This window comes from Diospyros lotus, chromosome 15 (genome assembly GCF_014633365.1).
Source record: "Diospyros lotus cultivar Yz01 chromosome 15, ASM1463336v1, whole genome shotgun sequence".
Classification (NCBI taxonomy): domain Eukaryota; kingdom Viridiplantae; phylum Streptophyta; class Magnoliopsida; order Ericales; family Ebenaceae; genus Diospyros; species Diospyros lotus.
The window spans coordinates 8760390-8904568 of record NC_068352.1 but is presented as its reverse complement, the minus strand read 5'-3'; the positions used below and the strand labels follow the sequence as shown (position 1 = coordinate 8904568).

At 36.2% G+C, this 144179-nt stretch overlaps 2 protein-coding genes, 1 long non-coding RNA gene and 5 other non-coding genes across 24 annotated transcripts; 1 reads left to right on the top strand and 7 right to left on the bottom strand.

Annotated features, from left to right (window-relative positions):
• Nucleotides 1-38986: 38986 nt before the first annotated feature.
• Nucleotides 38987-39075, bottom strand: LOC127792730 (small nucleolar RNA Z196/R39/R59 family). The gene has a single exon (XR_008021199.1). It is a non-coding gene; the product is annotated as a small nucleolar RNA Z196/R39/R59 family (small nucleolar RNA).
• Nucleotides 39076-39152: 77 nt separating this feature from the next.
• Nucleotides 39153-39240, bottom strand: LOC127792729 (small nucleolar RNA Z195/SNORD33/SNORD32 family). Its single transcript, XR_008021198.1, has one exon. It is a non-coding gene; the product is annotated as a small nucleolar RNA Z195/SNORD33/SNORD32 family (small nucleolar RNA).
• A 397-nt stretch (nt 39241-39637) lies between these two features.
• On the bottom strand, nt 39638-39728 carry LOC127792741 (small nucleolar RNA U31b). Its single transcript, XR_008021209.1, has one exon. It is a non-coding gene; the product is annotated as a small nucleolar RNA U31b (small nucleolar RNA).
• Nucleotides 39729-39880: 152 nt separating this feature from the next.
• Nucleotides 39881-39968, bottom strand: LOC127792740 (small nucleolar RNA U31b). Its single transcript, XR_008021208.1, has one exon. It is a non-coding gene; the product is annotated as a small nucleolar RNA U31b (small nucleolar RNA).
• A 217-nt stretch (nt 39969-40185) lies between these two features.
• On the bottom strand, nt 40186-40257 carry TRNAH-GUG (transfer RNA histidin (anticodon GUG)). Its single transcript has one exon. It is a non-coding gene; the product is annotated as a tRNA-His (tRNA).
• A 20755-nt stretch (nt 40258-61012) lies between these two features.
• LOC127792612 (uncharacterized) lies at nt 61013-88244 on the bottom strand. Of its 16 annotated transcripts, none has more exons than XM_052323181.1 (14): nt 87842-88244; nt 87551-87754; nt 86933-87015; nt 86343-86395; nt 86107-86148; nt 74101-74326; nt 72722-72820; nt 70831-70871; nt 70345-70385; nt 68283-68325; nt 67009-67050; nt 61698-61770; nt 61460-61600; nt 61013-61346 (listed from the first exon to the last, which is right to left on the bottom strand). In XM_052323181.1, exons 6-13 carry the CDS (start codon nt 74320-74322, stop codon nt 61583-61585), a joined length of 579 nt encoding a protein of 192 aa, XP_052179141.1. In that variant the 5' UTR covers nt 74323-74326; nt 86107-86148; nt 86343-86395; nt 86933-87015; nt 87551-87754; nt 87842-88244; the 3' UTR covers nt 61013-61346; nt 61460-61582. The 16 variants fall into 16 exon arrangements, with proteins under 16 accessions (XP_052179141.1, XP_052179142.1, XP_052179140.1 ...); XM_052323182.1 differs by having other exon boundaries at nt 87705-87754; XM_052323180.1 differs by having other exon boundaries at nt 87729-87754.
• Nucleotides 88245-94907: 6663 nt separating this feature from the next.
• LOC127792444 (uncharacterized) lies at nt 94908-96402 on the top strand. The gene is made up of 2 exons (XR_008021132.1): nt 94908-95176; nt 95783-96402. It is a non-coding gene; the product is annotated as an uncharacterized LOC127792444 (long non-coding RNA).
• A 2029-nt stretch (nt 96403-98431) lies between these two features.
• Nucleotides 98432-134784, bottom strand: LOC127792219 (uncharacterized). Of its 2 annotated transcripts, none has more exons than XM_052322656.1 (16): nt 134564-134784; nt 134261-134446; nt 123220-123402; nt 122006-122414; nt 121654-121772; nt 121489-121566; nt 120842-120982; nt 110857-110901; nt 106315-106481; nt 106003-106081; nt 105848-105933; nt 105266-105395; nt 103040-103172; nt 101457-101611; nt 99900-100098; nt 98432-99285 (listed from the first exon to the last, which is right to left on the bottom strand). In XM_052322656.1, exons 1-16 carry the CDS (start codon nt 134681-134683, stop codon nt 99080-99082), a joined length of 2436 nt encoding a protein of 811 aa, XP_052178616.1. In that variant the 5' UTR covers nt 134684-134784; the 3' UTR covers nt 98432-99079. The 2 variants fall into 2 exon arrangements, with proteins under 2 accessions (XP_052178616.1, XP_052178617.1); XM_052322657.1 differs by having other exon boundaries at nt 123220-123399.
• Nucleotides 134785-144179: the final 9395 nt, after the last annotated feature.

Below are 144179 nucleotides of genomic sequence, written 5' to 3'. Positions count from 1 at the left end.
TAAAGGGTGAAACAGTTGTGTATATATGTATATATATATATATTTATGAAAATGATAAAGAGATAATGAAGTACTACTTTCGGAAGTAACGATATACCTGTCAGGGCAATTGGGAATATCCGGCCCGAAGACCTATATAGAATTTGAGATAAATACTCGTAGGTCCAGAGTAAGGCGTGAGACATCTCGCATTTGACATCATCAATGAGTACCATTGCCGCCACTTACAACTAGGGGTGAGACACATACCCGAGTCCACCGATCGCCTTTTACCCTCCAGTCTCGTTCATAGTCAGGATGTCGCCACTGTACCCTAGGGTCATTCGAGAGGGAGGACACTGACCCATAAAGTCCCTTTGTGGAAAGGTATGGTCGTGAAGAGTAGTACAAGGTCCTAGGCAGCTAACTGCGCTTAACCTTGTGCAATTAATTCAAATAAACACATACAAACAAACAAAGAAGAAAACAAACATGCAAGCACAAGACGTTTATACTCGTTAGTGTACAAGTGTGTGTTGCAGCACAAATTTATTAATTGGATGGGAGTCCAAGTCGATTCACTGGGAGATCTTCATTAAAACAAGAATAAAAGCAGCAAAAAAATTTATGTGTTGAATGGATTTGTCAAACCAATTCAGCTAATTTTAAGAAAAAAGAAATTGAATGTGCGACTGAAAATCAAATGTCTCGGATCAAGATAATTTCAGTGCCAATCCAAATATTTCCCAAGACTCACAAAAAAGAGAATTATCGTGTTAAATTAATTTTAAGATCTTTGTTATTGATTACGTTTCGGGATGATGATAGTTCTACTTCTAGTAATTGACATACATAGCATGCTGACTCTGACTTAAATAACCATCATAAACCGAAATGTATATAAAGTACACTTAAATTTGGGGATGATGATATTTCTAGATTGGGAAACCCACATACATGGCATGAGGGTTCCGAATTAGATATATATTTCAATCTCAACTCAAGTGTTTTGACAAAAATTTAAAAATTAATTTTAACACCTCAACTCACAATGAAGTTCAGCTAACTCGAGAAATTTTGGCATCAGACACTGTCTTTACCTTGGCTCGAAAATTATTAGTCACACATCTTTGTTTTTAAATATAGAAAATTAAAGTGCGAGTAAAATAAAATACAGAAAAGTAAATACGCGATATTGAAATGACAAAATTTAAATGACAAGAAATTAAAGTTGATAAAATTGAAATGCTAAAATTAAATTACAGAAATTAAAAGACAGTATTTAAACGACATAAATTAATTACGATAAATTGAAACGGTAAAGCATCAGCAATACTTAATAACAAAATGTAATGGATAACAGAAATTAGAAGCATCAGAAATAAAAAGACAAAATGTAGAGTATCAATGTAAATGCAGAATTAAAATTAACTAAAGTTTAAAATTTAAAAGCGCTAGAGCAGAAGCAGGTAATGATGGTACCAAAGGTAACTCCCTCGAAAGGGTTCCTTCTATCGAAGGAACACCAAAGGCAACCAGTGCAACCAGGATTCGAACTGCCACAGCTTTCGGTATACTCATGAAGGGAGGACCCCGAGAAGCACTTACAACGTTTTGTCGTAGTGACCGTGTTACATGGATGGAATAAGGTCACTAGGTGCAGGGCTTTCCCACTCTCCCTAGCAAGACAAACTCAGTAGTGGTTCACTGAATAAACGGAATGATGTATACGATCATTCAAACAGTTGAAGAAAGAGTTTCTAAATGTATTCTCCGTCTATCTCCCAAAGAAGAAAAGTGCAATATATCTAATGAGCTTACAGCAAAAGCCGAATGAATCCCTAAAGCAATACATCGAACGGTTTAGAGCCGCGACGCAGGAAATAAGGGATCTCCCAGTCGAATTGGCAGCGTCAGCCTTGCTAAACGGAACTACATACGCCCCGCTTAAAAGATCATTAGCTTTCTCCGAACCAAATTCTGTGACTGAGTTGTTCGACCGAGCAGAATAGTTTATCGTCCAAATGAAAATTTTGGACGCAGGGGAAGGTAATAGAAGAGGAAAGGAAACCCATCCCAAAGTGAGGACCATACAAAATTCAGAAGATGTTAGGCCCTAACATATGCACACTACTGACACTACAAGGCGAGGCGATAGGAAAAGCTTGGAATACCATGCACCTCGAGAGGTACTTCCCAGCTTTAACCCCAGAGGAAGAAACGAAGCGCGAGACGTAGAGTCAAGCCTATCATCAGAAGCATTACTCGACCCTGCTGGAGACCGAAATTGTCTTTAATTTTCCATTATAATAACATTTCCCGATAAATAAAAGAATATACCTCATGTATTCTAGTGGAGTAGGCAAAACTATAAGCTGAACCATGTAAAATCTCCATGGGCCCAGATTATTTGTATGTGTCATGCAGGTACGACGGCTCAAGCACAGCTCACTTCCGAAGGTCAAGTCACTTAGTGGCAATCTGGTGTCGATGACCATGGGTTAGCCCGAGATTACCAGAACATCCGATGTCTATGCCCGCAGAATCATCCAGATCCCTCATTTGAGTTCGATGCTATGCCTTTTTGGCTAGACCCAACTCCTTGGTTGATCTGATGCCTAGGTCTCCCGGCAAACTCGGATGCCTGGTGGGAATCCCACGCCGGACCACTAGCCAAACCCAGATCCCCTAAGGCAGATTGGCCCAAGGAAGGCACGAAGAGATAACAACCCTATGATAGTTCTGCCATGATCTCGCTTATCAGAGTTGAGTCACCTGGTCGCAATCTAGTGTCGATGACCATGGGTTAGCCCAAGATTACTAGAACATCCGATGCGTATGCCCACAGACTCACCCAGATCCCTTGTTCGAGTTGGGTGCCATGCCTTTTTGGCTAGACCCAACTCCTTGGTTGATCTGGTGGCTAGATCTCCCGGCAAACTTGGATGTCTGGTAAGAATCCCGCGTCAAACCATTGGCCAAACCTAGATTCCCTGAAGTAGGCTAACCCCGAAAGACGGACATGGAGAACACGATAGCCAGTGCGCTATGATCCATCCTAGGATTACCGGATGCACCGAAACCTATGCCCGTAAGCTCATCGAGATCCCTTAACTGAGTCCGGTGCTATGTTCCCTAGCTAGACCTGACTCCTTGGTTAATCTGGCGCCTAGGCCTCCTGGCAAACAGGCAAGCTTGGATTCCCGGCAAGAACCCCACAGCGAAACCTATTTCTCAAGGGCCTGGTTGCCTAGAGATAATCTGGTACCTAAGCCCCTAGCTGAAGTAAGATCTTCAGGTATCCTGGAACCTTTGATTGAATTCAGGTGCTAGACTTGGCTCTTTAGCTAATATTCTACTCTTCAATTTTGTCTAAAGGAAAAATAGAAGAGTGGGGTGCAATTGTTGTGTCATGGAAAAATCAAAGGAAAAAAAGGTTAGAAATTATTGAAAACTGAAAGGAAAAATGAAGAGGTTGGCGGCAAAAGAATTGCCGCTAACTGCTACACACCTCGCGGTTGCAAGCCGCGAGCTACTTCTCGGCCACATAACTGTGAGCAACCTCGCAGCTGCTTACCGAGAGAGACTGTCTTGCTGTTGCATGTGACAAGCTGCCTCGCGACTATTTGCCGCGAGCCGCGAGCTGTGCCACGAGAAAACTCATAACCGCACGATGATTGGCCGCAAAGAGCCTCGTGGCTACTTGTAGGCTAGCCGAGATGGCCAGCCCCGCGGCTGCTCGCTGCGAGCTAACTCGCGACCGCATGTTGTGAGCAATTTCACAACTAGGCATCAAAAAGCCTATTCCCAATGAAGCCTAAACTCTACTCATCAATCGCCATGTGTTAACACTAGCAACCCTTGAGACTCGTGCTCTATAAATACCTAACTATAGGACATTGATCGGGACTTCTAATTTCGGTAAAATTTAGACATTTTGAATGCATCTTTACTGTTTTCGTGAATAGACATTGGGATTCGAGACTAACTTTGGCATCGAAGGGTCTTTGCGGGAAAAGATTCCCACGAGGCTTCTAAATCATTTTATGTACATCAACAGGGTCAAATCCTTGCAGCGAAGGCAAAACCTTGCTGCGAGATCTTGTGCCGAAGACAAAAGCTCGAGGCGAACCTAGTGGCGAAGGCAAAACCTTATGGCGAGACCTTGTGGCGAAGGCAAAAGGTTACAGCGAGACCTAATGGTGAAGGCAAAACCTTGTGATAAAAGCTAGTGGCGAAACCTTGTGACGAAAGAGCTAGTGGCAAAATCTTGTGGCAGAACCTTGTGGCAAGAGTTAGTGGCGAAGCCTTGTAGTGAGAGTTAGTGGTGAAATCTTGTGGCGAAACCTTGTGGCAGAACCTTGTGGCGAAAGAGCTAGTGGCAAAATTATTGCCGCGAGCATCCTAGCAACGAGCACCCTTGAGGCGACCTCTCTTACGGCAACCTAACTTCACCCGACACCGAACTCGAGTGAACCCCACGTCACAAATTTTAATTATTGTATTTTGGTAATAACAATTTAGCGCCGTATATAAGAAAGGTAACTCTACAAATAGTAATCCAATACAAAAATTAATAACAGAAAATGAAAAAACAGCAAGCTATTCATCAGCCGAAAATGAAAACAAAATCAACAAAGCTGCAGACTGAAATTAGATGAACCGAACAGCCATTAGATGAACAGAAAAGAACTACAGAAAACTAAAGATGAACAATGCAGAAAATCAAATGTAAGAATTAAACCATGTTGTTCCGTTCTGTGCGTCTCCTCACTGTGTTGTGCTGTTGTGCGCTGTGTTGTTGTTTCTTCTCCAGCGCTCCATTCTTCTTCCGTGTTGCACTCCAGCGCACTGCGTACTCGTCCATGAGCTGCTGTCCGAGAAAATCCCCCTCTCCAGCGCACTGCGAGAAATCCCTCCTCTGTTTCTTCCGTGCGAGATTCCTCCAGCGCTGCTGTCCGAGAATAATCCCAGCGCCCCCAGCGCTGTGCGCTGTGTGCTCCCCCCTCTACTTATGTGCTCTCTTCCGTGTGTGTGTGTGCATATATATAAGTTCACACCAAACTGCCCTTGCAGTTGAATGGAATTGCAACCTAGGGACCACATATACAGCCGCTATGCGTGAGTCATCTTTCTGTGAGCTGGGCTTCTTTCCAATTTTAATTGCTCCATGGGCTGCCTCAATTTGGGCTTCACAATTGCACTTGGAGCTGGTCTTTGATTGATCAGTTGGCTGGGCTTTAAACATGCGGCGGGGTCCAATTTAATTGTTGGGTTTCCTTGATTTGAGCCTCCAATCCCTCTACTTCACGCATGAATATATGTATATGTATTATATTTATGTATTATAATATATATTATATTATATGTATATTGTAAATTCTTTTCAATTTAATTTCTTTTATCAAAAATTAAAGAGGAATATTCTTTTTTTTTTCCTAAAATTTCTATTTCACCCCTAATTTCTCTTTAAATATCATTTTCATCTAAACCTGCATATAACCACAAATTATGCATAATTATTCAACTAAAATCAATTTTAAAATCAAAATAGAGGTATAATTATAACAAAATTTTACAAAATTGACTACTAATCAATGCCCTAGTGCAGTGGAAGGAGTAAGTGCCAGTGAACCTGCACAGAGAAAAAAAATAATCTCTTACAACTCCATTCCTTCCACCAATTGGCGTGTCGATGCATAGGGCTAATGGAGCAGTCATTTAAGGGAGTAACCTTAGTCTTTACGTCCAAAGACAATGGGACTGTCCAAGATGCGAGAGCATTGGGACTAGAAGAAAGTTTTGGGTAGAAAGGATAAGTGCCCTAATGGCACGGAGCGTGCCAAAATGAGCTTTATTATGGTGTCGTAGTTCAGTGAAAATTTTCCTAGGCCACTTACGTCTACAATTTACAAGAAGTTAGTTAGTAATGTCTTCTTTCGTCTTCTTTAAAGAGGAACGCCAACATTTAGTGTATCATACAAGGGTTTTACCAGTTTTCAAAATATTTTCAAAAACTCATATAAAACGCAACGAAAATAAACATAAAATCACCTTGCAAGATTCGATATCGAAAACCATATGCATAATGAAATTGAAACCATACATAGGGCGTTTCAGAAACATTAACCTCACTGGTTTCGAATTCCGATGAAGAGATTGAAAAATACACCACCAGACAGCAACTATTACGCTCCTTCGATCTCCCAAATGACTCCCGAATTGTTTTGGATGACCAGTCCAACCACCAAAATTATGAAAGTCGTAGTTAGTCCATGCTCCAGATAGTGGATGATCCCACAAGAAAGCCTATGTGCTTGATAAGCTGCTTGTAGGATGATGAATGCTAGAACGGGTTCAAACAATAAGATTCCAGAACTAAAATAGTCTCATTATTTGGCTTGGATTGCTATTATAGCAATGAGAGAACATGGAGCAAATGTTGGGAGCAATAGATGAGGGTTTCTTGGCTCTAGAGGGAGAAGAAAACGAGCTTATCAAGAGAGACAATTGTTAAATCATCAAAATTGTAATGCCCCTAGAGAAATGTTTTGTAAACCCTATGCATATGAAGGAATGAAACGATTTTTTAAGGAGATATGAAGTTTGACTTGGAAAGCAATCTTCAAAGGTAGGAGGTGAAAGCGTAATATCCCAGGATTATTAGGGTGTAAGTGTAATTATGGGAAACTTGGGGAATAATGGTAGGAACCCTTTTCCTTGGGGGAGATAAGAGGAATTAAATGAAGGTTAGGAGGTTTTAAGAAAGGATCAAAAAGTAATTAGAATGAAATTTCAGGCCAAATGCGTAATTATTAAAACCTTGCAACTAGACCGTTGGAATAATTAAACTAGACCAATGGCTCATTAGAAGTAATCATGAGGCACACTTCCCGAGGCATACAAGTGGCGAGAGGTGACAAGAAGTCATCATGAGGGCCCAAATCCCAAGAAAAATGTGGCAAACATACGACCCAAAAAGTCTATAAATAGGATGAGAGATTCATCCAAATTTCACAATCAAATTGGAGAGTGTGAGGTAGGATATCACTCTTTAGAAAGTGGGGAAGATTCTGGTGGAAGAAAGAAAGAAAAATAGTGAGAAACGAAGGAGATCCAAGGCTCGCAGAAAAATTCAAGAAGTCACCGAAAAACTAGTACAAGCTGCCAAAAAACGTTAAGGTATGTTCAATATTTTTGGATAATCACGTAGAGGAATGAAATGGGAGTCCATGGGTTCAAACGGGACCCAAAACGAAGCTAAAATTATCAAGATATGGAGTTTTTAAACCTTGGAAGCAAAAATCTGCCAAACCGGACACAGGAAAGAAGGTGGCACGTGTACCCCACGCGCCAGCATGTTGCTGCGCATGGCCGCGCGTGACAAGGCCTTTCCCTCTGAAATTTCCAGACTCCACTATTTAATTATTATCTATCATCCTATGTAAAAATATTTTGGATTTTGTAATACGAACTTTGTTAAACTGCAGCAAAACTGAATCAAAAACCCTGTGAATAGTACTTCGGCGAAGCTAATGACCAAGGTGAATGATTTATTGCATATTCTTTGCTACATATTGATCATTAATTGAGTCATTTATGCTTGGATGTAAACCTACTCACTTGATTTCCTTGTATAACATGTTTTCTTTACTTTTCTTCACTACATGGCATAAGGCATTATGGCAAGCTAGTGGCCATCATGGGTGGCTCTGTGGGGTCACATACATGTGTTTGATGTAAGCATGACGTGCGCGGGGGTGATTGCAACAGCTTGTCATGGCTTCCACAAAAGGGGATTTCACTTTGCATATGTGCATAACATACATGTTCTACTTCATTTATGAAACCATTTCACCTGGATATTTATTATCTAACTTGGGTTGATGCCCCTAGAACGTTCCACGTTCCAGATATGTTTAACATGTCAAAAATTGAAGAGGCAAGTGGCAAGGAAGTTATGGATGCTTAATGTTATTTATAGATCTTGTACCTCAACATGTAGTCTTGTTCGAGATGTATTCAAAGCAATGTATAAGTTTAATAGATGTACTACTTAATGTTAAACTTAGGTACTACCTAGAAAGGAAAGACTTGCATGTGCTTATATTAACTTAGGAAACCCTTTCAATTCTTTTGGTAGGTTCGATCCATGGCTTTCGTTGGTCGGGATTTCCTAACACCCCTTAGGCAATTTATGTATATAAGCCTTCATGTAATATTTGAGTTGAGGGGGTGTTACAAAAATGTAGATTAAAAGCCCTTACTCATTCCTCTTCTCCTTCCATTTTATATCCAACCCTAGAAAACCCTAATCATCCCTTAGATGAGACAAACAACGAGGAGAAAGAGAAGGGACAAAGGAGAGGCATGCTGGACGCACGACGTCTTCCCGTCATCCTCCTTTGCCACGTAGCCCATGAAGCCGTTGCAAAAATGACAAAAGATCATGTCGAATCACAACCCTCTGCAACAAAAATAGTCGACCATTTGGCATGAGCTCGCTGATTGTTCTAAGGAACTATTGACCAATTTGGCCCTTTGATCCCGTTGACAACCTCAAAGGCATGTCGACCAGTTCTGGCCCTTTTGTCCAAGTTTCTAGAAATTAAATTTAAGCTTGCCATTAACTCTTAATAACCCTTTCATCATCTCATGATGAAACCGAGGCCCCCATTAACTCTTAACAGCTTACTTATCAACTCTTGACAATTGCTCCAATTAATTTGAACCTTTGAACCCATTCAGTTAACTTTTAATAGTGACATCATCAATTCTTAATGATGATTACAGCTTTCATCGCTTAGTCAACCACTACACCTGGATGTGCATGTGAATTTATAGGTTCATCATTAAGTAGCAATCGAGACACACCAAACACTTTAACATTGACCAAACACTTTGGTCTACAAAGAAGATCTCTTCATATCCTCAATATACCCCCAAAAGATCTTAAATGATAGCTAGCATTATGTCAGGACGATCCTACCAGTAATGATGTCAAACTTCTTTAAGAACCTATTTGGGCTTACGATTCCCGTGTACTATAATCCTTTCATCAAATAACATCCCGATCGAGTGAAAGTTATGAAGTGATCAAGCTCACTAACTCGACAGTTATGCCAATATCAGTGTGGTGTGATTGAGATGACATATTGAAACTCCTTCCAACATTGAAAACACTTTCCAATTAAGTGTACCCTAGCCAGGGTTCTTCAATCAAAACTACCACTGATCGCATAAGATGTTTATCGTACGCCGGAGGTTAATGAATCCCATTAATAATCACCTACCTCTATACGTCACTTCATAGAGATCACGCAGTGCATCTCCCACCCGATAATTAGATGGTTCTTAGCAATGGAAAATCCCTAACATTGACATACAAGACAACTGTGTTACCTTCTGTCTAAGGACCAATAACACAATTGAAGCCAGCGATAGATCATAGATCCTCTTAGCTATATGATCTATCACGTGCATCACATTTTGTAGATATTCAACTAACATCTACCCATATGTCTGTTATATACATCTCATGGATTATGGCATGTGACTCACCATTCTTTATCGTTGGTATCTCATACTAATCAAAGGTAGTAACCCATGTGCCAATTCGTAATCGATTAATCATAACCCACTTCTGAGAAATTTAAGGATTGAAAATCATATTAAGAAATTCTTAATCCGAAAGCCTTTATCACATATTCTTAATACTTAAGAATAAGACTTTCACTAAGAAATCTAAGGGCTCATTTATATGAATGAATGATTGGAGAGGTATGAATAAAGATATGACCTTAAAATACGAAAATATATTTTAATATATTTGCAAGAATTACATCATTAGTCCCATAATTACAATTGCTAGATGCCATCTAAATTTAGCATTAGGGTACTAACACTAACATGCTTCTACTTATGACTTGACAGCTTCCACCTCCAATCTTAGAGTTATTTGGCCTACATCTTCAAGTATGGCATTTTTATGATGTCACGCGGTCTTGTGCCTTTCAAGGTGCTTATGGCCTTCTTAGTCTATCGACCGCCTAGCTTTCCAAACACCTTCCGACAAAAAGATGGGAGACTGATCCAAGAGTGGTTGCAAAAAAATGTTGCTGCAAAGTTGTCTTCTTGGATCAACAGTTCAGCTCTAGGACTATTGCAGAAGATGCTGATAATTAATCTCCTCTCATTGGCACTTCGTGCAGCTTTACCAACTGTAACACCCCGTCTCGCCAAGCGTGTCACTATAAGGGTATTCTCGGGATTTCTTTTTTTTTTTTTCCTCTTTAAGTTCAACACGCGCGGTATTTCAAGAACAATCTTCACATGCAGAAACAAAACCCCGCGAACCCCAGTCTTGCCCGTTTAACTATCAAGATCAACAATCTTAAACTAAACGAGTCTTAATACAACGCAGCGGATACACTAATACCAAAACACCATAATTCTTACATTGTGTTTCCATAGCAAAATATGTAATACATATCAAATGATAAAATTGCTATTATACAACTGTTCATTTACAACCTGAAATGCATGTTAAATCCTCCAAACGTTACAACGACTTAACAAACTAAGCACCATTGGCCCTCAACCGGCCACATCCTTGCCTCCGCAGCAGTTCCTGGCTGGAACATTAAACGTTCCAGGGGCATAGCCCAAGTTAGATGATAAACATCTAAGTGACGGCATAAAACAGTTCATACAATGCATGAGAGACACACGAGCCTGGCATACTCAGATAAACGTAAATATGCACAGATAAACGTAAATATGCAAGACATGTCTAACTCGAGATATCACCTTGACATACTTAATCCCTCGAATGCCCCACTGTGGCACACGTTCACCTGGTCCAACGTTAATCCCTCGGGTGCACCGTCGTGACACCCGTTCACCTGGTTTAACATTATTCCCTCGAGTGCCCCCAGTGTGACACCCGTTCACCTGGATTAACATTGTCCCAATCTCAAGCAGACCCCATCCCGCCCCATACGGACCCAACGATGCAATTAAACTTGACCCCAAATGATATGAAGATTTACACGCCATGCACCAACATTTTAAAATAAACAGTTAATGCAATGTAGCAAATATCGACACAATGATCATAAGCAAAGCCTTGTAAAACAATTTATGTCCAGGAGGGTATAACCGCTCACTAGAACTCACCACAAGCACCTAAGAACACTTCCAAAACAAGGAAAAGTTGGAATCAAACCACTCACCTCGAATGTATTCAGATCGCCTCGATCCTCGTGCAACGCCTCGGTTTGCGTGCTAAATCCCAAATGCTTGAACTTATACTCAACCTCGAGCCACAGTACTTCCTAAACACCATATTTAATTAAGGAAGCATTAAAATCCATTTTCCTCAATTTTCCATAATTTTCTCTATTTTCTCCCAATTTTCTCCTCGTTAATTCCAAAATAATTATTTCTTCAACTATTTTCCGAAATATTTCAACACAATAATTCCTAGAATAATTAAATAAAAATATTGGAATTAAAATTACCAAAATAGCCCTTCGCACGCGCTCTCACGCGCCCTGCGCGTGGCTGCGCGTGGAGGCTGGCGCGTGCAGCCACGCGCGTCGTCTTCTTCCTCAAGACCCGCCGGCGACGACCCCTCCGATGACCGATCTGAGCACACCCCCTTCAAGCCCTCGACGAGTCGATCCCATTGGCACCATGTTTAGGCCGAAAGCTCGCCGGAAAAGGGCCCAAACGGCCAGTTGCAGGTGGCGGAAGGCGGTCCGCCACCTTCGATCGGCCAAACCCCAAACGGCCTTAAACGAACACCAAAATGCCTCAAACTACTCACAGAATCTTCTCCGTTTCATAAGGATCGAAAGCCCTTTATCCATTCTCATCGATTCATCCTCTAACACGACCGATTTGAGCTCCAAAAAGTCGAAACCCTCGGCCTCTCTTTTATACCCGAAAACCGACCAAAATCTAGCCAATCACCGACCACCCTTGCTCCCCAAGAATCCCACGGCCGTATACAACCTTCCCCAAGCAAGCCTCGGCCGTCCCATCGCCGGAAACGGCCTCCACGTGCGGTGGCAGTGCGGCGGCCGTTTTCTCCCTTGCGTTCACATTGCAATTTTGCTAAATTGCATTTTCACCCCCTGATTTCTTCATTTGACATTTTAGCCCCTACCAATACACCCCTGATCTTCCAAATTTGCCTCTAAGGACCACAAGTCTTGTACTATTTATTTCATTCTTGAAACTTTCAAAAAAATTATCGTTTTGACCTCCCTCGGGTAAATTTAGAAAAACTGCACTTAGGCCCGACTGATTGATTTGACCTTAAATCCATTCAATTTATCCCGAAATCTCTTAAGGGTTGTTCTATATGTAAAATATCAGTCCCTGACATACTCCGTTGACTTTTCGGACGTCTCCTACATCGATTCGGTTTTCTCTGTCCGGTCGACAGCTGTACCGAAAACTGTTCCTGACCCAATTTATTTCATCACTAAAAATCATAGTTTAAATTGCTCGTCGATACTATACCATTTTCCTTGGCTATCTAGGGTCCGGGGTACTCCCTCCGACTAATTCGGTCGTCCAAAGCTGCATTAGTGTACCCCATAGTCTTATTTTTCTGCAAATTCCTCTTATACCCTTTATCTAATATCATTTATACTCTTAATAATTTCCCGGGTATTACATTCTCCCCCCCTAAATAAATTTCGTCCTCGAAATTTGGTCCGTGATCATCGTATTACTGCCATCGTTAATAACTCCCAATTGAAATAGCATAGATACCACGCCTAGTCCTTAGTAACTTATATCTTAACACTGTCTATGCTTACCAAACATCTTACCTATTTTTCAGAATATCCCGTTGTAGCTCTATATCAGCGGCTACACGAATCCAAAAATTATTTATAAAACCCAATATCTTCTCTAATTGAATCCTCATAACCTATTTGACTAATAGTTCTCCCAACCCATTCTTATACCAGGCATATGCCATGTTCACACAGAAATTGATAACATTGAATTAACTCAGTTGTCATGATTGCACAGAAATTGATAACATTGAATTAACTCGACGTACATTTTTCTCAATTACCAATACCTTGATTGCATATTAGATTAAGAGATAACTTCTTAGCCTCTTGCAGCTGGTTATGCAAATCATCAATTTAAGTCTCTTCAGAACACAATTTTTCTTACGACAACCTAACATTCTGGCATATTACTATCTCTCTTCCAAACACTACCTATCATTCAGACCAGTTGTCTCAACGTAGCACTCTCGTTGTTATTTCAATTCATTGTTCACAAAACAACATTCCATCGTTATACTGAGCACTTAGACCCATACGTTATTCGTGGCACCTCACCCTAGAACTGCCAAGTGCTCTATCTCACCCAATCGATGTTTTCCATATACTTCTCACGTGAGGAACAATCTCTTTATTGAGTCAAACAAGATCCCTATTATCCACGATTCTAGGAATAGATTTAATCTCGTCCCTCTTAGGCGGTCTAGTTTTCATACAACTTCCTTAAATGAAAACCTTAGTGGACAACTTTTGGTTCTCACCGGGTCTTTAGCAATACCTAGCATAACTTTAATAGCTTAGCCTATTGTCTTACAACCCAAATAAAATTTCTGTGATGGGACTAGAAACTCACATCCTTTTCTATAACAACTCATTATATGTTTTCTCAAATCATAACACGTCTCTCGGAAGGAAAGACATTTTTGTGTACTTTATCAACTCATAACTTATCTTTATGTTAATTTCGTCCCATTCCAAAGATCAACTCGTGCTCTCTGAGAGTACCCAAAATATATCTACTATTGCTCCAACCTTGTTATATCACTAAGGTAAGACTCAAACAACTAAATCGGAGCCAATTTCTCACAACTCTTGGGGTGCGTAATATTAAATACACTAAACTAAAAACCGAGTCAATAATCGTAATTAAATTCTTCCAAGTGGCCATATCTGAAAAAAAACAATCGTCTCATCACTTGCTTAATTTGGCAACACATTTTCTAAGCACATCCACTACACATGTCTATACCAGAGATTATTCCACTCCTGGTTACGACCTACTTCAACCTATAAACACAATTTCTTTTTCACCCCCAGCTCCTGAATTCCTAGGCCTACTCATAACTTCACGAGTTTCTATCATGGATGTAATTATCATAGAAGAATCCTTTACAAATTTCTGTTAACAGCTTGCCCAACATTGTTTCGTCACTCGAGATTACTTTTCCTTCTTTCGATTCTCTTTTGATTATCGACTACCATATTCCATATAGTAATTAGCCTACTTAGGTTATCTTCCAATCCTTCAACCTTTCCATAATGATTTAGGGATTCTATCACGATGCTCTGGTCCCTTGGAACTTGGACTCTAAACCATACATAACATCCTCAGTGTCGCCCAAACTTTGGCACCTGACTGTCTCCACAGTTCACTGTGTTGCTCCGATTCGTAGGTATCTCACCCCAAACCGTGAGCCAACCACCAGTCCCCTGCCTTGGTCCCTAGGCTCAGATCCATCGTTACAGACCAACACTAATGGTGTTATCGTTATGCTAGAATTCCTCATTCCATCTCTGAGAGCTACAGTGGTTCTTATTGGTACTAATCCAACTCCCTGATTTTTTTTTGGATTCCTAATGTTCTTTTCCAGAGTAACACTCAATCGTATCGAGCACCCTTATCCTAACCATTCCTAAGACTTCGAATTTCTTTCTCATAATTTAATCTCTTTTACTTTCCAAATTTGTTACGCATGTGACGGAACCTCGCGCTTCTGTTACTGCTCTTGCAGACGTTCATAATCCAACATCAATTGTATCTTCAGTTTATTATTTTCTAAACTTATACTAGATCGTTCAACCATATTCTCGTCACGGCCGTATGCTTAATCTATTACAAGATTTTATTCCTCAACTGACTTTTAACCAACACTCACTATACAGGTCATTAGGTCAATCATTCCTATTGCTTTGAATCTATTAGGACCAACTTCAATTTTGCTAAGACCTAATCAAATCCCAAGATATCTTTACGAGCTTAATCAAGCTTTAGCAAGCCTATCTCATTGCTTGGTGCCTTAAAATTCAAACCGAGACTTTTATGACTACCTTTCAGTCCTTGATAATCATCGTTATCCTAACTATTTTCTTTGAGTTTGTATCTTCTTAAATCGACTAGGGTCATTTCAAGCTTAAAATATAATCGTCTCCACAGGTTGAAATACCATTTTATCTCCAAGTACGCATAAATTTTCTTTTAGCAACATCAAAGTCATACTCACAATTCACTTATCAAGAATTTTTTTTTTTTTTTTTTTTTTTGTTTTTCTAATTTCCAAGGTTCGTCTTAAATCACAAATTTCTAATCTATCATTGTTCCTTATATTACTTACAATCTCAAAATCATCAAGTAAGGTTCCATTTTGCAAATTCTTTATAAGCCAAAAGATTCTTTCAAATTTCCAAGGGAAAATTCTAATACTCAAAACATGCGAACTTCATGTTTCGTAACCTAGTAGTTTTCGGTCGCATCTCGACCTTAACTACAGCTGATTTATGGTCGTTTCCTCTTTGACTAGTAGTGTCCATATGTAAGGGAAATAAGTTTAGATCATACTCCAAAATTTTACTCGAAAGAGAAATTCTCATTGCCACCCAAAATCTGTTACCTAAATCTCCAGTTGTCACCAAGAAAACTTCCAAAACTTCGAAACAGGAATTTGATCCTCAGTCAATTCTGATTCGTTTTCCTTGTCAGATCCTAAACTAATATCCTTGATATAGCTCTTTCTTCTATAAAAACTTTCACAAGACTCAAATTTACACCTTAACTTTCTTTGCCCTTGAATAACATATGAAACCATACACATACGACTTGTTCTTATGAGTCGTTTTCTTAAGGTAATATTTCCTTATTGTCATCAATTCCGGTTTCTCTATCTCTATATCCCCATCAATAATTTCGGATTCCTAAAACCCTCAAATTTTATTTTCCAAAGCTTTTATCGAATCACATCGGGTCGTTCCTTAGGATTCTCGATCTATACCAAGTCATTCTTTCCCTTGAATCCTTATACCATTCGATCAAAACCTGACTTACAAATAGGTTATGTTATATCAAACTAATCGTTCACAACTTGTTTCTTCTTAATAACCACCAGTTATCTCAACATTTAGTGAGATTGATTTTAACTAATGATCTCCAATCTACGATTTCTGATTCTTACGAATCCTCAATTATGGTTTATCGAACCAATCTTACATTCGACCCAAATTGTTGGATGCTAACTCCCAATCCAATGTTCCAGCACTTAGATAAATCCAGTATTTTTTTCTAATTAACAAGCTCAAAGACTTCTACCGTTAAACCCCCAAATCTCCAAGCAGGGATTTTGTCTTTATGACCTATCGGCTCCCCTCCTCTAAGTCTCCGTTCGAGATTTTCACTAGTTAGCCCTAACTGAATCCGTACTTCTTAAGTCCTCAATTTGGATATCTAACTTAACCTTAAGATCTTCAAGTCGTTTTTCTTTCCCACGCCCTTGACAGGTTCTCCTAATAATCTCCATCGTTTCACTTATCTTTGTCAAGGCATGACACCACCATTATTTAACATGTCCCAAACGGGAGGGTACTAAGACGATTCACTAAGATTCTTCCGAAAGAGATTTTATACTATACTTCAAGTTGTACCGGAATTACCAAAGTATTTATTCCTCAAAGGTTTTGGATCATATATCTCTTTTATTTCGACGACCCTCTTCACTAGCTTCCTAATTTCAAAAGATGTGAATAGAACTTGTTCGTCTTCCTTTGACGCTGAAAGTATATTCAAATTGAAAACCTCAAATTTCACCTCTCTAGAGTCTCCATACCATTTCGACTATGTGCCGAATGTCTCCTAGAATCCATAATCCCGTTCTAAGTTCTCATTCAATAGTTCTAATCATGCTAAATTCAACAACCTAACCAAATCGTCCTAGGGTTTTAACCTAGGGCTCTGATACCAATTGTAACACCCCGTCTCGCCAAGCGTGTCACTATAAGGGTATTCTCGGGATTTCTTTTTTTTTTTTTCCTCTTTAAGTTCAACACGCGCGGTATTTCAAGAACAATCTTCACATGCAGAAACAAAACCCCGCGAACCCCAGTCTTGCCCGTTTAACTATCAAGATCAACAATCTTAAACTAAACGAGTCTTAATACAACGCAGCGGATACACTAATACCAAAACACCATAATTCTTACATTGTGTTTCCATAGCAAAATATGTAATACATATCAAATGATAAAATTGCTATTATACAACTGTTCATTTACAACCTGAAATGCATGTTAAATCCTCCAAACGTTACAACGACTTAACAAACTAAGCACCATTGGCCCTCAACCGGCCACATCCTTGCCTCCGCAGCAGTTCCTGGCTGGAACATTAAACGTTCCAGGGGCATAGCCCAAGTTAGATGATAAACATCTAAGTGACGGCATAAAACAGTTCATACAATGCATGAGAGACACACGAGCCTGGCATACTCAGATAAACGTAAATATGCACAGATAAACGTAAATATGCAAGACATGTCTAACTCGAGATATCACCTTGACATACTTAATCCCTCGAATGCCCCACTGTGGCACACGTTCACCTGGTCCAACGTTAATCCCTCGGGTGCACCGTCGTGACACCCGTTCACCTGGTTTAACATTATTCCCTCGAGTGCCCCCAGTGTGACACCCGTTCACCTGGATTAACATTGTCCCAATCTCAAGCAGACCCCATCCCGCCCCATACGGACCCAACGATGCAATTAAACTTGACCCCAAATGATATGAAGATTTACACGCCATGCACCAACATTTTAAAATAAACAGTTAATGCAATGTAGCAAATATCGACACAATGATCATAAGCAAAGCCTTGTAAAACAATTTATGTCCAGGAGGGTATAACCGCTCACTAGAACTCACCACAAGCACCTAAGAACACTTCCAAAACAAGGAAAAGTTGGAATCAAACCACTCACCTCGAATGTATTCAGATCGCCTCGATCCTCGTGCAACGCCTCGGTTTGCGTGCTAAATCCCAAATGCTTGAACTTATACTCAACCTCGAGCCACAGTACCTCCTAAACACCATATTTAATTAAGGAAGCATTAAAATCCATTTTCCTCAATTTTCCATAATTTTCTCTATTTTCTCCCAATTTTCTCCTCGTTAATTCCAAAATAATTATTTCTTCAACTATTTTCCGAAATATTTCAACACAATAATTCCTAGAATAATTAAATAAAAATATTGGAATTAAAATTACCAAAATAGCCCTTCGCACGCGCTCTCACGCGCCCTGCGCGTGGCTGCGCGTGGAGGCTGGCGCGTGCAGCCACGCGCGTCGTCTTCTTCCTCAAGACCCGCCGGCGACGACCCCTCCGATGACCGATCTGAGCACACCCCCTTCAAGCCCTCGACGAGTCGATCCCATTGGCACCATGTTTAGGCCGAAAGCTCGCCGGAAAAGGGCCCAAACGGCCAGTTGCAGGTGGCGGAAGGCGGTCCGCCACCTTCGATCGGCCAAACCCCAAACGGCCTTAAACGAACACCAAAATGCCTCAAACTACTCACAGAATCTTCTCCGTTTCATAAGGATCGAAAGCCCTTTATCCATTCTCATCGATTCATCCTCTAACACGACCGATTTGAGCTCCAAAAAGTCGAAACCCTCGGCCTCTCTTTTATACCCGAAAACCGACCAAAATCTAGCCAATCACCGACCACCCTTGCTCCCCAAGAATCCCACGGCCGTATACAACCTTCCCCAAGCAAGCCTCGGCCGTCCCATCGCCGGAAACGGCCTCCACGTGCGGTGGCAGTGCGGCGGCCGTTTTCTCCCTTGCGTTCACATTGCAATTTTGCTAAATTGCATTTTCACCCCCTGATTTCTTCATTTGACATTTTAGCCCCTACCAATACACCCCTGATCTTCCAAATTTGCCTCTAAGGACCACAAGTCTTGTACTATTTATTTCATTCTTGAAACTTTCAAAAAAATTATCGTTTTGACCTCCCTCGGGTAAATTTAGAAAAACTGCACTTAGGCCCGACTGATTGATTTGACCTTAAATCCATTCAATTTATCCCGAAATCTCTTAAGGGTTGTTCTATATGTAAAATATCAGTCCCTGACATACTCCGTTGACTTTTCGGACGTCTCCTACATCGATTCGGTTTTCTCTGTCCGGTCGACAGCTGTACCGAAAACTGTTCCTGACCCAATTTATTTCATCACTAAAAATCATAGTTTAAATTGCTCGTCGATACTATACCATTTTCCTTGGCTATCTAGGGTCCGGGGTACTCCCTCCGACTAATTCGGTCGTCCAAAGCTGCATTAGTGTACCCCATAGTCTTATTTTTCTGCAAATTCCTCTTATACCCTTTATCTAATATCATTTATACTCTTAATAATTTCCCGGGTATTACACCAACTCCTTCCTACTCCATTGCACTAGAATCTCCTTGAACTTGGAAAAAAATGTTCGAAGAAGTTGGGAAGTTCAAGGAAGGCACCTCATGGGCTCATAGAATGCTCTCGCATACACATCCCAAGAGGCCTTTTCTCGTGGAAAAGGCATTCACAATCTTTATTCTTCACAATAACACTCATCTGTGGGCACTGACATTGTTCGGAAGAACAATCTCTGTCTATCTAATAGAAGTTCGGGAATTGATATACTCCCAAATTTGGCCTTTATCAACAAGGGGATCGTCCACCTCACTTCCCACTTGCCTAACTTGGATCCCTACTTTGATGAACAACATGAACGCCTAGTAGAGATACAAGATGGGGAGATGCGTTCTTTTCCCTAGGGCCAACGTAATAGTAAGAGAAAAACCTTTAACTGTTCATAATAATAGGAGAAAAGTCTCGCAAAAAGATCCCCATTGCCTTTCTAGAGGATTCAGAGCATGTTCATAGGGAGGCGTTATAGAATTAAGCTGGAGTATAGCATCTTCACACAACTGACTCTTATGGTGGTAGCTAAGGGATGGACTTTTGCTCGATTCCCATTAACAACGCTAAATTGTTGTTGCCTAACTACAACAATTAAATTTATTTGTCTTGGAGCATAGTCCTTCACAACGACGGGGGGTTTGAGATGCCACAAGCGAGGCCAAATGGATTTGGAATGGGTCAGAGCCGGAACTAGAAGAGGTAGGAACCTAGATGGGTCCTCAAGGGCTTTCGGATGAGTTGCCCAGATGGGCCTTCGGGGAATCAAGAGAAAGAGGACCTGATAGGTCTTCGAGAGGCAAGGCTCTGGTCCTTCGGGTGAGCTAGGTTAGAACTTAGCCTGCAATCACAAATAGAAGTCAAAAAAACACGTGAGAGACTTCCCCATGTAGGCCCTCTGATGCTAAATTTAGACAATAGTCCAAGGTATGTCCAAAATATGATATATGATGCAAGTGTCTATCTCTATTCCATGTCCCGAAGGGCTTTGGGTGTAACGACTAGCCTTTTCCAACATGCCGTTATTCTCAGGATTTCTTTTTCATCATAAATTCCGCGATATAAAATCCCCATACATACATTCAACAATCCAAATGAAAGCTTAAGGAAAGGTAACATAAACACTTGCAGAAGCAGAATTGAAACCTAATGGAATATTATCATTTCAAAAGGAGTAAATCCATACACAGCGTTCAATAACCATAATATTACAATTTTCGTTAAATAAACTTAACATAAAAATAACCAATACAACTAGTCCTAGCACTAGTGTATGACTTATTACATGACCTCCAAAGTAATCATATCTCAACAATCTCTTTTCCTTTTCTCATATTCATCTTACCTGGGATGTTGAATGTCACAGGGACAAAGTCCAAGTTAGAAGATGAATCTTCTAACTGAGGGTTAGAATAAATTTTATGAATGCATGATGCAAAGACATGAACATGTTGTTTTACTTTTGTATACTTAGTTTTGATGATGAAAAACATATTTTATTAAATCCCTAAGTCATGAATTAAGGTGGTGGTTTTCAACAAAAATCAATTTCAAGTGCTTTGTTAAAATGAAAACCAAAAAGATTTATGATTTTCTATATTAGTTAGAGATTTGCAAAGTCAAATACTTAGTCTTAAAAGAATCTCCTAAAATGATTTTCAAATTAGCTTTAAAGTAAATTGTTCTAAGGCAAAAGACCATCTTGAACATAAATGTGTTTGATGAAAATCCAATCTTAAGTATGAAAAATCATTTATGTTAATCTCATACTTCAGAATAAGCTTTCATATTTTGAAGCGTGCATGAAAGGTTTTGGCTCGAAACTTAAACGTATGAAAAATCTTTTAGTTCATGCATCATGTCTTGAAACTCGTTTTGATAACGTTTCAATATTTTTCTAAGTCTAGAAGACTAACTCCTTATAAGGAGACATATATGAAAATGTTTCCTTTTTAGAAAACTAACTCCCGGTAATTCAATAGCTAACATTCATTAGTGATAAAATGATTTTTAACGAATTTTTCAAGAAATAGAAAGTGTATATCTTGGAGGTGGTACAATCACAAAATCCTAACTTTCTACTAAAATCCAAATTCTATTTTTTTATTCTTATGGATTTTGATTTTTTTGATATTTTTATTGAATTCAAATGGGGGGTACTTTCTTATTTACATTTATGTATTAAAGTAAATGGAAGGTAAAATATAAATTAAACAAAATGAGGACATTTACTTGTGGTGATGTTTTGTATTAATGTGGTGATGTTTTGTATTAATCAAGTGTGCCTCTACATGTTATCTATTAAGTTTCTAGATTTTCCAAGAAGATAGTCGACTATGTTGTTTAGTGCTATCGACTACGCATAAGAATAGTCGACTATGCTTGTTTAATCTATCAACTATATGATATTTTCACTCTTGTAATGAAATGGTTTTGATAAATGACTATATGAAAATCAATTTATACTATGAGGATTATATGAATGAGAAAATGAATTTTTATGTATATATGTTTGGAAGCAAGATATGAAAATCTATATGAATGATAAATGGCTATAAGTTTAAGTTTTGAGAGTGATTTGTCTTCAAAATAAACTTTTGATAATCTCAACTTGCCTTCAAATAGATCAAAATAAGGATATGTTAAAGTTTTCTATATTTTCAAAAGGATAGTCGACTATGTGTTTTATTCTGTTGACTATACCTTAGAATAGTCGACTATGCTGTTAAGGATAGTCGACTATGTATAAGGATAGTCGACTATGCTGGTTGGATCTGTCGACTATGTGAGGGATCTGTCGACTATTTCTTAATCTGTCGACTATCAAGTAAGGATAGTCGACTATGGCTTTTCATCTGTCGACTATTTTTGTTCTTAGAATTCAAAAATTTCTTCACATTTTTACAATAGTCGACTATGTAACAGGATCTGTCGACTATGGGATTTTTGTGTTATAAGATAGTCGACTATGCCTTTCTGTCTATCGACTATGTTCAGTTTTATTTGATAAAATAGTCGACTAACCTATTTTCTCTGTCGACTATGTGTTTCACAGAAACTTATAACGGCTAGTTTTTGGCGCATTAAATGCTCGCCCAACCACCCACAACGGTCCAAAAATTCAACTTACTCACCATCAACTATAAATAGGTGGTTGAAGACGCATTGAAGGCTGCTGAAACATATTGAATATCTTGAACGATCGTGCCTTCACTGTTACATCGAGCTTTAACTTTTCTCTCTGTATTTTCATTTAAGAGGCTTTGATATTTTACTCTTATATTACTTTTAAGCCTCAATCTTACATTTAAAGAGAGAGCTTGTAACTAAGAGTTGTACTCTTAGAATCTCTATTTCATTCTCTGTATTTTTTCTAGTAGTAGCTAGAGGGCCCATTAAGTTGGGAGGTTGTAAATTCCCTAGTCAAGGACTAGAGGACCTGCTCGTATTGAGTAGGGGGTTTGAGAGTAAAGATTGGTTTTAAAATCCTTAGTTGATAGCTAAGGTAGTGGACTAAGCTTGGAAAGCTGAACCACTATAAATACGTGTCTTCACTGCTTTCCATTTTTTTTGCTTCCTTTGCGTTTCTGTTTCTTCTGACTTAGAATGTTCATTGATAAAATTCCATATTTGCTTTTCACCATTTGAAAGTATCTTTGCTTCTCAAAAGAATTTTTTTAATTATACCAATTCACCCCCCCTCTTGGTGTGTGTCATATAAGTTCAATTCTATCAATTGGTATCAGAGCCAAGTTCCCTTGTTTTTTTTTATCGGTTTAACAACCTAGGGAAAAAGATCTTATCTTATGGCTCATTTTGCATCATCATCCCAATCCGAGGGTCTAAGCACCACCCGTCCCCCATTCTTTGATGGAACTAACTATAATTATTGGAAGACAAGAATGCAGATTTATTTGATGCAGGACTCAAGCTTAATGCAAGCGGTTTATAAGAACATCAAGTTAGCTGATATGGAGAATATTGAGACCTAGACACCAGAAGAAAGAAGAGATATGGAGATAAATGCTAAAGCCATGAATACTCTTATCTGTGCACTGAGCTCAGAGGAATTCAACAGAGTATCAACATGCAAAACAGCTAAGGAAATTTGGGACAAATTAAAGGTAACACATGAAGGAACAAATCAGGTAAAAGAAACGAAAATCAATCTTCTTGTTCATGATTATGAATTATTTTCTATGAAAGATGACGAATCCATAAAAGATATGTACACTAGATTCAATGACATTGTTACTACTTTAGAGGCCTTAGGTAAGACATTTACAAATGGAGAAAGAGTTAGAAAAATTTTAAGAAGTTTACCTAGATCATGGGAATCTAAAGTCACTGTCATAACAGAAGCAAAAGACTTAGATACACTTCCATTTGATAACTTGCTAGGTTCTTTAATGACACATGAAATAATGATGAAAAGAAATAAAGTTGATGATTCCAAGAAAAGCAAAAATGTAGCATTTAAAATTGAGGATGAAGATAAAAACTCTCAAAGTGAAGATGATGATTTTGTACTATTAGCTAGGAAATTTAGGAAATTTATGAAGAAAGGTAGGTTTAATCAAAGGAGAACATTTCGGAAAGAAAAAGATCAAAAAGAGTCTAATCCAACTAATGAGCTTCGATGCTTTGAATGTAAGAAGCTAGGTCACATTAGAAGTGACTGCCCTCATCTGAAAAAGATGGATCGCAAGGAAAGAAAAATGAAGAAGAAGGCTCTAGCTGCATGGGGTGAAGAAGAGCTCTCATCAAGTGATGAATCACAAGATGAAGAAATTGCCAACATTTGTTTTATGGCCAATACTGAAGACGAGGTAAACTCTCAGCACCTTAATTCAATTCCTGAATTTACTTTTGAAGAACTTCATGATGCATTCAATGATTTGCTAGGTGAATGTGAGCATATGAATGAGAAAAACAGTGTTTTAAAAAGAGAATTAAATTCCTTAGAATATAAGGTAAATGATCTGAAAATCAAAATAGGAATGTTGGAAAATGAAAGAGACAGTCTATGTACTGAAAAGGAAAATCTCTTGAAAGAAAACAAAGACATGAAGGAATCTTTAGAAAAATTAGTTGAAGGTAAAAATAAACTAGAGATGATACTTGGAGCTCAAAGAAATTTTGGAAATAAACAAGGAATTGGATTTGATCCATTTCAAGCAAGCTCCAGTAAAACAGTGTTTGTTAAAGCATCAAACCAAAAATTTATTCCAAGAAAACCATTTTTCAAACCAACGTTTTCAAAAAGAGGTATTAAATGTCACAATTGTGGAAAAGATGGTCACTCAGTCAACAAATGCTTTATACGAAATTTTCCTCAAAAATTCAAACAAGTTTGGGTTCCTAAGGATGTAGTATCTTCTAACATGTATGGACCCAAGATGATGTGGGTACCAAAGGGAACAACGTGAATAATTTCTTGTGTAGGCTGCATTGGTTTCAAATGATTCAAGGAGCAAGTGGTTCCTTGACAGTGGGTGCTCAAGGCACATGACAGGAGACCAAGATCTTCTCAGCAACATTGTTTTCAAGGAAGGAGGTAAGGTCTTCTATGGTGACAACTCTCAAGGTAAAATCATAGGTATGGGCTCTATTTCTTTTGAAAACATTACATTAGAAAATGTATTTCTTGTTGATAGACTTAAACATAATCTGATCAGTATTAGTCAATTGTGTGAATTAAGATATGAAGTTTGTTTTGATGCTAATTCTTGTAAAGTTGTATGCTCTAAGACAAAAGAAATAAAATTAACAGGAAATAGAATAGGAAACATCTATCTCACATTTCTAGAATCACCAAGAATGGAAAACTGTTTAGTTGCAAATTCATCTCAAAACTCCTGGTTGTGGCATAGTAGGTTAGGGCATGCTAGTATGAACCTAATAAACAAGTTAGTAAAACATGATCTTGTTATTGGATTGCCTAAGCTTAAATTTGAAAAAGATCACATTTGTGGCACTTGCATGAAAGGCAAGCAAATCAGTATTTCATTCAAACCAATAAATGAAGTATCAACATCTAGACCTCTAACACTACTTCACTTAGACTTATTTGGTCCAATGAGAACTCTAAGCTTAGGAGGTAAGCAATATGTTTTAGTAATAGTAGATGATTATTCTAGATTCACATGGGTAATCTTTCTTGCATCTAAAAATGAAACCTTTAAGTCATTTGAAATATTTAGTAAAAAAATTCAAAGAGAAAAAGGCTTTTGTATTTCAAAAATAAGAAGTGATCATGGAGGAGAATTTGAAAATGAATCTTTCAAACTGTTTTGTGAAGAAAATGGAATAGATCATAACTTCTCTTGTGCTAGGACTCCCCAACAAAATGGTGTAGTAGAAAGAAAGAATAGATCCTTACAAGAAATGGCTAGAACAATGCTTTGTGATAAAAATCTTCCTAAATACTTTTGGGCAGAAGCTGTGCATACTGCCTGCCATATCCTTAATAGAGTTTCAATGAGACCATTATTGAAAAAGACTCCATATGAATTATTTAAAGGAAGAAAGCCTAACATAAGTCATTTCCATGTCTTTGGTAGTACTTGCTATATTCTTAATAATGGAAAAGAATCACTAGGTAAGTTTGATGCTAAAAGTGATGAAGGCATATTTTTGGGATATTCATCTCAAAGTAAAGGTTATAGGGTATTCAACAAAAGAACCTTAGTAGTAGAAGAAACAATTCAAGTAATAGTTGATGACATAAGCATTGGGGTTCCAAAACCTAGAGAAGATGGTGAAAATGATGTATCTCAAAATTTTGAAAAGCTTTCAATAAGTCAAAATGAATCTAATTCTCAAGAAAATGATCCATTTAAAGAAGAACAAGAGCAGCAAGTTGAAAAAGAACCAACATTTCCAAGAGAAAGGAAATATCTCAAAAAGAATGAAATCATAGGAGATCCATCCAAAGGCATTAGAACTAGATCTTCCATTAGAAATGAATGCCAATTTGCTGCTTTCCTATCTCAAGTTGAACCCAAAAATATCAAAGAAGCTCTTGAAGATGAAAATTGGATTACAGCCATGCAAGAAGAATTAAATCAAGTTGAAAGAAATGGAGTTTTGAAATTAGTGCCAAGACCAAAAGATTATCCTATTATAGGCACAAAATGGGTATTTAGAAATAAGATGGATGAAAATGGAATTGTAACAAGAAACAAAGCAAGGCTAGTGGCTCAAGGTTATAGCCAAGAAGAAGGTATTGACTTTGATGAAACCTATGCCCCTGTTGCTAGATTAGAAGCCATAAGAATGTTGTTAGCATTTGCTTGTTACAAAAATTTCAAGCTATATCAAATGGATGTTAAGAGTGCTTTCTTAAATGGATATATTAATGAAGAAGTCTATGTAGAACAACCCCCTGGTTTTGAAAATCACAAGTATGAAGATCATGTGTTCAAATTGTCTAAAGCTTTATATGGTCTAAAACAAGCCCCTAGAGCATGGTATGAGAGACTTAGTAAATTTCTCTTAGAAAAAGGATTTAAAAGAGGCCAAATAGATACAACCTTATTTATATGAAGTCATGATAAGGACATCTTATTAGTTCAAATCTATGTAGATGACATCATCTTTGGATCTACAAATAAATCTCTTTGTGATCAATTTGCAAATCTTATGCAAGGAGAATTTGAGATGAGTATGATGGGTGAACTTAAGTACTTTCTAGGATTACAAATAAAACAAGAAGAAGAAGGTATATATATTTCTCAACAAAAGTACATAAGAGATCTTCTCAAGAGGTTTGATGTTCAAGATTGTAAAACTATGGCTACACCTATGAGTAGTTCTCAAAGTCTAGATAAAGATGAGTTAGGCAAGGCTGTGGACAACAAGCTTTATAGAAGCATGATTGGCTCTTTATTATATCTAACAGCCAGTAGACCTGATATTATGTTTAGTGTGTGCTTATGTGCTAGGTTCCAATCCAATCCCAAAGAATCTCATTTAAAAGCAGTTAAAAGAATCTTGAGATACCTAAAAGGAACTGCAAATCTATAACTATTTTATGCAAAATCAAATATTTTTGATCTAATAGCATACACTGATGCAGATTATGATGGATGTAAAATAGATAGAAAAAGTACAAGTGGTTCATGTCAATTCTTAGGAAATTGTTTGGTATCTTGGTCAAGTAGAAAGCAAAATACAGTGGCTCTATCATCTACTGAAGCTGAGTATGTAGCAGCTGGAAATTGTTGTGCTCAATTATTGTGGATGAAATACCAAGTAGAAGACTATGGCATAAGACTTCATAACATCCCAATAAAATGTGATAATACTAGTGCTATAGCTTTAACAAAAAATCCAGTGTTTCATGCAAGAACTAAACATATAGAAGTAAAACATCACTTCATTAGAGACCATGTTCAAAAAGGAGACATAAGTCTTGAATTCATAGATACAAATCATCAAGTAGCAGACATCTTTACAAAACCTCTTGATAGAGAAAAGTTTGAATATTTTAGGAGTGAACTGGGACTAATTATAACATGAGTAAGTGTGTGGTAACTGATTTCTTTTCTTATTCCTGTTTATATATATATTTGATATGGCCAAGATTCAAATCTGTCGAATTAATATAAAATCTATTGACAGAATGCTTTCGGGCCAAAATTTATATGTGATGTTTGGGGCACATCTCTGCAAATAAATCTGTTTAAATCTTAAATATAGTCGACAGCATTTGTACTGTTGTCGACTAAGATATTGTGAGATTGCTAAGATAATCGACAGAAGGCTCAGCCTAGTCGACTATGCGCTAAGTGTAAAGCAAAAATCAGTCGACAGCTTTATTGTATCTGTCGACTATTCCTTCGGTTCTTTTAATAATAGTCGACTATACACCTCTCATCTGTCGACTATCATATCCCGCCTATTTAAAAGATAGGCGACTATCGGGTTTCTTATAAACCCTAACTTCTCTTTGTATGACCGGTTTGCTCTCTTTGAGTCTCGACCCCTTCTCTCTTTCAAATCTCTTGCATTTGGTTGTTCGCGATTCCATCCAAGCACACGTTCTCTAAGTGCCGATCACTCGAAATCCCCTTTGATAAGTATCCTCGGTCACATCTTTGGCTTGCCCTCTCGGTCAAATCCGTGGTTTCTTTTGCTCTTCTTCTCTGTCGATTGCTTGTGTTTCATCATCTTAAATGGCTCGAACGAAGAACTCGGATAAGGGCAAAGGCAAAGGAAAACAGAAGGCATCAGGCTCTTCAAGCCGTCCTCCATCTCAACCGAGGCCTCAACTTCAGCTTTTTATTTCTGAGGGTTAACAAGAAAGGTATTCCATTCATTTTGAGTCTCGCGAAGTCCTTGTCGGTCGATATTTGGATTTATCATTTCTAGACTCCATTGGTTTTCCATACATTCAAACGTTTAAGGACTTTGGTTGGTGGGATTTTCTAACAATTCATAGATGCATATATGAAGATGCGGTTAGGGCTTTTTATTCCAATGCTAACAATACCTATCACAAAAGAAAGTTGGATAAGAAGTTTAAGTCCAACATTGGGGATTCTCATATGGAAATCACTTTGACATTAATCCACGATCAGTTTAAAATTCCTTTAGAAGGAGAAGAGTATGCCTCTTGGACTCAAGACTTTGTGCAGGCCAGTAAAGAAGTCATAGGAGATGACTCTCTTACAACTAAAATCACTGACACGTCAAGTATGGACTTAAACACTAGGATTCTTCATCTTATTTGTTGTCAGATGATCTACCCTAGAAATTGAAGCTTCTCTCTTGTTACAAGACTTGACTTATGGCTACTCCAATGCATTAAGGCTAAGAGAAGGCCAAATCTGTGTTTACTAATGATAAATCTGATGATAGACTCATTTTCCACCAAAACTAGGTCACTTCCCTATGGTATGGCAGTCAGTGTTTTACTGGATAGTCTGGTTGGGAACATGGACAGTGCTAGAAAAGTATATCTTAGTCTCTCTCAACACATAAATGACAAGACACCCATTAGAATTGGCTATGCAAATAAAGATGGTGAATGGGTTAAAGCTGACAAACCTGAAACTCCTAAAAAGAAGAGAAGATCAGAAGGACCATCTTCATCTCATGAAGACCTAGTGGTTCAAGGAATGGCAGATCTCAAATTAGATATCTCTAGAGTTGAAGCCAGTCTGCAAGAATTCAGAGAAGAAGTTAGGATAGATCTACAGAGTCTTCATCAGCAGCAAGAAGATCTATCGTCTCAGATGGGGCAGCTTATTCAGATGCTTTCCTCTCAGTTTCCTCCACCTGCTGCATCTCCATCCATTCCATCAGTTGCTTCTCCTTCATCAGCCCAGTCTTCTCCTTCTTCCATCTCTCCAGATGTTTAGATGATGCCCTCATCATACATTTCATGTTACTTTTGCTTTATGTATGGCAGATTTTCATGTTATTTTAGTTATATGTTTTGTTGAACTCAACTATCACTTTATGAATGAATGCCTTAATATTGTAATTTCACTCTTATTGATATATGTTTCAATCGGGCTGATTGGTTTAGTTGAATTATCTATATGCAGCTTGGTTCAAGGGGGAGCCTCAATGTGTTTCAAAAAGGAGGAGTATAATTTTTTTTTGATTTTGACAAAAAGGGGGAGATAAAATGTGCTGTTGAATTGATTTTCATAATTATTTTTTTTTGTCATCATCAAAAAGGGGGAGATTGATATTTTCACTCTTGTAATGAAATGGTTTTGATAAATGACTATATGAAAATCAATTTATACTATGAGGATTATATGAATGAGAAAATGAATTTTTATGTATATATGTTTGGAAGCAAGATATGAAAATCTATATGAATGATAAATGGCTATAAGTTTAAGTTTTGAGAGTGATTTGTCTTCAAAATAAACTTTTGACAATCTCAACTTGCCTTCAAATAGATCAAAATAAGGATATGTTAAAGTTTTCTATATTTTCAAAAGGATAGTCGACTATGTGTTTTATTCTGTTGACTATGCCTTAGAATAGTCGACTATGCTGTTAAGGATAGTCGACTATGTATAAGGATAGTCGACTATGCTAGTTGGATCTGTCGACTATGTGAGGGATCTGTCGACTATTTCTTAATCTGTCGACTATCAAGTAAGGATAGTCGACTATGGCTTTTCATCTGTCGACTATTTTTGTTCTTAGAATTTAAAAATTTCTTCACATTTTTACAATAGTCGACTATGTAACAGGATCTGTCGACTATGGAATTTTTGTGTTATAAGATAGTCGACTATGCCTTTCTGTCTGTCGACTATGTTCAGTTTTATTTGATAAAATAGTCGACTAACCTATTTTCTCTGTCGACTATGTGTTTCACAGAAACTTATAACGGCTAGTTTTTGGCGCATTAAATGCTCGCCCAACCACCCACAACGGTCCAAAAATTCAACTTACTCACCATCAACTATAAATAGGTGGTTGAAGACGCATTAAAGGCTGCTGAAACATATTGAATATCTTGAACGATCGTGCCTTTACTGTTACATCGAGCTTTAACTTTTCTCTCTGTATTTTCATTTAAGAGGCTTTGATATTTTACTCTTATATTACTTTTAAGCCTCGATCTTACATTTAAAGAGAGAGCTTGTAACTAAGAGTTGTACTCTTAGAATCTCTATTTCATTCTCTGTATTTTTTCTAGCAGTAGCTAGAGGACCCATTAAGTTGGGAGGTTGTAAATTCCCTAGTCAAGGACTAGAGGACCTGCTCGTATTGAGTAGGGGGTTTGAGAGTAAAGATTGGTTTTAAAATCCTTAGTTGATAGCTAAGGTAGTGGACTAAGCTTGGAAAGTTGAACCACTATAAATACGTGTCTTCACTGCTTTCCATTTTTTTTGCTTCCTTTGCGTTTCTGTTTCTTCTGACTTAGAATGTTCATTGATAAAATTCCATATTTACTTTTCACCATTTGAAAGTATCTTTGCTTCTCAAAAGAATTTTTTTAATTATACCAATTCACCCCCCCTCTTGGTGTGTGTCATATAAGTTCAATTCTATCACTATATATGGCCTCTGTTGACTATATTTCATTCTGTCGACTATTGTGTAAGGATAGTCGACTATGCTATTTCATCTGTCGACTATGTTTGTACATGATGTTCAAAATTTTCTTTGTAATTTTTGATCTGTCAACTATGTAAAAGGATTTGTCGACTATGAGAAGTTTTGGTTGAGCAATAGTTGACTATGTTTTTCTGCCTGTCGACTATAGCTAGTTTTTTTTTTTATAAAATAGTCGACTAACCTATTTTCTCTGTCGACTATGTGTTTCACAGAAACTTACAATGGCTAGTTTTTCAATCTCCAACGGCTAGTTTCTCATTCTCCAACGGTCACAAACGGCTTCATTTCTCTTCAAGCTTGTGGGAAGCTTATAAATACAAGTCATGGATGATCAAGAGAAGGTTAATGGACAAGAACGAATTGATTTGAGCTTACATTTTATATTGGTTTGTATTTACAGTGTTCTATGCTTTCATTGTTATACTTTTCTCTCCAAGGCTTCGTTCTATTATTGTTAATACATTCATTTAAGCCTTGTTTAATCTTAAGAGACATTGTAACTAAGAGATTCATCTCTTAGATTCTCTCACATTCTATATTTCTTATGCTTCCTAACTTATGTAGCTAGAGGGCCCATTTTGAGTGGGAGGTTTTGTAATTCCTGGCTAGGTGCTAGAGGGCTTGCTTGTATAAGCAAGATGTTGTAATTCCTAGTCTTGGACTAGAGGACTTACTTGGTTTAAGTAAGGGGTTTTAGTGGATTGTTTGCAAAATCCTTAGTGAGGAACTAAGGTAATGGATTAGGCTCGGGTTAACCCGAACCACTATAAATCTTTGTGTTTCTTGTGCTTGTGCTCTTTGATCTATTTATCTTTCCAAGCATTTTGTTTTTTCTCACTTGGTTCACATATTTATTTTTTTTTGTAAACTTTCATCTGTCACTTTTAAATACTTCACGTTTTATTTCATTAAACCTCAATTTGTGTTAAAAAGCTTTTCAAGTTCAATTAAGTCTTTAAAATAACCAATTCACCCCCCCTCTTAGTGTGTGCCATAGCACCTCCCGTTCTAACAGAACAAACAGACACCTTAGTGTAGCTTTCACTAGGATTCTAGCCCTGGCACAGAACCCTAGGCAGTCACCCTGGCAATTATTATGGCACGGGAGATTCCTGCGATTTCATTCCGATAATTCTTACAACACGGGAGATTCCTGAGGTATCTGACAAACACCCTTGGCAAATACGGCTACACTACTAGGGCAACATCCCACCCCAATACAAGTATCGATATATTAACAATATCATGCCAAGTGAAATATCACTATTATCGATGCATCATAATATAATAATATGTATATTATTTCAAAATGAATGTGCACATGAACCAAGAGATGCATATAAAACACATGAGTTTTAGGGGCAAACCACTCACCTTATTCAAGCTTATTGGTTACCTCGGTATACGTGATTTACCTCAAAATATGTGTTGACCTTGAATGTTGTGTAAATCCTCAAGTTTTATGGCCAAATCACCTTCTGACCAATGATTTAACCAAGGAAATTAATATCTATTTGTCCCAAATTTCTCATAATTTTTCTCTATTTTTTTCCTTTTTTTTCCTCAATAATTCCAAAATAAATACCTCAGCAAGGGTTTTTCCCAAATTTTCCTCCACCAAGATTCATAAAATAATTTGTAGAAAATTATAATATCAATTTTGAATAAAACCCGTAGCTTATGTTGCCCTCACACACCTTGCGAGTAGCCTGCGAGTGGGACTCGCACGTGTGCTACAAGCGCCTTGTCTTCTTTAGCAGTTAGTTCGCCGCCAACGATCTTTAGCTTGCTCCGATGCCCGATCTTTTTCTTTGGTTATGTTCTACTTCTTCTCCTGAACACAAAGAGCCCACTAGTGGCTCAAAAAATTTGATCAAAGCAACTGAAATCATCCATTTATAGACCGTCTTTGGCGACCTCTCGACTTTCTGACCAAGCCTCGAATCACCTTCAAAACACTTCCAAAATCCCTAAAAATTTCCAAAATTGATCCTTATTACATCATGAACAAAAGCCCTCTATCCAATCCTCATGATTTCTCCCAAAAATCTCGGTTTACACGATTTAATTTTTGAAGAAACCTCGGCCCAACTCTGGCTATTTATAGCCATTTTCGACCGTCTCTCCGACCAATACCAACCTCGCCTTGCACCGCAAGGCCTACCTTATGCCATGATGGCCTTATCATCTTCCCTAGCTAGCCATTCGACCCCATGGTCGGCGACCATATGCATTGTAATAGCCATGGCAGTTTCACATGGCCATTTTGCATCCTAGCCCCTCATTTTCCATTCTCTTGCACTTTGGCCCTTAACCCTCAAGTCCTCAAGTTCTATGGATTGCACTTGGTCACCCTCAACTTTGAGAATTACATTTTAGCCCCAAAGTTTTGGAAAATTTCACTTACACCCCCAAAATAATTACACTTAAGCCCATAAAAATTATACTTAAGTCCTCAAAAAAAAAATTGGGGTATTATATCTGGCCACTGGATGGCTTGGGTCCGGGAGATTGCGAATGGTGTCCTTGGACTTGAGCAAAAATGATGCATGTTAGGCCAATCTCAAGGGATCCAGGAGGCTTCTGTCTCGTAGACTCTCTGAGAAAGAATATATTTGAACATTGCTTGGAGACTTAGGAGAATTTTAGAGCACCCCACAACAATTACAGTCCAAATTTTAATATTACTGCAGAAATAAAAATCATACTATATAATTAATTTGAAAGAATGGTTAAAGATCCATATGAAAGTCCAAAACAAATATGAAAATTGAAATATTTAATAATGTAAAAGCTTATTTGGCATTGAAACTGCTAAGCTTGCAAGGGATAAAAAGGCTTCAGCAAAGTGGTGGGACTCTTATGGAGATGAATGTCCTGAATTGCGAAAGTTTTATATTCATGTACTGAGCTTGACATGTAGCTCTTCTAGATGTGAACAAAAATGGAGTGTATTTAAGATGCTAAACAAAATATATTTAGTCATTATTTTAATTATGCTTTAAATTTTGAACACCTTATTTTGATGCAAACTAACAATTGATTTGTGATAGCTTTATAAATTATTTTTCAAGTTCACACAAAGCGAAAAAATCATTTGGATCAAAAGAAAATGAATGACTTGATTTTTGTAATGTATAATTTAAAATTAAGAAATAAACAATCCATAAAAGATGATGAATAGATAACAGAGGAGTCTAACCATATTGATTCCTCTAATGAAAATAGTTTAGATATTCTTGATGGTGCAACAATGATGAAAAGTGGGTAAAATGAATAAGTTGGTGAAGATTTAGAAAGTCATGAAGACGAAGGTGAAGATAATGTGGTGTATGACCAAGACAAAAATGATGATGAAAGACCATCAGAACCTTTAGGAGATTTAGAATTTGATAGTTATGATATTTTTGCTAATATTTGTGGTTTTGAACTTGAAGATGACATTGATTTATAAGATATTGATGATAATGGAGATGGTTGAAGCTTGAATTTGGATGAAAATTTAAATATTTCTGTTAATGATTTATTTTATTGTATTTTGTGCTTGTAATGTAAAAGTTTAACAATGTTTGTTATTTTTATTTATATTAAATTATGACTTATAAGAATTTACAATATATGAACTAATATTTGAAATTTTGATTATGGATGGATGAAAAATGATAAATAAGCACTTAATATTTAAAAATTTTATATTACTTAGTATTTTTGAAATTGATAGATGAAATAAGTACATATATTTTATTTATAATAAGAAATATTGAGGAATATTAATAAGGTTATAATAATTATGTTATTAAAAAATATTAATTTATTTTTTATAAAACTATGTCATTATAAACATATATTTACACAACTTAAAGTGTATTTTTAATCATCTCTAAAATCTTATGATTTTACGATCTAATTTTATGAATTCTCTTTAGATCTCATTTAAAATGTTGATTTTAACAACCATATTTTACAGAATTAAATTTTTTAATTATTATAGTTCCACAACAATTTGAGCTGAAATTTGGAAAAGAAACAAGATATATAATGGCTTGCATTAGATTGACTGTGGGAACTTCACAAAGAGAAAAACCTTATGCGGGACAAGTACACGGGGGTAAAAGAAACCGAACCATGACAAGGATGTCCTAGATGCAGGGCCAGCTCTGAGATGTTAGGGGCCCTAAGCGGAATTTTATATGGGCCCCTATATTCAAAAATAAAATTACATGTAACGAATACAAATAAATTTATTTTACTATATAAAAATATTCAAAATTTTCACAATAATAGTTTAAAATTTACAAATTTCTTGCCTACCAATTACATCAAATCAATTTATTATCTTCATTTTATTAGTTTAATTTTTTTAATTTAAAATTAATTAAACATAAAATGGACTCAAACTAATTTATTAAAATGTGAGATGAACTCATATTTATAAGATCACCTGAACCCATGCCAACAAGGGCAGGACTGGCCTTGGTGGGGGGCCCAAGGCAACTCCCTTGGTTGTCTACCCTCAAGGCGGACAATGCACAGATGCCATCCCAGGGATAAGTTCCTTCCCCAAACTACCTCACTTTGACCCAGATATGTTGTCCCAAGGACTTCTACCATCCTAGGTGGGGTGTCCCACTATATTACCTGTATTATGAAGGTAGGGGCCTCAGAGAATGCCCCCCTCCCCTCTTACCCACCATTTTGCTTGCAGAGTATAAAGACTTAAAACTATGAAGATAAGAAGCCACAATGAAAACGCCCAAGCACTGAAAGAACTAATTAGCTTTATTCACACTTGGCTTCCTCTATTGAGCTACTACATTTAGTGAAGCGTTTGGCACCAAGTGGATTGAAACAGCCTTCTACTACCAAAGACACTCTTTCCATTTAGAACATTCATGGGGCTGCACATACAGAAAATTGTTGAGAATGTATTTATGTTTTCTACTCTTAAAACTGTTAGAGAAAAAATTAAAAAAAAAAAAACTAAATGTAGATAAACTTCATGTTTACTCAATAAAAATTCATATTAATAACTTGAAGTGAATAAAAACTGTAAAATAGAAATAGCTTGAGTGTGCCGACGCACTATCTTAAGAGTAAAAATGTCTCTTTTTACACTAATTTATGCAATCTTCTTCTCTCGAGATACACTAACTTTTTTGAAAATTCTCGTATAACGTAATCACTCATAAAAATCTCTCTTTACCTTGTATGTTCCAAAAAATTTCAAAAATTTATGTAAAAAGAGGTTGAAATTTTTCTTGAGATGTAAAACTGCACCTTACAGATTTTAAGATGGGTTGTAATTTTTTTTTTTTTTTTTTTTTGATTGAGTTATTATTAAAAATTATTTTTTCATATTAAAAATTATTTTTAATAGTGAACTGTTCAAAAGGGACAGCTCACACGTGCATCCACTCTTGAAAAAATTAAAATATATAAAAAAATAAAAGGTAAAAATAACAAGCTTGAAATGAAAGAAGATACAAATTGTAGTAAATGAAAAAGAAAGAAGTTTTCTTTAGTGAACTGCATGCTTCCAAGGGAAAGCAACAAATTGTCAATATGATCCATGATTCATTCTCTTCTTTTGAGTATTGATTGTTGCTTGAGCTACATTTCCTTCTTCATTTATTGTTAAGATTTGAAATCTTTTGGTAACACAGAGGAGCACTTTTGGGACTCAAAAGCATCATCTAGTGAGATCAGCATTTCTATCATATTACAACTGCCATACATCAGAGCATTCCATTTGGTTGTAAAAAACATGGCTCATGGGCATGCCATTGGTAGAGAAAGGGATTACCATTGGCGAAGGCATTTATATTTCTAAATTTTTGTATATATATATATATATATATATTTTTGTAAAATTCTAAATTTTTCATAATTTTAAATATATTTTTAAACTATACAAAATTACATATTTAAATACCTAATCAATAATTTATATAAATGCAAGTGCAAGTTGACAAGACAATTTTTTAATATCTCAACACACATCTCCTTTATCTTTAATGTCTTATTTAACTCCCTCTCTTCAATGAAAACTCCTCAATTCCCGCCCACATGAGCAGCCTAGTTGGTCAAGAAGGGAGGCACAAAGTGTCTTTCGTGGTGAATCTTAGACCAAGACCAATGATCGAGTCTCGCAAGCAACAAGTGGGGGTACTTCTCTTCAAAGTGAGAGGAGGCTCCTTATGCGCGATGAACCTGAGTCTAGCCACTGCGTCTGATTGAGTCACCATGATTAACCTCTTCCCACATTCTAGCATGACATCTCCTCAACATCATCTTTCTCTTTAACTACATCTCTTTACTCAACGACTCCTAATCTCCTCTGTTGCTCAACGGAGATTGTACGGTAATGATGCATCTAACCCAACCATCAAAAAGAGAGAAAAGGCATATGAAAAAAGAAAAAGAGTTCAAAAAACATCAAAAACTGCCATGCCCATGCACATTTGTATTATTTACTAACCAAATATTTAAATAAATAATTTTATATAATTTAAAAATACATTTAAAATTACAAAACATTTTAGAAACAAACACATTTTTAATTAAGGATAAATTTAAAACCACAAAAATTTAGAATTTCACAAGAAAAATAAAAACCGTAAATATTCAAGAATATAAATATGATTTTGACCAATTGCCATTTATACATTTATATATTAAGGGTTTCTAATATAATTAACTAATTGAAAAGGTTTTAATAATTCTTGCTTTGGACTTGTCCTTTAAGGTCTAATAGAATTTTCAATTGAGGTTTTAAATTGGCATTAATTAATATAAATAAGTCATTATATTTTTATTCAAATTAATCCATTTCTATTTTATTTAACAAACAAAAATACCACTCACACTAGTTATTAACTAATTTTTAAAAATTATAATTTGATAATTTTATGGACAAGTATCTATAACTTACCCAAAGAAATATTTAGCCTCTTCCCTTAACCTTCAAAAGTTTTAAACAAAATTCTATAAATGAGCATCTACCCTAAATTCTAAACCTTAAATCAAATAATTCTAAACCTTAAACCAAATAATTTTTATACGAAATTCTATTCTATAACTCGAACCCGACCTCATAAAATCAATCATTTTTTAATTAAATGAAACAAAAACAGATACATTTTGAAGTGTAAGCAGAGTTGTAGTAACGGTGAGCTTTACAGAGATGCAAACCGGGTCGCAATTCCTGCTTTGCAGACCATTTATTTCTGCCCATCAAACCAGATGCCCAACCACAGTAATGAATCAGGCTCAGACATATCAGATAAGAGATGCCTCTGGGCAATCAATTAACAACAAAACGCAAATCAAATTCAACAATTCTCTCCATTTACTTGCGCTAACTCAAGGCAGTGCAATCTCAGCCGAAAGATGGTGAAATTTTCTTGCATTAATCAGCTTAGAAGCATCAGCACAATAGAAAAGTTTCATCATGGATTGCACCATCAGATTGAGCAAACACGGAAACCTCAAATCCTAATATCAAATCAAAACAAACAAAACTATGTACGAGGGGGAAGAGAGATCAGATGGTAGTGCATGTTTAGATGTGTCTTCATCCATTTATCCTCCAGAATGGAATGGGTTTAAGCATCATCACACCTCTCATCCTTTAAATCGAACACCTTTATGCGATTGAAACATATCTATAGAAGGTTCTATAATTTACTTTGTCGAGCAAAAACAGAATAAAACACAAAATCTTAGTCTCCCTGCAAATAACCCAAATCACAAAACTCACCCTTCAATTTATTTTATATCTCTAGAACACCAGATTGCTGCCAAGTAACCTATTTGTTAACAATCTTTTAAACAAGGAACATAATGGTCCAAATGCACTTATAAAATACCACTAACTGACATGGCAGTAACAGATTGGCTTAGGACACCAAAAACTTACGCTGATGCAACTAGCTCAAAAGCGCAAAATACCTTCCACGAATATCATCTTCCATGAAAATGAAATACTTGAAACAAACTGTTAATAGGGTTAAGATGGAATGGGAATCAGAAAGTAATAAAGTATCAAATCACCATCAAGCTTGTATAATGAGATACTTGCAAGACTCGGGCGACAACAATTATCACCATATTCCATTTCTCCATCGCAAACCCACAATGCAGATCCAACACAAGGAGCGTTTGGATGGAGAGAAAATCAAACTATAGAAAAAAAAAAAAAAAAAGATCCGATAGGAAAAGAATTTTGAAACGAGCACGCTGTTACCAGAGTGTAAGATGGAATGAGAATCAGATAGTAATAGGAAGTGTCGATCACCATCAAGCATGTTGAGATGCTTGTAAGACTGGGGCGACAACAACTATCATCATATTCCATTTCCATCGAATACCCAGAAAGAAAGAAGATCAAACAGGAAAAGGGTTTGTATGCAGAGAAAATCAAACTAGAACTACGAATATGAAATGTGAAGAGAAGAGAGGAAAAGGGTCTATTTAAAGAGGGCGAGCTAGGGTTTGGGGGCAAGTTTAAAACAAAAATAAAAGTCCACACGCCGAGGTTGGGAAATTAACGTGCAAAAAAGACTCCAGAATGTGGCTGCTGGGATTCGAGCCCAGGTCTCCACGGCCACAACGTGGAATTCTTACCACTAAACTACAGCCACATTTGTTTAAACATTTGCATGTAAATATATTAGAAGAAGATCTAGACAGCTTGAGAGATTAAACCCCATAGATATATATATGGAGGATTAATTTGGCTGCTCCCACACAGAAGGTTTTCCAGTTGGGATCTTCTTACTAGCTACTTTATTGAGGGTGGGAATATCATTCACTGCCACTCTCCATAGCATTATTTTGTGTCTTGCATTTGGTCTTGATATGATGGTGATGGTCTACTCAAATAGTCTGTCTTTGTGAAAAGTTATTCTTCCTCTGTAAAGTATAGAAAGAACAAAAATAACTTCACATAGTAAGGGAACTGAATTGGACTGCCACATCACTTATTCTAAAATTGAATCCTTTGTATTTGGACCACTAGCTTGATGCTTTCCTAAGGCAGATTCAGGGATTCTGTTCTGTTAATCACCTCACTGTAGCAGCAAAGAGAACTTCTTCCAAGTTGCTCACTCTATCTGGAAGCAATCTTTGGTCTATCCTGTTGTTTGTTTGCTTGTTAAGTTTGAGGTTTGAAATTCTCAGTCCCTAAAACCAGCTTGTAAAAGTCCATCATTGCTTAAAATTGTCCTTCATGTGAAAGAACCTATGGCGTATGGCCATTGTTTTAGTATCTAACAATCAAACCCTTCTTGCAATACTTGGGGTTGGGCATGACGCAAAGGCAAGAAGGAATTCAAGGCTATTCTTGCCTAGGTCTAAGAAAGACAAGGAAATAAATTCGATTTGATTTATTAACTGTTGTATCTTTGTCTAACCGTAAAGAAGATTACGTACAAGGGTTACTAGACTCCACCCTTAATGCGAAAACAAAAGGAAACAAAAGATGCTGGCCAAAGTAATAAGACAACCGCCGGGGGGGGGGGGGGGGGGGGGGGGTGTAGATTGAGTTTTTGAAAATATCCTTTTTTTTCTCTCAAATAACAATGTAAATTATGTGTGTAGTGAGCAAAATTCGGAATCAAAAAATCAAGTACAAATAATCAAGGATTTAAACTTTAGAAAGTTGTGAAATAAGTTTCACAAAATATTGCAAGATTAAAACGTATAATAAAGATGAATGAAGAAAGCAAACAAAAATGACACTGATATTTATAATAGTTCAACTTCTTGTCTACGTCTAACTCCTGGACAAGGATTTGCAAATCCACTATTGAAATGCTTTTTGAAGAGATAAGCTGGTTCCATATTTTCAACAGCTACAAGTAATGTACTTAAACTCCTTATTAACCCCTGAATGAAAAGTAAGGGTGTTCGCGGTGTGGTTGGCCGGTCTGAATTATTTTCAGCACGCCAAACCGCTAGTATGATTTTTCAACTAAACCAAACCGCGGTCTGATTTGGGTTCAGCCAAACCGAACCAAACCAGACCACATTTGCGGTCTGGTTTGGTGCGGTTTATCGCGGTTTGAAATGCTACTTAAAATCACTAAAAAAGATATTTAAAAATAGTAAATAAAGATACAAATATTGGTAAATAAAGACAATTAAATGTAAATAAATAGGAGCAAAAAATAAAGACAAAATAGTGTAAAAAATAAATAGGATAGGGCTGCCAATTATTAGATTTTTATAATAATAATTTTTATTATTATTTTTTTGGGCGGTTCGGTTTAAAACCAAACCGCCAACTGTCCAAACCGCAAACCGCGTGGTTTGGACAGAATCCAAACTATTTTCGACTACCAAAAAAAAAATTCGTTCGGTTCGGTTTGGTTCAGTTCGGTTTGGCCGGTTTCTGCGGTGCATTGATTTTTTTGAACACCCCTAATGGAAAGACGCTGGAAACCAACTTATTGCTCAGGGGATGTATAATGATTTTATGGCTTTTACTAAACATTTGCGTGAGATTGAGATAAATCGGGTCATTGAAGATATGCCGGAAGGTATGATTGGAGAAGTAGACATAGAGGCAGAGCAGGAACCCGAGGAACGAGTCCTTATGCCCCCACCTCGACAGGATTCGGACGAAGAAAAATAGTCTCATTACAAGGCTGAGGGTATGAGGAGTTGTAGATATGTATAAATGTAAATAGTAGGTTTGAGGAGTTATAGATATGTATAAATATGAATAGAAGGTTTGAGGAGTTGTAGATATGTATATATGTAAATAGAGGGTTTGAAGAGTTGTAGATACGTATGAATGTAAATAAAGGGCAGGGTCGGTGTCATGTATGTATAAACGAAGATACCGTAATAGTTATATCCATAAGAATCTATGATGCAGTGGCTGTATAGTATAAGGTATGTTTATAGCATCTGACTTTTAGGGACTCCTTGGTTTTAAGGTAATAACAAACTTGTGGATCATAGGAGGCTATAAATAATGACGAGAAGAGTAAGAGACGGGTTGGAGAATCAGCGAGTATTTCTCTTTGTGAAAACTTGAAGAATTGGGAAGCAAGTTAAGGTTGTGGTTGTTAAGAGATGACGAGATTGTAAAACTATTTGAGGAACTTAGAACTTCAAAGATATGAAACCAAATAGTTGATATATCCTTTATTATAAAATAAGAGGTCCTCTTGTGAGAGGATCTAAGGATTAGACAGAAGGTTTAAGAAATTTAGGAGAATTGCCCGAAGGGGTTAGGAGAATTATATTCAAGCATAGGAAGGCATTCTAGGACTGAAAGCATCATACATGTGTGGAAACTAGAGCATACATTGCATAAATACCTTGTTATCGGAATTAAATTTTACTTCTTTCAGATGGTGTGTACCCGACGATCGCAAAGATTGGGACAAGCCACACCAAATCTTCACCGAAGCGCTAACTTAGAAGACGAGGACTCAAGAACTCCTATAGAAAGGATGTCTTGAACCAGGTCTGAACTCGTCCTCCAAGAAAAACAACCAAAAAGACAACCAGAGAAAGGAACTCACATCGATCGAATGGAGCAGATTATGGAAAACATGTTGAGTTACATGGGAGGATCCCAACCAAGGAGTTAGGCTCTCTCGCGGAGCTGATATATCATTGATCGATTTCAAAGACTGAATATGCCTGCATTCCAAGGAAGGGTAAGAGCAAATCCTAGTGAGAGTGAGTTTTGGCTGGAGCAGATAGAAAAGATCTTCGACTTCTTTAGGTGTGGTGAGGAAGAAAGATTGAGTTGTGCCACTTTTAGGCTCCGAGACGAGGCATACTAGTGGTGGAAATCTGTGCAGAGAACCCTACGAGGTCCCATGGGTGGAAATCTAGACCCAATCAAATTGGGCATGTTGTACACTGACAATTGCAATCATATTTATTATTGAATGAAGAGTTATTCAAATTCGCAAGAAGTCATTCTATTAGTTTTTTGTTATTATTGTAATGACTGGATGAAACTAGATAAAAGTCCACATAATGTATACTGTGATTAATCTATAAAGATGTGAGATGATGCATCGTAGTTTTTAGACATCATTAAATGTTCCAAGTTGTAGCAATGTTAAGAATGAACATTGACAATTGCAGTAAGACTTGTGTGTGCTATGTGATAGCAATGGGGGTCTTACACCTATAAGCATAGAGATGCTTAGACAAGTATATAGGTGACTAATGTTGGAGAACGTGTCACTGGACATGACTTGCCATGAGAATCCATTTTGATTATATGTTGATAAAATTCTCATATAAGATGGACGTAACTAATCCTTGGACTTGAGGTTGTCACGGTCATCTCATAAGAAGACTGGTATGCTTTGACATTGTTTCGATAAGCCTAGACAAAGACTGCACGTGGGCGATTGTTAGGCATATCGTGAGGCTTATGAAGATGGGTGCATAATTGTAACACCCAGTGTTACTGGTGTTAAGAGAATGAGAAATGAAGTGAGAAACTTTCAAAAATGTCCTTAAGAAGGTGATGGATCCTTGAGAATAATGGTGCCCTATGAGAGGAGCATTTTGGTAATTTGGATAGTGAAGTTCAATAAATGGTATTTTGGTAAAATAAAAATAATTCCTAGGTGGAATTAAGTATGGAAGTGAATTAATTTCCTATTTTTGTAAAAATAAGGATGTAAATGAGAGTAATAATTCACAAAAAGAATTTTTGGTAATTTTGGATTAAATTCCATAAAGGAATTAAATTGTGGAGAATGGGAAAATAATGGATATTCAATTATTTGAGAAAATAATTATTTTTTCCTAAAATTGTGGACTAATGTAGTGATGCCACATGGATGGTTGAGATGGAAGCTTGGAGGCAAAGGCTTGTGTCTAGTGGTGACACATGGCAAATTGTCCTTTAATGAGAAGGAGAAATTAAAGAAATGAGAAATTGAAAAATGGTGGGTGGTGACACATGGCATAATCTTGTGGAGCAAGAATAAGCATTTAAAGGAAATTCAAAATGGAGAGATAATGGTCTTTCAAGCATTAAATGCAAGGCATAACGATGTTGCCTAAAAAGAAATTAAAAAATAAAAGAAATTAGTTATCCATTAATGGTGTGAAAATTGAGAGAATTTCTTAAATGGGAAATAAGTGATTTATGTCTTTCAAGACTTGTCTTGAAAAAGGTCAAATTAAATTAAATGAAAATTCCCAAGTGATCCAATGGTTGTGCTTGAGTCTTGGAAGAAGAATGGATCCAATGGCTAGAAGTGGATCTTAGAGGATGGCATGGATTGCCAACTTATTAAGAGTGTGTTTTCTCTTAAGGGTGGAGATTAGTTCTCCCAAAATGGATAGATGGGATTGTGTCTTGCAAGGGCACATGGATTGTGCTTAATTGGAGGGCTAGGATGCATTCTTCCAACTTAAGTAAAATCCTAGGGCTAAGATTTATTCTTACCATGGAAATAAAATAAGTGAATAAAGGGGAATATTTTGGTTATATAAAGGGAGGTAGAGAAGAAGGCTAAGCTTTTTGGTCAAGTGTTTAGTTGAAAAAGAGAAGAAGAGGAAAGAAAGAGCAAAGATTGAAAGCAATGAAGGCCTTGAAGTTAAAGCTTGTGGAAGACTTCAAATTGGTGTTAAGGTAAGGGATAGCTCCATGGGATGGTGGCTTGCAAGTGGTAAAATATGTGCTTAAACTTTTGCATATGTGCATTGGCATGTTTTCTTTGTGTTCAATGACCTATGGCCATGAGGTTGTGGGGTAGGATAGTTTAAGCCTCAAATGTAACACCCCCTTTCCTAGATCTGCCCGAGAAGATGTGCTACGGGAAAAGGAAAATAAACTGACCGATAAACTGAATTCTGATACCAACACTATATATGTCAATTAACTGTAATAAAACTCTGAGACAACAAAAACTGAAATCATAAACTGCATCTAAGGGAAATCCCTAAACTGGAATATAAAATAAACCTAAACTGATCAAATGCTAACTAATAAACTAACAACTCCCAAACATCTTTGGTCTTGAGTGGCTCCATGTACACACACTACTGGACACTGCTGTTAGGCCCCACATCTGGTACTCCCCCGCTAGGACCTGGAATGGTGAAGAGTACAAGGTGAGCTACAAAGCTCAGCAAGTAATAAACTGGAAAGGAAAAACTGAAGCTGAATCGAGAAATATCGATACTGATTAAAACTTACTGAACTTGTACTGAGAGATATAATAATCACTGGATGGTATTATAAGATGTAATGCACATAAACTGTAAACTAAATGCAGGTATGCAGATTTGGCACGTAGGCCCACATAACTGTAATACATACCTGGCTGATCTGAATCCTGCATACACAAAAACTGTAAGCACATACTGTGGGCAATAAGCCCCTGGGCTCCCTGGTCGACAACAGGCGAGCAAAACAAAACTAAAAACTAAACTAGTGGGATCCCCGCGGACAAGCCGCCTGGTGCGCTTAATGCAATGCTGTGCACATATATATGCTGGCACACAATATGTAGTGCTCCATATAAAATCGTGCCAAATGTTCATACCAAAAATGTATGCACATAATCTCACAAATAATGCTAACCATGTCATAATAATATACTAAACATGTAATCTAATCTTCAATGTATTAGAATACAAAGATCCCATGAACTATGTATTATGGCATGGGCATGATTAGCTCAATATAATCTGGCATTTAAATTCAATAGGTGTATTGACTATTTTATCGAAGTTAAACTTGAATTGGACTTTCTGGAAGCCTACTTGAAATTATGAGGAGACCCATTAGGATACTAGAAAAAGGGCATACGGACACTCTGAAGGGTATTTGGATAATCTGGGATAAAGGCTTTCGGATACTAAAAGAGACAACTTTAAGAAAACACGGAATTCGGGACAGATTGTTACCCTTTCGTATTTTAGCTATAACTCTCTGTTCTGAACTCCGATTGAGCTGATTCAAATTGATATGGAAATAAAAGAGGAATAAATACAACTTTCATGTTTTGAATTTTGCGAGATTCAGGCTCCATAAAGGTCAAAATTGGTGCGCAAGAGAACAAAAGCTTTCTGGAATCTTGAGTGGACAGATTGATACCCTTTTGTATTTTTGCCATAACTCTCTATTCTGAACTCTGATTGATCTGATTCAAATTTCTATTGAAATACAAGAGGAAGACCTAAAACTTTCATGTTTTGATTTTTTCTAGATTCGGGCTCCATCAAGGTCAAAATTGGCCCGAAAAAGAACAAAACTCAAAGAGACAACTTTAAGAAAACACGAAATTCGGAACAGATTGATACCCTTTCATATTTTTGACATAACTCTCTCTTATCAACTCCGATTTAACTGATTAAAATTTATGTGGAAATAAAATAGGGATACCTACAACTTTTATGTTTTCAAGTTTCCGAGATTCGGGCTCCATCAAGGTCAAAATTGGCTCGCAAGAGAACAAAAACTTTCTGGAATGCTGGGTGGACAGATTGATACCCTTTTGTATTTTGGCCAAAACTCTCTCTTATGAACTCCGATTGAGCTGATTAAAATTTCTATGGAAATAAAAGAGGAAGACCTACAACTTTTATGTTTTGAAGTTTCCGAGATTCGGGCTCCATCAAGGTCAAAATTGGCCCGCAAGAGAACAAAAACATTCTGGAATGCTGGGTATCCAAAGACTGAATTCTTGTATCCGGATACCTTCATCTTCCAAACCCAGAGATGAGACACGAACAGAGACGCCATGGATTCAATTTAAAGCTAAATAACAATACCATTCCAAAAGAAATCTTGGGAAACCAAGTCCCAATTGGTAAGAAACAATCATATGAATGAACAAGGGATTAAAACTTGAAGAATCAAAGATAAAGATCCAATGAATAATCTGATCATGCACACTGTTACGCTGATATATATGTATGTAAAAACTGATCTGCAATTCAATATAGATCCTACAAAAGTTGAGTTTGATTGCTACACATGCTCCCGTAAGAATGATTTACAAGGAGAAGAACTTGCCTTTTGATTTGATCAATCAACCGATGAAGACCAACGGATGGAACTTGGATGAATTCTAGGCTTCTTCAATTTGTTTTCTTTGTTCTTCACGGCATGACTCTATGCTAGAGTTTAAAGGCTTATATATATGTATATATAAGTAGGAAATACAACCCTAAATCCCATAACTCACACTCCTTTAGTAATTAGGAGACTATAATTTAATCTCTCTTCTTGCAAGGATTCTTCCAACATAATAACTCTTAATTAAATAATTTAATTCTAATTAACAAACCTCTAAAAGACTGCCATGTCCTTATATTCAATCCTCACAATTTAATAAGAATATAATGCTATTTAAATATTATTTTCTCAAATAAAATCTCAATTGCCACATTAAGTAATTAACTCGCAATATCTTAAACTGAAAATTAATGAAATAAATTAATCAATGCTAAATAAATACTAAACCCTCTGATGGGTCGTTACATCAAACCTAGGTGGTTGTGAGGATGTGGAAGCCCTAACCATGTTGCATGCATGCATTTAGCATCACATGATATGTTTTTGTTCATACTTATTGTCATTGCACCCTTATTGAGCTTAATAGCTCATGAGATTTTACCCTCACATATAGGTTGTAAAGGCATGGGGAAAAATCAAGGTAAGATGGAATGGTATGCGGAGGCATGGGAATAAAGATTCAAGAGTATTGTATGGCTTAGAGAAGCCTATTTTGTTGCATTTGATTCATGTGATGTAATTTATTTTTTTGATTATGGCTTGTTAAAGCTTAAGTCCATGGGTGTATTTTTAGTTTTGGAATGTATGATTCTATTTTGAAAATGAGATATTGGCTTATGGCTTGTGGAGGCCTAAGTATAAATGTAAATCTCACTTTTGGTATGGGTTGTTGGAAGCATCAAAGGGGTTAAATAAAATGATTTTTGTTGGAAATGTGGTGTTTTTGGTGCTTATTTTGGAATGTGTAATTTCTGAAAAATTTGGCTTAAAAGGCCCAAAAGAAAAAAAAAAAAAAAAAAAAAAGTGAAGATGGTAGCGCAGCAGTAGTCGAGGCCTGTAGGGGGCCACAGCGGGCAACAAGGAGGCCCAGGACGCGCGGGTGCACGAGGGCGCGCCAGCAGACCTCGCCGGCCAATTTTTTAAAAAAAATTAGAAATTAGGGAGGGGGTTTGGGCCATTTCTTAATTGATTTTGGGCCTCGGAGGAATTTTCAAAATAAAGAGATTTTCAGGCATTTTGTAAGATAAATGCCGAAATTTTGAAAAATGAAAATTTTGAGTTTTTTCTTGAAAATTGGTAAAAATCAATGGGTTGATTAAAATGGTGATTTTTATGGAGCCCGGTGGAATTCTTGGAAAGAAGAAGAATTAAAATAAATAAAAATGGCGATTAGGGCAATCTTAATGAAAAATAATTAGCCAAATGTGGTATGGTTAAAGCCCAAATCCGCTAGTCGATCCTGGGGTTGAGGTAAGGGAAGGACGAAACCTAGTTTCCACCTAGGGTGTATTGTGCTGAAACATAGCCCACCCTTCACCAGTGGCCGGGCAGTTCGGATGATTGTTCATGAGTGGCACCTGTAAGTGGGAATGGGGCGTCACAATAACCAATATGGGATTCGTCTATCCCTTGATAGAGGATGATACATCTAAGTTGTCTTCAATGGATATTCACTTTAAATCCATGGCCATGGTGAAAGAGATCAATAAAGAGTTATTGATTCACTTTTTATTAAGTGGGATATTCGGATGATCGAAGAAAATTTATGTGATCGTAATCAAGCATCACAGAAGATATGTTGACAAGAGGATAGAATTGCATAGTAACCATGCCCGTGGGAAGTTGTTTATGGATTATGAATTCTTCTGAATAATTGGGTAGGCATGATGCCTTGCTAGAGGTCAATCTTGTTTTATATGTTCATACTGACACATTGCCAACATATTTAAAAACCTAATGTGTCATACACAATAGATATGGTCCCTGGCTTAAACTAGGAGAGCGGATGTATGGTTAAGTGGGATACTTCGGCAAGAAGTTGTATAGTCATAGGTTCCCACGAAAAAAAGAACAAACAGACGTAATGACGTCGATATGACGAAGGGTCATCATAAAGGAAAAAGTTTCCTAAAATGGCAATTGATTAAATTAGGAACGAGTTTCTAATTTAATAATTTTTTTATTTGTTGGAGTGGCAAATAGGAAATAAAATATATTTGAGCTTAAATAAATATTTGGGCTAAATTGGATTTGGACCAAATATTAAATTAAATATTATATTTGGACTAAATTAGATTTGAACAAAATATTTTATTTAAACTTATTGTTGTATTTGGGCCACTTAATTAAGTTTTTAATTGAACTAGGATAAACCCATTTAATTAAGTTCTTAGTTGGACTAGGATAAATGGGTCGGCCTATATCTATTAGGGTTTAAGAAACCCTACTCTATTAATACCCCTTTAAGGGTTGCCAAATTTATGAAATTATTTTGTATGGTTTTTCAAGAGTTGAAAAATAATTGTCGTTCACTTTCTCCCGTTTCTTTTCTCATCGATTTGAAATTAGGACATTCTTTTCTGTCCAGATGTTTGGATGACTCGGATCTGCAAACGACTCGAAAATCTAAAGGATGGATTTATATTATTTTGTATGTGAATGATTTGATTTCGACATTCATCCAATCATCGGGATTGGAGTAAGGTTTAAAATTTTTAAACTACGTTGCTTGCTCCGCAGCGATCTTACTTAACTTTCTTGGCCTACAATAAACTATGCTTACATGAGGATACAGTCTGAGCTACTTGATCAGATTCGGGCCCGCCAGTCTAATGATGAGAAGTTGGCACTAGTCTTGAGTGATCTTGAGAAATTTGCTCCATTGGGATATGATCAAAGAGGCGATGACCTTTTGTTATTTCAGGGAAGGATTTGTGTGCCTGATGATGAGAGACTTAAACAGGAGATTTTATCTGAGGCTCATAAAGCTCGATACATGATTCATCCTGGCATTACAAAGATGTATAAATATTTCCAACTTCAGTTTTGGTGGGAATGAATAAAATAGGATGTAGCAAAATATGTTACACAGTATTTAGTATGCCAGCAGATGAAAGTAGAGCATCAGAAACCAGCTAGTTTGTTACAAGCATTGTCGATATTGGAATGGAAGTGGGAGCATATTACTATGGATTTTGTGACAGGCCTACCCAGGATGGTGAGAGGACATGATGCGATATGGGTGATAGTTGATAGATTGAAGAAATTAGCCTATTTTTTATTGATTAAGAAGACTTATCCTCTACACCGGTTGGCGAGGCTTGATGAGATAGTGTGGTTGCACGGCATTCCAACTAGTATTGTGTCGAATTGAGACCCCCAATTTACTTTGCATTTTTGGGGAGCATTGAATGATGCCTTAGGATCCAAGTTGAAATTTAGTACTGCTTTTCATCCCCAAATTGATGGGCAGTCAGAGAGGGGACCATTCAGACCCTAAAGGATATGTTAAGTGCTTGTATACTGGATTTTAGTGGTGGCTGGGACGACCACTTACCTTTAGTGGAGTTTACTTACAATAACAGCTACCATTCCAGTATTAGGATGTCACCCTACGAGGCGTTATATGGCAAGCCTTATAGATCACCAGTGTATTAGGAGGAGTAGGGTGACAGAATGTTATTGGGGCCAGATGTTAATGAGTAAACTACAGAAAAGATACAGACCATTAGAGCCTAGATGAAAAGGGCTCAAGACCATCAAAAAAGTCTTTCGGATAAGCTGGGTGCGACTTGGAGTTTGTAGTTGGGGATCATGTGTTATTAAGGGTAATGCCTATTAAAGGGGTGCATAGATTCAGGATCTTCAAAAAATTGAGCCCTCAATATATTAGTTTGTTTGAGATACTAGAGCGGGTAGGGTCTCTAGCTAGCCTACCACCTTGTGCTACCTCCCCAGTTATCTAGTGTGCATGGCATGTTTCATATATCGATGTTGAGGAAGTACATGCCGGATCCTCAACACATTATTGATTATGACGCGATTGAAGTAGGGGAAGATCTATCCTGTGAGGAGGCACTTGTATGTATCACGGAGAGAAAAGAGAATATCTTGAGGAATAAAGCAATCCCTTTTGTGAAAGTTAAGGGGCAAAGGCATTCGCCGGATAAGGCTACATGAGAACGAGAGGAAATGATGAGATGCTTATACCCCCGGTTGTTTGACTAGCCAAGTATGAATTTAGGAGGCCAAATTCTTTTAAGGGGGATGAAATTGTAATGACCTGGTTATGGGTCTAGAATATTTTGGTGTTTTGGGGTATTAATGTCATGTAAATGAAATTCTGAATATTAATTGAAATGGATATTTTAAGTGTGGTAAGTATGTGTGTGTGTGTGTGTGTGTGTGTGTGTGTGTGTGTGAATTTGTGATTATTTAAGAAAGAAAATGGGAAGAGGGATTTTGTGGGTATAAGTGGATTTGAAGCTTTAAGGAAGGAAATTGAAGGTTGAATATAGGGGGGGCTTTGGTGGAGTTGTGGAGGCTTAACCTCTTTTTCTTTAAGAAATCTTCCATTTGAAACAAGGCAAGTTCTCCTTATCTTCTTCTTTAGGGAAAGTTTCCATTGGGGATTTTTGTTGGTAGAGATTTTTGAGTCTTTTGCTTCCTTGGAGCCATTGAAATGCCCACCGTTGGGTGAGGGTTAGAGAGACCCTTCATTTCGAAGGGAGTTAGTTTTGAGAAATCTTGTAACATCCCTATAATTTGGGAGTAGTTAATAATTATTAAATTCTGCTTTTAAAGTGATTTTTGATTTATTGGAATTGAATAATTTAGTGGATAGCAGATAATTATAAAGTATTGTGTGCAAGGTGATTATCAAATATTTGTGGGTTTAAAGAAAATATTAATTTATTTTGTTTTAAAATAAATGGGTAATTAATTATTAGAAATTTGGGGTATACGAGTATTAATAAGTGGGGGGTGTTTGTGATAATTTTTTGAAGTAGTGTGGTTTAAATGTAAATTCTGAAAGTAGCAGAGAATCACTTTAAATATAATGATGTGTGCTTATATGCTGAAGGAGCAGGTGGCATGCGAGTGCAAAGAGGCAGGCGTGGTCGCGAGATTGAATCGCAAGGGTTGTGCATGCTGGGGGAGAGAAATGCTAATTTTTAATCAGCAAGCTAGCCCCCAAACGGCATCATTTTGGGGCTAGGTGATGGCACTAGCTGGGCTGCCATGTGGCAGCTGTTGGTGGCCTCTTTCTTTTACCTTTTTAACTCTCGATTTTGGGAGCATTCAAGGGTCAGTTTGAGCAGTAAACGGCAAGAAAAATTAAGAGAAGAAGAGGCAAGCACAGAGGTGAAGAAAGTGGAAAAAATTGGGAGAAATTCAGGATTTAGCACAGTTTAATCAGTATTTAATTAGCCAGGTCAGTAGGAAAAAGTGTATTAATAATTTCTTACAGTTGGAATTTAATTTTGGGTGCGATTTGGTTAATTTTGGGAAGTTATATTATTTTGTAACGTGTATTAATTTGGTGACATGAAAGCATAAAATGCTGGAATCTGCTAAATAGAGGCAAGCTCCTCACTTCTTTTGTGAGTCTATTCCGTTTCATGAACTCCATGCCTTTCCTTGATTCGATTTAATTTCGCATGTTAATTATGTGAGTTAAGGAATTTATTTATGTAAATTAATTTAAATTAAATAAGAGATTCGTTGGGGTTTTATTTGTTGAGTGCCTACGGGGTATTGTATCGCCCCTACTTCCTTGGGAATGATGTCAAACCTAGTTTGGGGACTAAGTTCTTAGTGAGTCAGTTGTGGTTGTGGATGCCCTCTGGGGTGAGTTGTTGTAACTAGGAGTCTCGAGATTTGCTTGCCTGAGTCGTAGGGTGTGGGATACACAGCTACTGACTGTCGATCCTTGGGTCGTGATAGTTGATAGCTAGATGTATGGGCGCCAGTTATCAGCTGTTATGAGAGACTATAGACAGGTCAAGCAAGCTGGTATTGTCGGAAACCCACCACTGGTGTTGTGCGTATCATCATGTGGTTGTGGTTTTATTTTGTGGGTGTGAGTGGTAATAACAGGCGGCTTGAGCTGTTGTCTGGTGAGGTAGTTGGCTGTTTGGTGACACTGGGATGAACCGTCATCGGGCCGAGGGCGGCTATCGACTGGTTATCCCTAGTCACGGATTGTCGACCGGTACTTGGTCACTGTCGACCGGCTCTGTCATTATGTGGCATATTGTATGACATTACAGTGCATGGGATTGGACTTACATTCATTAGAGGTCATGCTTTGTATCTAAGGGGAAGTGTGCACATTAGCATAACCTAGTTGGCCTGTCGAGTGCCGACTTGGGTATGATAGGTGAGCATGTGCATTTAGAGCATTTTACCTATGTGGGTTCCTATGTAGGTGTAGCATGGCCTAATGCTTGGCTTATGGGGGCCTTGCCATCACGTTAATGCTGCAATAGCCATTGTATTTATTATCTGTTGCATTGCATGGTTACCGTTTGGTATAGACTGTGATATGAAGTTGACCTTCGATAGCTATGAGTGGGAGTTGGGCTCCAAATAGCTATGACTCAGGGACTCCAGTATGTTGTTGTGGATCGTGGTATGGAGTTGACTCTCGATGGCTATGAGTGGAAGCTGGGCTTCAGATAGCTATAACTCGGGGAATCCGGTATATGGTTGTGATGGGAGCCTTAGGCTCATGTGGATCGTGTTGTGGGAGCCTTGGGCTCATAGGCATTATGCCAACCAGTTCATGGCTGTGGCAGGTTTGTATGCTGGGACTTGGGTGACAGGATGTGCATTTCCTATGTGGGACCCAAGGACCATTATGTGCATTGTTATATTTATGCTGAGCACTGGTTATTATGTTGCACAGTATGGCATGGCATTTTTATATGCAGCATTGCACTTTGTGCGAGTGTATTCTAGGTGAGGGATGTATTCCCAGCATTACCATTGTTGTGTAGCAAGGCATATGCCAGGTATGGTTTATTTATGGTTTTATCTTTGTCTAGCCTACGTTTGGTGAGATGTACTTCAGTGTGGAAGGTTTATACCCAGTCTTACTTATATTCTTTTGTTATGCTTGCTGAGCCTTGTGGCTCATCTTGTTTTACCATCATTCTAAGTGTGGGAGCTGACGTCGTGGCTAACCCGTTTGGCGTGTCAATAGTAGATAGCTATGTGTACAGGGCAATCCCGACTAAAAAGATCCTTGAGGTGCGAGTTGTGATCAAGGGCTAGGACATTGTGGCTTGTTTGGTTTGATTAGTTATTGTGCTGTTATGTATGATTAAGCCCTAAGTGGTGTGTTGCGTATTCATTTAGCTTCCGCTATTGTATTATTTTGGGGCAGTACCCTACCCATGTATTTGGGATATTACCTGACTGTAATTATAAATTAAATAGGAAATTTCAGATCATCACAAATCTGGTTGTTCGAATCTTGTGTCTTTCCCTTCGAGTTTTTGAATAACCGTCCATATCACCTAAATGGAGACACGTTTCTCTCCATGTTTCGAAAAGAATGATGCATTTGTTGTTAGGGTGTAGTAGAATGCATGAGATTGGTGAAGGTTACATGCATTTTTGGGGTTTTCTGAAGCTCTCGGTTTTTGCCTATCAATCGATTGCATAGGGTGGTTGACAGGTCCACTTGCAATGGTTGTCGATCGGTTAATACAGATAGGGTGACTTTGCGATGGTCGACTAGTTGGCTAAGGCTGTCAACCGGTCCTCCCCATAATCAACTGAACGATTGACCGTTCCTATTTGGCTGTCGACCAGTTGTCTGCCTAGTTGCTTGAATTCTGTATCAGTGTATCCAACTTGCCCCGACTTGATATGGAAACTCCTAGAGAAACCCTTCAATATGACAAACCTTGGAATGTAATGTCTAGAGGGTGGGAAAATGAGAGGGTTCCAAATAATTGAGTATTTGTCAGTATATTTCTATGCCATGAGGGCTATTTAATGCATATAAGAGTGTTAAGGGGAAATGTTTTATGCCAGTGGGCTTGTGCCCAACCGTGGATATTATACTGGTGGCTTATGCTGACCATTGGAGCTACGACTCATAATACTACATAGTACAAACTAGGGCGGGGGTGGATGATGGTTTACAGTTGATGTCGATGGTTTATGCCGATTGTGGGAGCTACGCCTCATAATACTGCCTAGTACAGACTAGGGCAAGGGTGGATGGCGATCCACATTTATTAATGATATTGGTATATTAATGTATGACATAAAGGTATGATGTGGATGATCTTGTATATGGAACTATTACCTTGTTTTTATTATGATGATATCCGTTGTGTTTTTCTCGTACTGAGGGAATATACTCTTACTCTTATCATTGATTATCATACCTCATTTTTACATGCCTTTACTTGTTGATTATACTTGCTAAGATTTGTAGCTCATGTTGTTTCCTTGCATCATTCCAGGTTTAGGTAAAGGAAATGCTAAGGAGGGTGGTGGGCCTAGCCATGCTTAAGCAGGGATATAGATATGTGTACAAGCCTAGGATCATTGGGGTTCGTTTTGAGGGTGAAGGGCTAAAAGTTATAATTGTTATATTTTAATTGTGCCCTTCTCTTTATTTTGTCATGCATAAGCCGGTGTGCAGGTTAAAATAATGATGTATACTCTTTTTTGAAATCTTATGGATGATGTGTTTGAATTGTGGATTTTACTTATGTGCCTTTACCATGGCGACTTTCTCTCAAACCTCCTATGCTGCAAGAGTTCTGAGAGGCGGGCTATTATATTCATAATTACAAGAGGAGAGTATCAATAAAGATGTGACCTTTTTATTAATGAACAAGATTACATCATTAGTTTTGATTACATATATCTGATGAAATGTAAATCTAACATTTGGGCAGTAACACTAACGGGGTGTACTTTATGAAAGAAAAATCTAAGGCTAGCACCATTGTCAAGCAATTTCTCAAACATGTTATCAATGTCTTTCAAACCAACATCCAAATCTTGCCCACTAACATTGGGAGAAAATATTTTACAAATGACTTGAACCAATACCTTATTGATCAGGGTATATTTCATCAAAGCTCTTGCCCTTACACACCCTAACAAAATGGTGTAGCTAAAAAAAAGAATAGCACCTACTAGAAGTAGCCTGATCCCTTATGTTTGCTAGCCATGTACCTAATTCATTTTAGAGGGAAACAGTTCTAACCGTGACCTCTCTTGTCAACCAATTACCCTAAAAAAACCTTAACCTAGGTACTCCTCTTAGTTAACTACTTGATACCTTCCCTCACATCCAATTGCATAACTCATTATCTCCATGAATTTTTGGTTTATGTTCATGGCCAATAGCCTTAGAAGGGTAAATTTGATACCTTCCCTCACATCTGGTTGCGTAACTCATTATCTCCATGAATTTTTGGCTATATTGTCTATGTTCATTATTGAGTTTGCTACTAGAATATTTTGATGGCGAATGTTTTATGCCTAAACTTTAATGTTCTCACATGTTATGTTGAACTTGTGTTGATATGTTGTTAATATGTTTTATATATGTGGAAGTTATTTTATCTTTTAGGATCTCATATTTCTTAAGGAGATGTTAAGGTCATTTTATTTTATGAATTATTTATTAATGTACTTGCTTTATCTATAAAGAGGTTATTTAGGATTTCAAGGGATATTCTAAATATCCATATTGCATTAGTATCATTTAGAGCTCATGGTTTTTTAAGTGTGCAAAATATGTGGCAGCATTTCTTGAGAAGCAATCTGTCTCATATGTATAAATTCTTATTGCTTGTGGTTTGATACATAGATCTTAGATTGCCTCTTTGATATTTAATACCAAATTCCTAAAGTTCTCATGTCCTAAATTTCAAGTAGCTCTTAAAGATTTTAAATGTTGAATGTTCACTACTCGGTAAGCAATACATTCAAGTGTTTGTTTTATGTGCCTAGTCTTGCCTATGAATCAAGTATAGTTTCAATGCATTCAAGTAATAAAATTATGAAGTATCTATCTTCCAAGAATTATTAAAAATATACATTAGTAATATATGTGTATGATGCTTTAGAGCTTATAGAATAGAAGTCATATATTCTTTGTTTCAATCGAATAATAAGTAAATTCAACTTATATGTGTTTTTGTCTGATAAATATGAATGAAATATCATGATGCTCAAGTTGTTGTATCTTTGTGTTATATGCTGTGATTTGATCAATGAACTAAGTGGAATGATTTTTATTTGAACCAAGAAAAGGGAAGCTTCTAGTTGAGTAATATATATTGTGCTCAACTTATTTGTAATCTTCTATATGTTTTGTCTCAATCAAGTAGCAAGTAAGTTACTTGACTTATGTGTGTTTTATGTGTATGTGTGTGTATTTGATAAGGCAAATATGAATGAATAGTTATTTGAATAATTGTATTTTTATGAAATGTCATGATGTGTGCTTAGTAGAATAATCTTTCTTTAATCAAAAAATGAATATTTTTTCAGTTGACTAGCAATTAGCATACTCAATTGATTATTCTTTGAAAATCTAGTAAAATTCTATGATATATCTTATTATCTTAATCTATTAAAACTTTCTATGTAACCAAATGAATGTAATTAGAAAGTTAGTTTTAACCAACTTTCAAACACTTGTGTGTTAAATGTCTTAAATATTTGGGCTTTATGTGTTATGTAAAGTCATATATTAGGTGTTGATGTTGATGAGAAAATTGTTTTGATATTGATATTTAAAACAATATATTAGAGATGAAAATTGATAAAAATAAAAAATAATAATAATCTAGTAAGGCTTAAAACCAATCAAGTATGTCAAAATATTAATCGAGTAAATATTCTATGTTACTCAAGAAAAATGTTGATCTAGGCTATTGAGTCTATGTGTTCATCATTTTAATCGAGTATAATGTCAATTGAAATCAAGTATATATCTATACCTTATCCTATAATTGAGTAAAATATCTCTTTAGTCAAGTAATGATCTCATTTGAAGTGAGCATGTGAATTGAATCATCTTTGTTTAAGTATGCTTATATTGCAATCGAGTTAAATCCATTTGTAATTAAGTCAATTCTACATATTACGTAATCGATTACGAGTTAAAATGCATTCAAGTATAAGATTGTACTCAACTAAATATGCTCTTGTAATTGAGGGTTCATTGCAAGTTTCTCATGGAGCAAAAGTAATCAAGTCATCAAATTTATAATCAAGTAAGTATCCAAATGTATTCGAGTAAATCTAAATTGTAATCGGGTACTTAATCTCCAAAAAATTGAAAGTCTTTAGAACATTGATGTAATCAAGTATTCGAATTTGTAATCGAGTAAATGTAAAAAGTTAATCGAGTATAGTTCTTTTGTAATCGAGTAAGAAAAAGGCTTACTCGAGTAAAAATTAGTTAACAGAGAATGGGTCTTTGGTTTTGCAACATTAATCAAGTAAAAAATAATTTTACTCGAGTACTATCACGAAATAGTCAATTACAAATATTTTTTACTTGAGTAATGTTAAAAAATAGTCGAGTAAACAATAATTTTACTTGAGTAAATTCTGGCTGAAGTTGAAAAATATGGCCATTAAACTAGCCATTGTAAATGCATTTAATGCATTGTTTTAACTGTTAAAGCTATAAAATTGTTCTAAATTCTTTCTCATTCTTTTATCTTGATTTTTGAATTTTCTAATGATTATTTTAAGGAGAAAGAATGTTGTTGTTTTTTTTTTTTTTTTTGAAGATATTACAAATTTTATTCTCAAGATAACCATCAGCTCTAAAACAAAAAAGTATAAAAGGAAGAAGAGCCTAAGAAAAAAGATGTTCGAATTCTTCCTACTCCTACTCCTACCTTAAGCAAAAGAGATCCTTCAAGCTTTCATCTTCTATTTGCCAAGAGAGACTGAGAGAGAGAATATTTTTTTATTCTTCCAATCTCTCTTTTCTTTGTAGGAAGCTATCTCCATTAATTGAGTGATATATTGTAACAACTTCTCTGAGCTTATTGTTGATCCATTTAAAAATAGAGGTTACAATAACACCTATTAAAAGCTAAAGTTATAATTGATCCTGTAAAAGCTAAGTGGATTATTAAATTTTTAGTAAGAAGCCAAGGTAGTGGAGTAAGTTGTGTGAGCCTAATCACTATAAAATCTTTATATGCTGCATTATTCATTTATACTTTTTCATTTTAACAAGTCAAGTTTGTATTTCCAACATTTAAAGTTTGCAGTATTAGTTCTAAAATTGATTTTGTACATCATAATTTCCATAATCAACTAAAGTTAATTCTTTCAATAATATTGTTGTTATCAAAATACAATAATGAATTTATATTATGGGAAATGTGATTTTGATAGTCCTGTGCGATGATGATTAAGAGACTTGACGGTCTTGTTGCAATGATTAGGTACCCTAATGAATGGGTGACTTCTTGTGACTGAGTGACTGTTAATGACCGAAAGGCCCTGAAATGACAGACTTGTCAAAACAAACAACCAATTAAGGGCGCAAGTAGAGGTCCCTACTTATACCCTCTAATGCTTAAGTGTCATTGAGTTTGGTCAACAATGGTGATGTCTATTGTTGTTGCTATGCAAATTGGATTAGTTGGCGATGAATTCCCAATGGTGGGTGAGGTGTCATGTCATGATTGAGCTGTGGGCCATCCGACGGAGATTGACGGATCGATCAACAGGACGAGGAAGCCAAAATTCTATCATATCTACGGCTTAAGTTGCAAGAAAACAAAGACAAAAAATGATTATACTGTGAAATAAAAAAGAAAAAATGTAATTTTTAAAAAAATAAAAAATAAAAATGTAGGAAAATTTACAAATAAAAGAAGATAAGAGATCTTTTTGTAAATAAAATTTTAATATAAAAAATTGTTATTCAATCTAAAAATAAACATAAATTTCATAATGCATTTAAACAAATTCTAAAAAAAATTAAAAATTTTGAGTTGGAGACAAAAAAAAATTAGTTTCTCTCTAACCTTTTCATGGACGAAAATGAGTTCTCGATATTTTTTTAATACTACAAAATGGCATCGAAATATTTTTGAAATTATAAAAATAACTCAAATATATATATATATATATTTTCGCATTTTGAAAAAAAAGCCCTTAAAACGTTTTCGTGCATCATAAGCTATGGCGACTATGAATTTGTGTAATATAAAAATTATGATATATAATATATAATATAATATTTACATATATATCTTATATTAAATAAAATATCAAAAATAAAGTTTATTCTCTTCGGCATGCAGTATATATATATATCTTCAAATTTAATACAAGCTTTATGTTATAAATAGGGCGATTTTGGGACTAATTCAATATAATTTGAGTAGATTGTCCAAGAACGATTATTCACAAACAACAAAAAATTTACACATTACATGATAAATAGATGTTGAAGAAACTTTTGCCTGAAAACTGCTCTAACAAAGAGCATTCTAGAACTTTAAAGTACAATATTTTCAAGTCCCAAAGTAAATAGATGTTGAAGAAACTCTACATTAAACAACTGCCATCGCTGCAAATCCCAAGGTAACTAGATGTTGAAGAAACTCTGGATCAAACAACTGTCAAGGTAGTGATTTTGGGCACCTGCTAGTAGACCAGTTTTGCAATATCAACTCCTTCAATATAATCATCCTATAAGGTAGTTTAGGAAATGAATTGCAAATAGTTTTGTAAGAAGTTTCAATTAACCTACAAAATATGGGCTTTACATGATAGCTACTTTAAGAAAATCCTAGACCGATTACCTGACAAATACAACACAACTCTTTCTGCTTTTCTGGGTATTGAAGTCCTTGGTTGATCCTTAGACCTCTCTGTCTCTTTTTCTTTACTAAGTCTTGTATCGTCATCCCCCTTCAGATATTCTACTATGAAGGACCCCCCTCCTGAGGCAAATCCAGAATTTTTGAAGGGGCCATCAAAGAAAATAAGGGAAAAAAAAAACAAAAGCAAAAAAAGTTACATCAATTCATGAAGTGTTACCTTAAGGAGCATCTCCCCCAGTCCAGTGGGCTGCTTTTGCACCTCATGGTCATTCAAAAACACTTCCGTCATTCTAAAACACCAAGATTTGTGTGTTATGCCTTGACTAATATCAAATCATATGGAATACACAACTTTGCACACAGGAAGTAAAGATAAGCAAAGGTAATGTACAATGCTATTGTCAAATTAGATGGTCTTCATAATAGCAAACAAATGCTACTAAGTAATAATTCTTAAAAAGGATGAACATGACACAACTATGTCAATTGTCTTTTCATTCCATAAAGCAAGCACAAACTTGACACTTGGAAGCACAACCCAATTTAACAAAAATTCTTACCACTAAATGAAGTTCTTACCACTAAATGAACCCAGGTGAGGTCCTTAGGATGAGGAGCCTTCTGTTTCCACAAACAAAATATATTTAAACTTTTGACATGGAGAATGGTGAGAACTGTTACAAGAGCAAAGCAACACATTCCAAAAGTGAATCAAGTATTAACACGTGATATTAATATAAATTATGTGGGTACCTCACAAAAGAGAACTCAAAAAATGTGTGATTTAATATTTGCATGCTCATTCTAAGTCTGAAAGTGGCAAATCTAAAAGATGAAGTCTTTGTATCGTAGGAGAATTATTATAAGAAGCTAGTCAAAAGATTTAGATCAAGGTTTGGGAAAAGAAGCTCCACTTTACTGACACAAACATCAAATTCAAACGAGAAGAAGGTTCATTATTGAAAAATCCTTGACTATTTCTTGATCGTGTTGGTAGTTTTCTAGACTTGACCATGAGAAGGCCAAATATTGCCTTCTCCATCAGATTGTCATTTGGGTCATGCAAACACTAAGGAAAACACATTCGGAGGTGCAGTTGTCATTTAGGATAAGGTGTAGTTGATGATGAGGATAATAATCAAGTAAAACTCTGTGTTACTAGATATAAATCTAGTAAAGATATGAAAAGGTAAAATACCTTGTTTTCATCAAATTAGATGGTCCTTCACAATAGAAAAAAGATGCTACCAAATAATATTTCTTGAAAATGATGAACATGACACAACTATGTCAAGTCTCTTTTCATTCCATAAAGCAAGCGTAAACTTGACACTTGAAAGCACAGCCCCATTTAGCAAAACTTCTTACCTCTAAATGAACCCGGTAATACCCATAGGCTGAGAAGCCTCTTGTTTCCACATACAAAAGATATTTAGACTTTTGACATGGAGAATGGTGAGAATTGTTACAAGAGAAAGCAACACATTCTAGAAGTGAATCAAGTATTAACAAGTGATATTAATATAAATTAAGTAGGTACCTCACAAAAGAGAATTCAAGAAATGTATGATTTAATATTTCCATGCTCATTCTAAATTTGAAAGTGGAGAATCTGAAAAAAGAAGTCTTTGTATCTTAGGAGAATTATGCTAAGAAGCTAGTCGAAAGATATGCAAAGGTAATGTATTTTGCTTTCGTCAGATTAGATGGTCCTTCATAATAGCAAATAGATGCTACCAAGTAATAATTCTTAAAAAGTATGAACATGACACAACTATGTCAAGTGTCTTCATTCCATAACACAAGCGCAAACTTGACACTTGGAAGCACAACCCCATTTAGCAAAAGTTCTTACCTCTAAATAAACCTCGATAGGATCCATTGGATGAGGAGCCTTCTGTTTCCACAAATAAAATATATTTAAACTTCTGACATGGAGAATGGTAAGAATTGTTACAAGAGAAAAGCAACATATTCTAGAAGTGAATAGAGTATTAACACGTGATATTAATTTAAATTACGTGGGTACCTCACAAAAAAACTTAAAAATGTGATTTAATATTTGCATGCTCATTCTAAGTCTGAAAGTGGAGAATTCGAAACAAAAAGCCTTTTATTTTAGTAGAATTATGCTAAGAAGCTAGTTGAAAGATTCAGATCGAGGTACGGGAAAAGAAACTCCACTCTACTGACATGAACATCAAATTGAGACGAGAAGAAGGTTCATTATTGAAAAATCCTTGACCATTTCTTGATCGTGTTGGTTGTCTTGTATACCTGACCGTGAGAAGGCCAGATATTTCCTTCTCCATCAGATTGTCATTTGGGCCATGTAAGCACCAAGGAAACCACATTTGGAGGTGCAGTTGATGATGAGGATAATAATCAACTAAAAATGTGTTACTAGATATAATGTAATACCCCAAAATTTAATATAAAGGTTAGATGATGCAATAAAGTGTTTTAATGGAAGTTTTAGGCTTAAGTGTAAATGGAAATGGTTTTAAGGACTTAAATGCAAAATAAAGGGTAATAATTGTCATGATAAAGACTTGTTTGAGAAGCCTTGAGTTGGTAAAGGATAACGTCTCCAAATGAATGTCATGATAAAATCTTGTTAGGAAAGCTTTGAATTGGTAAACTTTCATTGGAAGACTTATGGTCATAATAAAGGCTTGTGGGAGAAGCCTTGAGGTGGAAAGATTGTATTGGATAATTGTATTCAAAAGTCTTAAACCATGATTACCTTTATTTCTTAATTCAAAAGTAAATGGAGTTGGAAGCATGTTATTGGCTTGCTAAAAGATAAGGATAAGATGGGTTGAATAAAGGGTCACGTAAAGGGAAAATGGAGAAATGAGATTGGAAGAAAGGAGAAGCTTGAATAGAAAGATTGGTTATAATGATTAAAAGTCTTAACTTGGGAGACTTAACTTGGGAGACTTGACTTGAGAGACTTAACTTGTAAGACTTGAATTGGCTTGCAAAGGAAAGAGAAGATGGAGCTTATCTTGAAGGCCACGTGAAGGTGTACTTGGAAGCTTAGGATTGGAAGAAATGAAGGCTTGCTTGAGAAGATTGCAAAATTCCAAAGTTGTGATGATTATTTGGGTGGAAAATGAGCAACTTGGTGGCCAAGTAAAATCTTGAGGATTTGGGCATTTAAAGGCTATATAAAGGGGAGGAGGAAGGGCCACGAGAAGCAAAGGAGAAAGGAAAGAAAGCAAGTGCAAGAAAAAGAAAAGAAAAAGCAAAGAAGGAAGGAAAGAGAGACCAGATTGGAAATCACCAAAAACGGAAAAGAAAGCTAAAAGGTAAGTCACTGTTCTTTTCGTAGGGTCGTAGTACACTAAAAGGGGAGTTCGTAGGTTCAAACGGAAGTCAAATCGGAGTTAAAATGAAGGAGTTATGGCCGTTTTAATTTTGGGTTGCAAAATAGAGAGGGGTAGCGCGTGGCCACCCTTCCGAGGGCCCGTAAGGGCGCATCCGACCTCCGTTTAGCCTGAAATTTTCACCGTTGTTCTCCTATTTTAATTACCTACAACCCTGTATAAAATATTCAAGGTTTGGCTTACTCAAATCCATAATTTCTGCAGAAACAGCCCCTAGTGCAAGAAATCGGGCTGTAAATCGTCCTATCGAAGGGAAAACGACCAAGGTGAGTGGTTCTCATGCATGCTTCCTCTAGATCATTATTGGTTTCATTTGTGAGAGGTTCTTATGCATGCTCCTTGATTCCTATTGATCACTCTTGGTTTCCACTTGTGGATGGTTGTTGCTTACATCTCATGTTTCCCTATGTTCGAGCATTTCTTTCCTATTTTGCTTGATCACGGAGTTTGTTGTTGTGATTCGTCGATGGGATTAAACATGACTACTCTTGCTCGTAGCTTATGGATTGCATATTATATTTTCCTTGGTTTGTGCACTAGGTGAGGCCGTGCCTACTTGATATTCCTTAGTTGTACATATTCCTTCTGCTTTGTCTTCAACATGTTGTTTGGTGATGGTTGCTATTGGTGGATCGGGAACTTGTTGGCTGCTTGTTGGGAACATCATGAGGATCGGGGTAGTAATCCCATGCCCAGAGGTGGGGCCGTGCCTAGAGGTGAGGCTAAGGGGTTGGACCACGATCCTGTGCTTATAGGTGGGGCTGAGATGTTTCACACAAGTGCCGACGGGCATAGTGGTGGCTCGTAATCCCGTGCCTAGAGGTGGGGCTGGGGGATTGGACCACGACCACATGCCTAGAGGTGGGGCTTAGCCTGGAGGTGAGGCTGTGAGGTTTGACACAAGTGCTGGAAGGGATGATGGTGACTCGGGGAGGTTTTATTTTGATATGGTCTTGGAAGGTTTATACTTATTTCTGCTTGTTTCCTAGCATAACTACATCTTGCTCTTACATGCATTGTTTCTTTCCCTGTACCACTCACTTAGATATCATTATCTAACTTGGGTGTTTCTTACCCCTGGGGCATTCATCGTCCCAGCTTTATCAGAAGTGTCAAGCGTTTCAGGCTCCAGGTTCCAGCACAAGCAAGGATTGAGAGGTGGCGCTTGGCTGATTTAGAGATGGATTTGTTTGTATACCCGTGTAACCCCAATATTGAAATGTAAATAGTAGTTAAGATACTTAAGGATGTAATTGTGAAGTTGCTATAACTTTTGATATGTGGGTGCGTGACATACTTTTATTTAAACTTTGAGGAAATCCTAGCTATTTAGCATACTCAGGTTCGATCCGTGCCTCCGTTGATTAAGGATTTCCAATAACGCCCGCGAGTGATGTTTTCTTATAATTCAAGTTGTTTGTATTTGGAAAAGTGGGGCGTTACATATAAATCTAGTAAAGATATGAAAAGGTAATGTACATTGTTTTCATCAAATTAGATGGTCCTTCACAATAGCAAAAAGATGCTACCAAATAATATTTCTTGAAAAGGATGAACATGACATATCTATGTCAAGTCTCTTTTGATTCCATAAAGCGAGCACAAACTTGACACTTGGAAACAAAACCCAATTTAGCAAAAGTTCCTACCTCTAAATGAACCCAGTAAGACCCAAAGGCTGAGGAACCTCATGTTTCCACATACAAAAGATATTTAGACTTTTGACATGGAGAATGGTGAGAATTGTTACAAGAGAAATCAACAGATTCTAGAAGTGAATCACATATTAACAAGTGATATTAATATACATTAAGTGGGTACCTCACAAAAGAGAATTCAAGAAATGTATGATTTAATATTTGCATGCTCATTCTAAGTTTCAAAGTGGAGAATCTAAAAAAGGAAGTCTTTGTATCTTAGTAGAATTATGCTAAGAAGCTAGTCGAAAGATATGCAAAGGTAATGAACATTGCTTTAGTCAAATTAGATGGTCTTTCATAATAGCAAACAGACGCTTCCAAGTAATAATTCTTAAAAAGGATGAACATGACAAAACTATGTCAAGTGTCTTCATTCCATATCGCAAGCGCAAACTTGACACTTGGAAGCGCAACCCCATTTAGCAAAAATTCTTACCTCAAAATGAACCTCGGTAGGATCCATTGGATGAGGAGCCTCCTGTTTCCAAAAATAAAAGATATTTAAACTTCTGACATGGAGAATGGTGAGAATTGTTACAAGAGAAAAGCAACACATTCTAGAAGTGAATCAAGTATTAACACGTGATTTTAATATAAATTACGTGGGTACCTCACAAAAAAACTCCAGAAATGCGTGATTTAATATTTGCATGCTCATTCTAAGTTTGAAAGTGGAGATTCTGAAACAGGAAGTCCTTGTATTTTAGGAGAATTAAGCTAAGAAGCTAGACAAAAGACTCAGATCGAGGTTCGGGAAAAGAAACTCCACTCTACTAACACGAACATCAAATTCAGACGAGAAGAAGGTTCATTATTGAAAAATGCCTGACCATTTCTTAATCGTGTTGGTAGTCTTGTATACTTGACCATGAGAAGGCCAAATATTTCCTTCTCCATCAGATTGTCATTTGGGCCATGTAAGCACCAAGGAAACCACATTTGGAGGTGCAGTTGTCATTTAGGATAAGGTGTAGTTGATGATGAGGATAATAATCAAGTAAAAATATGTGTTACTAGATATAAATCTAGTAAAGATATGAAAAGGTAATGTACATTGTTTTCATCAAATTAGATGGTCCTTCACAATAGCAAAAAGATGCTACCAAATAATATTTCTTGAAAAGGATGAACATGACATACCTATGTCAAGTCTCTTTTGATTCCATAAAGCGAGCACAAACTTGACACTTGGAAGCACAACCCAATTTAGCAAGAGTTTCTACCTCTAAATGAACCCAGTAAGACCCAAAGGCTGAGGAGCCTCATGTTTCCACATACAAAAGATATTTAGACTTTTGACATGGAGAATGGTGAGAATTGTTACAAGAGAAATCAACACATTCTAAAAGTGAATCAAGTATTAACAAGTGATATTAATATACATTAAGTGGGTACCTCACAAAAGAGAATTCAAGAAATGTATGATTTAATATTTGCATGCTCATTCTAAGTTTCAAAATGGAGAATCTAAAAAAGGAAGTCTTTGTATCTTAGTAGAATTATGCTAAGAAGCTAGTTGAAAGATAGGCAAAGGTAATGAACATTGCTTTAGTCAAATTAGATGGTCCTTCATAATAGCAAACAGACGCTACCAAGTAATAATTCTTAAAAAGGATGAACATGACACAACTATGTCAAGTGTCTTCATTCCATATCACAAGCGGAAACTTGACACTCGGAAGCACAACCCCATTTAGCAAAAATTCTTACCTCAAAAATGAACCTCGGTAGGATCCATTGGATGAGGAGCCTCCTGTTTCCAAAAATAAAAGATATTTAAACTTCTGACATGGAGAATGGTGAGAATTGTTACAAGAGAAAAGCAATATATTCTAGAAGTGAATCAAGTATTAACACGTGATATTAATATAAATTACATGGGTACCTCACAAAAAAAAACTCCAAAAATGTGTGATTTTATATTTACATGCTCATTCTAAGTTTGAAAGTGGAGATTTTGAAACAGGAAGTCTTTGTATTTTAGGAGAATTATGCTAAGAAGCTAGTCGAAAGATTCAAATCGAGGTTCGGGAAAAGAAGCTCCACTCTACCAACACGAACATCAAATTCAAACGAGAAGAAGGTTCATTATTGAAAAATGCCTGACCATTTCTTGATCGTGTTGGTAGTCTTGTATACCTGACCATGAGAAGGCCAGATATTTCCTTCTATTTCAGATTCTCATTTGGACCATGTAAGCACGAAGGAAACCACATTTGGAGGTGCACTTGTCATTTAGGATAAGGTGTAGTTGACGATGAGGATAATAATCAAGTAAAAATATGTGTTACTAGATATAAATCTAGTAAAGATATGAAAAGGTAATGTACATTGTTTTCATCAAATTAGATGGTCCTTCACAATAGCAAAAAGATGTTACCAAATAATATTTCTTGAAAAGGATGAACATGACATAACTATGTCAAGTCTCTTTTGATTCCATAAAGCAAGCACAAACTTGACACTCAGAAGCACAACCCAATTTAGCAAAAGTTCCTACCTCTAAATGAACCCAGTAAGACCCAAAGGCTGAGGAGCCTCATGTTTCCACATACAAAAGATATTTAGACTTTTGACATAGAGAATGGTAAGAATTGTTACAAGAGAAATCAACACATTCTAGAAGTGATCAAGTATTAACAAGTGATATTAACATACATTAAGTGGGTACCTCACAAAAGAGAATTCAAGAAATGTATGATTTAATATTTGCATGCTCATTCTAGGTTTCAAAGTGGAGAATCTAAAAGAGGAAGTCTTTGTATCTTAGTAGAATTATGGTAAGAAGCTAGTCGAAAGATATTCAAAGGAATGAACATTACTTTCGTCAAATTAGATGGTCCTTCATAATAGCAAACAGACGCTACCAAGTAATAATTCTTAAAAAGGATGAACATGACACAACTATGTCAAGTGTCTTCATTCCATATTGTAAGCGCAAACTTGACATTTGGAAACACAACCCCATTTAGCAAAAATTCTTACCTCAAAATGAACCTCGGTAGGATCCATTGGATGAGGAGCCTCCTGTTTCCAAAAATAAAAGATATTTAAACTTCCAACATGGAGAATAGTGAGAATTGTTACAAGAGAAAAGTAACACATTCTAAAAGTGAATCTAGTATTAACACGTGATATTAATATAAATTACGTGGGTACCTCACGAAAAAAAACTCTAGAAATGTGTGATTTAATATTTGCATGCTCATTCTATGTTTGAAATTGGAGATTCTGAAACAGGAAGTCTTTGTATTTTAGGAGAATTATGCTAAGAAGCTAGTCGAAAGATTCAGATCAAGGTTCGGGAAAAAAAGCTCCACTCTACTAACACGAACATCAAATTCAAACGAGAAGAAGGTTTATTATTGAAAAATCCTTGACCATTTCTTGATCGTGTTGATAGTCTTGTATACCTGACCATGAGAAGGCCAGATATTTCCTTCTCCATCAGATTGTCATTTGGGTTATGTAAGCACCAAGGAAACCACATTTGGAGGTGCAGTTGTCATTTAGGATAAGGTGTAGTTGATGATGAGGATAATAATCAACTAAAAATATGTGTTACTAGATATAAATCTAGTAAAGATATGAAAAGGTGATGTCCATTGTTTTCATCAAATTAGATGGTCCTTCACAATAGCAAAAAGATGTTACCAAATAATATTTCTTGAAAAGGATGAACATGACAACTATGTTTAGTCTCTTTTGATTCCATAAAGCAAGCACAAACTTGACACTTAGAAGCACAACCCGATTTAGCAAATGTTCTTACCTCTAAATGAACCCAGTAAAACCCATAGGCTGAGGAGCCTCCTGTTTCCACATACAAAAGATATTTAGACTTTTGACATGGAGAATGGTGAGAATTGTTACAAGAGAAAGCAACACATTCCAGAAGTGAATCAAGTATTAACAAGTGATATTAATATAAATTAAGTGGGTACCTCACAAAAGAGAATTCAAAAAATCTATGATTTAATATTTGCATGCTCATTCTAAGTTTCAAAATGGAGAATCTAAAAAAGGAAGTCTTTGTATCTTAGGAGAATTATGCTAAGAAGCTAGTTGAAAGATATGCAAATGTAATGTACATTGCTTCGTCAAATTAGATGGTCCTTCATAATAGCAAACAGACGTTACCAAGTAATAATTCTTATAAAGGATGAACATGACACAACTATGTCAAGTGTCTTCATTCCATATCGCAAGCGCAAACTTGACCCTTGGAATCACAACCCCATTTAGCAAAAATTCTTACCTCAAATGAACCTCGGTAGGATCCATTGGATGAGGAGCCTCCTGTTTCCACAAATAAAAGATATTTAAACTTATGACGTGAAGAATGGTGAGAATTGTTACATGAGAAAAACAACACATTCTAGAAGTGAATCAAGTATTAACATGTGATATTAATATAAATTATGTGGGTACCTCACAAAAAAACTCCAAAAATGTGTGATTTAATATTTGGATGCTCATTCTAAGTCTAACAGTGGAGAATCTGAAGCAAAAAGCCTTTGTATTATAGTAGAATTATGCTAAGAAGCTAATCGAAAGATTCAGATTGAGGTTCGGGAAAAGAAGCTCCACTCTACTGACACGAACATCAAATTCAAATGAGAAGAAGGTTCATTATTGAAAAATCCTCGACCATTTCTTGATCGTGTTGGTAGTCTTGTATACCTAACCATGAGAAGGCCAGATATTTCCTTCTCCATCAGATTGTCATTTGGGTCATGCAAGTACCAAGGAAACCACATTTGGAGGTGTGGTTGTCATTTAGGATAAGGTGCAATTGATTATGAGGATAATAATCCAGTAAAAATATGTATTACTAGATACAAATCTAGTAAAGATGTGGAAAGGTAATATACATTGTTTTCATCAAATTATTTGGTCCTTCACAATAGAAAAAAGATGCTACCAAGTAATATTTCTTGAAAAGGATGAACATGACACAACTATGTCAAGTCTCTTTTGATTCCATAAAGCAAGCGCAAAATTGACACTAGGAAGTACAACCCAATTTAACAAAAGAGCTTACCTCTGGATGAATCCAGGTAAGATCCATAGGTTGACGAACTAAGAAGAGATATTTAGACTTTCGATATTGAGAATGGTGACAATTGTTACAAGAGAAAAGCGACAAATTCCAAAAGTGAATCAAGTATTAACACATTATATTAATATAAATCAAGTGGGTTCCTCACACAAAGAACTCAAGAAATGTGTGATTGAATATTTGCATGCTCATTAAGAATGACCATTTCTGCTTTTCACCATTTTGTTTTTCTTCAACAATCCAACATGATCATCTAATAGTGACATTAAAAATGTAAATATGCTCCTTCAAGACTTAAGAAGGAACTATTGATGAAAGTTTCTCATTTTATTTTTATGAATGTTGAAGAATTTTGGTAGAATATAGAATGTATTTCATCATGTACAATAACTGGCTTATATATGTGTATAGATATCAATCTAAAAAGGAAAACAAATTATTATAATGGGTTACAAAATAAAATCAAATGAATTAACATAATACTAATAAATCTACGACAATATATATAGTACATATCTCAACCCAAGTATTATTGGTATCTACACCAAGGACCTGCACAATCCACGGGCTGATTTTGGGGAGAGGCAATGGTATCCAGCATAGACTTTCTTATTTAATATTTCCTTCGAGGCATGGAACCAGCATAGACTTTCTTGTTTAATATTTCCATTAATGTACATAAAACAAATTTGATAAAAGGTTTCATTGAGAGAATCAAACAAACTAGAACAACAATGGTAATTTATGTGAAGCATCAACAAAAGTTAAAACAATATGGTAAGAATGTTGATCCTTATGAAAATTTGCTATAGAACAAGGGAACAAGTTTCCAATACCACCATAGACCTCTCCTGGGCAGTAATGAAAGGCTGCAATGTCTCTGAATCTAAACCTACAACATCCTCACTTCCATTTGCACCAACCATAGAACTGCTAGTAAACACCACAATATACTAGTAACAATGAACTTCTACATATCTTTTAGTTGCCAATATTTAGTGACAATAAGCACCTTGTATTGGTTAACATGGGAAAACTGTATATGCAGGGAAGAAAGATAACTATTTGATAGATAAGAGACACATACTGGGTGAGAATTTGCATGGCTTTTGCAAAGAGACAACCACCGAGAAAGCTTTGGCAAGATGAGGATTAGGAGGTGCATTTGCCTCGCTTGCTCTGAGTTCTGATAAACCACAAAGATATAGAGCACGGAGAGTTATAAAGCATTAGTGCATAATTTCTAGCTTATAAAGTCAGAAAAAGTTACTATAAAGACCCTAAATAGGTTAAAAACAAAAAGAACTATGAAACGATAAGAATTCTCAAGGAAGCACTATAAGAATGGCAATGGACAAGTGCAAAGGTGCAAGCCAGGGATTCCCAAATAACCAAACACATTAAGTGAAATGTTTAAGTAATTATCTTTCTTTCTTCTTTTATTAATTTGAAGATCAATGCATTTAGAGAATTTTTGGTTGGATAACTAAGGGCCAGTAAAAGAAAGAAAAAAAAAAAGAAATAATAACTTAAAACTAGAACCATAAGGTAAAACCTTCAAAATACATCTGAGTAGGAAAATATAGGACTATGTCGGCCACCCTTAATATAGTACATACTCTACACTCTTACCCTGTTAACACAAACCCCTAAAGAAAACAATAGTAAAAATATTTAATATTCTTAAAGAAATAACAATTGATGCATCAAGTGGACTCAAGGCAATGTGAAAATTAAATAGTAACTCCTCCATCCATGCAATGCTTAGATGTACAACATTCAACTATTGATAGCAAGATTAATCTTTCGTTTCATGAATTAGCATCCCCAAATCAATCACATAAATAGCAGCTTGAATAGATGATTGAATTCCACATTATTTCAATTTCTAAGCTTAAACATATAAGAAGATTAAAAAGGAAAATAGGCCTAATGCAAGGAGGTAATTATTGTCATTTCAAGGTTGTAAAATATATCTTTCTTATATTTATTGTGCTAACTTGGCTGTACAATGAGATCTAAAGTGTAGAAAAAAACATTCTTGTTATGTAGAGAGTATGTAGTGACTTGCCTGGAGTGGGGTGAGTTTCTAAAGCCTAAACAAATATAGGGGTTATTTGTACGAGTTGTTTAGGTGAGCTTGGGGCTAAAACCTCAAGGTGATTTCCAATGGAACACAATGCTCATTTGCCTTGCAAAAGTGGACTAGGTTTGAGATGCGTTAAACTTTTAGGAAATTGTCCTGCCTATTATGTGTATGTTTTACTTGACTTCCATTTATTTCCATACAACAACTTATGAATTAAAGAGTTTCACCTTGCAAAAAGTTTAAGATTTTGTTTACCCTTTCCCCACATCTTGAGTCAACACAACAAATAAAAGGACCAACAATGGAAGTTTGGTAAGGGGAACAAGAACAAAAGGAAGAAGAAGAAAGGAATAAAATATCTGAAGGGTATCCTTTACCTTTGCTGCCTTCACCCCTAGAGAAGATCTAGAGGTTTCACCAGTCCCTCTTTCCACAGACTTTCTTGAGCCGTTGTAGTAGCCAATATTCATGTGCCTTTCAAAATATTTATCATTGAGAATGACATCTTTTAAACATAACCATTTCTTCTCTTCTTTCCTCCAACACCAACCAAACTTAGGATCAATGTTGTTGGAGAAACCGGGCCGATAAGAACCCATTCCACTACATTTTCAAAAAAAAAATAAATACATGAAGTGGCATAATCAGCTAACTAAAGGAAGAAAACAACAACTTCTTTTTCTTTTTAATTCTCTCCATGCCCTTCATTATATTCTCAAAATTTAAAGCTATTCAAGACAAAGAAGCAAGGTACCAAAATTGTTACATAATTACCAATTTAAGATAACCAACATACTAATTTGGAAAAACTTGTTTTGTTAAAGGAGAAAATGTTTGATTTTACCTCCACTGAAATTGTAAGCATAAAGGGAATATTCATATTAAGGAAAGCTTGGATTTTGAATGTTGTATCCAAAGAAACTAACAAGAGTTACTAAGAAATGGTACTTGTGAATCGAAACATGAGACTCTTGGTAATTTCTGGTACTAACCACAATATATTTAAAGTAGCCCAACCTTGAACTAGTACAATTTTGCAACAGGGGCATAAGAATAATCAATTTGGATTAGGGATGTGCCATGTGGTTTGGGCAGTTTGGAGAGTCTTTAATCGAACCACCATAAGCAATTTTCCCATCTTCTAGACCACAACCAACCTACCATATGCTAAAACCACTCAAACCATAGCTTGGAAGTTTGGGCAACGTAGGAGGTTTCAAATAAATTTTGCCTTTTCAAAAATCCTATCAGATTAGGGTTCTGAAACCCTAATTTGCTTGTGGATGAAGTAATGGAAATTGGAGAGTATCTTCATCTAAAGATGCACTAAATGTAGTAGAAAAATCCATCTTTAAATCAAAACCATAAATGAAAATCCAAAGGTCATGGTAGGTGTTTGAGGTTTTTAAAGAACCAAAAAATGGAACAAAGGAGAGACATAACGAAAGCATAAACCCTTTTTAGAAAATCATTTTGAATGTCACCTAAAGACTACATCTTAACTGAAATCAAGTTCGAAACAATCCTTACCGTATCTTAAGGATGACGATCCTCAAGCAAACCACTGTAAACCTTGCTTATTAAGTATTGATATTGCACCACTAAACACGAAAGGTTTTCGGCAACGTTGTGTCGAACCAAGTTCCACCACTTCGTTGGTGAAATCAAATAGCATAACACCAAAATCCACACTAAGGAACACCCAAAATTAGGGATCGCCACTCACAATAGAATAGAGAAACAAAACTGAGAAAGTAGTAGAGATTCAAGAAGAAGAAGAGAGAGAGAGAGAGAGAGAGGGGGGGGGGGAAGAGAGAGAGGCAAAAGCAAAAAAATGGGGAAACCCTAGGTCTCCTTGTGTTCCCTATGGCTTTATACTGAGAGAGAGAGAAAGAGGCAAAAGTAGAAAATGGGGAAACCCTAGGGCACACCGTGCTTCTCATGGCTTTTAAACTGAGAGCCCTTGGCGCTAGATGGGTCATGGGCTTTAGCTATATGGGAAGCAAGCTTGCTTTATGCATGCCTACCCAATTTCATGGATTAGGCCAATTGAAAGCTAGGCTCGGCTACAAGAAATTTAAAATAAGTTTAAAATATAGTAATAATAAACATAATAATAGAGAAAAATTAGAATTTTGTGGAAAATTGTATTTTTCTCTTGATAGTTATGTAACACTTTAATTTATCCTTTTTTTTTTTTAAGTTTTACTTACAATTGAGTAGAAACAAGTTTGGCTTGGAACCAATACAACCCATTATAACCGGTTAATACCCCACAATGCATTATTGCATTTTAGAAAAACCTTATCATTTAAACTTATTTACAAGACCATCACTATAAATAATCTCATTTTTTGTGTTAGGGATAGTACAATACGCTTACATCTCTATATTCTCTCTCTACCTTTCATCTCTCTTCCTCAACAAGCCTCCATAATCATCATTGCCAGCCACCATCATCATTATTGATGGCCAACTCTTGGGTTCTAATCCCTTCTTCAATCACCTATTCCACCACTCAGTACTCGATAACCACCATCATTAAGGACCAGTATCATCATCAATACTAGATTTTCCCACCATTGTCATTGCCAGTCACTACTTTGTAACCATTGTGGGTTTTCGATCTATAGTTCCTTCTTAGATCTATATGTATTACTTATTTTTTCTTTTGTTTTCTTAATCAATATCTATTACTTCACTGATCTAGGTTGAGCACCTTCTTATGTTATGTATATAGGAAACCATGTGAAAGACACAACTATGTAAACAGGAAGCTAAGATATGCAAAGGTAATGAACATTCTTTGTCAAATTAGATACTCCTATATAATGTTGGAAAAATTAAAAGACAAATCCTGATTATCTCTATCATGGTCAAGAACCAAGTGATAAATTTGTTGGGAGTTTGCAAGATGAACTGATAAGAGATAAGAGAGGATTACAAGATTAAAAATAATAAGGTGATAAGGTTCTGAGAAAAAAAGGGATGAGACAATTCATGGAAGATAATTCCAACAAAGATTAAAGTGTCGTTGATTAACTTTATCATCTAAGACTAGTTCAAATTTGTTCATGTATTTTAGGAGATATTTTAGATGATTTCGTGTATATATATACCATACTTGAGTTCAATAAAAGTTTGACAAAGCATTCCTTAGTAATCGAGTATGCCTTCTTTTTACTCGAGTAATTCTTCCCAATTACTTGAATGTCTTCTAAATTACTGAAGTAAATCATCTTGATTACTCGAGTAAACCTTCACGTGACTCGACTAAATTTTCCAATTACTCGAGTAAGTCTTCAAGTCCCTTGAGTTAGTTTTCCAATTACTCGAGTAAGCTTTCCATTATTCATCTTGTTTCAATTTTGTTCATGTTATCAAAGCCGTCAATGGCTATGAATAATTCTTCTCCCAATTCCTCATTGTCCTCTGCCCTAGAGGGTACGACTCCTTCTATTCAAAACCCCATCCAGTCATCGTCCTTTGAAAATCATTCTCTCCAAATCACTCAACACAAACTAAATGGAACCAATTTTAGAGAATGGTTCCACTCTGTCTTTCATGCTCTCAAGGGTAAAGGAAAAGCAGGGTATGTCACCGGTGTAATATTCTAATGCCCGCCTCAACAGACATGACCTATGGTGGTTGGAATGCAGAAAATTCCATTGTGATGGCATGGTTAATCAATTTCGTGGAACCAAAGATCAGAAGAACCTACTTATTTTACAAGGAAACCAAAGAAATATGGGAGCCTGTGCAAGAAATATACTCAGATTTGGAAAACACATGATGGTGTTTTGAAGTACAGTAAAAAAATCTGAGAAACACGACAAGGCCATAAATTAGTCATTGAATACTATAATTTCTTTACTGAATTATGGCATGAGATGGATTTATTTTATGATATGGAATGGAATTGTCCAAAAGATGGTGTCAAATTGACATGGAGCATCCAACCCAAAAAAGTCCAAAAGAAGCTAGATGAGCCTTTTACTTTTCTAATGCAATTAGGATTTCTTACTGCAATTGGGATTTCATTGATTTTAGTTTTCTGCTTCAATTAGGTTTCTTAAGTTTCTTATTTCAATCAGGATTTGACTTTTCCTAATTTAGTTTTAGTTATGTTTTTCTTTTCTTGATTCAACTAGGATTTCCTTTTCCTGGTGAAGGCTTAGTTTTAGCCTATAAATATTCTTGTTCAAAGTTTAGGTTGTAGCTTTTGAATAATATCACGTTTCTTCCTCTAAATTCATTTTCAACTTCAAGTTCAACGTGAAACTGGTTAGCATTGCTTCCTAAGCTGCATCATTTGGTATCAAAGCAGGCAAGCTCACCCCAGTCCGATGGCTAATAATAACAACATTGGCAGCAGTGGTCCCCTTGGCAGTGACTAGGGAACTAAGGCCTCAAATCCTGAGGCGACAATGAAGGCCATGGAGAACAAGATAGATCTCTAATTCCAGTGTCTAAAGCAGTGTTTCAAAGATATGGAAGATCGCCTGGATGCCTTAGCCCTAAGTGCCAATAGAGATTGAGAAAACAAGGTGCTACTTGCAGGAGATGAAGTTACTCATGCACGATGCTCAATTCGGTAGACTTGGTCTTGCAAATCAACGAAGGCAGTCTGCCTATGATGATGAGATAAAAGATGAATACCTAGAGGAACTTGTGAGAGATTATCGCAAGAATAATCAATACAATCGAGGTCATTGGAGAAATGCTTACGAGGATAGAGATGAGTCCAAGTTGAAGGTAGACATTCCATACTTCAATGGTAACCTAAATATCGAAGAATTCCTATATTGGATTGCTGAAATTGACAGGTCTTTGAGTATATGGAAATACCTGAAGATAGGAGAGTAAAGTAGGTGGTGTGTCAATTGAAAGGGGGTGCTTCCGCTAGGTGGAATAGAGAGCAGAACCCAAGGGAAAGAGAGGGTACACCTCCAATCCAAACCTAGTTCCAAATGAAGCAACTATTAGAAAGAGATTTTCTTCCTCCTGATTATGATCAGATTTTGTTTCAGCAATATCAAAGGTGTCAACAAGGACAATGGAATGGACTGTTCATGAATATGCTGCTAAATTTATGAGGCAGTCAGGGTGGAATGACTTAAGAGAAAATAAGGGATGGCAGGTGGCTAGGTACCTGGAAGGTTTGAAGGCAGCCATCAAAGACCGTATAGGGGTATAAGTGCTATGAATTCTAGCTGAGGCCAAGAATATGGCAATAAAGGCAGAGCTGATGCTGCACGAAAAAGGTGGACTGATTATTCACATAAGATGTATGATGATTAGTACGAAGCAATAGCTGGTAAAGATAGTACAACAAAGTCCCAAGGAAATCAAGTATGTGCTGACCGATATAGGGGAAGATAAGGCTGCAAGTAAGTAAAAGGTCACAAAAGTGGAAGGAGGCATAAAAAAGGATTAACTCCTACGCAAGACCTACATCAGGAAAGTGTTTAAGGTGTAACTAACCAAAACATCAATCAAATGAAGGTCCTCAAAGGAAGGTAATCCACATGGTTGAACATGGTGAAAAGGAAGATGATGTCGAGTTATGCGGCTCTGATGGAGAGGATATTGAGTACGAAGATGACCATGATGATACTTCTTTGAGCTATGCGATCCAATAAACTATGCTGCCATCTAAGACGGAAGACCCTAGCTAGCATCATCAATTGTTTTGAACCAGGTGCACCATCAAGGATCGAGTGTTTGATGTTATCATTGATAGTGGTAACGAGGACTTGTGAGAAATGATAGACACCCAAAAGGAGGGTGAATTAGGTTTTCAAAAACTTTTTAGCTTTAAAGACTTTTGAGCAAATAAAACGGTTTTACCTTTTCAAACAATAAGACTGATGCTTTTAAAAATATTCTTGATAGAAAATGATATGAGATAAATGTAAGATAAATTTTATGCAAGAAGCTTAATCAACTTAAAGTTATAGAAAACTGTTGTTGTGTGTATTAAGGCCAATAACAAGATTGTTGAAGAAATAACACTTGCTGAAAGAAGTATGACAGTGCTGAAATAAAAAAGAAATCAAAAAAGTAGCACACAAGGATTTTATAATGGTTCATGTTATAAATTGGGAACACTGGCAGCCTTTAAACCCTTCAAGAAATCGATCAAACAACCCTCCAAACACTCCTAACTCACCGGCAACACACAACCAACACAACAGTCTATAAAAGAACAAAAATTTAACACAAGAACAAAACAAGAAATGAAAACATCAAACCACACAAGGAGAAAAAGATTATCCTGGTTCAGGCCGACTTAAATCAGCCCTACATCCAGCCTTCAAACCCGAGCACAGCCTCTCTATTTGATAGATGATCAGTACAGCAACTCCACTCTTTCTCTCTCACGATACAAGCCTCTCCCAAGAATGTACAAAGACTACTTACACACACATATAGCCTTCCACTCTCAAAGCTCTCATGAAAAACAAAAAGAGAACATGCGGCCTCTTAACCCCTAGCCCTCACTGCTCTATTTATAGACAACAGTGAAATTTCCTAGGCACATAATTGGTATTTACAGTTTGACCCCCAAACTTTGAACTAATTACACTTGAGGCCTAACGCCTATCAACTAACCATTTAACTGCATATAAACAACTGCACAAAATCCTATCACTAACTCGAGACAATCTTCAACAGTTCAACTCAACCAGCCTACTCCACTCCCTTGACTCCTCAACACGGATTTCCATAATCTACTATAGCTTTTATAGACTCAGTTATAACCTCAACTTTTCACAGATGCAGCTGTAACCTTTACTTTATACAAGATAAGAAGTAACCAATACAACTGATTTTTTAAGGTTTAACCGAAACCACTGTCCTTTCAAAGGATCAGGCGAAACCTCTTGCCTTTTAAGACTCAAGTGTAACCAAAATGAGACAAGAAAGGATTACAAGTTAAAACACTTGAGAAGCTCTTACAAGGTTTAGAATAAACAATAAGATTGGCTTCTCACAAAGAATAGAGAGATACAAAGAATATAGAGAATATAAGCACTCTTTCTCTCTTTTTGTGATTGAGGATGAAAGTTTGAAGAACGTTTTGGCTTACTTCAGTGGTAGAAAGAATTCAAGAACATCAGCCTTGTATCTTCATCTCCATCTCATTTTATAAATGTTGTTAATAGAAAGATATATGCAAGTACGCAACACTTGAGTAGACTTAGTAGACACTCAATTATGCTTAACAACTACTCGATTATATAGGCATTGCTTGCTGCCAACCGAGAGATGCATAAAATACTCAACTATTGCACAATAATAGTCGATAAAATATCAACATACACTTGATTGCTCACCAAAAATACTTGATTAAAAAGGGATAAAACCTTATAATCTCTTATCAAGCAATTGTACTCGACTAAGGAAGAGAGATACTCGATTAATACAAGATTATACTCAATTATGCACAACTCTTAGTTGATTACAAATGGCTAACACTCGGCTATCACTTTTAATCACTCGATTGCTTTTGATATAGCCGAAACTTACAATTAAATACTCGATTACTAAGAGCACTTCCTTGAGTGAGATTCAAACATACTTGATTACCATTCAAACAACATACATTGTTTTGAATATCATCAAAACAACATCTAAGATATCATGAACATTGAGCTTAAATATAAAACTCAAACTTCATCAACATCTAAATGAAATAAATCTTAAGCTCAAACAAATAGGATGCTTATAATACAAGTGACGTTTGTGAAAGTTGGTTAAAAACAAACTTTCCAAATACATTCACTTGGTTATATAGAAAGCCTTATAAGATAAATGAGATATATTTTCAAACACATGGCTTTGACAATAAGCTGAGAACGATATATGTTACTCAACTAAAGATGTTTCCTTTTTTATCAAAGGAAGATTTTTCTACTTGGCGTTCAATATGATATGTTCCATAGAAATATCATTACCCAAATAATCATTTATTCACATAACAAATATATACATATGAAGCACACATAAGTCAAGTAATTATAGACCAAATAGACGATTTGCAAGAATATTAAGCACATAATATGTTATTCAACAAATCACATCATTTAGCACAAAGATACTTTATACATATTCACAATTACTTTATGAGGCATACTCTTATGAAACATTCATAAGTTAAGCAACTTACCATTACTTGACTGAAATGAAACACATAAAACATTACAAATATGTTGAACACATTATATATTATTTAATTATTAAAACACAACATATAATCACCAAGCAAAACAAGAACACATATAAGCTTAACAAAGCATATATGACTTATATCCTGTAAGTTCTTATACATAAATATTACTAATGCATACTTTGAGTATTTCATGGAGGATGGAAATTTCAGAATTCCATTACTCAAATGCACTTAACCTAAACAAGAGCAACACTTAGGAAGTATTGCTTGGAAAACATTCTTTCAAGAAATATATTGACTATATCTAGATGCTTTAAAATAGTTCTACTTAAATGCATCTTCATTTTTACTCGAGTGACTAACCATCACTCAAATATTAACCTAGGAAGATAAATCTTCAAAAGCTTAATAAAATGCTACTTATAACTACATAAAATAAGGCAACAAGCATTCAACTATCACATAGGCAATGTAGATTCTATGAATTAGAATTTAGGATCATTTTCCTAACCACAAACACATTTACTCAAGAGCATAGATGATTGACACTTAAGAATCAACAAATGCACATTGCTCTTAGATTTGAGTAATGCTTTCACATATATAGAGTACTTAAGATATTTTTCAACCTCAAGATTACTCTAAGTGTCATGAGAATATATGGCATTTATCCATGACACTAATACATTGAGGATATATGGAATATCCCTTGGAATCCTAAGCAACTTATTAATATACTAGGCATTTTGGAAGAACATGCCTTAATCACAAGAAAAGCATTGTAAGGTTATCAATACAACCTTATCATGAAAGAAAAGACAATTTAAATTCTATAAATCAAGACTCAGGTATTACATCACTTGAGTGTATGATTACTTACTTAAACATTAGATATAAAACATAGAACACATCACTCTCAAACTTTGAGTAATGTTGCCGCCTATATTCATGAGCTTCACCAACAACTCATGTATCATCTTTAGGATAACCCTAAAGAGAAGCATATACAATAAAGCATATGGCTAAAACAAGTTTAGCACATATGAGAGCATTAATCATATTAAAAGATAATCCTATCAAGGTTCCTTGACCAAGGCAACCTCAACATATATTTTATCAAGATATAACCTATCAAAATAGGCTTAACATGTCCTTAAGCACTATTCTAAATAAGAATACAAAACTTATTAATAAGCCTAAGAAAATATAATATACGAGGACATTAAAGTTTTGGCATAATGCAGTTATCATCAAAACATTTAGAATATAAAACTCAACAGCAAACATTACAAGGAGAAAGACGAGTGGAGAGCTTGCAATTACAAGTTGAGAAACATCCTGCTCCTTATACTATTGAGTGGATTGAAGCGACAAAGAAGGTCCACGTGATAGAACGTTGTAAGGTACCCTTTTCCATAGGCATATATTGTGATTAAGTTCATTGTGATATTGTGGATATGGATGCTTGTCATATGCTTAAGGATACACCCAAACATATGACATCGGTTATGAAGAAACATTTGCTCCGATGGCCAAGATGAATTCAATCAAGGTTCTACTATCTCTTGTAGTTAACCTTGACTGGGAACTCTACCAAATGGACATCGAGAATGCATTTTCAAATGGAAATATGGAGGGAGAAGTATTTATGAAGATGCCTCCTGGATTTGAAAAAAGAAGCAACAAGGCATGCAGCTTAAGAAATCGCTCTATGGATTGAAACAATCCCCTAAAGTATGGTTTGCTTGATTTAGCATTGCATTAAAAAATTTTGAATATATATAGGGACAAGTTGATCATGCATTGTTCACAAAGTCAACAAGTGGAAAAAGAGCTATCCAAATTGTGTATGCGAATAATATTGTGGTTATGGATGATGATTATTAGGAAATTACAGAATTGAAAACTCACTTGAAAAGTAAATTTCAGGTTAAGGATCTTCGAACTCTTAAATACTTCCTTGGTAGGAAAATAGCTCAAAGCAAACAAGGAATATTTATTACTCAAAGAAAATATGTCTTAAATTTGCTAAAGGAAACTGGGAAGCTTGGATGCAAACCTACAACCACTCATTTAGAAAGAAATTGGAAGCAAAAGGCCATTGAGAATGATCCTCCAATAGATCTTGTACAGTACCAACGATTGGTAGGAAAATTAATATATCTTTCACTCAATAGGCCTGATATTGACTTTAGTGTTAGTATGATCAGTCAGTTTATGCATTCTCCCACAAAGCATCATTTAGAGACAGCTAATCATGTACTAAAGTATCTCAAAGGAACTCCAAGCAAGGGAATTATGTTCAATAAAAGTGAAAACCAAGATATAGAAGGGTTTGTAGATGAAGACTGGGCCGAGTCAATTGAAGATAACAAATCTACAATTGGGTATGGCACTAAGTTATAGGGAAATCTTGCGACATGGAGGAGCAAGAAACAGTTTATTGTGGCTAGGAGTAGTGTTGAAGCAGAATACCGAGCAAGTGCATGAGGAGTATGTGAACTCATTTGGATTAAGAAACTTCTAAAGGACCTAAACATTCTTAGAGCAGATCCTATGAAGCTATACAGTGATAGTAAATCAGCAATAAACATGGTTCATAACCTTATACAACATGATCAGATGAAGCATGCGCGTATTGATAAACACTTAATCAATCTTGAGATTGACTAGGAGTTTTTAACCTATCCTATGTTTCTACAAAGAATCAAGAAGCTGAGGGCCCGTTCTCATTGCATTTTAATTTTTAGTTTTGAGTTTTGAGTTTTGAATTCGTTTTCAATTTTCTATTTTGGGAGTCTGTTTTTAGAAAACTGGAAATGCGTTTGGATTATCATTCTGAAAAACTGTTTCTCAAAACAAAAAACTAGAAAACATGTTCTATTTGGAATTTTGAGAATATTTTTTTATAATATTTTATTCAATGAATTTGATTATTCCAAGCCACTCCCGCCGCCCCCACCTCCACCTCTACCGCTTCTCCAACCCTAACCCCTCCTTCCTCCACCACTCCCTTTTCCTCCCCCCTTGATTTATTCGCCTCCAATCCCATCTTCTCGACCTTCCTCTCCCTCTCCTCCAGCTCTCGAGCCGAGAAGCTCCAAGACGGCATCTGCCTCCTCGAGAAGTAGCTCCACTCCGAGGTCCTCTCCTACCACGCTGACTTCTTCTCACATCTTTCCTCCATTCGAGACCTCAATTCCTCCCTCTCTGCCATTTGATCTGTCGTCTCCATGCTCCAATCTTCTATATGTCACGTGCGCTCCAAGATCGCCGATCCCCACTGCTAGATCTGCACCAAGACGCTCCAGCTCTCCAATCTCCATCACTCTACTCACCTCCTCCAGTTCACCATTCATTTTCTGCATTTTCAATATTTTTGTTGTTTTGGGTTTTCTTTACAAAAGTTTTCCTTGTTTTTAAAAATAAGTTTTGAAAATATGAAAGTAAACAAGTTTTCAATATTTTGAAAAATTGAAAACTCAAAACAACCCGAAAACAATAAAGAGAACATACCCCGATATTCTTACAAAAGCTTTGTCCAAACTAGGATTCGAGTTTTTAGTTGGCAAGCTAAAAATGATTGGTATCTATTCACTAGTTTAAGAGAGAGTGTTGAAAAAATTAAAAGACAAATCCTAATTATCTCTATCATGGTCGTGAACTAAGTGATGAGGTTGTTGGGAGTTTACAAGATGAAGTGATAAGAGATAAGAGAGGATTACAAGATTAAAAATGATAAGGTGATAAGGTTCTAAGAAAAAAGAGATGAGACGGTTCACAAAAGATAATTCCAACAAAGCTTAAAGTGTCGTTGATTAACTTTATCATCTAAGACTAGTTCAAATTTGTTCATGTATTTTAGAAGATGTTTTCGATGATTTTGAGTACATATATACCATACTTGAGATCAATAAAAGTTCAAGAAAACATTCCTAAGTAATCAAGTAAGTCTTCTTTTTACTTGAGTAATTCTTCCCAATTACTCGAGTGTCTTCTAAATTACTCAAGTAAGTCTTCCTAATTACTTGAGTAAACCTTCATGTTACTCGACTAAATTTCCCAATTACTCGAGTAAGCTTTCCATTATTCAGCTTGTTTCAATTTTGTTCACAAAACAGCAAAAAACAGCAATATCTTTCCGTCTCAGAAAGCAAGCACAAACTTAAATCTTGGAAGTGCAATCCAATTTAGCAAAAGATCTTACCTCTAGATTAACCTGTATGAGGTCTGAGGGCTGGCTGACCTCCTGTTTCCAGAAAGGGAAAAAAAATGAGACTTCCAAAACAGAGCGAGGACAATTGTTACGAGAGATAAGCTAACATATTTCAAAAACAAATCAGTATTAATATGTGATATCAATATCAATTAAGTGGGTGCCTGACAGATAGAACTTAATAAATGTGATTGAATATTTACATGTTTCAGCAATCAACTACTCACGTTAAGAATGACCATTTCTGCTCTTCCACCATTTTCTTTTTCATTCAACAATCCTACATGATCATCTAATAGTTAGTGTTTGCAGATATCAGAAATGGAAATACACTCCTTCAAGACTGAACGAAACATTGAAGAATTCTGGTAGAATAGATACTGCATTTCATCATGCACAAGAAGCAGCTTATTTTTATAGGTTCGGAGACCAATATGAAAAGAAAAAAAAAATATTATTGGTTACATAATAAAATTAAATAAATTAATTTACTACTAATATATCTACAGCTATTACATATATCAATAATTTCTACACCAAGGCCTTGCACAACTTTAGGGTTATTTTGGGAAGAGGCAATGATATCCAGAGAGGGAGCAGAAAAGAATCTACATAGCACTAAAATGGACTTCTTATTTAATATTTTCATTAATGTGCATGATACAAAACTGAGAGGGTTCGCCGAGATAAAATTAAACAAACCAAAACTACAATTATAGTTTATGAGGAGCATCAACAAAAGATAAACAATGTGGGAAGTATGTCAAAGATCCTTATGAAAATTTGCTAATAGAACAAGGGAACAAGTTTCTAGTACCAGTATAAATCCCTCTTGCGTGGTAACTTGAATGCAGCAATGTCTCTGAAGTCTGATGCACAACATCATCACTTCCGTTTGCACTAAACATCAAACTGCTAGTTAATACAACAATGTACCAGTACAATAACAATGTGTTTCTACATAATCTTTTAGTTGACAACATTTAGTGACAATGAGCATCTTGTATAGCTTAACATAGACGACAGAGAAGTAGCGGACAGAGAGGGGGGGATAGAATAGAAAACATGCAGAAAAATAAGCTAAACACAATTTAGATCATACTGATAAAGAACCCTTTATAGATTTTTAAGTCTACCGGAGATAGAAGGCATAATGAAGATCAAAAGGAATATCATCAACAAAATATATTGAAGATTTTTGAATTGAGAGAAAGAACATGACAGCGCATAAAGTCACTCGTCCAAACTTCATGACTCATGCAGTCCCAGAATGAATAAACCAACAGACTAACAAAAAATGATCCAATCAATTTGCAGAGCAAATGGAAAATAAAAAATATAAAAGAATAACTAATACAAGTTAGAAGTAGGGATCTGAATTGGCAATTACCCTCTGTACATACATGTTTTAATAATTTTCAAATGAAGCTCGTACCTATACTCTATTCTTGTACTCGTTCTCACTTCAAATGACATTAATTAGAAGCACTGGAGACTCATTTACATCCCTAGTCTAGAGCACTAGTTCATTCACATGCAAGAGGGGCAAACAGGCCAAAGTCAAACATGGAATCCTGAAATGTATATACCCAATCTTCAAAGAAGAAAAACACCTGGAAACGAAGGCTCGATCAAGAACCTGCAGTAGATTATCAGCCGAAATTTTCTTAAAAGATCAAAATTGACAGATAGGCATCAAATATTACGAAAGAAAGCAGTAAAACACCTCTCTCGAGAATCTGAAGAGCGAAGGAAGATAGGGTCTAAAAGGCGAGATGGGCGGGGAATATTGGGCGCAATGTTTTGATGTTCATAGACTGCGGTGACTGGAGAGAAAAATGGCTCGCCCAGGAGTCGACAATGCATTGTCGGTTCATGAACTGCCGGCGGCGGCGGCGGCATCATCCTCGTGCGGTCTCACTGTTTCACACTCTCCCCTGCTTTCCTCGTTGTCACCTTTGCGCTAGAGCCATAACGGCCGGGCGGTCCGGCCGTGCCCATCAGTGGCTCTAAAAGAAAGGGACGGGGCAGGCCGACCTGAGTCGTTGATGGACGGGTTGAGCTAGGCCCGACCCGTCAGTAAAACACAAAGCGCAACTCAGACCATGAGTCCGCCGAAGGTGAGCTGGGTGGAGGCTCGCTTTGAACCAGTAAAAGTCTGTTAACCTGACTTATTTTTAATATAATTTTAAAATTATGTTTTAAATATATTTATTTATTTAAAAAAATATAAAAATATTTAAAAAAATGAATTTTGATGATACAGTAACTGATCACCTTCTCCTGCCTCCACCCAAACACCTGCAAGGGAGACAGGAACTTACTCTCCCGGTCAATCTCCGACAATCAAGTCAAAATGTATTCAATCAAAAAGCTAGTATAATTACTTATACACAATCCATCAAAAGGTGATCTGATCCCTTACCTTTACCCCCCCCCTCTTTCTTTTATTCTTGCGTTGAGATCAAGATACCAAATAAAGATCTCCGGGATCTCCATCCCACTTTTCTGGGAATCTTATCGATATGGATTCCCTCATCGCAGCCCTCTCCGAATAGTTCGGGATGGCTTTCTTCCTCCGTAATCTTCGGTGAAAGGATTAGTCCCTAAGATCTCGAAGACTTCCTTACCGAGCATCATGCCAACTAGCGTGGTGATACATATCTGCTACGTATCCTTCTAGACCCAAACACGATAGCATCGGCGAAGTACCCCCTAAGCGAACACGTGGCACGATTGCTATTGGACGCCTTCCCAGGGTATGGGAGTAATTATGGACCCGAGGGTATTCTCCTCATCAAATTTAGACCAAGTTGATGAATCGATGGACCCAAACATATTAGGCACTAGTTAAGGGAGCGAGTTATGTCGAACGAGAATAACATGATGCCTGCTTAACTCATTTGAGAGTTTACATTGCCTCCCTCCATTCTTTCTTTCTTTATTATTGTCGACGTTCAGAATTGGATGACAAGACTTCGAGAACCCACAGTGAAGCAACAAACACAAGACTAAAGGAAAGAATAAAACGAAACTGTAAGCACTTTAATCAAATTTCACATCGACCATGCAAAAGGAGAAAATTGGGCATATAAGTGCGGACATAGTGACGCACGTTTTGGAATTAAATCTCAGAGCGACAAAATCGGGGATTGGTTGCGACCTGAACCGGACAATACATTGCTACGTGGACTCCCGCCGTTACAGAATGGTATCAAAGCTGACCCCCGAGCCTCTAAGTGTAGTGGTGGGGCAAACCTTAGTGAGGACGCTGAGTCCCAAGGGGGGTGTGTAAGCACCTTAGGCGAATCCCACATCAACTATGCAAAGGATGGGAACTGGGCATATAAGTGCGGAGGGTGTTCTACATAATGACACACGTTTTGGGATTAAATCTCAAAGCCAAAAAATCAAGGATTGGTTGCAATCTGAACTAGACAATACGTTGCTACGTGGACCCCGGTCGTTACAGAAACAAAGAATAAAAAACACACAGGAGGATTTTTACGTGGTTCGCCCTAAATGATGCCTAGTCCACGGCTGTTTCTCTGATTATTTCGGTAGAGTAACAGTATAGTATTGCCTATCCCCTATCCCCTTTTACAGTGATGATATTGACCCCTCTTTATAGAGTGGGGTGTTTACAATTTGAATGAATTCTAAATGTAGAAGGATTTTGCTCCATGGATGGCATTTCCTTATTATCTTCAAATTATTAGGAATGAACGCCATGATTTTTGGGATTTGATTTGCCTCAGATAAGGCAGGTGGATATTGCTTTCGATTATTCTGTGGTCTTTTTGTTATGTGAGCTGAACAGTTCAACCAGCAAGTTGAAAGGATCGTTGAGAGCTCGCTTGGTTCGGTGGTCTGAACTCGGGTTTCGGGGACATACGACCTTGCTCTAATGACCTCGGCCTTGGGCCTATCCAGCCCGCTTAACTCTATCCGAAAACCACCCATAACACTAACCCTCCCAGCTCCCAATGCAATCTGCGAACTGAGAGCTGACAATGGTTGATTGACGCAATCTATCTGGTTGTCCTCTCATCCTTTCGTCAAACTAGCTTGGGTCATACTACTCTACGCGGTACACCCAGTTTCGGACATATTTAATGCTCACATTCCCCCATTACTGCGCATGATTACAATTCGTGGGGCCCACGGGCTATCGTGCAACCAGTACTAATCCATCGATGAGACGATAATCAAATTGAATCGAGTCTTAGATAATACATCATAACGAGATAATATCTAGATCATATTGAAACCCTTGCTAAGATTTATGTCTAGGTAAATTGTACTACGATCTCAGCTAACATACCATGGCTCCTATTTAACTGACTTGCATTGTCAAGCCATATGTCCAGGTTGATCATAGGCTGATCTCAGCTAACATACCATGGTTTTTTACAAATTTAACGAGTCGAGAGAGAACACCCAGATAAGTCGCAAACCATGAATTTAGTCAAGATGAAAGGACCCCAACTAGTGAACCCTTAGCTCAAAATCATTAATGGAAGTGGTTCCTCAATAGGTACCAAACCATGACATTAGGTCAAGATGAATGGTCCTTAGCTCACAAACCACAACCTGGAGAAGGACCAAGATGAATGCTCAGTTAATCCGCAAACCATAGCAAGATGGCTAAGATGAATGAGCCCCAGCTCGCAAACCATGGTATCTCTACCCCTATTTTAAGGACATTCAATCAAATATCAACAAGAATAAAGTGCAATAAGCTTACTTGGTTGGTCACACCACATAGTCCCTCAGCCGACCTCTTTTGATCAAGTCCTCAATGGCGTCCCTCAAATCCTAGCACTCAAAGGTGTCATGACCCACCTCATTATGGTATGCACATAATTTCTCCTTGTTTCTGATTTTTTTGGGAGTTCTTATCCGGTTAGGCCTCCCAAAATTCTCCTTGCTTCTCTCCATGGCGAAGATCCTCTCTTGGGGATCTGACAAGGCACTATAGCTTTCAAAGCAACCTTACCGTGGAGGTCGCTCCTCTCTTCTACTCTTCGAGCTCGCTTAGAGACCTGGTTGCTCAAGCGTTCTCCCTGAGCTTCCTTCCAATGCTTCCATTATTCCTTTTCTTGTTTCGGCTGGAGCTCCCAACCTCTTCTTTCTGTCTGGTGGGCTTCTTTGAGCCAAATACCTCATCCCACATGATCTCCTTGGTAGCTCGTTCATAGAATTCTCCCAAATCTTTAATAGGGGACTTGTATATACTCTCATAGAGCTTCTCATCCTTGCAAAGGCCTGCGAAGATCACAGTCAAGATGCTTTCATCGGAGGGATCTGTAGCATTGCTCACCTCGCGTCTGAACCTGGCAATGCAGTCCTTCAAGGACTCGTTTATCCTCTGGAACACTGTGGTGAGGTGGCACGGTAGGGCGAGCTGCCTTTTCAACGCCCTATATTGATTGAGAAACCTCATCTGGCACTCCTCCCAACTATCGATGTTGCAACGAGGAAGGCTCTTGAACCAAGCATGGGGAATATCGCCCAAGGTCATTGGGAAGACGCGACACTTGACCAGTGAGCTGGTTGTCTATAAATCCATCTAAACATTGAATGCGTCCAGGTGGTCATAGGGATCACTGTCCCTATTGCACTACGGCATACTCAGAACTTTGAACCTACGAGGGAGAGGTTCAAGCTCAACTTCCCTAGTGAATGGAGTCCTCTCCCCATAGCCATTATTCTGGTCGTGAATCCCTTATTGCGCCTCCAACTGTCGAACTCTTTGAAATAACTCCTCAACGATCGAGTCCAAGTCCGCAGATCACCAGGCTTACAATCGTCTGCTTTGCCCACTCTCCCGCTCTGGGGAATGACAACTTGGGGTCGGGTAATTATCTTCGATGTCTTCCTCACTCGATGAAGGTTTCTCTTCCCTCGACTAGCGAATCCTCCGGGATGAAAGGATTTCCGGTGGTCTCTAGATAGCCTACGTCTGAGTTTGGGCCAGGGGCCTGACTACGTCAGCGAGCTGCATGACTGTATTCTCTAATGCCTCCTGGAATTGCTTCTAGACCTGGATCATCTCCATCCCGGCAATCAGAGCGATGGGTTGGACAGGAGCCAGTGGGGGCATGCCGATGGTGACTCTAGTCGACAGTGGAACAGGGGTACCCACTGCAAAAAATAATGGGTCACGTGGCTGATGGAACATCCTACGGTTGATCGCGGTGATTCTCTGGCAAATCGACCACTGCATTAGAGTTTCATGTATTCTTTCCTCTTACCATGGCTAGCGATCAGAGCGGACCCTCCTTCTAGTGCCAAAATGTCAATGTTCAGAATTGGTCGACAGGAGTTTGAGAACCTGTTGTGAAGCAACAAACACAAGACTAAAGGAAAAAACATAATGAAATAAAGAATAAAAAGCACACAAGAGGATTTTTTCTTGGTTCGGCCTGAACGATGTCTAGTCCACGGCTGTTTCTCTGGTTATTCCGGTAGAGTAATAGTATAGTATTGCTTGTCCCCTGTCCCTTTTTATAGTGATGATATTGACCCCTCTTTATAGAGTGGGGTGTTTACAATTTGAATGAATTCTAAATGTAGAAGGATTTTGCTCTGTGGATGACATTTCCTTATTGTCTTTGAATTATCAGGAACGAATGCTGTGATTTTAGGGATTTGATTTGCCTCAGATAAGGCAGATGGATATTGCCTCTAATTATTCTGTGGTCTTTTTGTTATGCGAGCTGAAAGTATCGTTAGGAACTTGTTTGGTTTTGCGGTCTAAGCTCGGGTTTCGACGACGTGCGACTTTACTCTTAACGACCTCGATCTTGGGCCCGTTGGGCTTCGAGAAATTGGGCCGACCTGTTGGGTCGAGTCCAACCCGCTTAACTCTATCTAGAAAGCACCCATAACAATTATGTTCAAAGTTCAAAATATAGCTAATTGATCTCTTTCTTTCATTTTCTCACCCATCCTTTGTGATCTAAACTAATAATGGAATGAGATAAAAGTGTTTAATATGTTATTACATTGATTTTAATAATCACAACAATTGTTAAACTAATGTGTGAAATATTAGATGATGAGGTTCTATATCTCTTACCCTAAATTTATGTTTGGAAGAAAGATGATAGGAGGGGAAAAGAGAACTTTTGTCTTATTTAGTTGAAGGTTTTAGAATATAAAAAAGGATACATGATATTCTTTGGTATCTTTCAATACCCTTATTTTTCTTACACCCCAAAATATATTCATAAATATAGTTATTAATTTATTACCTTTGTTGTTTTTTTACTTAATTATTTATTTTAAAAGTGAAGGGCTATAATTACAACTTTATTATTTTTAATTATTACATCTTGTTCTTTTCTTTATCCAAATAATATAAAATTATATTATGCTTATTTACATTTTATTATTTTCAAAGAATAGAAGAATAACAAACTTTATGTTACTTAAAAAGGTATGCAGATGTAGATTGAGCCAGGTTATGGGAATCTTATGACATAAAAGAGTAAGAAATAATTTGTTGTAACCAGAAGCAACATTGAAGTAGAATACTATAAAGTTGTACGTTGATAACAAATCAACAATAAACATAGTTCATAACCCTATATAATATGATTGGATGAAGCATGTGCATATTGACAAGCATTTAATCAAACATGAGATAGACTCAAGGGTGTTTAACCTAAAAGATCAAGAAGTTAACATTCTTACCAAAGTCTTATCCAAACCAACATTTAAGTTCTTAGTTGGCAAGTTAAGAATGATTAATATCTATTCACCAGCTTGAAGGGAAATGTTGGAAAAATCAAGAAGATGAAACAAACGAAAATTAAGAAGCGGAGTTGATAGGATATTTCAAATTTAAAAGAAAATAAGAGATAAGAGATAAAACTTAAAGTTAAAAGAAATAAGAGATGAGAAGATAAAGCATCAAGAATGAAGGAGATCACATAGATAATCTTATTAGAAAAATCAAGTTCAAAGTTGTTTGATTTCATTTATAATGTATTCCTATATAGAGGAAGAGACTATATTTATTCATGTATAAATACCCCACTTGAGATCAAAGAATGACATAAAAAACAGTGCTCATTTTATTCAAGCCTCATCCCTACTTGTTCTAAGCTCTCAGGTACAACATTTACAAGTACCCGAACACATCTTTTTCAACCTTAGCTTAGTTTTGTTCAATATCAAATAAACAGTTATTAATAGTGCATCTGGTTTGAAACAATTGGTTTCATTGCGTGTCTCCATCTTGTTTTGGCTCCAACATCGTTTGCCACACTGCATATTTTTGTATATTATCCTTTTCTTCTTGCTCATACTCATCATTTTCTCTAGGACAATCACTAGAACAGTGACAAAGCTCATTGCATTTTTTGCTCCCCAACCACCTTCTCTTCAACATGCCTATCACCTAGAGTTGGCAAATGGGCCTCCCACCCGGCCCAGCCTGACTTGGCCTGTCTTGGCCCATTTATTAAGAGCCATAGGACTGTGTCAGGCCCCCATTTCCTATTGTCTGGCCCAACTTGCTTTCTTCATGGGCCAAATTCGACCCCACCAATGAAATGGGTGGGCCAAGCGAGAGGTGGCCCAGCCTGGCCCGACCATTTTCCAACTCTACTATCACCACGAGAATTAGAATTCTGGATTGATTTGTTACGTTCAGTCTTGTCATTGCAATTTTGGTAATTGCTGTAATTTCTTTTGGAAAATTCAAATATGGATTGCTTCTCTTACATCATATATATTTGCCTTTAAAGCCATGTTCTTCACTTTAGACAAGGTTCGCAGCACTTAAGCCCCTATTTTATCTCTTGTGACTAGTTTCAGCCCTTCCAAATACCTTGCCACCTGTTGGCCCTCACTTTCAGAAGGTTATTGCTTTCTACCAACTGCATGAATCTTATTGTGTATTCATGAATGGTTTTTGACCTTGACAACATCTTTTGGTACAATTGAAACAAGATTTGCTCATAGTCAGGGGGGAAGAAAATCTTGTTGCAGTAACTGTTTCATCTGATACCATGTCTTGATAGGTGCCTTTCCTTCATGCTGTTTGAGGGTACGTAATTGCTCCCACCATACAGAAGCTCCTTCTTTTAATTTGTAGGCCACTGGACGTATTCATTTTCCTTTTAGAATCTCTATATATAATCAAAAAATCTTTTGATCTCTGCAATCTAGTCCAGGAACCCTTCAGTATTTAAACTTCCATTAGAACATGGAATATCTACCTTCAACTGAAATTCTGATGTCATACTGAGCGTTCCTACCAGGCCCAAAACATCTAACTAGATTCTGACATAAATTTGCAACAGCTGGTCCATGGGTAGATTGGCTATGAGCATCTCCTTATCCACAATAGGTCTATCTTCATCCCGTTTCCTGTCTATGCCTAGGGCTAGGGCATCAAGACGACCTACAATTTCAGCAAAGCGTTGTTCTAAACGTTGAATCCTAGGATTCATCTACTACTCCAAAGCCCTCAATGCGTCCCCTTGATTCGGGACACCAATCTCCTCTATCACCCATCGAGAACCATTGTTGTTAGTTGATAGGGCTTAATTTTAGATATATTTTTATTCAATTTCAAGCTTAACTTTATGTTATTTGTCTCATTTAAAGCGTGAGTTTATATGAATTTTACATAATTTGAATCTTTTTGTAGGAATCAAGTAGATAAAGTCAAGAAATTGGAAGCTGTGCAATTCAAATGAAAATTGGAGAAGATATTGGGATTGAAGTTGGAGATTAATGTGGATTATTAAATTGAAAGGATGTGTCGTAACTGGAAGTCCAATTGGAGGAGGAGTTCAAGCCATTAAATAATTGCAATTGAAGGAGAATGCTAACTGGAGTGGAAGCCATGCACCTATAAATATAATATTATAAAGAGAATTGAAGGCGGGAGAGAGAAAAGAGAGGAATTGAAGGTAGCAACAATTAGTTGAAGAACTCATGCAGCAGGATTGCTAAGACGTTGCTGAAGCAAGGCAGAAGGGAAACTAGTGGCAACCAAGCAGTCACGCATAGCGTTCGCAAAGAAGCCGCACAACCCTCTCACGTACCAGTAGCCGCACAACAAATCTGTTTCGGATCTATCCCAGATCTGTTGTGACCTAGATCTATTTTAGATCTGGACAGGGAGTTTCCTTTATTTTTCTTTTTGAGCTTCTGTTTTCTATTTTTTTAATTTTTTAAGATTTTAATTATGCAACAACTCTTAGTTGATTTTGAGAATATTTTATTCATTATGAATGGCTAAATAATTGTGTAGGATTTACTCAATTTTTTATTGTGATTGTTACATCAACTATGTTTATTTTATTCTAAACTTAATGTTTGTAATTGCTTGATCACCAATTATATTATTTGAGATTTCTTATGATGTTAAACATAGATAAGGAATAGAATCTTGGACAAAATAACATGTGTTAATTGAGGAAGATATTCACTTGATTACATATGCAATCTTTGATTATATTTGTGACGAATATTTTTGTGTTATGAGTACCTATGCTTAATGTGTTCTCTAATTCTAATTCACATTGACATATAATGAGTTAGGTTAGTTAAATAAACTTGTTGAGACCTAGACATAGAATAATAAATAAATTAGAATGTTTGATTGATATAGTTTGTAATTTAATCAACCAAAGATTGAAATAATTTGATAAAGTGAATTTGCTAAGTGAATTTAGAAAACCCTAGGTCTAAATCAATTGAATTTTAATTCTTAAGTGATTGTTAGTTCTTTAATTTGTTTATTTTTAGGGTTAAACTTGATCAATTGTTCAAATATAGTTAGTTATTACTAATTTTAGTAATCAAGAGGTGTAGTTACCGATCTACGTGGAAACAATCTTTACTCATCACTTTACTTGTCTTGATTGCATATACTTATATGTTATTTATGGATTACATAAAGTCACGAACACTAATTGCCATCAAATTAGGAAAACCGACCTGCTTTGATATCACTTGACGCAATAGGAACAAGCAAAAACGCTATTCTAGCCTAGGTCTAAGAAATACAAAGGAAAGAAATTCGATATGATTTATTGATGCAACAGCAGCAACAAGCAAAAACCTCACCCAAAAACAATATTCTCGCCTAGGTCTAAAAAACACAAAGAAAAGAAATTCGATATGATTTATTGACTATTATATCTTCATTGAACCATAAATAAGATTATTTGTTGGGCGGCTAGACTCCAACCCTAATGCAAAAATAAAAGTTCAAGCAAGACTAAAATCTTATACTGAAATTCAAACTACTAAAATCTTGTTAGCTTGGTCCATAAATTCAATAGCTAGGACTGCAACGTCACGGCAAGACGCAGCCGACACATGGTTCTTCAATCTCAATAGTGGATTTGATCATCATTCATCAGAGTTATCTCCATTCAGATTCTTGTGTCCAAAATAGTATTTTATTTTTCAAATAGGCTTTGCTGGTTTTTCTAAATATTGTTTCCTTGGTTGATTGTGTGTCCATTACTAAGAGTTAAAAATGATTGAAATTTGACATTATCGTCCTTGCGCAATTTCTCACGACTTGTGATTTTAATTTCAATAAAAAATAAATAAATAAATTACAAATAGAGACTTTATCTCATCACATAAGATAAAAAATTAAATTTACGATCTACTGATACAAATCCCAATTTATTATGACCCAACCACTTGACCTGTGTCCTAACAATAAAAATATTAAAACTTGAAACTCAGGAAGAAGTTCGTAAACTTGTGGTTATAATGGGGCTCTTTGTATAGATTTTGAGTCCATTGCTTCCTTTTTCATTTTTGGACTGCACATGTGAAAATATCAGTTGGCTTAGGCTGCTAATGTTGAGTGAGTTGTTTAAAATTATAAATTGTATTTGTAGGACAACACATGATTCAAGTCAAATAAATTAATCTAATCACAAGCAACATCGAATCAAACTAACTCAACCCACTTCAGCTCAGGTATGATTGAGGTAGGATTCCAAATCCAAAACTTGTAGTTACACTAAAGATTATGTTCTGAATAATTTCATAGATCAACAACAATGTAAATGCCACAATCGAAAATCAAAATACGTACAACAGCATTGAGCAAACCATTTGAAAACAAGAAATCCACCTCCCTACAAGAAAGTTGAGAATTTTTTACACTACTGCAAAATAGAATGAAAGATTTGGCAGATCATTATATCGAAGAGTCAGTTTAAGTCACTCGTGGATCTACGCCTGGACTTGACCGAAGAAAATATCAAATTAAAACACAACAAAACCAACCCAATCACCTTAGTTCGGACAAGTTCTCGAGCCGTACTCAAACCAGGGCTAATTCCCATTGCCCTGCTTGTAAAAACTGTGATAAATGGTGAAGAGATTTGATAAACCATTAGATGTCTCTGTGGAAAGGGTACAGACCAAATATGGGATCATCACCTTCCAAGACCTACCCCTTTCCCTCATGTGCAACATAATAATCGCTTGGCATCTGTTAAATTTACAATCGAACTATTACAAAAATAATCTATAAAAATAGGAAGTTTCTCAATTCTCATAGAACAAACTACTCATCTAACTTAAATGGGGCATAATATCCCCTACGGCAAAACTGCCCTTGTAGATATCACAAGGGACCAGTGTAGCCCTCCCAAATGACCCAATCCTCACAGCAAGAGGATCTTCGGGTGGTCCACCAATTTGAAATAACGATATTTCTAAAGCATAAGATCCAATTTCTTTATGTTCTGAAATAGATCCAGATGGTCAATGTGTTGATAGAGTGAGATTCTCCCAGAGATAAAGCTCTTGAACTGCTGCTTGCTTCATACTAAATTGTTTCGTGATTTTTGCAACATCTTGCACGAACAGAATGCATAAATCTACCAATCAATCATACCTCTTCCTTGATGAAGTACATCTGGGAGAAAGTGGGTGCTGCTCATCAAACATAAAATAGACTTGCTTACTCCATAACTGCAGTTCTCTTTTCCAGCAGCGACTCCAAAAATGATGAACATAATTTGGTAAGAGGAGGAAGGCTATGAGATGATCCACTGAATATCGTCTCCCAGGGCCTTTCAGATGGTGCAAATGGGATAGCTGGAGTCTGATCTCTCTTCAAATTAAACTCTGGTAACTCTCCGTAGATTGAAGCATAGCCAAATTGGCCTGTAAAAGGAAAAGATAAGGAACTTACTCATGACTTTTCATTGTACTGATACTACTACTACAGAAAAATGCTAATTATAATACTAAATGGAATTTTAACAGTATTATGACAAAAATTTGTTAGCCTCCCTGAAACAGTGAAATAACTTTTGCCATTTCTTTTGATGCCCTGGTCTAGTTGTTGCATAAGGAATACAATCATAATACACAAGCCCAACAGAAGCATTTATGGCATTGAGCGACCATACCACAATACAAGTTATATTTACATTTCTGTAACACATTTTTGTGTTGAAGAAAATATTGTGCTTCTCTATTTTCTCAGGTTTCGGAAACCCCCGCTTCTTGGCCATAGTGGCTTTTGTTTTTCAGCTGATGAGATTTTGTTGTAGATAGTGCTTGTTTTTATTCTTTCTGCCAATTTATTGGGCATGCCTGTCCCTACGGTAAATTTGTTTGGTTTGTTTATTTGTGAATAAATAAATAATATGGATAAAGGATCCTCAGTTGCCAGCACAGGTCAACGATGATACAAAATGTGCACTTGTACAAAATCTGATTTTACATTCTGTGGTGTATGAATATGGAGATGACAAAAACTGAACAGGACTTACCAGTCTCCTGAAAGGCAGCTAAACTTTTCCCTCGAACAATTCCCTGCTCAGATGCTTGTTCCCCATATGGATCAAAGAGGATGTATTCATGATCAGCATTTACATATGCAAGTAGTAGAGATGATGGATCTTCATCTGATTTCTCCTCCAAGGCAACTGGATTCGTTTGATGAATGAAAGCAATCCCCCCACCCAGGGCCTGCAATATGATATTCAATAATCCAACCAATAAACAAGAACCATCTAACACACTACTAGCTGTGCATATCAATAGTTCCAGAGAAAGAGTAAAAGAAGCAGTCAGATTCTAACAGCCCATTTGATATCTGAATTAAATAGTAATGGGATAAAGTTGAAGATGGGATAAAATAGTGATGGGTATAACATGCAGTTAAAACTATCACATGTTTGGTATGTCAAATTGTAAATGAGGTATTACTGGTCATTAATTGTTAAATGACCAAATTGGTCATCAATATAAATATATCATAATTATAGAAAATATATTTTTAAATTACAACAAATATATTTTGATTGCAAAAAAATATACCTAAATATATGTAAGATCAATCTGCATCTTCAATTTTCATGACATCACCATCTTCAGAAATTCAAAATAGGTTTGGACAAGGTGAAGAGAATTCCATGGCTGCAGGAAGCAACGACTGGAATTTGGAGAGGTAGAAGACAAGTTTAAGCAATGAAATGGAAACCAAAATGAAACAGAATGGATCCAAAATTGACAGAACCAAACCAAATCAAAATTGATGAAGATGGCTTTGAACAGAATGAATATTACAGTCTGGAAGAATTTTGATACAAATAATATATAAAAATTACAGTCTGAGTTTGTTGGTAATCCCATCTTCCTTTTTGTACCAAACAAAGTACTACCGTGTGTCAGGTCGTATTGCCACCAATTAATCTGCTTACCAAACAGGCCATAATAGGTTGGAATATAACTTGACAGCACATTGTGCATATTGCATAAAATTTGCAATGCATCAGTGATTGCTTCAAGACCTTACATCTAGTTTTTTGCCTTTTTGTTGATGAACTAAATATTGAGCAAACAGTTTGAATTTCAAAAATTATGAGTGTTGGAGAGGAACTATAGCCTCCAAGAATGAGATTGACTCTGCTACACTTCCTAGATAGAAATCCAACCGCATTAATTGGATATTCCAAAGACATCTGTATCCATAACACCATTGTATGCACATCGGTTTGAAGACTAGCCATTTTAGATTTTGGAGTACTTATGACTATGTTCATGAGCACAAATATAAATATTTATGTCTATCTGTATACATAGCAACAAATTAAATGATCAGACAAAATAACATCAATTAAATTCAAACATAACTATCACAGTGAAACCAAATTTTTTAGATGCCACAATATTACTTTGGTGTATATATATCCTTTGAAGGGGTATAAATATTCAAACAAGAGTAAAATGAGGCATATCCAAATGGGATTGAATTGATGATATTGCCACCATCAGGTTAATGGGAGCAGGGAGAGTGAAAACAAGAGAGAGAGAGAGAGCCTTACCTTCTTTACAAACCAGGTGCCAGCAGGTACTGGGTCTTGATCCTTAAATAATAAAATTGCCCCATCTTCACTTCCTAAAGACTTTCTTAGTTTAGATGATTCAGGAAGATGGACAAGAACAGCAAAGGAAGAACCATCATCTGTGCACGCTACAGCTGCATGAACAAACATAATGTCATTAAGATACCTGACAGAAGAATGTAGCTATTTCTCAAGCATTTAAAGGAAATATTTATAGACACACGCACACACAGAGCCATCCCTCCCCCTCCCCCTCCCCCCCCCCCCCCCAAAAAAAAAAGCTATTGTGAAGCATGGGATTGAGAACCCACCTGATTTACCTCGTGTTAAAATATGTCAGATTTACCTATAGTGTCTGACTCAAATATATGGTGGCAAGGACCCAAAAGAAAGAGCTCTTCCCCAGCTCAAGACTGGAGGGACAGAGCTGCTATTGTCCAAGATGGGAAGAAGGCAATTGCTGCTTTAGAGAGAAGATCAGCCATGAGGATTCCAAAAAAGGTATTTGGATTAGCAAGGAGGGTCAACTGCTGAAAGCAAACAAGAGAGCTCAGTTGGAGTTCAACCAATTGCAACAATGGATCAGGAGAACTCAGCTGACTGCTGCAGACATTTTTGTGCTAGCCTGCTTGCTCTGACTGGGAAGTTGGTTAGTTGAGGGGAATTAGTTGGTAACTAGAGGACTTAGAAGTTGGCAATTAAAAGGGTTATCCAATTGCTATAATTTTTGTATGAGTACTTATAATTGAAGAGTTGTACAAAAAGGGGAGATCCAATTATAATTCTCAGAGAATCATTTGAATATAAATTTCACTTTCTTATTTCCGTTTCCTTTCTCTTCTATCGAGTTTTTCTCTTTCCCTCTCATATCACCTCTTCTACTTCCTTCTTGAAGAAGCTGCTCACTGGCTCAAAAGCAATGAACTTCCAACTGTTATCAGTCTATTTGTAGCATGGGATTTTAGAATGAGATTTGGGGACCACAAGATACATAGAGCATGTAATGATGACATGACAGTATAGGGTGTCATACTTCACAATTCCCACCAAAACATCAAAAATTCCTAAATGTCTTGATCATGAGTCTGCAAGACCTACCACCTGTTACTAAGCTTGTCTAGGCTTCTAGGAGCATGCTCAACCTAGAAGTGTATATTGTTCTCTAATTTAGTTATTGTAATAATCATCATAGAGCATGTTCAACCTAGGATTGCACCACTTTAGAATCCAAGACAAAACAAAGTCTAAAGATTCAATCAGTAACATGATTCCAATTTCTCCATCATGCCTGAGAGATTAGGGCATATATAAAATCTCTCAGGGCATGTATAAAATTACAGTAAAAAGGCAGACCCACCCACCCAAGCTTCAATTTTCATCCCTTTGTGCATGTACCAATGCTTTTTTTGACGGGCACATGCCAGTGCTCTTAGGGAAGAGAATTTATTTATTTATTTTTATGTGTGTGTTTGGTTGGGGGGAGGGGGCATTGATTGAAGAGGCTGGGAAGTTGTTTTAACATGTTTATTTGAAATTATTTACACAAAAGACTTTATACAAACCTTCTGCTTGAAGCTTATATGACCAGGTTACAGAAAGCTTTGACATACTCCAAACAGATACCCCAGCGTTTGAACCTTGGCTTGCAGACACGAGATATTCTGACTGCCCAACAAAGGACAGGTTGACAATTGGCTGTGAGAAAAATCATGGATTCAATATGAGAGAAAGAGAAAGTTAACCACCCCTTTGTGAAATATGTACACCCAGACATTTCAAGATCAGCTCTGCAAAAACATGAATTCTGCTATCAACTGCAGTAAACTAAATGGAAGTCACCAATGAGTCAAGGATGCAGGTGTTGCTGGCATCACATCATGGGAGGCAGTTAATACAGTTATAAAGCTCATTTTTATACTTGTTTTTTGTCCCAAATTGTGTGCTACTAATGTTTTAAAATCATCTTAAATGAGTTTCATGATTTTTAATAATTTATTTGAAATAATTAATTTCAAGAGTTTTTATCTACAACTTTAAACTTAAAAAGCCATAACACATATGCATTAAATAGACTAACAACGAAGTCTTTTTTTTTTTAGGCTCAACTAAGAACTCTTTAAATTCATTTAAATTTTTTGCCAATAAACATATCTCACTGTTATTGGACATCTATTTCCTATTTTATATGATACATAATTGTATCAACCATACTAATTTTTTAGGTAATAATAAGCAGGAAATAAAAATATTTGTAATAGATTTTTTTTAATTACACGACATAACATGTAATCACTTAATACTAAATTTAAGAATATTTAGTATACTTGAGAAAAGAAGTTCCTCAGTACCCAATCTTAAGGTTAAGCATTACTAATTAAATATTTTCAGCACTATAAGATTCAGAATAAATTCTTTATTATAACTAAAAATTTAGTCTTATCAAGTAGTGTTTTTAAACCATTTGTCATTAGTTAATGTTTTTACAATTAGCATTAATTTGTACGTTAGCATCTGTTTTGAATAACCTTAAATTAAATAATATTACAAACAAAGTCAAAAAAGTAACATTTGCGCCATAATTTCAGTTATCTATGACATTCATAAATTTTAAAAACAAGTAATAAATATTCAAAATAATAGAGATCATCTTTTTTCTTCCCTTTTCTTTTGGCAATTTTCACACAGCACACATTTTCTATTTGTTATATCTATTCGTTAAGTCAAAATGGAAAAAAAAAAAAAAAGAAGTTAGTTTTACCTTCAAGAAAACACAAACAAAACTTAAAGGCAACTCATACCAGTGCCAACACCATGTTTAGGTTTTTTTTTTTTCATGGTAAAAGCTATGGGTTTCTAACAGCCTCCTATGATTGTAGCAAACTTGTAAGTTCAGTTTGTGAATTGCAGAATTAAAAATTCATTCTAAATTGCAACAAACCTGAAAATTTGGTATTTTTTTGTAATTTACCATAAAACAAATTATAACAATTATCAGTATAACCAGGTGTAACAGTCCATAACATCACAGAAACAGGATTGTGCATGCAAATCTCATTAAAATGAGATATTGGAGCCATAAGAGGCACAACCCCCAACAAGAGGATTATGTAACAGGAGCAACCCCCAACAAAAGGATTACACAACCCAACAAGAGGATTACATAAAGGCAAATAGCCATTTGTTGTTTCAAGTTATGCAGCCTGCACATAAAACTCAAGAAGAACTGGGGCAAAGTTGTTTCCCCATCAAAACATCAGCAACTTGGCTCCAATTAACATATTTCACACATTTGTTAAAAGCCAAAGTTGGCAATGACATCATGGTGAAAATATCAGTGTACAATGCATATCTCAAATTCAGAAAAACAAAAAAAGGGAAAATTTTGCAAGAGTAAAAAATTAAGGGGCTGTTCTCTTCGTGTTTTAGTTTTGAATTTTAAATTCATTTTCAGTTTTGTGTTTTGAGTATTTGTTTTGAGATTGCTGAAAACTCGTTCTTTTTGTCTATAGCGTTTTCAGTGTTTCGGAAATATTGAACGTGATGAAAACAGCCAAAACGACTTTTTGCTGTTTAGAGTTTTCTTTATAAATTTTTTTCTTTTTTTCGAAAATGCGTTTTTGAAAATATGAAAGTAAATATGTTTTCACTGTTTTGGAAAACTAAAAACTGAAAACAGTCTGAAAACAATAAAGAGAACAGGGCCTAAAATATTAATATGACAGGAGATGTTCAGAAAGTATATATCATGCCAACTTTTAGATAACAGAAACAAGGAGTTATAGAATCACCTCTAAACCATCGCCAATTACAGCCACAAGAACATTCTTCTCAGGATCCCACAATGTAATAAAAGTTTCTGCTGCAACAGCCAGGACAGAACCATCAGCAGAAAATGCAGCAGCTGTCATGGGTTTTTTCCTGTAAGGCAACAAAAGATTCATTGAGATGAAACAGACAATAACAAGCAGAATACCTAGATGAGACTCTAAAATAAATCCATAATATGAAAGCATTTCTACATTATTTTTTTTTTTCTTTTGATAAGTTGAAGCATTTTCTGTATCAAGAATTAATACCAGCACACAGAAAATAGGAAATTTTATTAAAAAGTGCAACAAAAATGGCCTCTAGATATAAATTAGTTGATGGTCAGCACTCTGCTAGGAAAGTACATGCACTAAATGCAGCTAAACCTTTTATGAAATAGAAATAGCTTCTCGCATCTTCATTGAACTCTTTTGAATAACATGTTTCACTTCTCCATTTCACCCTTATACTGTCCAAGTAATCTCTTAAATTATGTGTTACTAGCCTGCAGTGGCAACAAAAAACAATCATATCTTTTTGAATTGTTAACGGCAAGATCGTACTTGTATGAACCAACAGCATGGCATGTCCAGCCTGCTTTCTGCTGCATTTGAGCTTTGCACTGCATCTCATTACTGCCAACCCAAATCTGCAAAACTAAAAACATCAGGAATAAAATAGCTTACCAGAAAAGTTTCCCTAGAATTGACTAAATTACCTTGAAGTCACCACCACGGGAAGTGCTGACAGCCATACGATGTGTTGGATGGAAAGCAATAGATGAAACACCCGACTCCCTGCACAGTATTAAGCAGGTAATCTAATGTTATTTCTGCATTATAACAGCTAATAGTTTTCTGCTCAATGTTTCCAGCTTCAGAATAAACAAATAAAAAGTTGATATGTGCAAGAGAACTTCCTTTGTGCTTTTAGCCTATATTTATCGAGTTCATAAGAAGAGCAATATGCATAATCAACACATTCTCAAAATTTTTCAACCCAGTTTTAACTCATAAAGCTAATGTGAGACCTGTGTGGTTCATAGACAATGGTGGACAAGCTGAAATTCTTCTTCTGTGATCCACATGTCCAAAACTTGAGACTGACGAGGCCTCCCATTCCTTCTTCTGATAGTCTAGTTTCGACAGTACTCATGACACAGCCATCCAGAGAGAGGGCTAACAAAGTTATAACCAGCTACATTCACAAAATGGGAAGTTTTATCAACTCCATGGAGTAATATTATGAATATATCATAAAGTAGGTGACTTGAGGAAAACATAACAAAATAACATAAATGATAAGAACTCAATCCACAAGAATATAAAAGAGTTATGATAAGTTGGCTGCTGCTGCAAATTTCTTCAGTTATGCACCCAAAAAAAAATTAGGCCAAGTATTCCTTCTAGGAAATATCAAAATAGATCTTCTTGCATGGATTATACTTTCCTCTACCCTCTGATGAAGCACACAGTGTAGAAGGGAAGATGAAAAGATGGAGGAGAGAGGGAGAAAAGAGAAACAGACAAAATAAGGACGGCAAAAAAGTAGTAGGATTTAACAAGAAATGAGAGGCGAAAAAGATACTTAGAATTTTCATTAGTCTTTTTTCTTTCCTTTTGTTTGGAGCTTTCTTCATTCAATTCAATCATAAACGTTAAATAAAATCTTTATACAACAATAATTCTAGGTCTCCAACCAGTTCCATACATGGCTTCGTCCTCAACAAAATCTTTATATAGTGATTTGCTTATATATTCACGAAACTTTATCAAACTAAAAATCCAAATTAAACTAGGGATTTAACACATCATTGTAAACTACATTTGGAATTTTTAGTGAATGAAAGTATAAAGACTAAGGGAAAGAGAACATATCAGTTTTCATGTTTCATTAGACAAAGTGAAGTGGACACTTGTTTGCATGGACAAAGAAAAACCTTATTAGAGAGTGAAATGATTAAGGAAAAACAGGTTTTAAATATAACTTTATAGTTATCTTGTAAAAAATAGGATACAGTTGACATTTAACAAAATTATTCTGTTATTTACGTAAACATCCATTTTGATGTTACTGAATTTTGAAGCTTTTTTGTTATTCCCTAAATACCTGTCATGAAACTAACCAAAAGCCTATGGATATATTCAAAAGTGAGGCCTTTAACTTTATTAACCATCCCACTTCACCAAACCTTAACTTGAAAAGTTTTTGTCACCCCAATTATACATCCACCAAGCCCCTTGCTTACATGGTGAAATTATTTGTGTAAATTACACAACACATATTTTTTATTTAATAAGATTAATATTTGGTCATTGTAAGTTGATGTGAATGCTGTCATTTTGACAAAACTTAGAAAATAAAAGACGCAAATAATGTGATAAAAAAATATTTTCTATTTTTAATTGCAACCATGCATCATGTGTGCCCAATTTCTACTATATAAAAAACAAATTGAACACTTTATTTCCCCTTCATTTCTTCCCAAAATTGGAAGGCAATGAAGGGAGAGGGAAAATGTTTAAAATGCTTGTACCTTTTATATTTTCTAATCACTCCATTCATCTCCCTTTCCCTGCTAGAAGATTGCCCAAACAACCTGTTCACTTATTATTTCCTTCCAAATCTTTCATTTACTATCTAAATTCTTCAATCCAACCAAGGTGCTAATCTTCCAAAGTTCCTAAACAAATAAAATTTTAAAATAATTATAACTAGATTAAAAATAATTGAGACTATTTATCCTTATAATTCTCCTCAGCTATGCAAAGGTCCCCTCCAAATAGAGAAAGACAGTCAATGGAGCACTAATACTTTTTAACTTTCAGGAATCAAAAAAATGAATTTTCTTTTCACAACATGGAATGGTCCTGATGTCTAAATAATTTTCCAAACTTAGTAAATATCTCCCCAAAGTACGAAAATAAAGAGAATTCTGTCCAGCCCCTTGAATGGGCTGGAATTGAATCGGAATTTATGAGCAATTCCGTTAGAACAGATTTAGGAAGAGAGAAGAAAGAGATAGAGAGAGACGAGAGAAGAGAAGTGAGAAAGAAGAGAATTATTATTCATTTCCAAAACTGCCTTTCTGTTGCATTCTTCCCTTATTTATTCATAGGTAGGTTAGTTAGTTCTAACCTCCTCTCCCGCCTTCTATTCTCCTTCTACTTACTAAAAAAATACCCCTCAGTCCTAACAATTCTTATAACAAGAAAGGATGCAATCTGATCCTCATGTCGCATTGAAAGTGACAGAAGTGAAGTCATTGTCGATGATATGCCCTAATGTTAGATTTGGATGACATCTTTTGAGAATATAAATTAATCTTTACAATTAATTAAATAATTATATCTTCATTCATAACTTTCCAATTGTATATGAATGAGTCCCTAGATATCCTGATAATCTTATTTTTAAGTTGTTAAGAATGTGACAAAAATCTATAACATATGATTTTTTAAAGTGATTCTTAGTCTAAAGATTTCTCAAAAGAGGACTATGACTAATCGATTATAGACTAGTACATGAGTTACAACCTTTGATTTGTATAAGATACTAATGTTAAAGAATGATAAGTCACATGCCATATTGCATGAGATGCAAATAGTAGACATGTGAGCAAGCGTTGGTTGAGCATATACTAAATGTGACACATATAACAGATCACATCGCTAAGAAGATTAATGATCTATTACTTATTTTCGATTGTGCATCTGATCCTTGGACCGAAGACAATACAGTTTGTCTTGTATGTCGATGTCGAAGATTTGCCATTGAGCAGAACCATCCGAAGTGAAGTGAGATGTGGAAATGCTCTCTGTGTGGTCTCTATGCAGTGGTGTATGGAGGCAATTGATTGCTGATGGGATCTATTGACCTCTGGCGTAAGGTGAACATCCTATACAATCTCAGTTGATCAGTGATTGTAGAAAGTCTTGACCAAAGCAAGCAAGATTGGAAAGGAGTTTCCAATGTCGGAAGGCGTTCTGATATGTCATCTAGATCACTCAAAACTAGATCTTGGCATAGTTACTGAGTCTTATGAGTTTAATTGGTCCATGGCTCTCACTCGATCGAGATGTTAGTCAGTGGAAGGATTATAATATACAATAATCAAAAGCCCTAAATAGGTTTACTTGAAGTATTGACTTTATTGCTGATATGATCGTTCTAAGCAATTTATAAACGTAAAAATTAATCTAGATTTAGAAGGAATATGCAAAAACCTTATTCATGGTCAAATTCAAGCTTACTTGAACAGCACTCCAATTTGCAGATCATAGCTAAAAATGTTCTAAGCTCTTCTACTTTTATTTTCACCAATGCATCCTTTTCTACTGTTTTGTCTTGTATATGGATATATACATTTTCACTAAGGCTGGGCTGGCTGATTATGGTTCTTGCTTGTTTCTGGACGGGATTTTGAGACACCACTGATTTGGTCGATTAATAATGCTGAGTGCTAAATCAATAATGAATCTGTAAAATTCTTGGAAATACTCACTCACTTTAGTAATTAATTTCATTTTCCACTGAAAGATAAAAGGGGGAAGGGAATCCATCAAGATTTTTGGCTCACAATAGAACTAGGGCCTAAATCAAGTAATTAGCAGTCCAATCTGTCCAGCTCTCTGACACAATATTTTCAGTTCCTATGATGGTGACTGCATCTGCTGGCATGTGATGTCCGGCCATAGAATCAAGTCCTTGTGAATTGCAAAGCTACTTTTAATTTCAGAAGTTGGGAATGCCTTGCTTCAAGTCCAATACAGGTCAAATAGGGGGCCTTGATTGTGATTCAATTGGGTACAAAGTGGGTAATTGGCAAATCTAGGTCAAGGTGCGTCAAAAGCACTTTCTCTGTCATCTTCTTCATAAGATGAAGAAGAATGAGCCCTAGTCTCCAAGCACAGTAGCCACAACCCGAATGAGAGCAAAGGACTTTGGCAAGGCTACAAAAGGATTTGATAGCAACAACCAACTGAAGCTTTGCTCAGCAATGAAGGGGCAGGCATTGAGGCTACTATTGCTGTAATTATCCGAATTTAGCTGCCTTTGATGGTAGTGAATTATGGTGGCCAAAAGCTTATGCACAACAGCAGTCAACAGCAGAACCTCCATAGTCCACATTGTAGCAAGAGCTAAAGGTGCCTAGCCATGCCGTGCTCATTGCCAGAGACCAAGCAGCAACAGGAAGTCTCTTTGTGATAAAGGAGAATTGCCAAATGGAAAATGGGAAGTGGCACTCTTCAATAGTAAATTGCAACTATATCATGAGCTTCATATTGGACAAAAAGATCAGCAAAAGGACAAATGAATACTCAGCTTCAGTCTGAAAGTGACACAAGGCGCATAATGACAGAAAAAGATTAGCAAAATTAAAGATAGCTAAAGACTATAATCTGAAAGTGGCATAATGACACCAACCATAAACAGGAGCTAGCAAGACCTATTACATCTTAACATGGTAAAAAGCAATGTAGGACAACTATGATGATATTTACCTGTTAACCTGTAAAATAAAAGGCTCAAGAATAAATATTAGGTAGAAATATAAAGGAACTACTCCTACCGTGAGTTCATCACCAGGTTGATGGTTTCTTTCACAAATTTGAACCTGCAATGAAGAACAGAGATCAGTATAACTCCAACACACAAACAGATTGAAAGAAATGAAGACTAAATATTGAAAATATCTGTAATTAACTAATTCGAAGCAATGGTATGCATTTTGTTGGAAAATCAGATCCCACAATCTATGGGATTGATTATAATCAACCTTAATTGTTGGGATTGATTGATTGATTGATGTAAATTAGTAATTGATGTAATTAGGATTCCTTCTTTTTTTCTTAGTTATAGGGATTTGATTGATTTTCTTTCTCCTATATATATTATAACCATTCCTAGTGAAGATTAGAGAACTATATACTAATTTTTCTCACAATTAGTTCTGTATTTCAATTGTGGAAATCTACAATTAGTTGGAAGTCTAACCTTCAACCAATTGTGGCATTATCAACCAGAGAATCTGAATATATAGCTGTAACTAAGGCTGTTAAAAAGTCTTTGTGGTTGAAAGGATTGATCAATGAGCTCCTAGTATATAATGTGAACGTTATCCTAAAGTGTAATAGCCAAAGTGCCATACACTTGGCTAAAAATCAAAACCACCATGAAAGGACAAAACACACTGACATTAACTATCATTTTATAAGAGAAATTCTTGAGAAGAAGGAGATTGCTCTTATTAAAGTTGCAGGAAATGATAATGCAGCTGACATTTTCACTAAAGCTGTTCCCATGTCCAAATTACTTCACTGTTTAAAGCTGTTACAGTTTGATGTGTTTTGATTGATCTTTTTCAGGGTATTCAGGAAGAGAACAGAACAAGAATGCCGAAGTTCCAAGTTTACTCGACGCAAAATGGTGGAGATTTGTTGGTGTTTTTCCCGAGTTGATTGTGTATGAAGTCTAGAAGAAATCAAAGAGAATATAAAGATGATCATGTGGCAGTTAGATTGCAGGACTTAAATGTAATAAACTATAATTAATAGGGGTAGTTTAGACTTTACAACAGTCGGTTATTTCCCCTTGGAAGATCTGCCTCTCTAGTTTATAAATAGAAGGGTGCGGAGGCTAGATTTGTCCATCAATCAATTTTTCATTTCATTCTCTTGTGTTCGAGTGCAGTGAGAAGAGAGAGAGCTATGATAGAATAGTTCTTGGAGTTTTCGTGTGAGGATTGTATTCGAGAGATAAGAGAAGGCGAGTGAGAGGGATTCTTGTACTGATTTCCTAAGTTCTTAGTGGATTGTTTTCTTCTTGGAGTGTTGGATGTAGTGCCATTTCTATGGCATGAACCAGGGTAAATCAGGTGTATTGCATTGTGGTTTGCTTTCTTGTTTCTCTTTTAATTCTGTTTGATTACTTACTTTCTGTTTTTATCCTCGTGTTGTGATTGATTTCGGTGAGAATATTGAGGGATTCTTGGGCCATATTAGTACTCGATTTTAACAATCAAGAATCTTAGTGGATTGCTCTCTGACCGAAAGCTGGATGTAGGATCACATTTGTGATCTGAACCAAGATAATCGCTGGTGTTCTTGTGGTTTGCATGTTCTGTCTCTATTTTAATTCTTTTTCTATCTTATTTTCTGTTTGTTGCGTGAATCAAGAAGTGTGTGTGTTATATTGGGCCAAAAATTAGTGTTCCAATGCTCCCAGTTTTAACAAATTGGTATCAAAGCCGGTTCATTGTTTCAAAAAAAGGCCAAGATCCTTAGAAATCAATAGATATACCCACAGGAATGGCTTCTATAGCCTCTATCACACGGTATGATATTGAAAAATTCGATGGCCAAAATGATTTTGGCCTTTGAAAAATACACTGTTTGGAAACCTGGGACTAGAAGAGGCTCTCAAAGGAGAGTCCAAAATGCCAAAGACCTATTTGGAAGATAAGAAGAAGGAAATAGGAAAGAAAGCCGTCAATACCCTAATCCCAAGTCTAGGAGACAAGGTCCTGCGAGAGGTTTCTAAGATGCAAACTACTACAGAACTTTGGTTGAAATTAGAGAGTCTATATATGACTAAGTCCCTCTCTAGTAGATTGTATTTGAAGCCTAAATTCTTTACTTTCAAGATGCGAGAAGAGCAGAAACTTCAAAATCATATTGACAATTTTAATAAACTGTGTCTTGATTTAGAAAACATAGATGTGAAATATGATGATGAAGACAAGGCTCTAGTTCTATTGCATTCATTACCTAGATCCTATTCGTTGACATTTTAAAACATGGTAGGGACACATTGACTCTTGATGATGTTATTGGAGCATTGAACTCCAAAGAATTGCAACAGAAGGTAGAGGGAAAGCATTCAATAAGTGAGGTACTTGCTGTGAAAATCAAATCAAATAGAAGAGACCCTAGGAGTAGAGGTAGGTCTCGGTCAAAATCTAGAAATGGTAGGAAATCCATCAAATGCTACCATTGTCATAAAGAAGGGCATATTAAGAAGTACCCCACAGGGTTGCCCAGCGGTCAGATGGGGGAGGTGGGCTACCCTAGTTCCCAGGTTCGAATCCTCCCCCAGCGCAGTAGCTGGTGGATTATGCTCGAATTTACTCCTCGTCACTGAAAGGGCCAAGTGGCGGGGCGCCCGTAAGGAGGCGTAATCCCAAGGGCATATTAAGAAGCATTTCCCTAAGAGAAAGAAAGAATTGGAGGCAAATCAAACTCTGAAATCTCATCCTATATTTGTGAGTTTGACTATAATAGTGCTAATGCACTAGTGGTATCTAGCAAGGATGATGGGGAAATTTGGGTGCTTGACTCGGGTTGTTCATTCTATATGACACCCCATAGAGAATGGTTGCAAAATTATAAAGATATTGGTGGTGGTAGGATCCTTTTAGGAAATAACCATGAGTGCAACATTAAGGGAATTGGAGACATAAGGCTTAGGATGCATGATGGAATGGTTAAAACCCTAACCGCTGTAAGATATGTTCCTGAATTAAAAAGGAACCTAATTTCCCTTGGAGAATTGGATGAGAATGGCTATTCCTATAGGAGGGATGGTGGAGTTCCAAAGGTGTCAAGAGGTTTACTTGTTTGCATAAAGGCTGTTCTTCAGAATGGCACATATGTGTTGCAGGCATCCACATTGTGTGGTGATGCAGCCATAGGAGAAGCTAAGACATATGAGCAGTCTAGGGTGTGGCACTTTAGGATGGCCCATATTAGTGAACAAGGCCTTAAAGAACTATCCAATCAAGGAATTTTAGGTGCTGAAAAATTTACAGCATTAGATAAGTGTGAAATTTGTATCTTAGGAAAGTCTATAAAAGTCAAATTCCCTAAGAAAGCCACCCATTCATCGGAAGCCCCATTAGATTATGTACATTCGGACCTATGGGGCCCTAGTCAGTCCTTAACTTATGGAGGGGCAAGATATTTCTTATCCATTATAGATGATTACTCTAGGATGGTTTGGGTTTATGTTTTGAAATCAAAAGACCAAACTTTTGAGGCTTTTAGAACATGGAAAATCATGATAGAAAATCAGATGGTTAGGAAAATTAAGATCATTAGAACAGATAATGGTCTAGAGTTTTGTAATAAAGATTTCTCTCCCTAATGTGCAGTGAAAGTGGGATCCTTAGGCACCTTTCAGCCCCTGGAAACCCTAGACAGAATGGCTTAGCCGAGAGGATGAATAGAACCCTACTTGAGAGGGCGAGATGCATGTTGATACATTCTAGATTGCCTAAGTCCTTTTGGGGAGAAGCTGTAAATACAGCTGCATATGTAATAAATAAGTCTCCATCGACGGGTATAGGGTTTAAAACACCCTATAAAATGTGGAAAGGCTATAAGCCAAGCCTTGACCATATAAAGGTGTTTGGTTGTATAGCCTATGCCCATGTAAAGCAAGGCAAATTAGAGCCTAGGGCCAAACGATGTCTATTTATTGGCTATCCATCAGGGGTTAAGGGCTACAAACTATGGAGTTTGGAAGAAGGTATGCCAAGAACTATAGTGAGTAGGGATGTATCATTCAATGAGAATTCTTTCTTGAAAGAGGATAAGATAAGAGGATGGGAAAGAAAAGGCAAAAGCAGCTGTTGAAATTAATCAGAAACAGCAGATCATGATGCTGCCAGTGGCAGTCATGATACCCATGATGCTGCAAGTGACAGCCATGATGCCTATGATGCTGCTTATGACAATCCTATGGACTTGGCAGCAGACCAGCATAGTGCTGGTGCAAGATCCTCTAGCTTAGATAGCTTCCAGCAATCAGATGATGCTGATACCTCAAGTTATGATGGAGACCAGCACATTGACAGTGCTGGTTCATCAAGTTCAGGAAGTAACCCTAGTATAGATGGGTATAATGTGGCTAGAGATAGGCAAAGGAGAGTGGTAAGACCTCCATTGAGGTATGGGTTCTCTGATTTAGTGGCATATGCACTGTATAGTGCATTAGAAGTAGCTGGAGAAGAGCCTCTCACTTATGAAGAGGCTGTAAGATCTAAGGATTCAAAGAAATGGCTAGCTGCCATGGAATCCGAGATGGAATCACTTAAAAAGAATAAAAATTGGATCTTGGTTGATAGACCCTTAGGCAAGAGGGTGGTAGGCTGTAAATGGTTGTGTAAAATTAATGAAGGGGCAGGAATTGACTCAAAACATAGGTATAAGGCTAGGTTAGTAACAAGGGGTTTCACCCAAGTAGAATGTGTGGATTTTAATGAAGTGTTCTCATCAGTTGGGAGACACACTTCGATTAGGATATTACTTAGTGTTCTAAAACGCGCTAGACACTAGTCAGGCACTAGACAAGAGCCTAGCGCCTAGGACACCTAGGAAAAATGTTGCAAGGAGGAAGATGGCTTGCTGAGCAAGGAGGAAGATGGCCATACATACCAGAGGAAGAAGAGCGAGAATCGATAGGGAGAGAACGACCCGATCAGTGGAGAGAGAGAGAGAGAGAGAGAGAAAGAAAGAGAAACGACGAGATCGGCGTCGAGAAAGAGAAACAATGAGATCAGCAGCCAGAGAGAGAGAAATGACGAGATCGGCAATGACGACAAGTCCAGGAGAGACGACCCAGGCGGCGTGCGACGAGAGAGAGAGAACAGGAAAGAGGCAACTGACGAGAGAGAGAAAGGGAAAGATAATTGGCCCGAGCAGCCTAGGCGTCGTTCGGGCCCAGTGCCTAGGGGTGTTGATTTGGCCTTAATCACAGTAGCCAAGGGCCGCCTTGGCCACCTTTTTGAACATTGATATTACTTGCTATGTTTGCACATTTAGACCTAAGCCTAAAGCAGATGGATGTGACAACTACATTCCTCCATGGCGAATTAGAAGAGTATATTCTAATGGAGCAACCTAGAGGATTTGAGGTTAGGGGAAAGGAGGAGCAAGTTTGCTTGTTGAAAAAATCCTTATATGGACTAAAGCAATCCTCTAGGAAATGGTATAAGAAATTTGACATATTCATGATCAGCCAAGGGTCCAAGAGGAGCGATTTCAATTGTTGTGTTTATTTTAGACATATCTCATCTAAGATCTCCATATATCTCCTCCTTTATGTGGATGACATGTTGATTGCAAGTCAATCACATGTGGAAATTCAAAGTTTAAAGCTGAAGTTGAAATCAGCCTTTGAAATGAGGAGTTAGGAGAGGTTAGGAAGATTTTAGGGATTGAAATCTCTAAGAATAGACAGAAAAGGAAGATCCAACTATTGCAGAAGTCTTATCTTGAGAAGCTAATTAGGAAATTTCACATGCTGGAAGCAAAGGAAGTGACTGTTCCTTTTGCTCAGCATTTCAAATTGTCCCACATGCAATCACTTACTGATGAAGAAAGCATAAGAGAGATGAATAAGATTCCCTATTCAAGTGTTGTAGGCAGTCTTATGTATAATATGGTGTGTACAAGGCCAGATTTAGCCCATGCCATGAGTGTTACAAGTAGGTTCATGGCTAATTCGGGAAAAGACCATTGCACAACCGTTAAATGGATATTTAGGTACCTAAAAGAAACAATCAATATGGCATTAGTTTATGGTAGAGCTAGTATAGATAAAGAGCCTAACATTCTAGGGTTCACTAATGTTGATTGTGCAACAGATATAGATAAAAGAAGATCCTCTACAGGATATGTGTTTAAGATATAAAACTCAATCATTAGCTGGAAAACAAATTCACAATCTGTAGTGGCTCTTTCTATCACAAAGGCCGAGTATATAGCTGTTATAGAAGCTATAAAAGAGACCTTATGGTTGAGAGGTATAGTAGGTGAACTCCTAGAGAAGGATGTTAAGGCTACCCTAATGTGTAATAGCCAAAGTGCTACACTTAGCTAAGAATCAAGTTCACCATGAGAGAACAAAGCATATTAATGTGAGGTACCATTTTATTAGAGAGATACTTGAAAGAAAGGAAGTAAATCTAAATTCTAATTAAGGTGGATGGTGAAGAAAATGCAGCCGATATATTCACAAAGGCAGTTCCTATGTCTAAGTTGCACCATTGTTTAAGACTCTTGCAGGTTATATTATGAAAATGACCAGTTTTATGCAAGTCCAGATGATGAGCAGCTTGATGAGATTAGGTTCCAGACAAGAACTCAAGCAAACTGGTGGAGAATTGTTATTCAAGTTTTGCATTGAGTGGCTGGAAAGATTAGAAGGACTCGGACTTCCTATTGAGGATTATATGCGACAGTGGCAATTAGGAAATATAGTCTAATTGTATGGTTAATTAGTGAGGGGTAGATATGGAATTGTTCCATGTTTTTTAATCCCCTGTAACTTACGCCCTTGTGTCTATAAATCAGAGCCGTGGGGTAAATTGCCATAGACCCATATGATTGATCATTTCATTGTTGTGCGCGAGGTTGTATTGTGAGAGAAAGCTAGAGAAGATAGACTTGTAGTCTCCCAATTGTTGTTAGAAAAGGGGTAAGAGTTTGTACAAAGCACCCAATTTCTAACAATCTCACATATTCTCAGTCATCAGGAAGTTACACGGCCTTTATTTCCAAAGTAGATGAGATTCAAGTGCCCTACACTATTCTTAAAGCATTACAAGATCCACAGTGAAAAATTGTGGTGATGAAAGAAATGAAAGCTCTAAAAGAAAATGGAACGTGGGAGATGGTGGAGTTGCCTGAACGAAAAAAGATTGTTGGAAGCAAATGGGTGTTTACAGTGAAATATAGATCAAATGGCACTATAGAAAGATACAAAAGCTCGATTGTTGGCTCAAGGGTACACCCAAACCTATGGAGTTGACTATGAAGAGACATTTGCTCTAGTGGTAAAACTAAATACAATTCGAGTACTATTATCACTAGCTGCAAACTTGGATTGAGAACTACATCGGATGGACATTAAGAATGCTTTTTTGAATGGCACTTTGGATTATGACGTTTACATGAAAGCTCCTCTAAGATTTGAGATGTATGCTGGATCTGGGAAGGTATGTAAACTGAGAAAATCCCTTTATGGTCTAAAACAGTCTCCTAGAGCATGGTTTACTAGATTTAGCTCTGTTATGAAGAAACTTGGGTATAAACAAGGACAGACATATCACATTTTATTTGTTGTTAGAGTAGAAACACAACACTCTCTAGGACACTCACACTCACTAAGTCACGGATAGAGACTCACAAAACACTCATGGCAACAGGAATTACAAAACACAAAATTAAAGAACAGAAAATCAGAATCAAGAACACCACAAGATTATCCTAGTTCAGTCTCAAATTGAGATCTACGTCTAGATTGGCTTGGCCTTCACTTTTCCACTATCTTGTATAGGTTGATTACAAGTGCCTTTAACAAAACTCTCATAGCCCATATATCCTGAAAACTATAGAGTTCTCAACCTAAAGTATACACAGCAATACCCGCCTCACTCTAAGCACACATCCAAAAACCACTCGCTTGCAAGATAGAATTCCCACATAACGCACAAAATGAAGGTACCGCACAATAGCCCCCTCCCGACCCCTATTTATAAGCCATAGGGCAGAAGTTATAATAACTAAAAATAAACACCCCCAACTAACCGTTACCCATAACAATCGGCCAGCTATCCTTCTAGAAACAATCCTTCTAGAAGACTTTTCCTAACCAACTAAACAGGACATAAACAACATTGTTTTACATAAATTTCCTGATATCTATTTCACTAATCTAGTACAAATGTTCTAACATTTGTCAAAAGAAGTGATAATGGGAAGCAAATAGTTCTGATTGTCTATGTAGATGATATAGTTATCACAAGTAATGATATTACAGAAATTGTGAATTTAAAGAAAAACTCCAATCAAAATTCAAAGTAAAAGATCTCAGAACTCTAAAGTATTTCTTGGGAATGGGGTTTGCTAGGAGTAAATAAGGAATTTTCATGTCATAAAGAAAATATGTTCTGGATCTGTTGAAGGAAACTGGGAAACTGGGATGTAGACCTGCATCGACACCTCTAGAGAAGAATTGGAAACAGAAGATTACAAATGATGATCCTCTAGTGGACAGGGAGACCTATCAACACCTAGTTGGGAAATTGATCTATCTTATCCTTAACTAGGCCACACATCGCTTTGAGTGTGAGCTTGATCAGCCAATTCATGCATGCTCCCACGAAGAGGCATATGGATCCAGCAATTCAAATCCTGAGATACTTTAAAAGACAGTCCAGGAAAAGGATTATTGTTCAAAAAGACGAGTACTAGGGATGTAGTCCGGTACTCGGATGCAGATTGGGTAGGAGGATGATAATAATTCTACAACTGGATATTACACTATAGTTTGGGGAAATCTAGTCACTTGGAGACATGAAAAACAAACCATTGTTACAAGATATTACACTATAGTTTGGGGAAATCTAGTCACTTGGAGACATGAAAAACAAACCATTGTTACAAGAAGCAGTGCAGAAGCCAAGTTTCATGCAATGGCTCAAGGAACTTGTGAGCTCATTTGAATCCAAAGACTTGTGGCAGATTTAAACACGCCTATCACCAGTCCAATGAAACTTTACAGCGACAGTAAATCAACTATAACTGTAGTACACAACCCAGTTCAACATGACAAGATGAAACACGTTAGAATTGACAGACATTTCATCAAGTCTAAAATAGATAATGGAACTATATTCTTGTCCTATGTTCCCACAACTTCTTAGGAAGCTGATGTTCTTACCAAAGCTCTATCCAAACCGAGTTTTGAGTCTTGTGTGGACAAGATGAGAATGACTGACATCTATTCATTAGCTTAAGAGAGAGTGTTGGAAAATCAGATCCCACAATCTATGGGATTGATTATAATCAATCTTATCCCACAATATATGGGATTGATTATAATCAACCTTTATTGTTAGAATTGATTGATTGATATAAATTAGTAATTTATGTAATTAGGATTTTTTCTTTTTTCCTTAGTTATAGAGATTTGATTGATTTTCTTTCTCCTATATATATTGTAACCATTCCTAGTGAAGATTAGAGAAGTATATACCAAGTTTTCCCATAATTGTTCACATTTGAAGTAGGAGCAGACAGTATTTGATGTCAAATACTGAGGGGATCCAGCAAGCCCATACATACAACATTAAGATTGCAGCTGCCTAGCAACCAGGGATATAGCAAGGTTTGCATAATTATGATCGTGTAACCCATGCAATAAACCGACAGAACAGCAACAAGGCAGGCTTTACAGGAAACAGGGATATAGCTAGAAGATTTTTAAAATTGTAATTAAGTAATCCACGAAATGATTTGATCCATTTGGAGGGATTAAAATTGCATAAGGTTGACTGTTTCAACCAAAGAAGACATATATATTGTTTTAAATGCATATACAATTCATTTCTACAGCAAAGAAATCACGATAGAAAATGTCTCCTAAGCACAATTGTTTTCAAAATAGAAATTAAACTGAAGGAACATAAATAATCCCAACTGCCCATAAAACATTAACTGGAAATAACCATGACCAAATGAAGGATCTATATGATACTTGCACGTGCTCACCTCTGAAATTTCCCGGTCATCAAACAAGCTGTAGAATTGAATGCAGTAATTCTCAGCACGGACAGCAACCAACCCAGCAGTGGAATCAAAGACAAAACCACTACATGAGCCTTCATAAACCTCTGGAATTGGACAAGGAGGCTGAAAGTACAGAATAAGGATATTCTGAAAACATATTTTACTTTCCAAACGCGAACAGCATGCAGCTGAGCATAAATACCAGTAAGGATGAAAATATCAAACAGACAACCATGTAAAAATTGCATGACATATAAGCAGTTAAATTCTATGAAAATACCCCAACTAACTCATTAGCTAGGGGTATATGCCCAAAATCCACAAATATGGATTAGACAGCTAGTACATGGGTAGGACACCCACATGTGCAGAGAAGACTATGCTTGAGGTTAATGTAAGAAGGAGATCAAGCAAGACATAGATGCATGTTCCTTTTTCTTAATTAGTTGATCTGCAGTATTCATAATGCTTTGGGTCCTCATCAGCACAGGAGATCACGCCCCTCTCCTAAAAATACCCCTGAGACCAGGGGTATCAAAGTCCAGCAGCATATTTGTATAACAAAAAAACTTCTAAAATTTATTTGGCCAGGATACAAAAAATAAATAAACAAACCAACAGACACAAACCTTGATCCCATCAATAGACTTCAGAATCTCCATTGAAGACATCTTTACTATATGAATTTGATTATTCGCACAAGATATCTGTAAAGGTACATGAATGAGAAGTGGAATACTCATAGCAGAGAAATCTACGATTGATACTAGATCAAGCATGAAAAAAGATCTTACAGAGGAAAGTAAAGGATCTGGAGAATTTATAAAAGATAAAATTGGGGACCCAATTCGGGGTAGAAACTTCTTCTTTCCTGTGTCTAGCTGCCATACCACAAGGACTCCTTCTCTTCCACCTAAATGTGACAAAAGAGGCATTTAAGTAGCAAGTAAAAATTAATATTAAACAAGAAAAAAAGAACTGGAGAAATGTTAAAGTATAAACTCAAAAAGATATTCTACATTGTATAGATTATACAGTGATAGCAATGTTGCAAGTAATCATTAAAATCACAAGAGAATTTATTTTTTAAAGCTTTTCAAACACTACCTTATTTTTTAAAAAGCTTTTTAAATAACTTCTGCACACCTGAATACAGATAGGCACCGTCAGAAGAAAAAAGGAGAAGCTTTACTCCTGCAGAATGCCAATGCCATGTAGAGCATGAATCGGCATCATCATCCCCTCTAACGCCAGGCCTTTCATCGTCATTGTTCATCAATCTTCCATTTATTGTTTTGTCATTAGAACAGAATGTTCTATTACCAAAATCCCTCCAAATTAAGATCCGCCCAGTTACATCCCCTGCCGCTACAATTCTTTCAGTTGGATGAAACGCAAGAGAAGTGAAGTTTTTAGTATGATGCAGCCTTATCTTCTTAACTTCAATGCGTTCAGCATCTTTTCCTGGGACATTCCATATGCGAAGCTTACGTTTGTCTTTGATACCAAAGAACTTACCAGAGGAACAAACTGTTATACTTTCAGGTTCTTTTGTCTGCAAAATCAAAATAACAAGTGTTCATAGAGTGCATAATCATGCAATGCACAAAACTGAAGGACCAGAATTCATCTTGATCTAAGACAAGTGATGAGACTACAATAGTGAAGAACTTAAATCCAAACACGTGTATGGTGATCAGTAGAATATGGAAATCAGTTAGAAGTCATGAACATTTTGCACATGAACTAAGATATATTGCTTAAAGATTGATTAATCATTTTTCACAACCATGTTTACGCTGAGTAATTAGATTTCCTTGTTAATGACATGCATACATATATTGGCTAGTGTTAAAAAGGTAGGACTGCAGTCCGCAGGGCAGGTTATCATACAATTCAATCAAATGTTTCATTGACGATGTGGTGCAGAATACTACTGCATGAGCAGTCCATGTCTTTAATCAACATAAAAATATAAGAATTGGCATAATTATCTACAGGCTACAATTTTCAACCCTCTATTGTGAAAAACTCAGGACATCCCCATCAGTTCCTTTATAACATCACTAATTTAGAACATACTAGTTGTTCCTTCTTAACCACTAATTCATGCAATGATATATATGCCTGTCTTGCTTGTCAAATAAGAAATATATGCCATGATATACATTAATACTATATATAGATAGAGAGAGAAGAGCAGGAGGGAGAGAGAGACTTATGCATAAATTAGTTGTATTTAGTTGAATGCCAAGTTCAACACATTTAGAAAATAAAATAAATAAAATATGATTGAAAATCCAGAAACAACAGAAAGAGAATTAAAGTTCGTGGTTTATCAGAATTTTATCCAGATGCACCTCAGCCAAAGTCACTCCACCAGCTAAACGAGACTTAGTTAAGTTGCATTTCCTAATGTGTCCGTGTAAGGCACCCTGCTTCTTGTCTGGTTGATTTGCATCTCCAGTAGACACATATGCAAAAAGGTCAGGTGTTTTTTCATTGTTCTCTGCTGGTTGGCTGAATAAACTTGGAATTACCTGCTTCCAATGAGAAATTTGCAATTTCAGTAAACGATGAGACAAATTAACATCAGTGAAATAAAGGCATATTTAATTGCTAATTTTACTTTACAAACGCATCACACATGACAGTTTAAATCAACCCAGCATTGTCAATTAGGCTAATAAAGCAGCAGAAGATAACAAATGCAAAATAAAAGCACAATATATTGTTAATTTTACTTTACAAGCTCATCACCAGGACAGTTTAAACTAACCCAGCATTTTCAATTTGGCTAATTATTATTTTTCTTTTGTTTATTCACGACAAGAGGTCCCAAATTTTCTGCATCAAATTTTCCATGAGAGAAATCACCATATTTTCATAGAACCTAAACTTGCTTGGGACAGCAGAGGCAAAAGAATGATAAAATGAATTTACTTACAATACACACGGATGTTGAACAAGGAGTCTACAATAACATTTCCCAAGTTGCAGAGAGAATCCTGACAGAAGAACGGTAAAATAGATCTAAAACACAGCCTAAAGTGACTGGTTCTTCAGCCAAACAGAGGCCAGCATCTGGTTAAGCATCCAGGAACGAGGAAGACAGTTCTGACAGTAAAACTGCTGAAAATTAACCCTAGGGAAAACATTACAGCTGTTTAAATAGTCCTCCTAACTTAACCCACAAGGATTAGGGTTTAGTTTCCTAATTCTGCTGGGCTACACACCTTCTGCTACTCCTATGCCCATAAAGAAAACATGGGTTTAAGATAAGACTCTAAAACCATAACAACATAGTCACCAATAAAAATAACATGACCAGAAAGCTGAAAAATAATAAAATATGTAAACTTAAAAAAAATAACCCTGCTAATAATAATTTTTTTATTGCTCCTGCATCACACACACTCAAAAAATGATTATTTGCTGACAAACATCTTTTTATTTGCTTCTTATTTTCTAACACAGCTAAAAAAGAAAATAAATTCATTTTCTATACAATTCCTTCTACATTTACTTCTCTTTCTACACGACTACAAGCTTCAAACATTGGAAAAATTGTCAATCAATTTCTCCACAAATGGATAGAACAAAAAAGTATACAATTACAGTCCAAGCATTGTACGAATTTAACTCATTATCTGATTCAAGGCCTTGGCAGCCCTTAGAAGACCAAGGAAAAGTGTGGCAACAGGCCAAAAGACTCCCAGCAGACCAGCTGAGACTGCATAAAAGAATCCAAGCTTGGAAGGTCTACAACAGGATGCTACTAGGCCTAACCCAGATCTCCTCAAGTCAGCTAGGCTCAGGAAGGTTCATCCCAGCCCACCCTAAATAAGATCAGCCAGAATTCAAAAAATCTATGCATGAAGATGACAGGAGACTGTTTATTTGAGAGACCTAGCTGACAGCTGACCATGTGGCAGGTTACAGCTTAAAGGAGCTGAAAGGGATGAAGGAATCATTCTTGGTAATATTTGGAACCAACCATTAGTAGAGACTTAGCTGCAGCCGAACATCTTCAGCTCTTGTATAAGATCATCAGAAATTCTTGTCACATTCCTAGGGTTAGCTAGGGTTGTAATAGGAATTAGGGGAGAAATCAGAATTGAAGAATTGAAGGAGGGGAAGAAATCAGCAGAAAGAGAGAGGAATTAGAGAAGAAACGAGAGAGGGATAGAGAAATTAGAAGGGAAGGAAATTCAGTTTCATTTCACATATCCTCTCCAACCTCTTACAAGTACCCTTTATATAGGCCTAGCTAGCTACTAACTAATTCCTAACAGCACCCATGTGCTCCTAACAAACTATTGCAACCCTATTACAATAATACCCTTCTATTGCTCCTAGGGTCATGACAATTCCCTCCACCTTAAAACATTTCTTATCCCCAAAAAATGCCAAACCTCCACAACTTCCCATCTGCCTTTTTCCTTTTCTTCCACAGCTTGGATGGAAAAGTTTTGAAAATTCTTTGTATGCATAGCAAATTTGCAGTAGTTCTCATGTACACCTTGACTGGAACCCACCCAAAATCAATCACTCTCCATTGGTCAAAGTGAACAGCCAAAATCAATCAGTCTTGATGAATGCCTTCAACTGCATGTGGACCATCCAATTTTGACCCCGCCTAGGATAGACGTCACAGGCATGGCCATTCTCAGCTCCAGCTCCAACCTGCTTTATATTCAACTTATCCAACAAGTCAATATTTCATTCCAAATCTGGTTGGTCAACAATGTGAAAACTTAATCTAGGGCAGAACCGAACAAGACAGTTGAGAGAAAAAAAAATGTATCATGTATCTTCAATAACAAGAATGAAAACCACCGCACATAACAAATAAACAGTTGAGCTATTTATATAAATAGCTCAACATACACGGAAGGCAAAACAATATAAAACAAAGTAAAGACAGCAACATACAGCTATATAACTAACTAACTGAAACAACTTAAAACTGCCTCAATTAAGACCAAAATCTGAGGAAAGACTCCAGCCCCAATATCTGTTGCGCCACTCTAATTACAGGCATTGAATTCAGCAACTCCTTTTTCTTTGTGTTTGCTGGCATTTTCCTCTACATGAACCTCTTTTTCAAAGATATCTGATGGTCCCTCTGCATGTGCTACCCTATCCATCAAAGCAGTACCATCCTCGGTTGTTTCTATGGCAGCTCCAATTTGAAGGCGAATCCAACTTAGGCTCGGCAATGTGCTGCTCACTTGGATCGGAAGGCAATTCCGACTAGAGCCGGCAGTCTTGCAATCGAACAAAGGTGGGTCGACCGACGAGCATGCTGGAGAAGCGGACAGGTGTCGTTCATGAGAAGTAAATAGTGGGGTGATGCAAATGGACGTCATTCGTGAGAAGCGACAGTCCATCGAGGAATTAAGCGAACCACCAGGCATCCGCGACTGTAGCGGATGTTTCAAAAAGGCGTGAGTCTGTCAGAGGGTGAAGCAATCTGACGATATAAGCTGCGATTGTCAATGAGCTAGGAGCAAAGCAACATCCGATCGAATTTCAAGAAGTGCAACTGAGAAAGCAAATTCATAACAGCTGATCGTTGGCAACTGTAGTGGACTTAGGCGACTCAGGCAAGAGAGTTTAAAGGAAGTACATGATTAAGGCAGCAGGGCTTGAGGTGACTCCATTGGTCCAGTGGTTGTTGATTGGGTAGCAACTACATTGGCGATCTTGAATTCACTTTGAGCAAAAGGAGATAGCGAAAAGGAAGGCGTGCATGTGAACAAGGTAGCCGATCAATCATGGCCGTTGTGATTCCGAAGGTGAAACAGGACATGTGATTTCAATTGGGGTTCCAAATTTGGTCGTTGCATGCGTAGTCGAAACGGAAGGCGAACTAGACAGGAGTGCGATTTAGTAAGGCGAATTCGAGTAATTGTTGGTGCATACTTGGAAGCAATGCGGGAGATTGATTCTCAGTCGAGAATTCCAATTCCAATAGCAAATCCATTTAGCCTTGACTATGGTTTCAATTTGATTTAAGGGAAGTAGTATCGAAGACGGTTGATTTCCAAAAATTGACTCTGATGCCTGGGGTGATAGACGGCTATCGTAGCATTGAGGTTTAGAGTTTAGGAGGCAGACTCCGTCGGCAAGCTAGCCAGGCGAATTCCGATCCGTTTAGGCTATTGCTAGCCCACATGGTTAATTTCCAAGCAAGGAAGCAACCCTAGGTTTGGACGTTTGAATTGATAAATGAAATTCTAATTTCTCTCTCCAGATTTCTCTCAATCTCCTTCTCGTTTCCCTCTGCAACTCTCCCTCATTCTCTCTAATTTCTTCCCCCATTTCTGTCCAATTTCCCCCTCCAATTGTTCTTTTCTTGGTCTCTGATTTCTCTCAATTTCCAATCCAATCCTAGGCTAAACCCTAGGTACATGACAATTCTCAGTCAATTTTCCTTCTCCATTCTTTCAAGGTGGTGATAACAGGCAATACTATGGATGAAGAAACTAGATCCAAGCAGCTAAAGATAGCCATTAAGGATTGATTCAGACCTACCTGCATATGCAAGCAAATCAGAGGATAAATAAGGGAAGAAATGAATGGAAAATTGACCTATTGCAGCAGCAACCAGGTAGCAGCTCAACTGAACTAGAGGTCAATGAGGGGTTAAGGACTACCCTGCAACTACACCAACCCAAGAACAAAGGGATCTCCAAGCAACCTCCCAAAACCATTAAACTAGATTTTCCTCAATTTTCTAGAAGGGACCCCTCAAAATGGTTCTTCAAAGTAAAACACTACTTTAATTACCATCAAATACCTAAGCAATAAAGAATTCAACTAGTTCCCTTCCACCTTGATAGTGATGCATCCAGTTGGTTCCAACAGATGCTCAACAGCCCTATGTTGAGTTACTGGGGAGTATTTGCAACTGCCCTGCTGGTGAGATTGGCCCTTCACCGTATAATGATCATCCAAGGGCCTAGGCCAATTAACCCAAACCAAGTCTATGTTGGAATACGAAACTCAATTTGAACACCTATCTAGCAAGGCCTACGACCTTGCAGAACCTTTCTTGAAAGGTTGTTTTATTTTTAGTGTGAGAAATGAATTTAGGAAAGAACTCATTGCCCTAAAAAACTGTCCAACACAGTTGTTCTTGGACCCAAATCAGCCCTTACAACAATACATTTTTCCAAAGATTCTAATCAACCCAGACCACCATGAACCCCATTCCTCTATCAAGCATAGTTGTCAAATGCACGTCTAGCCTAAGGATCTATAGGGTGTGTGCCTCACCCTAAGGGGGAAGGCACACATTTTGCACCTTTTGATCACAGTTACCACGAACATGGTACATTTTTGGTTGTGGTACAAGAACAATTGCAGGGTTTCTAGTACACTAATTTTATGGCACGGATAGGGTAGACTTAATTGGCTTGTTATTTTAGGTCATATATGTTTTATAGTTGTATTATACTCAAGACGAAATTAGTTAGATTGACACTTTGCTATGATAGAAGTGGTTTCTATGTTCTTGTACATTTTAGGGAATGAAGCATCCTATGTACACCAAGTTAGGTTTGTATATAATTCAAAATGCAATAGAATATACAAGAAATTGAGGTAGGCAAGCTTCTTTACTCTAATCTTCTTTGAAAATTATTCTGACTTAAGTTTCTTCCCTAGTTTTTAACTGTTTTAACTAAACTCATGCATTGCTTGGAATCCTCATTCTTGGGTTTCCGCCTGCCTTCCTTGTGATCCAGGGACATAAAAGAACTATGATTCAGAATGTGTGATCCAGATCACGGTCCCAAGGAGGTAGGAGAGAACCCGGAAACAATGCTTTTGATGGACTTCTTCACCTCCATTGCTTATCTACAGGTTGGTTCAGGCATGGAACTCTCCCTCTTCTAGCTGCCATTGCAGAACACATCATTCTTTGACTCTTAACACCACTTTGATGCAGTGTGAGGGGAAGAATCAACAAAGCAAGTGAAAAAATTTGGGCTGAAACAGCATAAAATCAAATCTGGAGCAACAATATGAAACTTAGGGTTTAAGAAAACATCAAACATTGAATTAGAATAAAAACGGCTGCCTACAAAGAGTGTTAAAAAAGGCTAAGTATATATTGGTAATGGAATACTTGGGCTGTAGTAAGATATGCAAAAATTATTATCACACTCTTGCAAACAGAACTCACTTTAGATCTGTTTGTGCTACCCATAAAAGAAGCAGATGCATTGAACAAAAATGGATGTATGCTTGACGTCGTAACAGATTATAAGACTGGCAATGGACTTCCAACAGAAAGGAATGCCTGTCCGATTGATTGGGAGCTTCTGGTACAAGGACATCCCCTGAGTTTGAGTGAACTCATGACCTTCCATGGCCTAGATAATATTGCAGACTTTTGGCACTTGAAGTCTGCCCATCCCATTCAGGAGCAGAAGGTAATACCTACAGCAGCCTTCCTAAAATGAGAGACCCTATTGGAGACCACTGGAACTGTCATCAAGAAGCCTAAGCACATGCCACCCTATAGAGTTATCAACCACCAGATTACCCTATGTTTAGTAACCAAATCCATCAGTGTAAAACCATACAAATACCTCTATTTTTAAATGAGAGAACTTGAAAGATAGGTGCTAGAAGGGGAGATCAATTAAGTCAATAGACCAAGTCACACCCTATCTTCACCTGTCCTACAGGCCAAGGAATGGATCCTACAGGTTTCGTGCAGATCACGGAGCACTTGAATTCAACCAAGGCCAAGGGAAGCTTTTCCACCTACTATTGATAAACAGTAGGAACAGCTTCATGGAGCCTCAGTATTCTCAAAACTGGACCTTAGATCTGAGTATCACCAAATCAGAGCACACCATGTAGGCATAAGCCACTATATTTTCAAGATACATCAGGGGCAATCTAAGTTCTTGGTGATGCCCTTCACCCTAACCAATGCCTAAGCCAACCTTCCACGCTCTCATGAACTAGATTTTCAATCTCATTTTAAGGAGTCCTATAGCAGTTCTGTTTGATGAGATCCTGATATGCAGCACTTCCATTGAGAAGTATTTGGAGCATCTACAACCTGTACTGAAGTTGAGGGAGAATGACCTCTATCCTAAACTCACTGTGTATTAGTAGAGCCTAACAGACAAAAGTAGCTATTATGGTGGATTGACCAGTCCTACAAACCTTGAAGCAATTCTTTGGCTTCCCTGGCAACTACAACAGATTCACCAAACATTATGCTGGCATTACTGTTCCTCACACCAACCTCTTAAGAAGGGTGCCTTTCAAAGGTCAAAAGCAACCAATGTTATCTGTTATAGCTTTAAGAGAGCGATGATAGAAGCCCTAGCATTGGCCTCACCAAACTTTGATGAACCTTTACAGATAGGGACTAACGCTTCAAACCACTGAGAGTGGTAGCTAAGGTAGAATGAGCTCAGCTAGTAAGAACATCACTTTTAAGAAGCCACAAGGTCAAACCACACCCACTTCCCTCACATGTGGTCAAGAGATGAAACCACTTGTGATAGTGGTTACTACCTAAACACCGTTCAGAAGGCCCAAATCACTTTTATGCCTTAAGTAGGTCAGGCATAGATACAACTATGACTCATTAAAGGATGGCCTAAACATCAACAAATATAGAGAAGCTATATGATGTAATTCCAAGCAATGGAAGAAGTGGACAGGGGCAAATCCACACCCTTGTCTCAGTGCACAGAACTTTTCGGTTCATTTATCATTTGTAGGTTAAGTTTTAGCTTAATTCTACTTTGACCCCACTAAAAAAATGAAATAAATATAATTGAGCCATTGAAAAATAAAAAATTGTTAATTGGCCCAACTTATTAGAAAATTAGTATTTGCCCTTGTAGCAAATAAAAATACTCAATTGTTAATTTTAAAATGTTGATATAACTTTGTGAAACTAAATTAGTCTAACAATATAATTTGTGAAACTAAATTATATTTTATAACTTTTGTGAAACTAAATTAGTCTAACAAATTAGTCTTTTAAAATGTTGATATATTTTATAACTTTTGTCTACTTGACAAGTAGGGCTTATATTCAAGATCAAGACAACCTTTTATCCAAGACTGACTTTTCTCCTATCTTCTTTTAAATAACATAAGCCCACTTTTTATTTTACAAGGAGAGTAATAAAGAGAGAAAAAAACAAGAGTCGTGGAAAAGGAGATAAGAAGTAAGAGAGATAAAGTATAATCTTTAATGTGATTTTAATTAATAAATGAGGTATATCAATTATTAATTCACTAATATTAAATTAGAAATTCTTTAGCTTTGCATTTAGATTTCGTAATAATCTATTGCTCGCTAAACAGATAGGACATTAGAGATTATGCTATTTATGATTTGATTTTTATTGAATTGATATTTTTGGGTGCCTTTCATTACATTTGGATTATTTAAAATTATAGTTAACAACGTTAATAATGAAACAATTACACAATGCTTTCAAAATACAGAAACTCAATGAGAACTATTTTAAGAGTATTTTTGTACAATTAAAATATTATTAGAAGAATAGATTTTTTATGATTACTTTACTTTATTTGATAGCTATGCTTAATTGACCTTAAAGATGTGCACAGTTGGATTTGGAAGAATTTATAAACCAAACCATAACTTTCTATTTGCATATATTTTAAACTAACTCAAATCATTTTTATATAAATTAAGAAATTATATAAAAAAATTTACTTGCCTAATTTATTTGTATAAAATTTCTATACAAATTTTCAAAAAAATATCTACAAATATTATCATTAAAATATTTTTGCTACAAGATCTATTGGTTAGGTAAATACATAATAAATTTTATTTAACACATATGATTTGGCTTCAGGTATTTAGTAACACAAACTGAAATCAAAAGGTAAACCATATTTCCCAAAATTTACAAACTAAATTATGTTTAAAAAAATTTTAAACCAAACTAAACAATTCAGTTTGGTTGAATGATTTGAACCAAATTATGCACACGTTTGACCCACTAGACTAAAATCCTGCCTTCACCACAGGAGGTAACATTTGTTAGGTAGCAAGTTAACTGATCAGTGTAAGTCTCAAGAGTCTCATCACTCAAGTGATTCAAACCCCTAAACAGAAAAACTATCTAAGCAAACTATTTGGAATCAAGTACAACATCACTTACAGGCAAGACAAGAAAAATTCAATGACATATGCATTATCTATAAGAGATATCTTAATTGACAAGAAAACCAGATGCAAGAAAGACAATTCGTGTTAACAAAATCACATCTGACTAGTGATAATTTGGACCAAATTAAGGAGAATAAGATTGATGCCAGGATACTAGACTTAAACAAGTGCAAGAGGAAAAGGCTCCAACTAGATATTATTGCCACAATGGTATGATCTACTAGAAGAGATGGATCAAACTATGAACCAACTCTCCTTTAAGGAAAAATGTTCAATAAGAATTCCATGGATCTCCCCTAGATGGTCATGTAGGGTGCAATGAACTTTCCTAAAAATTTCTACAAAATTTTACTTAGTCCGAAATGACAGAGGATGTCAAGAATTCTCCAATATGTGTAGCAGTTTTCAGGCTGAGAAATGCACCATCTCCAAGCCTATTGAACTATTATAGCCCCTTCTATCCCTGATAAGGTTTGAGGAGGTAAGCATAGATTCAATATTAGTCTACCTACCCCTAAGGAAATTCTGTGATACTAGCTGTGATGAAAGCTCTAACTGATTATGTACATTTTGGTCAATCTACAATCTTTCATAGGTGCCTAAGTAATAAATTAGAGCTTGCATCTCAAAAAATCCCATGGACTAGTTTTCCTACCTATCCTGGGTTGAACTTCGTTCTGACAAAGCTGATACCCTAGAAATTATGGTGAACCCTTCCAAGTCTTCTTCAGTGGACCTCCTCCAAGCATTCTTGAGTACATCTAGGAGTCCACCTCTACTGGAAACATGGACAGAGCCCTCACTGATAGAACTCTCATATTAAGACGGCATGAGATCAGCTTGTAAAGAGACCAATTAAGGATGCAAAATCAAGCCAACCAACACAAGACCCCTAGAGAATAGATTTTGGTCTATAGACAACAGTCCTTAGCTAAAAGGATGAGCAACAAGCATTGGAAGAGGTTATTTGGGCCATACCATGTCCTACAATAGATTGGAAAGGTGGCTTATAGCTAGATTTGCCCCACACCAGTAAAATCCACCCAGTCTCCCACAGCACATTGCTAAAACCTTTCCAAGGGCTCCAAGCTCCAGGCATCCATGTTCAGTTGTCTAACTACAATAACAAACCAATATACTCCTACTACTGGGTATTCTGAATCAAAGGTAGAACCTACACAAAGGGAGACTAGTCCAGCAAGTTCACGTGTTAAGGATGGGGGCCAATGGTGGAAGCTACCGAAGAGGATGTTCATCAATTTTCCGATATCTCTACCTTAAACTTGAAGACAAGGTTGTTTTTGAAAAAGAAGGGAATGATAAAAAGGGTTGCTACAGCCCTTGGATTGAGTCATGTTTAAGCATAGTAGCAGGAAGAAAGAATGCTGGCAGAGGATGACCTGGGAGGACCAGGAGGGGCTACAGGGGGGATCCAGGGTTGGAAAGCTTAGACAGGATGCTACTATTCCTAACAAAACTCTCACAAAGTCCTAGGCTCAGGAAGGCTCAGCTCAATCCACCCTTAAGATGATCAGCAAGGATTAGAAAAACCAGTGATTGAAAGAAATGTTTTCTCTAATACTTTTATTTGGGAAGGGGGCAGAGGAGGAAAAAGTAAATAATAGAAAGGGACAGAAGGAGAATATAAGTAACATAAAGATTGTTACATTCACCTTGTTTGGGAAGGAGGGAATGTAAAGAAGTGTAACATAGCCTTAATTTGCTTGAATAGAGAATAGTAGGGAAGAAAAAGAGTCACAAAAATAAAATGACAATTATACCCTTCAGATACATAATACAAGGCATAAAAAGTTGAATTTAATTACAACATATTGTAACTTATCATGTGGGAGGTTAGCATTTAAAGGACATGAAAGGGGTGAAGGAAACATTCTTGTTATTAATTGTAACCAACAGATAGTTACTGGAGACTTAGATGCGGCTCATAATATATCTCAGCAGGTTCTTATGATAGGATCATCAGAAATTATCGATCTCAATTTCCTTTCTCCATTACCGGCTCAAATACAATGACTCTTTTCTATTAAAACATTATCATTACCAAGCGTTCATCAGGTTTTACAGACTTCAATCAACATACACAATCCAAAAAAAAGAGAGAGAAAAAATAAAACTTCACAATCAACCAAATTGTCCATAATTCTCTCTAGCGAATCAAAAAAACAGAAACGAAAGGCCAATTTTACCATCGACAAAATTGGAAATCGTATATCGACGGTTTTCATCAGTTCCGGCACTGAAAAATCCCAGTACCGAATGGTGCCATCCAACGAGGCGGTCCAGCAATAGCACAAGATTTTATTTGCAGGAACCGAAGCTGGCACCACTATTACCGACGTTACCCGCGCTTTGTGTCCTTCCAACTCTGCTATCTGAAAATCAAAAACAGAAAACCAAAAAATTGAAACATTCGGTTGAACAAAGAAGCTTCAATGTCTGTCGATGGTTTTAACAACAAAAGGCCAAGAAATCGGAAGTGCAAATTGAACCTGTAAACCAGTGGAGATGCTGAAGATAGAGACGGTGTTTCCGGCGCATACTAGCAGTTTCTTGGCGTCGTTCGAGAACGCCGGCGGCGAAGAAACAAAGCTTTTCCCCCCTCGAATCATCCTCTCTCTATCTCTCTCCCTCTCCTAGACAATTGGATGCAAAACAAAGCAGCGCAAAACGTTTGCTTCTTGCAAACCCCTAAACCCTAGTGCGGTTTGGTCTCCTGTTTTCTATCATTTTGTTATTATTTTGCTTCTTATATTTTTATTTTGCTATTTTATTTTCATATTTTGTATTGAATTAGAGACTTCCTTCAGTTTTAAAATTTATTTTTTATTTTATTTTTATAATAAAAAATATTAACATTTTTTTTATTTTTTTTAATTTAATTATGTCAAAAAGAGTTAAAAGGATGACAAACTAATCAAGTGGTTAACAAATATCTTATAGTTTAACTTCTCAAAATAGCTTAGATGGTCCACCACACATAATTGAGAGATTAGGATAATATGAAATCATGGATTTGAATCTGTCTCTATTTGGGATTGTGTAATTTTTGTTTCTTTCTGAAAGGCCAAACTTCTAGATTTCAAGAAGAGATGAACTAGTCTATTCATCTAGTATTATTGAATAGATGGACTGGAATTTTAAAAATAGTAAGATAAGTTGAGATCAAACATTATCTGTGATAGAGAGACTTCTTAAATTTTCCATATAACAAAAAAAAATCATAATTTAATGATTGATAAAACGTAAAAAATAAACATCTATGACTAAAATAAAAACTTAAATAATATTAAGTTTACCATATTAATTCATGTCATTTTTTTATCAAAAAGTTTAATGAAAAATATTTGTTGTATACACTTGAAAGATCAACCATTTTATAGCCCGAAACAATTGCGATGTAATTGTAAATTCCCACCTAATTTTCAAGTTTACTCCAATATTTGTCATTTATTATTGTATTTGTGAAATTAAAATGCAATTTGTTTCTCATGATGAACACATAGAAGACCATGATAAACCATATCCAACAACATTGTCTCTCGTGCATTTGCATTGACTTTTTCACAATGTTCTAACATCTACCATGTGGCAATTTATGGACTAAAAAGAACGCCCTTAATGAAAACTCAAAATGATAAGAAGGGAAATTAAAAAGTATTTTTTTAATTAGAATAAATAACTACATAGCACTTATGTCTAAGGGAAGAGAGAGAGAGAGAAAAAGAATATTAAGGAGTTAAGTTATATATAACACTCTTATTATAATACCCCATGAGGCTAAGATCAGTTTCAAAAAATGATTTTAGAAAAGCTAGTATATATATTGAGAATAGTAAGGAATAAAACAATACTAGTCGGATATTTTTTAGGTTGAATATAAATAAAGAATTTTCAGATTAAATGTGCTTGAACTAGGGTAACTCAAGAATGAGTGACCTTTAGGAAGTTCACATAACCCTATCAATGTAAGTTAATCTAATTCTTCCTATCACTCGATACAAAATATTACACTTATCATTGTCGACAAAGATGTGAGGGGATGATCAGTCAATGGAAAAATAATGGGTTGTCGTACAACAACCCAAGCTTCACCTCAACCAACCTATTACAACAGCAATCTCGTTGGTTGATTGCCTAAAGTTCAATAACTGGCTCAATGACATAGACTCTATAATCTCAATTAAGTATGTTTACAACAATAGCTTAATTAATAGGCAGCAAAAACTTACCTCCAACCATGGCTAATATTAGCAAAATGAGCTAAATCACTAAATCTTCACATCTAGATTGACCAGAGCACAATGGATATTCTTTTTTTTTTTTAGGTCATCTAAATTTGGGATCTGTTGGGATATTTATATTATTCTTCCCACTAAAGAGTTGGTTACCACCTAAATAGTTAAACATAGGTGAAAAAAATGATAGACCACTTATGGAGATAATGTTGAGCCAACTTACTTTATTCAAGTTCTAATTAAGCTTTGATGATTAATAAAAAATGATATTTTGAATAAATATACTAATTGTAGTATTGAATTATTTTGTATTAATTTATAAAGTATTTTTTATAGTATATGTATTACAAAAAATATTATTTTCTACTAAAATTATTTTTCAAGTAATTTTAAAATGCATAATTTTTTTATATAAAAATATATTTTCAAAATGCTATAGTAATTTTACTGTTGCTACAGTAATCTAACTACAGTGCTGTTATAGTCTTTCAACAAAATGCCTATAAATTCCCCAAACTCGTTTTGAAGATCAAGAATTGCACATATTGTATATTCAAAGCACCCAAAAGCTTTCAAACACTCTCAAACTAATTTTCAAGCAATTCAAGCTCTCAAAACTTTATTGTTCATCCATCAAAGAGTCACAAGACAAGATGAGAAAAAGATTTTCAAGTCAACTACAAATTTATCCATCATATTTGAGGTCACCAATTTATTTATTCATTTAAATATTATTATCTTGTATAATTTGTTTTTAATTGCTTATTTATTTGTGTCCAAGTGTAAACAATTATTTGTAAACATTTAAACTATTGTAGTGGATTGTATAAATTTCTTAAAACCATTAAAATTTAGGTAAATTTAGTTTTCAAGGTAAATTATGGAGAAAATATTGGTGTAGTGGTTACCTAGAACCTATTGTAATCTAAGAGTGTATCTAGTTTTTAATGTGACATAATGTAGAAACATTGGTGAGATTGATTTAGTAGAACCCCAATGATGGTTAAACCTTGGAAGAGTGAAGTAGGTGTGTGTGGAGATACCGAATCACTATAAATTGCCTACTATTTCATTTTATTTATTTTTGTTATATCTTGTGACTTACATTTATTATTAATCTCAAATATCATTTATTATAATTATAAAATATATATTCTCCAATAAAATCATTAATTAAGGATATTTATTAAAATTACAAAAAAAACTTTAATAACTCAATTCACCCCATCTCTTGAACGACCATACCCTAAGTACCTACAAATAAGATTCAATAATTGAATAAGATTTTGTAACCATAATAAATCTTTTCATGTAGCTAAACATTAAATTTAAAATTTAAATCTAACATTCTCCCACTGGGTTCAAACATTTTCACCACAAATCATGACAGTGAGTTCTCTATTAAATGACTATTACCTTGTATTACAATGTGAACTTACAATTTTGAATAAACCCCATATGTGGTACTATAAATTGTATAAATAAGTCTCAAATTCTTATTCTAGACCCTCCCAAAACAATTGTAATTCTCAACAGATAAGTATATAAAACTAAAATGGGAAGACAAATTAAACATTAATATTCAAAGCTTGCAAACTACATGTGTAAATTACCTCAAAATCAAACAGAAACAATAAATCCTCAATGCCTTGGAGATGGAGTCCACAATTCTAAGCCTAGAAAAACCAAACACCCTATGATGTTGCCTCAAAACAAGAAATGGACTCAACTTCCATGGTAGAAGTAACAACACAAGATTACTTGATACTTCTCCAAGATACTTTTCCTTTAGCAAAAAGGAAAATGTATCCAAACATTGATTTATGAGAGTCAACACACTTTATAGAAAAGTTCAAATATCTAATGACCTCCAAAAGATCAGAACATTTATATGTAAGAATGCAATAAGTGGTTTCTTGAAGGTATCTCATCACTTTCTTTGTAGCTCCCTAATGATCTAATTTTGGACTACTTTGATATCTTCCCAATATTCCAACAGTAAAAGAAAATGTCAGGTCCTATACAAGCCTCAGTGTACATAAGGCTTTTGATAGTTGAAAGATAATGAATATTCCTTATATGTTCCCTGTCAAGATCTTTTTAGGGACATGGATTCAAAGAACTTGTCACCTTTCACGATGGGAGTTATAAATGATGAACAATCTTTCATTTGAAATCTCTCAAAAATTTTATTGATATAGGTTTCTCAAGACTTGAAACACCTCAAGGTTTATCTCTATGAATTTTAATGGCAATGACATAAGATGCCTCACCCATACCTTTTATATCAAAATGTTGAGAGCGAAATTATTTCACCTCATGCAACAAACTTATATAATTAGTTGTAAGGACAATATCATTTACATACAAAATGAGAAAGACGAATCTTACTCCCACTAACCTTGTGGTATATAAATTGGTCCATAATGTTCTCAATGAAACCAAATGAAAAGATAACATAATGAAACTTCACGTACCACTATCGTGAGGCTTACTTCAATCCATAAATGGACCTTTTGAGCTTTTAAACTAAATGATTTCCATTACTAGAGAAAAACCCCTTCGGTTGCTTCATATAAACTTCTTTTTTTAGATCACCATTAAGGAAGGTCATTTTCACATCCATTTGATTTAATTCTAAGTCAAAATAGGCAACTAATGCCATAATGATACAGAAGGAATCTTTCTTAAAAATAGGAGAGAATGTCTCTCGGTAATCAATCATTTCCTTTACATGAATCCTTGAGTAACAAGTCTATCTTTGTATCTTTCAATGTTCCTTAATGAGTCTCATTTGGTTTTGAATACCCATTTACAGCCAATGGTCTTTGCCTTATTAAGCAACTCAACCAAATCCTAAATCCATTATTTTTCATAGAATCCATCTCATCCTTTATGGCATCATACCGCAATTTAGAATTACCATTACTCATAGCTTGTGAAAACATTTAAAGGTCATCATCCACACCAATGTCATAGTCAAATTCATTTAGGTAAACAATATAATCATTAGAAATTGTTGATTTCTTCTTTTTAGTTAATTAACTTAATGTCGAGTCAATAATCTCTTGTTGAGTTCACTCAATAAGATCCACCTCTTGCGGGGATTGTTACTCAACAAGTTCATCCTCTTATGGAGGTTGTTGCTCAATGGGATCTATTGAGTTGTTGAGTCATTTGTTAAGTTTTGATGTGATGAGAAAATGAGAATATGGTTATTAATGATGATAAACAAAACAATGCATTAGAGATAGAAGATGATAAAAGTGTAGTCGAGTAAGGTAAGTAATTAATCGAGTATATCAAAACATTAATCAAGTACAAAATCGTTGTCGAGTAATATGACATATCAAGTCTATGAATTCATCCTCTTAATTGAGTATAATGTCATTAGTAATAGAGTCATTAGTAATTATATGTCATTATAATTATATGTGCCCCATTTTATAATTGAGTGAAATTCTTCTCTACTTGAGTAATGAATTCATTTAAAGTAAGTTTGTAAGCTGAATGAATTAGGCTTACCTTTTTCAATTGAGTAAAATACATTTGTAATCAAGTAAGTCAATTCTGCCTAAGAGATAATTGATTAAAGATTGAAATGTATTCGATTAAGTATGAATCCATACTCAACTAAATATGCCTTTGTAATCAAGTGATTATAGCAAGTTTTTGGTCAAACAAAATTAATCAAGTACTTAAAATTTGTAATCGAGTAAATGACAGAACATAGACAATTAAATAAAATTTTGTAATTGAGTGTTTAATGTAAGTCTATGTGTACTAATTATAATTGAGTACCAAATATTTGTAATCAAGTAAACATCTAGAAGTACTCGAGTAAACTTTAGTTGTAATTGAGTACTTATTCTCCAATAACTTGTTGAGTTTCTAAAACTTTGATATAATTGAGTATTTGAATTTGTAATCGAGTAAAAGATAGAACATAATCGATTAAATTCAACATTTCAATTGAGTAAGCTTTACAATTTTTTTTCGCAAAATTTTTAATCGAGTATAATCATTTTGTAATCGAGTAAATCCAAAAAGTAGTTGAATACAAACTAAATGCACTTGAGTATTTTTAAAAATTAGTCTATTAAAGTGTAATTTGTAATCGAGTTATTGATGCCAAAAATATAATAATTGAGATTTGTAATGTAGGAATGCTGCAGCCACAGTGGAGCGAGGTGAATAACTGGCAGGTGTTTGCTCATGGAAAGATGCAGCAGGTAGATCTAGTCTTTAATTTCTTGATAGGAGTGTCAAATATGCCCTTGGGTGTACTTCTGGCAGAAGAGTAATCCATCTGAGAGTAGTTTTTTGTGTGTTTGAGGCATAACTGTGTTAGTGATAGTGCCCTAGATGTTAGATTTACATTACATGGGATTTATGTGAATGACACTCTTGATTTGTTAATTCAATTAATGGCGAAAATATCCCAAGAAGGAGGGGGGGTGAATTGGGATATCTATAAATTTTAAATTTTAATAGCACTATGTAGAGGAAGAAAATGATGGTTTCAAAATGCACGATATATGTTTCAAAACTAAATTTTCTATTTGACAGGTTTCGAAATAAATAATCAATGTTTCAAAATAAAAGTCTCTATTAGGGCAGGTTTCGAAATGTGGATGCAATGTTTTGAAATAAGACTTTATGATTTTGGATATTTTGAAATCTTAAGCTTGTAATTCAAAAACTCAATTTTACCAAAGTAATGACTTTCTTGAAAAACAATAGGTGACAATGTTTATAATCAATTTTACTAGCTTGTTTTGGTTAAAAAAATGTTTTTAACTTTTAACAAAATACCTAAAAATGATTGAACAATGGACAATAAAGAAAATAGAAATGAGAAGACGAGATTTTTAGAGTGGTTCGACACCAAGTCCTAGTCCACTACTTTAAAGTCTCCCCACTTGAAGGATTTTTTGTTCCAAACACTATCAATCAAGATAAACAAGAGTTTTAATTGAACAGATTGTTCTTGAGATTTATTAATGGGCAAGGCATATGCCAATCGGATTGGAAATTGAGGTATTGTCATTTGGAAAGTGTAGGTTTTAACTAACCTATTATCTCGACCAAACACAGATCAAGCGCAGTAAACAAAAACAAAAGATTTCAAACCATAACTCACACACATAAATAGCGACACAATGAGATACGTGTTCAGATCAATAGATTCTACTCACGGCAGAGGCTTCGCCTCTAGTCAATGCACTAGATTTCTCAAGTTTATAATCGATTACAAGATCATCAAAAGGAAGTAAAAAACAATATTGAAAAAACACAACTGAAACAGAAACCAAAGACAAGAATAAGCGAATATATGTTCTGTACCGATCTCAAGATCAGGCTTCAGATACGTTCTTTTAGCCAACCAATCTCTCACGCCTTAGGCGTTTAAAACAACATAGAGATTAAGTAATAAAGCCACTTACCATACGATCTTACCATGGAAACAACCAACCAACCGATCAAAATCAGAAATCAGAAAGAAGGATTCACAAGATGTGTCTCACTTCGATAATCACCGAATTAGGTTTCAAGAAAAGAGAGAGTACAATTTGACGAGATTAGGGCATCTTACCACCCTTATATAGCATCATCAAATGGACAGAAATGGGCTGCGCCAACAGTAGATGTAACACGAAAATAATACTGACATAGGCTCGGCCTATAGCAAACTCAGCCCACATGATATATATATATATCAATAGAAATGTATAAAAATTAAATTCAATTAACATGAATATAATATGATTCTCAATTTCATATAATAGCATCCAATCATTTTAATAAATCAAAATACAAATGGAAAAATATTTAAACAATTTTGAATCACACAAAATCAACAAAAAGGCATTTCTGAAGAAGATGGTGTCAAAGATATCCTTGGTATGAATACTAAATTGCCAAACTTTTCTCCAATTAAAATTTGAGCTTCAATTATGCGAGTGTCGCACCTAGTAACCATCAATCTTGTACGATTACATAGTCAATCTTTTGGTGCAATGTTTCTCAATAATATTATAGGACAGCCCATTTTCAACTTTAACTTAAAAGTTAGCAGCCCTAGAGGATCTAGTGAATTTAAATATTTATTAGGATATCTATCTGTAATGGTATGATCAATTTCATTATCTTCAGACATTTTATCTGTTGTAAGATAAGCACATAATCTCCCTGAAAAGATATTCAACGTAGTAGTATTAATGTCAATGACATTATCGTTACACGTAGACAGAATTGTGCGTTCGGTAAAAAATGTTAAGGTTAATGTCTTTATCATATTCAACTGTGGGTAAATTATAGAGAGTAATTCATTCAAATATTGATATTTGTGTATTGTTGATGGGAGGTTAACGATTTCTTGAGAATTGGTCTCAATCTAAAAAAAGTGAAATCAATAAAAAAATTAACAGTGTAAACACAATTTATTAATTTAAAACAATTTATATAATAAGGAAAAATATTAAAGTAGTGTTACATCCGTCAAGAAAATTTCAAAATTAGCATTTTCATGGCCTTTTTGATTCAAGCGCATATTCAAATCCAAAGTTAAGATATGTATATGCTTCCATAGAATAGAGTGTCTTAATGATGCATTCACAATTTGCTCAAGAACTCCTTTGGGTACAACTGGTAAGATTTGTCAAAAGTCTCCACTAAGAAAAATAGTAATACCCCTAAATGGTTTTTCACTATCACAAATAACCCTTAATGTATGATCAACTGCCTCAACACAATGTCTATGTTGTAGGAGTGTTCAAAAAACCCGCTAGACCGCGGTTTCCAGCTGAACCAAATTGGACCGGATTGAACGGACCAGTTTTTTTGAACTGGCAGTCCGGTTTGGTTTGGAAAACTACCAAACTGTGCAGTTTGGTTCAATAAATATATAATGTCGAACCGCTCGCATATATAATATATAATTTTTAAAAATATAATTTACATATTATAAATATAAAAAGGGGCAGGCGGACCCTCTTCAGCTCTTTCTCTCCTCATTCTCTCCCCTTTCCCCCCAACCAAACCCTAACCCTAAGCCATTACCCATGACCTCCTCCCCCATTACTTTCAAATTGAAGTGCGCCAAGGAGATTGATGAGCGATGGAGTGAGAGAGGCAGCAAGCGAGAGATCGAGGGGATAGTAAGCGGCCGACGAGGGCGACCGACGACCGAGGGCGAGGGGAACTAGTCGACGAGCGACATAGCCAGAAAGAGGCACGAAGCTCGAGACTGAGAGAGGCGAGCAACTGAGGAGGTCGAGCAAGTTAATGACCTTAGGTCCTCAGTGACGGTCCGAGTCGTCCGATAGAGGCCATAGCGAGTGAGAGCGAGAGATAGGCTGCCCGCAGCTAGTAGCGAGCGAAGCGTGAGAAGGAAAAGGGCAGGGGTAGGCAGCGGGCGCTTGAGCGAGAGAAGGACAAAGTATTTGTTGTTCTTTCTTTCTTTGTGATCTATTAGAGCATGTTGAGCAGCCCGTGTGATCGACACAACCTCATCCGATGCAATGTTAAGAAAGTATGTTTTTATTACGGATTTCTTTATTTCACTCTCTATATTCTTTTGCTTAATTATTTTTGTTTTACTATCTGCAAATCATGAGAGGTATGGATTTGGAATTGATGTTTCAGTTTATTTGCTTTGTTTGTAAAGCAGCTGATATATCTTAGTTTAGATATGTGCTTGTTGCTTTGCTTTTGATCAATCTTGCATCAGACTGTGAAAATTGCATTGGACCACAAATTACGGTGCGGTCTGATGCAATTTTTGTGGACTAAACCAAACAGTGCGGTTTGGCATGTTGAAAATAGCCTAAATCGCATCGTGAACACCCCTACTATGTTACATAAGAAC

Excerpts from the sequence above, each read along its gene's own strand:
- LOC127792612 (XM_052323185.1), bottom strand. The coding sequence starts at position 74,322 with ATGGGTTCTTATCGGCCCGGTTTCTCCAACAACATTGATCCTAAGTTT. Across the intron at positions 68,326-70,344 it reads TTTACTGGGTTCATTTAGAG|GAGGCTCCTCATCCAATGGA; the intron begins GTAAGAACATTT and ends TTTTGGAAACAG. Across the intron at positions 67,051-68,282 it reads TACCGAGGTTCATTTTTGAG|GAGGCTCCTCATCCAATGGA; the intron begins GTAAGAATTTTT and ends TTTTGGAAACAG.
- LOC127792219 (XM_052322656.1), bottom strand. The coding sequence starts at position 134,683 with ATGATTCGAGGGGGGAAAAGCTTTGTTTCTTCGCCGCCGGCGTTCTCG. Across the intron at positions 110,902-120,841 it reads ATGACCGGGAAATTTCAGAG|GTTCAAATTTGTGAAAGAAA; the intron begins GTGAGCACGTGC and ends TCTTCATTGCAG. Across the intron at positions 103,173-105,265 it reads TAATTGGCGATGGTTTAGAG|CCAATTGTCAACCTGTCCTT; the intron begins GTGATTCTATAA and ends TTTTTCTCACAG.